This window comes from Agelaius phoeniceus, chromosome 27 (genome assembly GCF_051311805.1).
Source record: "Agelaius phoeniceus isolate bAgePho1 chromosome 27, bAgePho1.hap1, whole genome shotgun sequence".
Classification (NCBI taxonomy): Eukaryota; Metazoa; Chordata; class Aves; order Passeriformes; family Icteridae; genus Agelaius; species Agelaius phoeniceus.
Window position 1 is genome coordinate 1,046,773 of NC_135291.1, and position 110,797 is coordinate 1,157,569.

General features: G+C 51.9%; 7 protein-coding genes and 1 pseudogene across 9 annotated transcripts in view; 6 read left to right on the forward strand and 2 right to left on the reverse strand.

The window, feature by feature from the left end:
* Positions 1-2,372: 2,372 nt before the first annotated feature.
* Positions 2,373-13,279, forward strand: LOC143695942 (tapasin-like). Of its 2 annotated transcripts, XM_077191183.1 has the most exons (8): positions 2,373-3,259; positions 5,405-5,593; positions 7,913-8,131; positions 9,429-9,682; positions 10,861-10,990; positions 11,649-11,791; positions 11,835-11,994; positions 12,853-13,279. In XM_077191183.1, exons 1-8 carry the CDS (start codon positions 3,238-3,240, stop codon positions 12,951-12,953), a joined length of 1,218 nt encoding a protein of 405 aa, XP_077047298.1. In that variant the 5' UTR covers positions 2,373-3,237; the 3' UTR covers positions 12,954-13,279. The 2 variants fall into 2 exon arrangements, with proteins under 2 accessions (XP_077047298.1, XP_077047297.1); XM_077191182.1 differs by lacking the exon at positions 5,405-5,593 and having other exon boundaries at positions 2,685-3,259; positions 11,649-11,994.
* Positions 13,280-15,934: 2,655 nt separating this feature from the next.
* Positions 15,935-36,902, forward strand: SLC39A7 (solute carrier family 39 member 7). Its single transcript, XM_077191164.1, is given in 11 exon segments — positions 15,935-16,053; positions 17,226-17,414; positions 19,364-19,532; positions 25,823-25,870; positions 26,293-26,340; positions 27,243-27,290; positions 31,364-31,465; positions 33,215-33,349; positions 35,060-35,256; positions 36,431-36,467; positions 36,470-36,902. Coding segments are annotated over 10 exon segments (1,152 nt in total). The 5' UTR covers positions 15,935-16,053; positions 17,226-17,258; the 3' UTR covers positions 36,682-36,902.
* Positions 36,903-37,007: 105 nt separating this feature from the next.
* Positions 37,008-56,398, reverse strand: LOC129134637 (H-2 class II histocompatibility antigen, A-U alpha chain-like). The gene is made up of 4 exons (XM_054654306.2): positions 56,287-56,398; positions 44,677-44,931; positions 41,217-41,498; positions 37,008-39,001 (listed from the first exon to the last, which is right to left on the reverse strand). The coding sequence occupies exons 1-4, from the start codon at positions 56,360-56,362 to the stop codon at positions 38,847-38,849; spliced, it is 768 nt and encodes a 255-aa protein (XP_054510281.1). The 5' UTR covers positions 56,363-56,398; the 3' UTR covers positions 37,008-38,846.
* Positions 56,399-56,709: 311 nt separating this feature from the next.
* On the forward strand, positions 56,710-60,565 carry LOC143691867 (class II histocompatibility antigen, B-L beta chain-like). Its single transcript, XM_077191190.1, has 5 exons — positions 56,710-56,892; positions 57,267-57,536; positions 59,292-59,576; positions 60,181-60,287; positions 60,388-60,565. The coding sequence occupies exons 1-5, from the start codon at positions 56,808-56,810 to the stop codon at positions 60,394-60,396; spliced, it is 756 nt and encodes a 251-aa protein (XP_077047305.1). The 5' UTR covers positions 56,710-56,807; the 3' UTR covers positions 60,397-60,565.
* Positions 60,566-60,839: 274 nt separating this feature from the next.
* LOC143691894 (class II histocompatibility antigen, B-L beta chain-like) lies at positions 60,840-63,739 on the reverse strand. The gene is made up of 4 exons (XM_077191075.1): positions 63,601-63,739; positions 62,855-63,124; positions 61,303-61,683; positions 60,840-60,934 (listed from the first exon to the last, which is right to left on the reverse strand). Exons 1-4 carry the CDS (start codon positions 63,683-63,685, stop codon positions 60,840-60,842), a joined length of 831 nt encoding a protein of 276 aa, XP_077047190.1. The 5' UTR covers positions 63,686-63,739.
* Positions 63,740-82,009: 18,270 nt separating this feature from the next.
* On the forward strand, positions 82,010-85,099 carry LOC143695963 (class II histocompatibility antigen, B-L beta chain-like; annotated as a pseudogene). Its single transcript, XR_013185423.1, has 5 exons — positions 82,010-82,154; positions 82,633-82,901; positions 83,846-84,130; positions 84,715-84,821; positions 84,922-85,099. The product of XR_013185423.1 is annotated as a class II histocompatibility antigen, B-L beta chain-like (transcript).
* Positions 85,100-89,133: 4,034 nt separating this feature from the next.
* Positions 89,134-97,535, forward strand: LOC143695928 (uncharacterized). The gene is made up of 2 exons (XM_077191160.1): positions 89,134-89,251; positions 94,937-97,535. The coding sequence occupies exon 2, from the start codon at positions 94,964-94,966 to the stop codon at positions 96,125-96,127; it is 1,164 nt and encodes a 387-aa protein (XP_077047275.1). The 5' UTR covers positions 89,134-89,251; positions 94,937-94,963; the 3' UTR covers positions 96,128-97,535.
* Positions 97,536-107,913: 10,378 nt separating this feature from the next.
* LOC143695936 (maestro heat-like repeat-containing protein family member 7) overlaps positions 107,914-110,797 on the forward strand; it is a 3,307-nt gene continuing 423 nt past the window's right edge. Inside the window, exons 1-8 of the mRNA XM_077191172.1 lie at positions 107,914-108,235; positions 108,334-108,471; positions 108,734-108,848; positions 109,032-109,160; positions 109,378-109,554; positions 109,662-109,817; positions 109,972-110,073; positions 110,476-110,578. Of these exons, the coding sequence (XP_077047287.1) occupies positions 108,156-108,235; positions 108,334-108,471; positions 108,734-108,848; positions 109,032-109,160; positions 109,378-109,554; positions 109,662-109,817; positions 109,972-110,073; positions 110,476-110,578 (1,000 nt within the window). The 5' untranslated portion in view covers positions 107,914-108,155. The remainder of the gene's footprint in view (positions 108,236-108,333; positions 108,472-108,733; positions 108,849-109,031; positions 109,161-109,377; positions 109,555-109,661; positions 109,818-109,971; positions 110,074-110,475; positions 110,579-110,797) is intronic.

A 110,797-nucleotide genomic window follows, 5' to 3' on the forward strand; every position in this document is an offset into this window, starting at 1 on the left:
AAAAAATGGGGGGAAAATTGAGAAAATTGAACAAAAAAGGGGAAAAATGGGGGGAAATGGGAAAAATGGATGGAGTACAACATTGAAGAGATGTGGGTTTGGTTTGGGGTGAAAAACGGCGATTTTGGGCAAAAATGGGGAAAAATTGGGAAAAATGGAAAAAAATTGGGGAGAAACGGGGGGAAAATGGGGAAAAATAAGGGATAAAGGGGGGAAAATGGCTGGAGTACATCACAGGGGAGATGTGGGTCTGCTTTGGGGGGAAAAACGGGGATTTTGGGCAAAAAGGGGGAAAAAATTGAGAAAATTGGGAAAAAAATGGGGAAAAAATTGAGAAAATGGAACAAAAAAGGGGAATATGGGGGGGAAATGGGAAAAATGGATGGAGTGCAACATTGAAGAGATGTGGGTTTGGTTTGGGGTGAAAAACAGTGATTTTGGGGTGAAAAATGGGGAAAAAGGGGGGAAATTGGGAAAAATGGAGAAAAATGTGGGAAAATGGAGAAAAAAATGGGGGAAAATGGGGAAAATATAAGGGATAAAGGGGGGGAAATGAGGAAAATGGCTGGAGTACATCACAGGGGAGATGTGGGTCTGCTTTGGGGGGAAAAACGGGGATTTTGGGCAAAAATGGGAAAAAAGGGGAAAAAATGGAGAAAATTGGGAAAAATGGAAAAAAATGGGAAAAACAGGGGGAAAATGGGAAAAAATAAGGGATAAAGGGGGGAAATGAGGAAAATGGCTGGAGTGCATCACAGGGGAGATGTGGGTCTGCTTTGGGGTGAAAAATGGGGATTTTGGGCAAAAATGGGGAAAAAATTGAGAAAATTGGGAAAAATGGAGAAAAAAATGGAAAAAAATGGGGGAAAAATTGAGAAAATTGAACAAAAAAAGGGGAAAATGGGGGAATGGGAAAAATGGATGGAGTACGACATTGAAGAGATGTGGGTTTGGTTTGGGGTGAAAAACGGCGATTTTGGGCAAAAATGGGGAAAAAAAGGGGAAAAATTGAAAAAATGGGGAAAATGTGGAAAATATGGGGGAAACTGAGAAAAAAAAAGAGGGATAAGGGGGGGAAAATGGGGAAAGTGGCTGGAGTAGATCACAGGAGAAATGTAGGTCTGCTTTGGGGTGAAAAACGGGGATTTTGGGCAAAAATGGAGAAAAAATTGAGAAAATTGGGAAAAATGAGAAAAATGAGGGAGAAATGAGGGGAAATGGGGAAAATGGATGCAGTACAACATTGAAGAGATGTGGGTTTGGTTTGGGGTGAAAAACAGCGATTTTGGGCAAAAATAGGGAAAAAATGGGGAAAAAATTGATACAAATTGAAAAAATGGGGAAAATGTGAAAAATGGGGGAAATTGAGAAAAAAAGAGGGAATAAAGGGGGGGAAAATGGCTGGAGTACATCACAGGGGAGATACGGGTTTGGTTTGGGGTGAAAAACGGGGATTTGGGGCAAAAATGGGGAAAGAATGGGAAAAATTGGGGGGGAAATGGGAAAAAAGTGGAACAAAATGGGGAAAATTCTCATTTTCCTCCCTAAATTCCCATTTTCCCCCCCCAAAATCCCCATTTTCCCCCCCAAATTTCTCCCCCCAAAAACTCCCATTTTTTTCCCCAAAACCTCAGGGTTTTTTTTTGTCCAAAATACCCGTTTTTCACCCCGAAATTCCCATTTTTGCCCCCTCAGGAAGCGCTACGAGCAGCAGATGCAGGAGCTGGAGCGGCGCTCGGAGCAGCAGCGGGAGCTCCTGGGGCGCCTCCAGCAGGAGCTCCAGGCCAAGCCCTGAACACCCCAAAAAATTTGGGGATCCCCAAAAAAATTTTGGGAACCCCAAAAAAATCTTGGACCACCCCCTTCCCCCCAGTTCCCAAAAATCCCAATTAAATTCCAGAAAAATGCCCCAAAATCAGGATTTTTAGTCGTATATTGACATTGAATTCCCGAATTTTGGGGGAGTTTGGTGGGTCCTGAGCACCCCAAAATTTTGGGGACCCCCCCAAAATCTCAGATTTCCCCCCCTGACACCCCCAGACCCCAAAAATCCCCCTGGAATTGCTCCTAAATCCCCCAAAATCGGGGAATTTTGAGCGCTGGGGGCGTGGCCACAGCCTTGGGGGCGTGGCTAAATGACTAAAATGGGGAAAATGGGGCGTGGCCAAAGCCCCTAAATGGAAATTCAGGGTGTGGGGGCGTGGCCGAGGATTCTGAGGGGAATTTTGGGAAATTTTGGGATCTGGGGTTGAGGCTGGAGCGCCTGAAGGGAATTTAGGGGTGATTTGGGGGATTTTGGGGTGATTTGGGGGGATTTTGGGGTGACTTTGGAGGATCTCGGGTGGGGCGTGGCAGATGCCATGAGGGGGAGGAATTTTGGGTTTCTTTGAGGGTTTGGCCCCGGATTTTTGGGGTCCCTGAGGGGAATTTTGGGGTGTGCGGCGTGCCGAAGCCACTGAGGGGAATTTTGGGGCGATTTCAGGCGATTTTGGGGAGATTTTGGAGTGGGTTTTGGACAGTGGGCGTGGCCAGCGCCCCTGAGGGGGAGGAATTTGGGGTTTCTTTGAGGGTTTGACCCCGGATTTTTGGGTGTCTGAGGGGAATTTTGGGGTGTGAGGCATGGCCGGAGCCCCTGAGGGGAATTTTGGGGCGGTTTTTTAGGTTTTGGGGCGGAGTTTTTTGGGGGGGCGTGGCCAGATCTCTGTGGGCGTGGTCAGCGCCCGTGAGGGGGAAATTTGGGGGATATTTGAGGGTTTGGCCCCGGATTTTTGGGGTGCCTGAGGAGAATTTTGGGGTTTGAAGTGAGGCCGAAGCCGCTGAGAGGAATTTTGGGGCGGTTTTGGGGGTTTTGGGGTGGATTTTATGTTGGGGGCGTGGCCAGAGCCCCTGAGGGGGAAATTTGGGGGATATTTGAGGGTTTGGCCCCGAATTTTTGGGGTGCCTGAGGGGAAGTTTGGGGTGTGGGGCGTGGCTGAAGCCGCTGAAGGGAATTTTGGGGCGGTTTTTGCGGTTTGGGGGCGGATTTTGAGTTGGGGGCGTGGCCAGAGCCCCTGAGGGGGAAATTTGGGGTTTCTGTGAAGGTTTGACCCCGAATTTTTGGGGGTCCCTGAGGGGAATTTTGGGGTGTGGGGCGTGGCCGAAGCCCTGAGGGGAATTTTGGGGCTGTTTTTGGGGTTTTGGGTTTTGGGGCGGAGGTTTTTGGGGCAGTGGGCGTGGCCCGAAGCGAAAGAGAAAGCGATGGGAGCGTGGCTGCTGCTGGGTGAGGAGGGGCCCAAAAACCCCAAAATCGGGACCCCAAAATCCCCCCCCGACCCCAAATCCCAGCGGATCCCAACCCCGGACCCCTCCGACCCCAAATCCTGAGAAATCCCCCCCAAAAAATCCGGGAAACCCCAAAATTCGGGACGACCCGAAACGCGGAAACCCAAAATCGGGACGTGACCCCAAATTCCCGACCCAAAATTGCCCCAAATTTCTGCTTCCCCCCTAAAACCGCCCCAAATTCTCCCGCGACCCCCAAAAACCCCCCCGGCACCCCCAAATCCTTCCAAACCCCCCCCAAATCCCCAAATCCTTCCAAAATCCCCTCAGACCCCCCCAGAATCCCCCATATCCCCCTCCAGGACCCCCCAGACATCCCCCAAACCTTCACAAATCCCCCCCAAAAATCACCCCAAATCCCCCCCCCAAAATCTCCCCAAACCCCCCCAAAATCGCCCCCAAATTCCTCCAAGATTCCCCCTAACTCCCCCCAGGACCCCTCAAAATCCCCCCCAAATCCACCCCAAAACCCCTCCAAGATCCCCAAACTCCACCCAAAACCTCCACAAATCTCCCAAACTCCCCCAAACCTCCCAGGACCCCCCAAATCCCCTTAAAATCTCCCCAAAATCCCCCAGGACCCCCCAAACTTCCCCCCAATTCACCCTCGAATTCCCCCAAATCCCCCCCAAAAATGGCCCCCAAATTCCTCCAAAATTCCCCCTAACTCTGCTCAGGACCCCTCAAAATCCCCCCTAAATCCATCCCAAACCCCTCCAAGATCCCCCAAAATCTCCCAAACCCCCCCAAATCTCCCCAAAATCTCCCAAACTCCCCCAAACCTCCCCAGGACCCCCCAAATACCCCCCAAAACCTCACCATGCCCCCCCAAATCCCATTAAAATCTCCCCAAAATCCCCCCAGGACCCCCCAAAACCCTCCCAATTCACCCTCAAATTCCCCAAATCCGCCCTCCCCCAAGGACCCCCCAAATCCCTCTAAAATCTCCTCAGATCCCCCCAAAATCGCCCCCAAATTCCTCCAAAATTCCCCCTAACTCCGCCCAGGACCCCTCAAATCCCCCCCAAATCCACCCCAAACCCCTCCAAGATCCCCCAAACTCCACCCAAAACCTCCACGAAATCTCCCCAAAATCTCCCAAACTCCCCCCAAACCTCCCCAGGACCCCCCCAAATCCCCTTAAAATCTCCCCAAAATCCCCCAGGACCCCCAAACTTCCCCCCAATTCACCCTCGAATTCCCCCAAATCTTCCCCCCAAGGACCCCCCAAATCCCCTAAATTCTCCCCAGATCCCCCCAAAATCCCCCCCAAAAATCCCACCAAAATCCCCCCCAAACCTCCCAAATCCCCCAAAATCGCCCCCAGATTCTCAAGATTCCCCCTAACTCCGCCCAGGACCCCTCAAAATCCCCCCCAAACCCCTCCAAGATCCCCCAAAATCTCCCAAACTCCCCCCAAAACCTCACCATGCCCCCCAAATCCCCCCCAAAACCTCACCATGCACCCCCAAATCCCTTAAAATCTCCCCAAAATCCCCCCAGGACCCCCCCAAAACCCTCCCAATTCACCCTCAAATTCCCCCAAATCCGCCCCCCAAAAACCCCCCCAAAATCTCCCAAATCTCCCCAAATCCACCCCAAACCCCTCCCAGGACCCCCCAAATCCTCCCCAAAACCTCACCATGCCCCCCCAAATCCCCTTAAAATCTCCCCAAAATCCCCCCAGGACCCCCCCAAACTTCCCCCAAACTTTCCCCCAATTCACCCTCAAATTCCCCCAAATCCCCCCCCAAATCCCCCTAAAATCCCCCCAAAATCACCCCCAAATTCCTCCAAAATTCCCCCTAACTCTGCTCAGGACCCCTCAAAATCCCCCCAAATCCACCCCAAAAACCCCTCCAAGATCCCCCAAAATCCCCCCAAACCTCCTTAGGACCCCCAAACCTCACCATGCCCCCCCAAATCCCCTTAAAATCTCCCCAAAATCCCCCCAGGACCCCCCAAACTTCCCCCAAACTTCTCCCCAGTTCACCTCAAACTCCCCCAAATCCCCCCCCAAATCCCCCCAAAATCCCCCAAAATCCCCCAACCCCCCCAAACCCCCTTTTCCTGCCCCCCCCAGGTCTGTCCCACCTTTTGGGGGCGCTCGCGGTTTTTGGGGAGCCCCCGCCCCCCGCCCTGCGCTGCCCCCTCCTGGACCAGCGCGGCTCCCCCTCCCCCCGCGGGGCCCTGCTCCGATTTTTGGGGGGTCCCGAGGCCCCCCCGCACCCCGAGACCCCCCCGGACCCCCAGAACACCTTCGATGTCATCGGTGAGGGACCCCCAGCCCCAGTTTGGGGGGCACCCGGGGGTTGGGGGGCGATTTTGGGGGGTTTGAGGGCGATTTTGGGGGGGTTTGGGGGCGATTTTTAGGGGGTTTGGGGGCCATTTTGGGGTTTTTGGGGGGGTTTTAGGGGGCGATTTTGGGGGTTCTGGGGGTGGTTTAGAGGCGATTTTTGGGAGGGGTTTAGGGGCGATTTTTAGGGTTTTTCTGGGGGGTTTTGAGGGGTTTGGTGGCAATTTTTGGGTTTTTTGGGGGGTCCTGGGGGAGTTTTGGGGTGATTTTGGGGGGGTTCTGAGGGGTTTGGGGGGCGATTTTTGGGGTTTTTTTGGGGGGGTTCTGGGGCGATTTTTGGGGGTTCCTGGGGGGGGGTTTAGGGGCGATTTTTGGGGGCAATTTTTGGGGGTTTGGGGCGATTTTGGGGTTTTTTGGGGGGGTTTCAGGGGGTGATTTTTGGGGGTTCTGGGCGTGGTTTAGAGGCGATTTTTGGGAGGGGTTTAGGGGCGATTTTTAGGGGTTTTCTGGGGGCGGTTTGAGGGGTTTGGTGGCAATTTTTGGGTTTTTTCGGGGTCCTGGGGGAGTTTTGGGGTGATTTTGGGGGGGTTCTGAGGGGTTTGGGGGCCATTTTGGGGTTTTTTTGGGGGGTTTTAGTGGGCGATTTTGGGGGTTCTGGGGGTGGTTTAGAGGCGATTTTTGGGAGGGGTTTAGGGGCGACTTTTAGGGTTTTTTGGGGGGGTTCTGGGGGGATTTTGAGGGATTTGGTGGCAATTTTTGGGTTTTTTCGGGGTCCTGGGGGAGTTTTGGGGTGATTTTGGGGGGTTCAGAGGGGTTTTGGAGGGCGATTTTTGGGGTTTTTTGAGAGGGTCCTGGGGGGATTTTGAGGGGTCCTGGGGGGGGGTTTAGGGGCGATTTTTAGGGGTTTTTTGGGGGGGTTCTGGGGGGGTTTTGAGGGATTTGGTGGCAATTTTTGGGTTTTTTGGGGGGTCCTGGGGAGTTTAGGGGTGATTTGGGGGGGTTCTGAGGAGTTTTGGGGACGATTTTTGGGGTTTTTTGAGGGGGTCCTGGGGGGATTTTTGGGGTTCCTGGGGGGGGGTTTAGGGGCGATTTTTGGGGGCAATTTTTGGGGTTGTTTTGGGGGGTCCTGGGCGGGTTTTTGGGGGTTTTGGTGGCAATTTTTGGGTTTTTGGGGGTCCTGGGGGAGTTTTGGGGTGATTTTGGGGTGTTCAGAGGGGTTTGGGGGGCGATTTTTGGGCTTTTTTGGGGGGGTCCTGGGGGGATTTTGAGGGTCCTGGGGGGGGTTTAGGGGCGATTTTTGGGGGCAATTTTTTGGGTTGTTTTGGGGGGTCCTGGGCGGGTTTTTGGGGGTTTTGGTGGCAATTTTTGGGGGGTCCTGGGGGAGTTTTGGGGTGATTTTGGGGAGTTCAGAGGGGTTTTGGGGACGATTTTTGGGGTTTTTTAGGGGGGTCCTGGGGGGATTTTGAGGGGTCCTGGGGGGGGGGGGGGTTAGGGGCGATTTGTGGGGGCAATTTTTGGTTTTTTTTTTGGGGGGGGTCCTGGGGGGATTTTGAGGGGTTTGGTGGCAATTTTTGGGTTTTTTTCGGGGTCCTGGGGGAGTTTTGGGGTGATTTTGGGGGTTCTGAGAGGTTTTGGAGGGCGATTTTTGGGGTTTTTTGAGGGGGTTTTGGGGTGTCCTGGGGGCGATTTTGAGGGGTTCTGGGGGGGGGTTTAGAGGCGATTTTTGGGTTTTTTTGGGGGGGTTCTGGGAAGGATTTAGGGGCCATTTTTGAGGGTATTTTTAGGGGGTTCTGGGGGGGTTTTGGGGAGGTTTGGTGGCAATTTTTGGGTTTTTTGGGGGGTCCTGGGGGTGTTTGGGGCGAATTTGGGGTCATTTTTGGGGAGGATTTTGGGGGTGTTTGGGGCGGTTCTGGGGAATTTGGGGGCATTTTGGGGGTGTTTGGGGCGGTTTTGGGGAATTTTGGGGGCATTTTCGGGGGATTTTGGGATATTTGAGGCAGTTTTAGGGGAATTTTGGGGGCATTTTTGGGGGGGATTTTGGGGATATTTGAGGCAGTTTTGGGGAATTTTGGGGGCATTTTCAGGCAGATTTTGGGGGTGTTTGAGGCAGTTTTTGGGAATTTTGGGGCATTTTTGGGGTGATTTTGGGGATATTTGAGGCAGTTTTGGGGCATTTTTGGGGGATTTTGGGGATATTTGAGACAGTTTTTGGGGAATTTTGGGGTGATTTTGGGGATATTTGAGGCGGTTTTGGGGCCGTTCCTGTACCTCACCCCCTCTCTTTGCCCCCCCCAGACTCCCTGGGGGTCCTGCAGGATTTTTGGGGTCCCTCCCGGGAGCCCCCCCGGTGCGAGCTGAGCCCCACGGTGCCGCTGCTGCTGCCACCGCCGGGGCCGGCGCCGCGGTGCCACCCGGGGCTGGGGACGCGCTGGTGGCTGCTGGCCCTGGGGACACCGCGCAGGCAGGGGACAGTGCTGCTGCAGGAGGGGACAGGGGACCCGCCCAGGGTCAACGGTGAGAGGGGACACCTGGGGCAGTGGCACCTGGGGGTGGCACCTGTGGGTGGCATTGGCACCTGTGGGTGGCATTGGCACCTGTGTCATTGGCACCTGTGTGTCATTGTCACCTGTGGCACCTGTGTGGCACCTGTGTTACCTGAGTTACTTGTGTCGTTGTCACCTGTGTGTTACCTATGTGTCACCTGTGTGTCACTGTCATCTCTGTGGTAACTGTGTCACCCCATGTTCCCCATCCAATGTCCTCGTGTCCTCATCAATGTACCCAATGTCCCCTCAATGTCCCCAATGTCCCCCCTTCGTCCCCAGTGTCCCCACTGTCCCCATGTCCTCCCGCCTGCCAATGTCCCCTTATCCCCAATGTCCCCTCATTGTCCCCAATGTCCCCTCATTGTCCCAATGTCCCCTCATTGTCTCATTGTCCCCAATGTCCCCCCATTGTCCCCATGCTCCCCAAGCCCCTCAATGTCCCCTTACCCTCAATGTTCCTGCACTGTCCCCAATGTCCATCCATTACCCCCAATGTCTCCCCATTGTCCCCATGTCCCCAGTGTCCCAATGTCTCCCCATTATCCCATGTCCCAATGTCCTCAATGTCCCCATTGTCCCTCCAGCCCCCCAATGTTCCAATGTCCCTGCTGTCCCCCAATGTCCTCTCATTGTCCCCATATCCTCCCACCCCCTCAATGTCCCCTTGTCCCACCATTGTCCCCAGCGTCCTCCCATTGTCCCAAATGTCCCCCACTGTCCCCATGCTCCCCAAGCCCCTCGATGTCCCCTTATCCTTAATGTTCCTCCACTGTCCCCACTGTCCCAATGTCTCCCATTGTCCCCAATGTCCTCCATGTCCCCAATGTCCCCTCATTGTCCCCAATGTCTCCCCATTGTCCCCTTGTCCCCAACATCCCTACATTGTCCCCAACGTCTCCCCAATGTCCCCTCATTATTCCCAATGTCCCCTCATTGTCCCTTCTCCCCACAATGTCCCCCCATTGTCCCCATGCTCCCCAAGCCCCTCGATGTCTCCTTACCCTCAATGTCCCCAATGTCCCCCCATTGTCCCCAATGTCCCCCCTTTTCCCCCTCAATGTCCCCCCATTGTCCCCATGCTCCCCAAGCCCCTCAATGTCTCCTTACCCTCAATGCCCCAATGTCCCCCCAATGTCCCCCCATTGTCCCCATGCTCCCAATGTCCCCCCATTGCCGCCAATGTCCCCATTGTCCCCATTGTCCCCAATGTCCCCCATTGTCCCCATTGTCCCCAATGTCCCATAACCCCTCTCCCTCCCCCGCAGCCTCTCTGGCCATCTCCACGCTGACCCCGACCCTGCGGGGGCTCCTGGGGACCCCCCAGACCCTGCACTGCTCCTTCACCCCCCCCTGGCTGGGCGTCCCCTTCGCCCTGGAGTGGCTGTGGCACCGCGACGGCGTCACCCGGCGCCTGCTGGCCTTCGACTCGGCCACCAACCGCGTCACCGAGGCCGCGCCGGGGGTGCTGCTGCTGCTGGGGGGACACGGGGACACCCCCTGGAGTGCTGGGGGGAGGCAGGTGAGGGGGAATGGAGGGGCTGCAGTTCCGTGTGGGGACACCGGGGGCGCCACTGAGGGACGGGGTTGGGTCCTCCTGGCTGCTAGGGGGCGCTGCAGGCATAGAACCCCTGGTTTCCAGTCCCTCCCAGTTCATTCCAGTCCCCAGAACCCGGCTGCAGTTCCATGTGGGGACACCGGGAGGCGCCACTGAGGGGGGGGTTGGGTCCTCCTGGGCACCAGGAGGCGCTGCAGATATGGAACCTGCAGTTCCCAGTTCATCCCAGTCCATTTCAGTTGCTCCCAGTCAATCCCTGTCCACAGAACCCGGCTGCAGTTCCGTGTGGGGACACTGAGAGGCGCCACTGAGGGACGGGTTTGGGTCCTCCTGGCCGCTAGGGGCGCTGTGGGCATGGAACTGCCGGATCCCAGGCCCTCCCAGTCCATTCCCAGTGGCTCCCACTCCCTCCCAGTCCGTTCCAGTCCATTCTCAGTGGCTCCCAGTCCCCTCCCAGTTCATTCCCAGGCCATCCCAGTCCATTCCAGTCCCTCCCTCCCACAATGGGGGGCAGGGGCTGCAGTTCCATGTGGGGACACTGAGAGGCGCCACTGAGGGAGGGGGAGGGAGTTGGGTCCTCCTGGCTGTTAGGGGGCACTGTGGGTATGGAACCCCTGTTCCCAGTCCCGTTCTAGTCCATTCCCAGTGGCTCCCAGTCCCCTCCCAGTTCATTCCCAGACCCTCCCAGTCCGTTCCAGTCCTCCCTCCCACAATGGGGGGCAGGGGCTGCAGTTCCATGTGGGGACACTGAGAGGCGCCACTGAGGGAGGGGGGAGTTGGGGTCCTCCTGGCTGTTAGGGGGCGCTGAGGGTATAGAACACCCAGTTCCCAGTCCCTCCCAGTTCATTCCAGTCCACAGAACCTGGCTGCAGCTCCATATGGGGACACCGGGAGGCGCCACTGAGGGACGGGGTTGGGTCCTCCTGGCCGCTAGGGGCCGCTGTGGGCATGGAACCCGCAGTTCCCAGTCCATCCCAGTTCATTCCCAGTGGTTCCCGTTCCCTCCCAGTTCATTCCCAGTGGTTCCCAGTCCATCCCAGTCCCTCCCAGTTCCTTCCCAGTGGTTCCCAGTCCATCCAGTCCCTCCCAGTTCCCTCCCAGTTCCCTCCCAGTGGTTCCCAGTCCCTCCCTGTCCCTCCCAGCCGTCAGGGGGCGCTCTGGAGGTGTCTCTGCAGCTGCCGCCGCTCTCCGTGTCCGATGACGGCTCCTTCGTCTGCTCCGTGACCACGCCCCTCGGGCAGCTGCAGCAGGTGCTGCGGATGAACGTGATTGGTCAGTGCCGGGAGGGGTGGGCGGGGGCTTGGAGGGGTGGGCGGGGCTTGGGAGGGGTGGGCGGGGCTTGTGCTGGGCTCCCAGTATGTCCCAGTGCCCCTCGCTGTGCCCAGTTCCTCCCAGTCCCTCCCAGTTCTCTCCCAATCCCTCCAAGCTCACTCCCAGTCCATTCCCAGTCCATTCCCAGTCCCTCCCAGTGTCCCTAACTGGGTGTCCCCGTGTCCCCAGCCCCTCCCCAGGACTCCCTGGTCCCCTCCCTGCTGTCCCCAGGTGTCCCTGCCCAGCTCCCAGTTCCCTCCCAGTTCCCTCCCAGTCCCCTCCCAGTCCCTCCCAGTCCCTCCCAGTCCATTCCCAGTCCCCCACAATCCCCTCCCAGTCCCCTCCCAGTCCCTCCCAGTCCCTCCCAGTCCATTCCCAGTCCCCCTCAATCCCCTCCCAGTCCCTCCCAGTCTGTCCCAGTCCCTTCCCAGTCCCCCTCAATCCCCTCCCAGTTCCCTCCCAGTGTCCCTAACTGTCTGTCCGTCTGTCCCCAGCCCCTCCCCAGGTGTCCCTGGTCCCCCCCCAGCTGTCCCCAGGTGTCCCAGCCCAGCTCCCAGTCCCTCCCAGTCCCTCCCAGTTCCCTCCCAGTGTCCCTAACTGTCCGTCCGTCTGTCCCCAGCCCCTCCCCAGGTGTCCCTGGTCCCCCCCCAGCTGTCCCCAGGTGTCCCAGCCCAGCTCCGCTGCGACGCCGTCGGATTTTTCCCTCTGGACGTTGGGATCCGCTGGGAGCGCCAGGCCCGTGGGGACCCCCGGCCGCGCCCGGTGACACCTGAGGGTGCCACCACCCCTGGGGACACCGGGACAGGGGCTGAGCTGGAGCTCGGGGCACCGGCGGGCGGCCGACGGCACCTTCAGCCGGAGCGCGGGGCTGAGAGTGGGCAAGGGGACAGCGGGGGACAGCTACAGCTGCCTGGTGACACACGTGGCATGGGACACGCCACTGAGGGTCACCGTGCAGGTGACAGGTGAGGGGACAGGGTTTGGGTCACTGGGGACAGGGTTTGGGCCATTGGGGACACACCTGGGGACAGCTACAGCTGCCTGGTGACACACGTGGCATGGGACACGCCACTGAGGGTCACTGTGCATGTGACAGGTGAGGGGACAGGGTTTGGGTCATTGGGGACAGCTCCAGCTGCCTGGTGACACACGTGGCGTGGGACACGCCACTGAGGGTCACTGTGCACGTGACAGGTGAGGGGACACCTGGGGACACACCTGGGACAGGGTTTGGGTCATTGGGGACATTGGGGACACACCTGGGGACAGCTACAGCTGCCTGGTGACACACGTGGCATGGGACACACCACTGAGGGTCACCATGCAGGTGGCAGGTGAGGGGACACCTGGGGACACACCTGGGGATGTCAGGGACAGGGTTTGGGGGCGCCTGGGGACATTGGAGACGGGGTTTGGGTCATTGGGGACACACCTGGGGACATCTGGAATGGGCTTGGGGACACCTGGGGACACGAGGACCAGGGTTTGGAGGATCTGGGGACACCAGGGCTGGAGCTGGGGACAGCTGGGACAGGGTTGGGGACACCTGGGGATACCAGAGACAGGATTTGGGTTATCGGGGACACCTGGGGACATCAGGAACAGGGTTGGGGACACCTGGGATAGGACTGGAGACATCAGGAATGGGGTTGGGGACATCAGGGGTGGGATTGAGGACATCAGAGACAGGGTTGGTGACACAGGGACATGGCTGGGGACACCAGGACACGCGTGGTGCCACCCGGGGCTGTCGTTGGTGCCACCTGTGGGTGTCATTGGTGCCACCCAGGGCTGTCACTGATGTGTCCCCACTGTCCCCGCAGGTGACACCGGGCCCAGCGTGGAGGACATGGCGGGGATGGCCCTGGTGGCCTTTGTCATCGGAGGGCTCTGCCAGCGCCTGTGGCCCTCGGCGGGGAGGTGACACCCATGGCACCAATGGCACCAAATGTCCCCAAAGTCCCCAAACCCCATCAACGTTGCCAGTGTCCCCCAAATGTCTCCAATCCCCAAATGTCCCAAAGTCCCCAAACCCCCTCAATGTCGCCAAATGTCTCCAGACCTCCCCAATGTCCCCAAATGTCCCCCAAATGTCCCCAAAGTCCCCAAACCCCCTCAATGTCGCCAAATGTCTCCAGACCTCCCCAAATGTCCCCCAAATGTCCCCCAAATGTCCCCAAATGTCCCCAATTTCCCCAAACTCCCCAAATGTCCCCAAAATAAACGGGGGGTGACATCCCCCCAAACCGATGTGTCCTGTGTGGGGCTTGGGATGGAGCTTCCCGATCCCGCTCGGAGCGTTTCCGGCCCCTCCCGATCCCGCTCGGCGTTTCCGGCCCCTCCCGATCCCGCTCGGGCCTTTCCGGCCCTTCCCGATCCCGCTCGGGCATTTCCGGCCCTCCCGAAGCCGCTCGGGCCTTTCCGGCCCCTCCCGAAGCCGCTCGGGCCTTTCCGGCGCCTCCCGATCCCGCTCGGGCCTTTCCGGCCCCTCCCGACCCCGCTCGGGCCTTTCCGGCGCCTCCTGAGGCGATTCCGCCATTTTCTTGGCGCCGTTCCCGTGCCTGGACCGGAGCCAATCCCGGGGCTCGTTCGTCACCGGAGCGTCCCCAAGGTGTCCCCAAGGTGTCCCCAGTGACCATGGAGCCCCAAGAGGTGCAACGGGAGGAGGAGAAGAGGGGACACGCGGAGGGAGAGGGGGCAGGGAGGTGGCAGAGGGGACAGGGGGGTGGCAGAGGGGACGGGGGGGTGGCAGAGGGAACAAGAAAGGGACAGACGGACAGCAGAGCCCTCCAAGGAGGGGGACAAAGGGACACCACAAGTGCCACCATGTCCCTGACACCTTTGCTGTCCCGTCCCCAGCTGTCCCCAGCCCTGCTGGGGCCACAGGTCACTGTGGTGGCCCTCCTGGCGAGCTGCTGGCCACCATGCCCAGGCTACACGCGGACATGAGGCCGTTGGTGTCCCCAAAACACCTGAACGGGAGCTGGAGGATGTCACCAAAGAGCTCCAGGCCACCCCACAGCACATTGAGGACAACTGGAAGCACCACAATGTCACCCATGATGATGATGGCGGTGTCACCCCCTTGAGCCAAGCCTTGGCCACCTACAGGAGCACCCCCAGGAAACGTGTGACAATGGTGGCCCCCATGTGGCAGGGGTGGGTGGCCATGCTGGAGGACAGCTGGGCCCTCCTGGCCAGGAAAGCCACCATGCTCTGTGACATCCGGAGGGACGTGGCCACCACGGTGACCATCAGGAGGACACAGGAGGTGGAGCTGGCCCTGAGGCTGCTGGAGCGTTTGGTGGCCTCGTGTGACAAAGCCACCGCATTCCCCCGGGAGCTCCAGCGCCTGCTCGGGGACATCAAATCAGCCCTGGAGTGGACAAATGAGGAGTCCCCAGATGTCCCCAAGGATTTGGGGGCCAAGGTGGCCGTGGCTGAGGGGCTGTGGGAGGCCAACGCCCACCTGGGGACAGTAGGTGACATTATCAGGTTTTATTTCACTGGGTGTCCCATCAGGCCTGGTCACTGTGTGGTAGCCGAGCAGTGCCAAAGTGCCACCGAGGACATCCCCAGGCTCTTTCGTCCCCAAAATGTCCCCAAGGTGTCCCCAGTGAGCACAGGGGGACAGAGGGGACACTGTGGGGGGTGGCAGTGGGAACAAGCGGCTGACAAAGGGACAGAGAGACAAAGGGGACCCCTCAGGGGCGCAGGGCCACCACAGAAGGCCACAAGTGCCACCACCAGGCTCCTGTCCCCTTTCCAGGTGTCCCCTCCAGGGCTGCAGGCGCTGGTGGCCGTGGTGGCCACCCTGGGCGAGGTGGTGGCCACAGTGACGGGGCCACAGAGGGACAAGTCCCCAGAGTCCCTTCATGAGGACCTGAGGAGATTCACCTGGAGCCTCCATGGGATCCTCAACCGCAGCACTGTCACCTCCCTGGGCCACCGCGGTGTCACCTCCCTGGGTTGGGCCACCTCAAGGGCCACCCAGGACGATGTGAAAGCCGTGACCAAGGCATGGCGGGAGTTGGTGGCCAAGCTCGGGGACAGCTGTGACCGCCTGGCCAGGGAGGCCACCAAGCTCCGTGACACCTGGGGGAAGGTGGTGACAGAGCAGCTGCTGCTGGTGGCCCTGGACAAGGAGGAGGTGACCTTGGAAATGGCCACCAACGAGGCTGTGACGGCCACCACGAGGGGACATTGGGCAGAGGTGGCCCTGGGGTTGCTGCAGCGCTTGGTGGCCGTGTGTCACAAAGCCACCTTGTTCAACTGGAGCATGGAGTGGCAGCTTGGGGACGTCGAGACCGTGCTGGAGGTGACAATTGAGGTGTCCCCTGATGTCCTCCAGGCCTTGGTGGCCAAAGTGGCCGGGTTTGAGCGGGTGTGGGGGCCCAGCGCCCGCCTGGCCAAGGAGCACCTGCTGGGGACACTTGGGGACATCCACAAGATCCTCTTGAGTCCCTGTGGCCCCAGCAGCCACACGGTGGCTGAGCGGTGCCAAAAAGCCATCAAGGACATCCCGAGGCTGCAGCAGGAAAGTGTCACAACAGGGACATCGCTGCTGTCACCTGTCCCCTCCCCGTGCGGTATTTGAGGCAAATTTGGGGAATTTTCTGGCAATTTTCCTTGAAATTGTCCCAAATCCCCATGGGAATTCCCAGGGTGGCGTCACTTTTGACATTTCTGAGAACACTAAAGGGTCAATGCACAGGGGAGCGTCCCAGTGCACAGGTTTTATACTGGTTTTATACCTATTTTTTCACTGTTAAAGTTTAAATTTTTAAAAGTGACTCGCGTTTCTCACACCGGAGAAGGCTCCGCGGGTCCCCTCAGGGACCGCCGCCATCTTGAATACGCTTCCTTCATGCCCATTTTCCCGCCTTTTTTCCAAAGCTCGCGAGATTTCGCCCGAAGCCGCGCCGCCATCTTTACTACGGGCGGATTTTGCCCTTCGGCCGCGCCCCGCTTCCTGCGGGAAATCTCGCGAGATTTCGCTGTGCCACGTTCCCGGGCTTTTGGAGGTACCGGAATATCGCCCCAAAGATTTAGGGGGAATTTCGGGGGATTTGAGGGGATTTTGGGCTGTCCTGGAGGGGCTGGAGGCCGGGAAGGGTCAGAGAAAGGGATGGGTATTGGGGTGGTGGAGTGGGGGTTTGGGGGAATCCTCAGGGGAATCTTGAGGGGGGTTTGGGGGTCCTGAGGGGGCTCTGAGGGGATTTGGGGATCCTGAGAGGATTTAGGGGATCCTGAGAGCATTTTGGGCGTGCTGAGGGAGCTCTGAGGGGGTTTGGGGGATCCTGAGGGGATTTGGGGTGTGCTGAGGGGGCTCTGAGGAGATTTGAAGGGGATCCTGGGGGGATTTTGTGGGTCTTGGGGTGATTTTGGTGTTCCTGAAGGGATTTGGGGTGATCTGAGGGGATATGGGGGATCCTCAGGGGATTTGAGGGTGTTTGGGGGTCCTGAGGGGATTTTGTGGGTCTTGGGGTGATTTTGTGGTGTCCTGAGGGGTTTTGGGGTGTTCTGAGAGGATCTGGGGGGTCCTGAGGGGATCTGGGGGATCCTGAGGGAATTTGGGGGATCCTGAGGTGGTCTGGGGTGTCCTGAGATGGTTTGGGTGGAAATTGGGGTTCCTGAGGGAGCTCTGAGGGATCTGGGGGGATTGAGGGATCCTGAGAGGGTTTTGGGTGATCTTGAGGGGATTTGGGGTGTCCTGAGGGGTTTTGGGGATCCTGAAGGGGTTTTGGGTCATCTTGAGGAGTTTTTGGGGATTCTGAGGGGATTTGGGTTGTCCTGAGGGGTTCTGGGGGATCCTGAGGGGATTTTGGAGATCCCGAAGAGTTTTGGGGATCCTGAGGGGATTTTGGGGGCGTCTTGGGGTGATTCGGTGTTCCTGAGGGGTTTGGGGAGATCCTGAAGGAATTTTGGGGGATCCTGAGAGGGTTTTTAGTGATTGTAAGGAGTTTTTGGGGATCCTGAAGGGATTTGAGGTGTCCTGAGGGAATTTGAGGGATCCTGAGGGGATTTGGGGAATCCTGAGGGGATTTTAGGGTTCCTCAGGGGAATTTGGGGGCTCTTGTGTTGATTTTGGGGTTCCTGAGGATATTTTGGGATTTTTTTGGTGGGGAGGGGGAATTTTTGTGGGGAAGGGGTTTAAAAAGACCTAAAAATCTTCTTTTTTTTTTTCCTTTTCCAGGACCTTCCTCCTCCCCACAATTTGCCCCTCCCCATGGGGCTCCCCCTCCTCATCCTCACCCTGGTGGTGCTGGGGCTGGGGGAGGGGCACCAGGACCCCCCCCCAGCCTCGGGGCACCCCCACGAGCCCCACCCCCACCTCTATGGACCCCCCAAAACCCACCCGGACACGGCCCAGGTGTGGCTGCAGGTGAGAGCCCCCAAAAATGCCACAAAAAATGCCACAAAATCGCTTAAAATCATCACTAAAAATGCCCAAAATAGCTTAAAAATGCCCCAAAAAACGCCCTAAAATTTGGCAGGTGAGAACCCCCAAAAATGTCCCAAAAATGCCACAAAATCGCTTCAAATCGCCACTAAAAATGCCCAAAATAGTTTAAAAATGGCCCAAAAAACGCCCTAAAATTCCTCTCAAAAATGGCCCAAAATGCACTAAAATTACCCCAAAAAATGCCCCAAAATAACTTAGAGTCACCCCCAAAAAAATGCTCCAAAATAGTCTAAAAATCCCCCAGATTCCACCTGGGACCCCCAAATCCCCTTGGGACCCCCTAAATCCCCTTTGAGCCCCCCAAACTCCATTTTAACCCTTTAAACCCCATTTTAACCCCCTCAAACCCCAATTTTCCCCCCAAATTCTCATTTTTCCCCCCAAATTTTCATTTTTTCACCCCCAAAATTTTTCAGAGCTCCCCCAAACCCCATTTTAACCCCTTAGACCCCATTTTAACCCCTCAAACCCCCATTTTAACCCCTCAAATCCCAATTTTCCCCAAAAATCTTCACTTTTTCACCCTCAAACTCCCCAATTTTCCCTCTAATTTTCCCCAAATCCCCATTTCTGTCCCCAAACCCCATTTCAACCCCCCCAAATCCCCAGTTTTTCCTTTCAAATCTTCATTTTTCCCTCCAAAATTTTCATTTTTTTCACCCCCAACCCCCCTGCTTTTTGCCCCTAAATCCCTGTTTTTTTCCCAAAATTCTCTTTATTTTCTCCCCAGACCATGGGGGCAGCCCTGGGGGTGTTCCTGCTCCGAGGGGATTTGGGACCCCCCCCCCAAAAAAAAAAAAAAAAAAAAAAAAAAAAAAATCCCCTTTTTAACCCTTTAAACCCCATTCTAATCCCTTATACCCCATTTTTTTCTTGCAAAATCTTCATTTTTTTACCCCAAAATTTTCAGGTGTTCACCCCTAAACTCCCTGGTTTTCCTTTTAATTTTCCCCACATCCCCATTTCTGTCCCCAAATCTCCATTTTAACCCTTTAAACCCCATTTCGACCCCTTAAATCCCAATTTTTTCCCCAAAAATCCTCATTTTTTCACCCCCAAACTCCCCATTTTTTGCCCCTAAATCTCCATTTCCCCCCTCCCTAAATTTTCCCAAAATTCCCATTTTCCCCCCAAATTTTCCCTAAGCGCCCCAAACCCCATTTTAACCCCCCAAACCCCCATTTTTTTCCCTCCAAAATCCTCATTTATTCACCCCCAAACTCCCCGGTTTTTGCCCCTAAATCCCCATTTTAACCCTTTAAACTCCCCAATTTTAACCCTTTAAACTCCCCAATTTTAACCCCCAAACCCCCATTTTTTCCCTTTAAAATCTTCATTTTTTCACCCCCAAACTCCCCATTTTTTGCCCCTAAATCCCCATTTTTCACCCCAAAATTCTCTTTTTTCTCCCCAGACGATGGGGCAGCCCTGGGCGTGTCCCTGGTCCCAGGGGATTCGGGGTCCCCCCAAATCCCCTCTGGGACCCCCCCAAATCCCCATTTTAACCCCTTAAACCCCATTTGAACCCTCAAATCCCCTTTTAATCCCCCCAGATCCTCTCTGGGACCCCAAAATCTTTTTAAATCCCCCCAAAACCCCATTTTAACCCCTGAAATTCTCATTTTTCCCTCCAAAATCTTCGTTTTTTCACCCCCAAACTCCCCATTTTTCGCCCCTAAATCCCCATTTTTTTCCCCAAAATCCCCATTTTTCACCCCTAAATCCCCATTTTTTTTCCCCAAATCCCCATTTTTCACCCCTAAATCCCCATTTTTTTTCCCCAAATCCCCATTTTTTTTCCCAAAATCCCCATTTTTTTTCCCCAAAATCCCATTTTTCACCCCAAAATCCCCATTTTTTCTCCCCAGACGATGGGGGCAGCCCTGGGCGTGTCCCTGGCCCCACACCTGGTGCTGTTCCTGGTCCCAGGGGATTCGGGCTCCCCCCGGCGCCGGGGGCTCCTGCGGCTGCTGCTGAGCTTCGCTGCGGGGGGGCTGCTGGGGGACGCCTTCCTGCACCTCATCCCCCACGCCCTGGGTGGGTGGCACCGCGGGGACACCGCGGGGGACACCTTGGGGACACCCTGGGGACACTTGGGAGAAGTTTTGGGGTGGTTTCGGGGTGGTTTGGGGTGGTTTTGGGGTGGTTTTTGAGGGGTTTTACGTGGGTTTTGGGGTGGTTTTAGGGCGAGTTTGTGGGGATTTGAGGTGATTTTAGGGGGTTTGGGGACTTGGGGACACCTTGGGGACACTTTAGGGGGATTTTGGGACAGTTTGGGGTGGTTTTTGAGGGATTTTGGGGTGGTTTCGGGGTGGTTTCTGAGGGGTTTTAGGCGGGTTTTGGGGTGGTTTTAAGGCGGTTGTGGGGGGGATTTGAGGTGATTTTAGGGGGTTTGGGGACACTGGGACACCTTGGGGACACCCCAGGGACACTTTGGAGAAGTTTTGGGGTGGTTTTTGAGGGGTTTTAGGGGGGTTGTGGGGTGGTTTTAGGGCAGTTTGGCAGGGATTTGAGGTGATTTTAGGGGGTTTGGGGACACTGGGACACTTTGGGGACATTTTGGGGTGGTTTTTGAGGGATTTTGGGGTGGTTTTAGGGGAGTTTGGGGGGGATTTGAGGTGATTTTAGCAGGGTTTGGGATACGGGGACACTTTGGGGACACTTTAGGGGGATTTTGGGACACTTTGGGGTGGTTTTAGGGGCAATTTTTGGGGTGGTTTTAGGGGGTTTAGGGACACTGGGACACTTGGCTGCTGGGGGACGCCGTCCTGCACCTCATCCCCCACGCCCTGGGTGGGTGGCACCCGGGGACACCGCGGGGACACCCTAGGGACACTTTGGAGAAGTTTTAGGGTGGTTTGGGGTGGATTTTGAGGGGTTTTAGGGGGTTTATGGGGTGGTTTTAAGGGGGTTGTGGGGGGGATTTGAGGTGATTTTAGGGGATTTGGGGACATGGAGACACCTTGGGGACACCCTGGGGACACCCCGGGGACACTTTGGAGAAGTTTTGGGGTGGTTTCAGGGTGGTTTGGGGTGGTTTTTGAGGGATTTTGGGGTGGTTTTAGGGGCATTTTGGGGTGTTTTGAGGGGGTTGCGGGAGGGATTTGAGGTGATTTTAGGGGGTTTGGGGACACTGGGACCCCCTGGGGATACTTTGGGGACACTTTAGGGTGGTTTTGGGACACTTTGGGTGGGTTTTGGGGCAGTTCTGGGGTGGTTTTAGGGGGTTTAGGGACACTGGGACACTTGGCTGCTGGGGGACACCCTGGGGACATCTTGGGGACACCCTGGGGACACTTGGGACAAGTTTTAGGGTGGTTTGGGGTGGTTTTTGAGGGGTTTTAGGGGGGTTATGGGGTGGTTTTAAGGGGGTTTTGGGGTGGATTTGAGGTGATTTTAGGGGGTTTGGGGACATGGGGACACCCTGGAGACACCTTGGGGACACTTGGGAGAAGTTTTGGGGTGGTTTGGGGTGGTTTTTGAGGGATTTTGGAGTGGATTTAGGGGCATTTTGGGGTGTTTTAAGGGGGTTGTGGGGGGGATCACCATGAGGTGATTTTAGGGGATTTGGGGACACTGGGACACCCTGGGGACACCCCAGGGGCACCTTGGAGAAGTTTCGGGGTGGTTTGGGGTGGTTTTTGAGGGTTTTTAGGCGGGTTTTAGGGGTGGTTTTAGGATGAGTTTGGCAGGGATTTGAGGTGATTTTAGGGGATTTGGGGACACTGGGACACCCTGGGGACACTTTGGGGACATTTTGGGGTGGTTTTTGAGGGATTTTGGGGTGGTTTTAAGGGGGTTGTGGGGTGGTTTAGGGGGGTTGTGGGGGGGATTTGAGGTGATTTTAGGGGGTTTGGGGACACTGGGACACTTTGGGGACATTTTGGGGTGGTTTGGGGTGGTTTTTGAGGGATTTTAGGGGGTTTTGGGGTGGTTTGGAGGGGGTTGTGGGGGAGATTTGAGGTGATTTTAGGGGGTTTGGGGACACTTTGGGGACACTTTAGGGACACTTTAGGGGGATTTTGGGACGGTTTCGGGGTGGTTTGGGGTGGTTTTTGAGGGATTTTGGGGTGGTTTTAGGGGGTTCAGGGACATGGGGACACCATGGAGACACCCTGGAGACACTTAGGAGACACTTTAGGGGGATTTTGGGACATTTTGGGGTGGTTTTAGGGGGGTTGTGGGGTGGTTTTAGGGGTGGTTTTAGGGCAGTTTGGGAGGATTTGAGGTGATTTTAGCGGGGTTTGGGGACACAGGGACACCTTGGGGACACTTCGGAGAAGTTTTGGGGTGGTTTCAGGTGGTTTTAGGGGGGTTTTGGGGTGCTTTTAGGGGAGTTTGGGGGGATTTGAGGTGATTTTAGGAGGTTTGGGAACACAGGGACACCTTGGGGACACTTTAGGGGGATTTTGGGACACTTTGGGGTGGGTTTTGGGGCAGTTTTGGGGCGGTTTTAGGGGGTTTAGGGACACTGGGACACTTGGCTGCTGGGGGACGCCTTCCTGCACCTCATCCCCCACGCCCTGGGTGGGTGGCACCCGGGGACACTTTGGGGACATCTTGGGGACACTTTGGGGACACTTGGGAGAAGTTTTGGGGGGATTTTGGGACAGTTTGGGGTGGTTTTTGAGGGGTTTTGGGGTGGTTTTAGGGGCATTTTGGGGTGTTTTAGGGGGGTTGTGGGGAGGATTTGAGGTGATTTTAGGGGGTTTGGGGACATGGGGACACCCTAGGGACACTTTGGGGACACTTTAGGGGGATTTTGGGACATTTTGGGGTGGGTTTTGGGGCAATTTTTGGGGGGATTTTAGGGGGTTTAGGGACACTGGGACACTTGGCTGCTGGGGGACGCCTTCCTGCACCTCATCCCCCACGCCCTGGGTGGGTGGCACCCGGGGACACCCTGGGGACACCCTGGGACACCCTGGGGACACCTAGGAGAAGTTTTGGGGTGGTTTGGGGTGGTTTTTGAGGGGTTTTAGGGGGGTTATGGGGTGGTTTTAAGGGGGTTGTGGGGGGGATTTGAGGTGATTTTAGGGGATTTGGGGACATGGAGACACCCTGGGGACACCCCGGGGACACTTTGGAGAAGTTTTGGGGTGGTTTCAGGGTGGTTTGGGGTGGTTTTTGAGGGATTTTGGGGTGGTTTTAGGAGCATTTTGTGGTGTTTTGAGGGGATTGTGGGAGGGATTTGAGGTGATTTTAGGGGGTTTGGGGACACTGGGACCCCCTGGGGATACTTTGGGGACACTTTGGGGTGGTTTTGGGGTGGTTTTAGGGGGGTTGTGGGGGGGATTTGAGGTGATTTTAGGGGGTTTGGGGACATGGGACACCCTGGGGACACTTTGGGGACATTTTGGGGTGGTTTGGGGTGGTTTTTGAGGGATTTTAGGGGGTTTTGGGGTGTTTTGGAGGGGGTTGTGGGGGAGATTTGAGGTGATTTTAGGGGTTTGGGGACACTTTGGGGACACTTTAGGGGGATTTTGGGACGGTTTCGGGGTGGTTTGGGGTGGTTTTTGAGGGATTTTGGGGTGGTTTTAGGGGGTTCAGGGACATGGGGACACCATGGGGACACCCTGGAGACACCTTGGAGACACTTTAGGGGATTTTGGGACATTTTGGGGTGGTTTTAGGGGGGTTGTGGGGTGGTTTTAGGGGTGGTTTTAGGGCAGTTTGGGAGGATTTGAGGTGATTTTAGCGGGGTTTGGGGACACAGGGACACCTTGGGGACACTTCGGAGAAGTTTTGGGGTGGTTTCAGGTGGTTTTAGGGGGTTTTGGGGTGGTTTTAGGGGAGTTTGGGGGGATTTGAGGTGATTTTAGGAGGTTTGGGAACACAGGGACACCTTGGGGACACTTTAGGGGGATTTTGGGACACTTTGGGGTGGGTTTTGGGGCAGTTTTGGGGCGGTTTTAGGGGGTTTAGGGACACTGGGACACTTGGCTGCTGGGGGACGCCTTCCTGCACCTCATCCCCCACGCCCTGGGTGGGTGGCACCCGGGGACACCCTGGGGACACCTTGGGGACACCCTGGGGACACTTGGGACAAGTTTCGGGAGGATTTTGAGGATTTTGGGGTGGTTTTAGGGGGGTTTTGGGGTGGTTTAGGGGGGTTGTGGGGGGGATTTGAGGTGATTTTAGGGGGTTTGGGGACACTGGGACACCTTGGGGACACTTTGGGGACATTTTGGAGAAGTTTTGGGGTGGTTTTTGAGGGGTTTTAGGGGGGTTGTGGGGTGGTTTTAGGGCAGTTTGGCAGGGATTTGAGGTGATTTTAGGGGATTTGGGGACATGGGGACACCCTGGAGACACCTTGGGGACACTTGGGAGAAGTTTCGGGGTGGTTTGGGGTGGTTTTTGAGGGATTTTGGGGTGGTTTTAGGGGCATTTTGTGGTGTTTTGAGGGGGTTGTGGGAGGGATTTGAGGTGATTTTAGGGGGTTTGGGGACACTGGGACCCCCTGGGGATACTTTGGGGATACTTTGGGGTGGTTTTGGGGTGGATTTTGAGGGGTTTTGGGGTGGTTTTAGGGGGTTGTGGGGGGGATTTGAGGTGATTTTAGGGGGTTTGGGGACACTGGTACACCCTGGGGACACTCTGGGGACATTTTGGGGTGGTTTTTGAGGGATTTTAGGGGGGTTTTGGGGGTGGTTTGGAGGGGGTTGTGGGGGGATTTGAGGTGATTTTAGGGGGTTTGGGGACACTGGGACACTTTAGGGACACTCTGGGGACACTTTAGGGGGATTTTGGGACATTTTGGGGTGGTTTTTGAGGGATGTTGGGGTGGTTTTAAGGGGGTTGTGGGGTGGTTTTAAGGGATTTTGGGGAGATTTGAGGTGATTTTAGGGGGGTTTGGGACACTGGGACACTTTGGGGACACTTTGAGGACACTTTAGGGGATTTTGGGACACTTTGGGGTGGTTTTAGGGGGTTTAGGGACACTGGGACACTTCGCTGCTGGGGTGCACCTCATCCCCCACGCCCTGGGTGGGTGGCACCCTGGGGACACCCTGGGGACACTTTGGGGACACTTGGGAGAAGTTTTAGGGTGGTTTTGGGGTGGATTTTGAGGGGTTTTGGGGTGGATTTTGAGGGGTTTTGGGGTGGTTTTAGGGTGGTTTTAGGGCAGTTTGTGGGGATTTGAGGTGATTTTAGGGGGTTTAGGGACACTGGGACACCTTGGGGCACCATGGGACACTTTGGGGTGGTTTTAGGGGGTTTTGAGGGTTTTGGGGCAGTTTTGGGGTGGTTTTCGGGGGTTTAGGGACACTGGGACACTTGGCTGCTGGGGGACGCCTTCCTGCACCTCATCCCCCACGCCCTGGGTGGGTGGCACCTGGGGACACCTTGGGGACATCTTGGGGACACTTTGGAGAAGTTTTTTTTTGAGGGGTTTTTAGGCGGGTTTTGGGGTGGTTTTAGGCGAGTTTGGCAGGGATTTGAGGTGATTTTAGGAGGTTTGGGGACATGGGGACACCCTGGGGACACCTTGGGGACACTTTAGGGGGATTTTGGGACATTTTGGGGTGGTTTTAGGAGGATTTTGGGGTGGGTTTTGGGCAGTTTTGGGGTGGTTTTAGGGGTTTAGGGACACTGGGACACTTGGCTGCTGGGGGACGCCTTCCTGCACCTCATCCCCACGCCCTGGGTGGGTGGTACCGGGGGACACCACGGGGACACCCTGGGGACACTTGGGACAAGTTTCGGGAGGATTTTGAGGGATTTTGGGGTGGTTTTAGGGAGGTTTTGGGGTGGTTTGGAGGGGGTTGTGGGGGGGATTTGAGGTGGTTTTAGTGGGTTTAGGGACACTTTGGGGTGGTTTTAGGGGGGTTGTGGGGGGGATCTGAGGTGATTTTAGGGGGTTTGGGGACACTGGGACACCTTGGGGACACTTTGGGGGGATTTTGGGACACTTTGGGGTGGTTTTAGGGGCGTTTTGGGGTGGTTTAAGGGGTTGTGGGAGGGATTTGAGGTGATTTTAGGGGGTTTGGGGACACTGGACACCTTGGGACACCCTGGGGACACTTTGGGGACATTTTGGGGTGGTTTTTGAGGGATTTTGGGGTGGTTATAGGGGAGTTTGGGGGGATTTGAGGTGGTTTTAGGGGGTTTAGGGACACCGGGACACCTTGGGGACACTTTGGGGCATTTTGGGACACTTTGGGGTGGTTTTAGGGGGTTTAGGGACACTTTGGGAACACTGGGACACCTTGGGACACTTTGTGACACTTTTGGGTGGTTTTGAGGTGGTTTTAGGGGGGTTAGAGATAATTTGGGGGACACTGGGACAATTTGGGGACAATTTTGGGACCCTTTTGTCCCCACAGCCCCCCATGAGCACCACGAGGGCCACGGCCACTCCCACCATGGACACGGTGAGAGCCTGGGGACACCTTGGGGACATTTGGGGACATTTGGGGTGGTTTGAGGGGGGTTTAGGGGGCTTGGGGACACTTTGGAGTCGTTTTGGGACAGTTTTGGGGAGGTTTTAGGGGCTTTGGGGACACTTTGGAGTTCTTTTGAGACATTTTTGGGGACACTTGGAGACATTTTTGGGCGGTTGGGGGTGGTTTAGGGACACCTTGGGGACACCTTGGGGCACTTTGGGGACACTTTAAGGTCATTTTGGGACAGCGTTGGGGGGATTTGGGGTGGTTTTAAGGGGATTTAGGGACATTTTTGGGACACTTTGGGTCATTTGAGGACATTTTTGGATCATTTTGGGACATTTTGGGGTGGTTTTAAGGGGCTTTAGTGACAATTTGGGGACAATTTAGGGACCCTTTTGTCCCCACAGCCCCCCATGAGCACCACGATGGCCACGGCCACTCCCACCATGGACACGGTGAGAGCCTGGGGACACCTTGGGGACATTTGGGGACACTTTGGGGTGGTTTGAGGGGGGTTTAGGGGGCTTGGGGACACTTTGGGGACATTTTTGGGACGGTTTTATGGGGTTTGGGGACACTTTGGAGTTGTTTGGAGACATTTATGGGTCATTTTGGGACATTTTTGGGGGGTTGGGGGTGGTTTAGGGACACTTTGAGGGACACTTTGAGGTCATTTTGGGACAGCACTGGGGGGATTTGAGGTGGTTTTAAGGGATTTAGGGACACTTTGGGGACACTGGGATGCCACTTGGGGACATTTTTGGGACACTTTGGGGCTATTTGAAGACATTTTTGGGTCATTTTGGGGTGGTTTTAAGGGGCTTTAGTGACACTTTGGGGACACTTTTGGGACCCTTTTGTCCCCACAGCCCCCATGAGCACCACGAGGGCCACGGCCACTCCCACCATGGACACGGTGAGAGCCTGGGGACACCTTGGGGACATTTGGGGACATTTTGGGGTGGTTTGAGGGGGGTTTAGGGGGCTTGGGGACACTTTGGGGACATTTTTGGGACCGTTTTTTGGAGGTTTTATGGCCTTTGGGGACACTTTGGAGTTGTTTGGAGACATTTTTGGGTCATTTTGGGACATTTTTGGGGGGGTGGGGTGGTTTAGGGACACTTTGAGGGGGTTGGGGACACTTTGGGGGACACTTTAAGGTCATTTTGGGAAGTTTTGGGGTGGTTTTAAGGGGATTTAGCGACACTTTGGGGACACTGGGATGCCTTGGGGACATTTTTGGGACACTTTGGGGTCATTTGAGGGCATTTTTGGGGTGGTTTTAAGGGGCTTTAGTGACACTTTGGGGACACTGGGACAATTTGGGGACACTTTTGGGACCCTTTTGTCCCCACAGCCCCCCATGAGCACCACGAGGGCCACGGCCACTCCCACCATGGACACGGTGAGAGCCTGGGGACACCTTTGGGGACATTTTGGGGGGTTGGGGGTGGTTTAGGGACACTTTGGGGACACCTTGGGGACACTTTGGGGCATTTTGGGGGGTTGGGGGTGGTTTAGGGACACTTTGGGGACACTTTGGGGACATTTAGGTTCATTTTGGGGCCACTCGGTGCCAATTTTTGGCCATTTTGGGGCCATTTTGTGTCTCTTTGGAGCCACTTTGGACACTTGGTGACAATTTGGGGACATTTGAGGCCATTTTTGGGCCATTTGGTGCCTATTTTGAACTATTTTGGGCCATTTTGATGCCATTTTGGAGACATTTGGAGCCATTTTTGACCATTTTGGGCCTATTTTGAACTATTTTGGGTCCTTTTGGGCCCATTTTTTGCCAGCTTGGTGCCACTTTGGAGCCATTTTTGACCTTTTTGGTGCCATTTTGGGCTATTTTGGGTCGGTCAATTTGGAGCCATTTTTGGGCCAGATTGGTGCCATTTTGGGCAACTTGGGGACATTTGGTGCCAATTTGGTGCCATTTTGGGCCTTTTTTGAACCATTTTGGGCCAATTTATTGCCGTTTTGCCAGTTTGGGCCAATTTCCATCTATTTTGGTGCCATTTTTTGCCATTTCTGGCCCTTACGGGTCTGTTTCAGGCCATTTTGGGCCCATTTGTTGCAATTTTTGCAGCCATTTTTGTTGCAATTTTGGGCCCATTTGGAGCCATTTTGGCTATTTTGGGTCAGTCAATTTGTAGCCATTTTTTGTTGCCATTTTGGTCCCATTTTAGTGACATTTTGGCCATTTTTGGTGCCATTTTTGGGGCCCTTTTGGTGCCATTTTTGGCTATTTTGGGTCAGTCAATTTGTAGCCAATTCTTGTCCATTTTGGAGCTTTTTGGAGCCATTTTGGGCCAATTTTGCTCCATTTTGGAGCCATTTTTGGCCCTTTTGGAGTCATTTGGAGCCAATTTTTTCCATTTTGGTGCCAATTTGGAGCCATTTTGGGCTCATTTAGGGCCAATTTGGTGCCATTTTTGGCCATTTTGGGTCGGTCAATTTGGAGCCATTTTGGGCCTGTTTGGTGCCATTTTAGGCCCATTTTTTCCATTTTTGGCCATTTTGGCACCATTTATGCCCATTTTTTCCCATTTTGATGCCATTTTGGGCCTATTTTCAACTATTTTTGGACAATTTTTTGCCATTTCTGCCAGTTTGGGCCAATCTTGTTCTATTTTGGGGCCATTTTGGAGCCATTTTTGGTGCCATTTCGGTGCCATTTTCACCCTTTTTTCACCATTTTTGTACCATTTTTCACCCTTTTTTCACCATTTCAGTACCAATTTTCACCGGTTTTTCACCATTTCAGCTCCATTTTTCCCCCTTTTTTTCCACCATTTCAGTACCATTTTTCACTGGTTTTTCACCACTTTAGTACCAATTTTCACCCTTTTTTCACCCTTTTGGTACCATTTTTCACCTTTTTTTCACCACTTTAGTACCGTTTTTCACCCTTTTTTCACCATTTTTCACCCTTTTTCCACCATTTCAGTTCCATTTTTCACCACTTTAGTACCAATTTTCACCCTTTTTTCACCATTTCCGTGCCATTTTTCACTGGTTTTTCACCATTTTCGTACCATTTTTCACCCTTTTTTCACCATTTTTATACTGTTTTTCACCCCGTTTTTCACCATTTCAGTACCAATTTTCACCCTTTTTTCACCATTTTAGTACAAATTTTCACTATTTCAGTGCCGTTTTCACCCTTTTTTCACCATTTTTGTACCATTTTTCACCCTTTTTTCACAATTTTTGTACCGTTTTTCACCATTTCAGTTCCAATTTTCACCATTTTTTCACCATTTCAATACCATTTTTCACCCAGTTTTTCACCATTTCAGCTCCGTTTTTCACCCTTTTTTCACCCTTTTACTACCAATTTTCACCATTTTCGTATCATTTTTCACCCTTTTTTCACCGTTTTTCACTGTTTTTTCACCATTTTAGTACCATTTTTCACCCTTTTTTCACTGTTTTTTCACCATTTTAGCACAAATTTTCACCATTTCAGCGCCGTTTTCACCCTTTTTTCACCATTTCCGTGCCATTTTTCACCCTTTTTTCACCATTTTTGTACCGTTTTTCACCATTTCAGTACCATTTTTCACCATTTTTTCACCATTTCAGCTCCGTTTTTCACCCTTTTTTCACCCTTTTTCTACCAATTTTCACCATTTTCGTACCAATTTTCACCCTTTTTTCACCCTTTTTTCACCATTTTAGTACAAATTTTCACCATTTCAGCACCGTTTTCACCCTTTTTTCACCATTTCAGTTCCATTTTTCACCGGTTTTTCTCCATTTTGGTGCCGTTTTGGGCCTATTTTCAACTATTTTGGGACAATTTTTTGCCATTTCTGCGGTTTGGGCCCATTTTGGTGCCATTTTCGGTGCCATTTTCACCATTTCAGTACCAATTTTCACCATTTCCGTGCTATTTTTCACCCTTTTTTCACCATTTCAGTACCAATTTTCAGCATTTTTTCACCATTTTTGTTCCATTTTTCACCCTTTTTTCACCATTTTCGTACCAATTTTCACCATTTTCGTACCATTTTTGTACCGTTTTTCACCCTTTTTTCACCATTTCAGCTCCGTTTTTCACCATTTTAGTACCAAATTTCACCCTTTTTTCACCATTTCAGTACCAATTTCACCATTTTTCCACGTCGTTTTTCACCCTTTTTTCACCATTTCAGCACCGCTTTTCACCATTTTTTGCCATTTTGCTGCAGTTTTCACCCTTTTTTCACCATTTCAGTACCAATTTTCACCCTTTTTTCACCATTTTTATACCGTTTTTCACCCGTTTTTTCAGCATTTCAGTACCAATTTTCACAATTTTTTCCACCATTTTAGTACCATTTTTCACCCTTTTTTCACCATTTCAGCTCCGTTTTTCACCCTTTTTTCACCATTTTACTACCAATTTTCACCATTTTCGTACCAATTTTCACCCTTTTTTCACCATTTTAGTACTATTTTTCACCCTTTTTTCACCCTTTTTTCACCATTTTAGCACAAATTTTCACCATTTCAGCGCCGTTTTCACCGTTTTTTCACCATTTCCGTGCCATTTTTCACCCTTTTTTCACCATTTTTGTACCGTTTTTCACCATTTCAGTACCAATTTTCACCGTTTCTTCACCACTTTAGTACCAATTTTCACCCTTTTTTCACCATTTTCATACTATTTTTCACCCTTTTTTCACCATTTCAGCTCCGTTTTTCACCCTTTTTTCACCATTTTCTTACCATTTTTCACCATTTTAGTTCCATTTTTCCCCCTTTTTTTCCACCATTTCAGTACCATTTTTCACTGGTTTTTCACCATTTTTGTACCAATTTTCACCCTTTTTTCACCATTTCAGCACCAATTTTCACCATTTTTTCACCAGTTTTTCACCACACCATTTCAGCTCCGTTTTTCACCCTTTTTTCACCATTTTACTACCAATTTTCACCATTTTCGTACCAATTTTCACCCTTTTTTCACCGTTTTTTCACCATTTTAGTACTATTTTTCACCCTTTTTTCACCCTTTTTTCACCATTTTAGTACAAATTTTCACTATTTAAGCGCCGTTTTCACCCTTTTTTCACCATTTTTGTACCATTTTTCACCCTTTTTTCACCATTTTTGTACCATTTTTCACCCTTTTTTCACCATTTTTGTACCATTTTTCACCATTTCAGCACCAATTTTCACCATTTTTTCACCATTTCAATACCGTTTTTCACCAGTTTTTTCACCATTTCTGCTCCGTTTTTTCCCCCTTTTTTCACCATTTTACTACCAATTTTCACCATTTTCGTATCATTTTTCACCCTTTTTTCACCATTTTAGTACCATTTTTCACCCTTTTTTCACTGTTTTTTCACTATTTTCATACCAATTTTCACCCCTTTTTTCACCATTTTTCACCCTTTTTTCACCATTTTCGTACCGTTTTTTCCCCGTTTTTCCCTGTTTTGGTGCCATTTTCACCATGTTTGTCCCTTTTGTGTGTGTCAGGCGCGGCGCTGGCCGTGGGGCTGTGGGTGCTGGCCGGGATCGTCACCTTCCTGGGCGTGGAGCTGGCAGTGCGGCACTGCGGGGGCCACGGCCACGGCCACGGTCAGGATGGGGACAGAAACGGGGATTTCGGGCAAAAACGGGGAAAAAATGGGATCTGGGGGGGAAAAAATGGGATTTGGGGGGAAAAATGGGGATTTGGGGAAAAAAATGGGATTTGGGGGGGAAAAAATGGGATTTGGGGGGAAAAAAATGGGGGAATTGGGGGGAAAAACGGGGATTTTGGCAAAAACGGGGAAAAAAATTGGATTTGGGGGGAAAAAAATGGGGATTTTGGGGGGAAAATGGGGATTTGGGGAAAAATTGGGGATTTGAGGGGAAAAATTGGGGATTTTTGGGGGAAAAATTAGGGATTTGGGGAAAAAATTGGGATTGGGGGGAAAAAAATTGGGGATTTAGGGGGAATTTTGGGGAAAAAAATGGGGATTTCTGATGGGAGAAAAATGGGGATTTTGGGGAAAAAAATTGGGGATTTTGGGGGAAAAATGGGAATTTTTTGGGGAAAAAATGGGGATTTGGGAAAAAATTGGGTTTAGGGGGAATTTTGGGGAAAAAATGGGGGATTTAGTGGGGGAAAAATGGGGATTTGGAGGGGGAGAATGGGTTTTTCTGATGGAAAAAATTGGGGATTTTGGGGAAAAAATGGGGATTTTGGGGGGAGTTTGGGGAAAAATCGGGGATTTGGGGAAAAAATGGGGATTGGGGGAAAATGGGGTTATGGGGAAAATGGGGTTTGGGGGAATTTTGGGGTTTAGGGGGAATTTTGGGGGGGAAAATGGGTTTTTCTGATGGAAAAATTGGGGATTTTGGGGGAAAAATGGGGATTTGGGAAAAAATTGGGGTTTAGGGGAAATTTGGGGGAAAAATTGGGGTTTTGGGCAAACCAGGGAAAATGGGGATTTGGGAGGAAAAAATTGGGGATTTGGAGAAAAAATAGGGGTTTCGGGGAAATTTGGGGGAAAATTAGGGATTTGGGGGAAAAACCCAGAAAAATGGGGTTTTCTGATGGAAAAAAAACCCTGTGATTTTGGGGGAAAAAATGAGGGTTTGGGGCAAAAACGGGAAAAAAATGGGATTTGGGGGGAAAATGGGGATTTAGGGGGAATTTTGGGGGAAATGGGTTTTTCTGATGGAAAAAAATGGGGATTTTGGGGAAAAAATTGGGGATTTTGGGGGAAAAATGGGAATTTTTGGGGGAAAAAATGGGGATTTAGGGGGGGAAAAATGGGTTTTTCTGATGGAAAAAAAAAAGGGGATTTGGGGGAAAAAATGAAGGTTTTGGGCAAAATCCAGGAAAATGGGGATTTTTGGGGGAAAAAATGAGGGTTTTGGGCAAAAACGGGGAAAAATGGGGATTTGGGGGGAAAACTTGGGGATTTTGGGAAAAAAATGGGGATTTAGGGGGATTTTGGGGAAAAAATGGGGGATTTGAGGAAAAAATGGGGAAAAAATGGGGGTTGGAGAGGGAAATGGGGATTTTGGGGAAAAATTTGGGGTTTTGGGCAAAACCAGGGAAAAATGAGGATTTGAGGGGAAAAATGGGGATTTAAGGGGGGAAAATGGGTTTCTCTGATGGAAAAAAATGGGGATTTGGGGGAAAAATGGGGGTTTAGGGAATTTGGGGGGAAAAAATCGGGGATTTGGGGAAGAAATGGGGTTTTGGGGGAATTTCTGTGATAACTTTTTTTTGTGAATTTTCGCTATTTTTGCCGGAATTTTGCTTTTCGGGGCTGAGCTTTGACCATTTTGGAGCCGATTTTTGGGTGAAATTTTGTGGTTTTTGGCTCGCAGGCCCCAAGGCCAAGCACAGCTCCAGCGAGGACGAGGCCGATGGTGACACCAAGGCCACCAAGGGGACAAAGGGGACAAAAGCCACCAAGGGCACCAAGGGCCAGCACAGGAAGGGCCCGGACGGGGAGAGGGCAGGTGAGGAGGGGATTGGGGACTTTGAGGGGATTTGGGGACATCGGGGACATTTGGGGGGATTTAGGGACATTGGGGCGATTTGGGGACATTGGGGGATTTGGGGACATCGGGGCGATTTGGGGACATTGAGGACATTTAAAGGGATTTAGGGACATTTAAAGGGATTTAGGGACATTTGAGGGATTTGGGGACATTGGGAACATTGAGGACATTGGGGACTTTTGGGGACATTGGGGACGTTGGGGGGATTGGGGACATTTGGGGACCCTTGAGGGATTTGGGGACATTGAGGACATTGGGGACTTGGGGGGATTTGGGGACATTTGGGGACATTTGAGGGGATTGGGGACATTGAGGGGATCTGAGGACATTTGGGGACCCTTGAGGGATTTGGGGACATTGCGGACATTTGGGGACATTGAGAGGATTGGGGACATTTGGGGACATTGAGGAGTTTGGGGACTTGGGGGGTATTTGGGGGATTGGGGACATTTGGGGACCCTTGAGGGATCTGGGGACATTTGGGGGGATTGGGGACATTTGGGGGCATTGAGGAGTTTGGGGATATTTGGGGACTTTTAGGGGATTTAGGGACATTGGGGATATTTATGGAGATTGGGGACATTTGGGGACATTGAGGGATTTAGGGACACTGGGGACATTTGGGGACGTTTATGGACATTGAGGAGTTTGGGGACATTGGGGGACATTGGGGGGATTTGAGGACATTTGAGGGGATTTAGGGACATTTGGGACATTGGGGATATTGAGGGGATTGGGGACATTGAGGAGTTTGGGATAATTTGGGGGATTTAGGGACATTGAGGACATTTATGGAGATTGGGGATGATTTGGGACATTTGAGGGGATTTAGGGACTTTGGGGACATTTGGGGATATTTGCGGGATTGGGGACATTGGGGGATTTGGGGACATCGGGGCAATTTGGGGACATTTGAGGACATTGAGGGGATTTAGGGACTTTGGGGACATTTGGGGACATTGGGGGAACTGGGGACATTGGGGGGATTTGGGGACATTGAGGGACATTTGGGGACATTTAAGGGATTGGGGACATTGGGGACTTTGAGGGGATTTGGGGACATGTGGAGGGATTTGGGGACATTTGGAGGAATTTGGGGACATTTGGGGACGTTGGGGATTATTTTGGGATGATTTTAGGGTGGCTTTGGAGGTAATTTTGGGGTGACTTTGGACTGATTTTGGAGATGATTTTGGGGTGACTTCAGGGGTAAAATTGGGATAATTTTGGGGTAACTTTGGGATGTTTTAGGGATGATTTAGGGGAAAATTTGAGATGATTTGGGGGTTATTTTGGGGATGATTTAGGGGTGATTTTGGGGGTGATTTTGGGATAATTTGGGGCTGATTTTGGGGTAACTTCTGGGTGTTTTATGAGTGACTTTGGGCTGATTTTGGGACCATTTTGGAGATAAATTTGGGCTGATTTTGGGGTAACTTTGGGGTCTTTCATAGGTGATTTTGGGGTGATTTGGGGCCGATTTTGGGGATAAATTTGTGCTGATTTTGGGGTAACTTTGGGGTGTTTTAGAGGTGATTTTGGGCTGACTTTGTGCTGATTTTGGGACTGATTTGGGGTGTATTAGAGGTGACTTTCAGCTGAATTTGAGGACAGTTTTGGGGTGACTTTGGGATAATTTTGGGCTAATTCTGGGCTCTTTTGCCGCAGCCATGGCAGCCTCTGGCTACCTGAACCTGGCGGCCGACGCCGCCCACAACTTCACGGACGGGCTGGCGCTGGGGGCGGCGTTTTGGGGAGGCCCCGCCCGGGGGACGCTGACGGCGCTGTCGGTGCTGCTGCACGAGTTGCCCCACGAGCTGGGGGACATGGCCATGCTGCTCAGAGCCGGCTGCTCCAAGGGACAGGTTGGAGAAAAAAACTGGGGGGAAAACCGGGAAAAATTGGGGAAAAAATGGGATGTTGGAGGACTGACCATAGATTTGGGTGGTGGGAGGGCCAGAGCGTCCGCTTGTGGCGGGCGGTGTGGCCGCCGACTCTATGATCACTTCCGGTGCCACCATTTTGTGAGGGCGGAAAAGGCCCCGTGAGGGTGAGGTCCTTCCCCTTCCCACTCCCTCCCAGTCTCAGTTCATCCCAGTTCCCACTTCACCCACATTACTCCACTCCCAGTCCCTCTGCACTGGAATTTGGGGAAAAAAAAGGTGAAAAAAGAGGATAAAAGGGTTTAGGTGGGGGGAAAAAAAAGGGGAAAATGAGGAGAAAAAAGAGGGTAAGATGAGGAGGACCAACCATAGAGTTGGGAGGGCAGAGCGCCCCCTAGTGGTGGGCAATGTGGCTGTCACCTCTATGCTCACTTCCGGTGCCGCCATTTTGTGAGGGCTGAAAGGGCCCTGTCAGGGGTGACGCCCCCGCCCCTTCCCAGTCTCTCTCAGTCCCTCCCAGTTCATCCCAGTTCCCACTTCACCCACATTACTCCACTCCCAGTCCCTCTGCACATGGAATTCGGGGGGAAAAAAGGGGATAAAAGGGTTTAGGGTGGAAAAAAGGGGAAAAATCAAGGGAAAAAAAGGGGGTAAAAGGAAGAGAACCAACCATAGAGTTGGGTGGTCCAGAGCGCCCCCTAGTGGCGGGCACATCACCCACTCTATGGTCACTTCCAGTGCCATCATTTTGTGAGGGCAGAAAATGCCCCGTGAGAGGGAGACCCCACCCCTTCCCAGTCCCTACCGGTTCATCCCAGTTCCCTCTTACACCCACATTACTCCACTCCCAGTCCCTCTGCATATGGAATTCGGGAAAAATTGGGGGATAAAAGGGGATATAAAGGGTTTAGGGTGGGAAAAACCGGGAAAAAACAGCAAAAAAGGGGCTGTTGGAGGACCAACCATAGAGTTGGGAGTGCCAGAGTGTCCCCTTGTGGTGGGCGCTTCACCCACCCACTCTGTGCTGCTGTTTTGTGCATTTTCCGGTGCCGCCATTTTGTGAGGGCAGAAAGAGCTGCTTGGGTGAGGCCCCGCCCCATCCCGCCCCATCCCACTCCATCCCAGTCCATCCCAGTAACCCCAGTATCCTTTCCAGGCCATGCTCCTGCAGCTCCTGACTGCCTTGGCCGCCCTGGCGGTGCTGCCTGCTCATTGTTGGCTGAGGGCTCCGGCACTGGCGCCATTTCGGGGATCCTCCCCTTCACGGCCGGCGGCTTCATCTACCTGGGCACGGTGTCAGTGCTGCCTGAAATCCTGAGGGACTCCGGGCCCGGCCAGGCCCTGCTGCAGCTGCTGGCGCTGCTGGCTGGCGTGGCCATGATGCTGCTCATCGCCTACTATGAGTAGGAATTCCCAAAATTCCTCAAAAAACCCAAAAAGCCCAAATTTCGTTTGGGTCCCCCCCTCCGCCTTGTGCGAAATGGGAGGTGCCCATTGCTAAGTCTATCCCATTTTGGGACCAAATTGAGAGAAAAATGAGAGATTTGGGGTTCGAAACATGAAGAAAAGGAGAGATTTGAAAGCATGAAAAAAATGGGAGATTTGGGGTTTAGACGGGGAATTTTGGGGGATTTTTGGGAATTTGGAGGGATGGGGGTGGGGGGTTTTTTTTATCACTAATGATGGTGTCGTGGCGAATCATGATGGATTAAAATGTGAGGATGACGACGAGATGAGTGCGTGGAATATATTTGGGGATGAAAAACGGGATTTGAGAAAAAAATTGGTGAAAAATGGGAAAAACTCTAGGAAAATGAGGTGCTGGAGGACCGACCATAGAGTATGGAGGATAGAGCGGCTCCTGGTGGCGAGAGCGGTTCCTGTTCTCTGTGGTCATTTCCGGTGCCGCCATGATGGGGAGGTCAAACGGACCTTCCTGGGGAGGGGGTGGGGACATTTGGGGACCCAAATCCCTCCCCCCTTTCCCTCCTCCATCAATCCCAAATTTTTTTTGCCAGAAAATTCCAAAGCGGGGGGAGGGACCGATCCCAAATCCCCTCCCCCCTCCTTTGTTGGGGACAGGAGGGGACAAGGAATTCTGGGGGAAAAAACGGGAATTTTGGGCGAAAGGGGGGTCTTGGGGGAAAATGGGAATTTTTGGGAAATATTTTGATTTAAATGGGATTTTTGGGGAATTTTGGTGGAATTTTCAGGGGAATTTTGGGGTATTTTAAGGGAATTTTTGAGATTTTAATGGGATTTTTTTTAATTTTTAGGGAATTTTAATGGGATTTTGGGGGGATTTTAGTGGAATTTTGGGAGGATTTTAATGGATTTCAGGGGATTTTGGGGGGATTTTAGTGGAATTTTGGGAGGATTTTAATGGAATATTTTGGGGATTTTAAGGGAATGTCGAGTGGATTTGAGGAATTTGGGCAGATTTTACAGGGAATTTTAAAGAGCTTTTGGGGTAACTTCGGTAAAATTTTCAAGGAGTTTCAAGGGGGGTTTGGGACAGATTTTGGGTAATTCCACCGGATTTGGGACTGGATTTTGGGGTTATTTTGTGGGATTTTGGGCTGGATTTCGGGCAGGATTTGGGGTAATTTCATGGGATTTTGGACAGATTTTGGGGTCATTTTACAGGATTTCAGTCTGTATTTTGGGGCAATTCCACAGGATTTCAGGTGGGATTTGGGGCTGGTTTTCAGGACAATTTCACGGGGTTTGGGGACAGATTTTGGGGTAATTCCATGGGATTTGGGTCTGGACTTTGGGGTAATTTTATGGGATTTTGGGGCTGAATTTTGGGGTAGTTTTGTGGGATTTTGGGGCTGGATTTTGAGATGATTTCAGGCTGGATTTTGGGGTCATTTTGTGGCATTTGGGCTGGATTTGGAGAAGGATTTGGGGCTGGATTTTGGGGCAATTTAGTGGGATTTAGGGCTGGATTTTAGGTCATTTTGTGGCATTTCAGACGGGATTTTGAGACAGATTTCAGGACAATTCTGCAGAATTCCAGGATAGATTTTGGGGCAGTTCCAGGGGATTTGGGACTGGATTTTGGGGTTGCATTTCAGGGGGATTTTGGGGGCAATTCCATGGTATCTCAGGGAAGACTTTGGGGTAATTCCACGGATTTGGGGCTGGATTTTGGGGTCATTTTGCGGGATTTGGGGCTGGATTTTGGGATCATTTGTGGCATTTCAGGCTGGGTTTGGGGCTGGATTTTGGGGTCATTTTGTGGCATTTGGGGCTGGATTTGGAGAAGGATTTGGGGTAGGATTTTGGGGCAATTTAGTGGGATTTAGGGCTGGATTTTGGGGTCATTTTGTAGCATTTCAGACGGGATTTTGAGACAGATTTCAGGACAATTCTGCAGAATTCCAGGATAGATTTTGGGGCAGTTCCAGGGGATTTGGGACTGGATTTTGGGGTTGCATTTCAGGGGATTTTGGGGGCAATTCCATGGTATCTCAGGGAAGACTTTGGGGTAATTCCACGGGGTTTTGGGGTAATTCCACGGGGTTTGGGGCTGGATTTTGGGGTGGTTTTGCAGGGTTTTGGGTTTCTCAGAGCGTGCCGCGCTCGGTGCGGGCGCGGCCGAGCTTCATCCCGCGGATGATGAGGATGGTGCCGGCGGCGATGCCCACGATGCCCACGGCCAAGCCCAGGGCACAAATCGCCGTCTCCGTGGCCTCGGAGGCCGGCGCCTGGATTTGGGGTTCTGGAAAAATCCGCAATTCCCAACGTTTAGGGGATCACAAGTTTTTCTTCGTCCTCATCTTCATCCCAAAGTTCCCAAATTCTTCCTCTTCCCAAATTGTTTCCTGTCCCAAATCTTGCAATTTCCACCCCAAATCCCAGTTTTCCCAAATCCCAATTTTCCCAAATCCAAATGATTCCAAATCCCAATTTTCCCAAATCCAAATTATCCCAAATCCCTATCAATTTTCCCAACTCCCAGTTATCCTAAATCCCACAATTTCCACCCCAAATCCCTATTATCCCAAATCCCAATTATCCCACACCCTAATTAGCCCAAATCCCAGTTATTCCAAATCCAAATTATCCCAAATCCAAATTATCCTAAATTCCACAATTTCCACCCCAAATCCAGATTTTCCCAAATCCAGATTATCCCAAATCCAAAATATCCCAAACCCAAATTATCCCAAATCTCAATTATCTCAAATCCCAGTTATCCCAAATGCCAAATTTTCCCAAATCCCAATTTTCCCACATCCAAATTTCCCCAAATCCAAATTTTCCCAAATCCAAATTATCCTAAATTCCACGATTTCCACCCCAAATCCCAATTATCCCAAATCCCAATTTTCCCAATCCAAATTATCCCAAATCCCAACTCCCACAATTTCCACCCCAAATCCCAAAAGGGCCAAATTGTTTTCCCCAAATCCCCAAAATCCCCAAATCTCACCCCAATGCGTCTTGCTGGGCTCCTCCAGCCCCTCGTGCTCCACATTGCAGTTGTAATAACCCCAAATCCCAAATCCAAATTCTCCCAAAAATCCCATTTTTTTCCCCAAAAAAACCATTTTTTCCCAAAAACCCCATAATATTTTTTTCCCAAAAATCCCAAAATCCCCAAATCTCACCCCAGTGCGTCTTGCTGGGCTCCTCCAGCCCCTCGTGCTCCGCCTTGCAGTTGTAATAACCCCAAATACCCAACTTCCCACATCCAAAAAAATCCCATTTTTTCCTAAAAACGCTGCATTTTTTTTTTCCCAAAATTCCCATTTTCCCCCCAAAAAATCCCATGATTTCCCAAAAACCCCAAATCTCACCCCAATGCGTCTTGGTGGGCGCCTCCAGCCCCTCGTGCTCCACCTTGCAGTCGTAATAACCCCAAATCCTAAATCCAAATTCTCCCAAAAATCCCATTTTTTTCCCAAAAAAACCCCTTTTTTTTTCCCAAAATCCCCAAATCTCACCCCAATGCGTCTTGGTGGGCTTCTCCAGCCCCTCGTGTTCCACCTTGCAGTCGTAATAACCCCAAATCCGCAACTTCCCACATCCAAAAAAATCCCATTTTTTCCTAAAAACGCTGCATTTTTTTTTTCCCAAAATTCCCATTTTCCCCCCCAAAAAATCCCATTTTTTCCCAAAAACCCCAAATCTCACCCCAGTGCATCTTGCTGGGCTCCTTCAGCCCCTCGTGCTCCACCTTACAATCGTAATAACCCCAAATCCCAAATCCAAATTCTCCCAAAAATCCCATTTTTTCCCCAAAAAACCCCTTTTTTGTTCCCAAAAATCCCAAAATCCCCAAATCTCACCCCAATGCGTCTTGGTGGGCTTCTCCAGCCCCTCGTGCTCCACCTTACAATCGTAATAACCCCAAATCCAAATTCTCCCAAAAATCCCTTTTTTTTCCCCAAAAAAACCATTTTTTCCCAAAAACCCCATAATATTTTTTTTCCAAAAATCCCAAAATCTCACCCCAGTGCGTCTTGCTGGGCGCCTCCAGCCCCTCGTGCTCCACCTTGCAGTCGTAATAACCCCAAATCCCAAATCCAAATTCTCCCAAAAATCCCATTTTTTTCCCAAAAAAAACCCCTTTTTTTTCCCAAAATCCCCAAATCTCACCCCAATGCGTCTTGGTGGGCGCCTCCAGCCCCTCGTGCTCCACCTTACAATCGTAATAACCCCAAATCCTAAATCCAAATTCTCCCAAAAATCCCATTTTTTCCCAAAAAAACCCATTTTTTTCCCCAAAATCCCCAAATCTCACCCCAATGCATCTTGCTGGGCGCCTCCAGCCCCTCGTGTTCCACCTTGCAGTCGTAATAACCCCAAACCCCCAACTTCCCACATCCAAAAAATCCCATTTTTTCCTAAAAACGCTGCATTTTTTTTTCCCAAAATTCCCATTTTCCCCCCAAAAAATCCCATGATTTCCCAAAAACCCCAAATCTCACCCCAATGCGTCTTGGTGGGCTTCTCCAGCCCCTCGTGCTCCACCTTGCAGTCGTAGTAGTCGCCGGGCTCGGGGATGAAGGGCAGGTAGGAGAACTTGCGGAAGGAGAAGTCGCGGTCGGGGTAAAACGGCGTCTCCAGGACGCCCTCGGTGACCCGGGCGCCGTTCCGGAACCAAACCAGGCCCAGCACCGGCGGCCAGAACTTGGTGACCGAGCAGATGAGGATGTTGGGCTCGTCCTGCTCCACCGGGTGCTTGGGGAACACGGCCACCTCCGGGGCCACTGCCAAGGCCGCAAAAATCCGGGGGAAAATCCGTGAGTTTTGGGTCAGGGTGGGTTCGGGAAGAAATTGGATCCGTGCGGTTGGGATTTGGGGTGAAATCGCGTGAAATTGGGTTGGAACCAGCTGGGGTTGAGGTGGATCCAACTGGGATTGGGATGGATCCAACTGGGATTGAGGTGGATCCAACTGGGATTGGGTTTGAGGGACATCAAAGTTCGGAATTCCACCAGGAACCTTCTGGAATTGGGGTTGGTTGTCCCTAAAACTGGGGTTGGAACCAACTGGGATTGGGTTGAAATCTCGTGAAATTGGGTTGGATCCAACTGGGATTGAGGTGGATCCAACTGGGATTGGGTTTGAGGGACACCAAAGTTTGGAGTTCCACCAGGAACCTTCTGGAACTGGGGTTGGTTGTCCCTAAAATTGGGTTGAAATCCTCTGGATTCGGGTCAGACCAACTGGGATTGAGGTGGATCCAACTGGGGTTGGGGTGGAACCAACTGGGATTGGGTTAAAATCTCCTGAAATTGGGGTGAATCCAACTGGGGTTGGATTTGAGGGACACCAAAGTTTGGAGTTCCACCAGGAACCTTCTGGAACTGGGGTTGGATGTCCCTAAAATTGGGTTGAAAACTCCTGAAATTGGGGTGGATCCATGGGATTGAGGTGGATCCAACTGGGATTGGGTTTGAGGGACACCAAAGTTTGGAGTCCCACCAGGAACCTTCTGGAATTTGGGTTGAAATGCTCTGATATTGGATGGGATCCAACTGAAATTGGGGTGGAGCCAATTGGGATTGAGGTGGAACCAACTGGGGTTGGGTTTGAGGGACACCAAAGTTTCGAATTTGGGTTGGATGTCCCCAGAATTGGGTTGGATCCAACTGGGATTGGAAAAGTTTGGAATCTGCACCAGATTTGGGGTTGGGCGTTTGGGGTTTGGTGGGATTGGGGTGAATTTGGTCGAAATTGGGTTGGGTGAAGCCAGGATTGAGGTGGAACCAACTGGGGTTGGGTTGGTGGAACCCAAAATTCAGAATTCTCTTGGAATCCCAACTGGGACTGGGTTGAAATCCCCTAGAATTGGGTTGGGTCCAGAGCCTCAAATTGGGGTTGGATTCAACTGGGATTGAGGTGGATCCAACTGGGGTTGGGTTTGAGGGACACCAAAGTTCGGAATTCCACCAGGAACCTTCTGGAATTGGGGTTGGTTGTCCCTAAAATTGGGGTTGGAACCAACTGGGATTGGGTTGAAATCTCATGAAATTGGGTTGGAACCAGCTGGGGTTGAGGTGGAAGCAACTGGGATTGAGGTGGATCCAGCTGGGGTTGAGGTGGATCCAGCTGGGGTTGTGTTTGAGGGCCACCAAAGTTTGGAGTTCCACCAGGAACCTTCTGGAATTTGGGTTGAAATCCTCAGATATTGGATGGGATCCAACTGAAATTGGGGTGGAGCCAATTGGGATTGAGGTGGATCCAACTGGGATTGAGGTGGAACCAACTGGGGTTGGGTCAAACCCAACTGGGGTTGAGGTGGAACCAACTGGGATTGGGTTTGAGGGACACCAAAGTTTCGAATTTGGGTTGGATGTCCCCAGAATTGGGTTGGATCCAACTGGGATTGGGGTGGATCCAACTGGGATTGGAAAAGTTTGGAATCGGCACCAGATCTGGGGTTTGGCGTTTGGGGTTTGGTGGGATTGGGGTGAATTTGGTCAAAATTGGGTTGGGTGAAGCCAGGATTGAGGTGGAACCAGCTGGGGTTGGGTTGGTGGAACCCAAAATTCGGAATTCTCTTGGAATCCCAGCTGGGATTGGGTTGAAATCCCCTAGAATTGGGTTGGATCCAGAGCCTCAAATTGGGGTTGGAACCAACTGGGGTTGAGGTGGATTCAACTGGGGTTGAGTTTGAGGGACACCAAAGTTCGGAATTCCACCAGGAACCTTCTGGAATTGGGGTTGGATGTCCCTAAAATTGAGTTGAAATCTCGTGAAATTGGGGTGGATCCAACTGGGATTGAGGTGGATCCAACTGGGATTGGGTTTGAGGGACACCAAAGTTTGGAGTTCCACCAGGAACCTTCTGGAACTGGGGTTGGTTGTCCCTAAAATTGGGTTGAAATCCTCTGGAATTGGGTCAGACCAGCTGGGATTGAAGTGGATCCAACTGGGATTGGGTTAAAATCTCCTGAAATTGGGGTGGATCCAACTGGGATTGGGTGGAACCAACTGGGATTGGGTTGAAATCTTGTGAAACTGGGGTGGAACCAACTGGGATTGGGTGGAACCAACTGGGGTTGGGTTTGAGGGACACCAAAGTTTGGAGTTCCACCTTCTAGGAACCTTCTAGAATTGGGGTTGGTTGTCCCTAAAATTAAGTTGAAATCCTCTGGATTTGGGTCAGACCAACTGGGATTGGGGTGGATCCAAGTGGGATTGGGTTAAAATCTCCTGAAATTGGGGCGGATCCAACTGGGATTGGGTTGAAATCTCGTGAAATTGGTTTGGATCCAACTGGGATTGGGTTTGAGGGACACCAAAGTTTGGAACATCCACCAGGAACCTTCTGGAACTGGGGTTTGATGTCCCTAAAATTGGGTTGAAATCTCGTGAAATTGGGGTGGAACCAACTGGGATTGGGTGGAACCAACTGGGATTGGGTTAAAATCTCCTGAAATTGGGGTGGATCCAACTGGGATTGGGTGGATCCAACTGGGATTGGGTGAAAATCTCCTGAAATTGGGGTGGATCCAACTGGGATTGGGTGGATCCAACTGGGATTGGGTGGAACCAACTGGGATTGGGTTAAAATCTCCTGAAATTGGGGTGGATCCAACTGGGATTGGGATGGATCCAACTGGGATTGGGTTAAAATCTCCTGAAATTGGGGTGCATCCAACCGGGATTGGGATGGATCCAACTGGGATTGAAGTGGATCCAACTGGGATTGGGTCAAAATCTCCTGAAATTGGGGTGCATCCAACCGGGATTGCGTTTGAGGAACACCAACATTTGGAATCCCACCACGATCCTTCCAGAACTTGGACATCCCCAAAACTGCCTTGAAACCCCCTAAAATTCCTTCAAACCCGCCAAAACCCCCCTCAAACCCCCCGAATTTCCCAGAGAACCTTCCAGAACCTCCTCCCTCCCTCCCCGATCTCCCGGCGCTGTTACCGCTGGGGGTGCGGGAGCGGTTGTAGGCGGCCATGGAGTTCTCCAGGTTCTGCTTGTCGATGGCGATGTTCTGCAGCGCGCCCTGCGCCTCGAAGCTGGCGAACTCCTGGAACTCGGGCAGCCTCCAGATCGTCTCCTCCTTCTCCACGTGGAAAATCTCGTCGCCGTCGAAGTCGAACATGAACTCGTCGCTGTCGGGGACGCCGGGGCTCAGGGATTTCTGGTAGAATTCCGTCTGGATGATGCTGTGCTGGACTGGGAAATGGGCACAAAACGGATTTTTTTGGTTAAAATTTAAAAAAAATGGATTTGTAGTTCAAACCCCATGGAAAATGGAGATTTTTGGTCAAAATCACCAGAGAATTATGAAAAAATTCCCAAGGAAATTGGAGATTTCTGCTCGAAATCCCAGGAAATTTGGAGGATGTACGCTCAAAATTCCAAGAAAATTGGGGATTTCTACTTTAAATCCTAGGGAAATTGGGGATTTTTTTTGGTCAGAATCCCAAGAAAATTGGAGATTTTTGATCGAAATCTCAGGGAAATTCGACTCAAAATTCTGGGGGATAATTCCAAGAAAATTTGGGATTTCTGCTGAAAATTCCAGTGAAATTGGGGATTTCGAGTCAAAATTTAAAAAAAAAAAAAAATTGGGGATTCCTATTAAAATACCAGAAAATAAAATTGGGAATTTATACTCAAAATCCCAGGAAAATTTGGGGATTTCTATTAAAATACAAGGAAAAAAATCACCGGAAAATTATGAAAAAATTCCCAAGGAAATCGGAGATTTCTGCTCGAAATTCCAGGAAATTTGGAGGATGTACGCTCAAAATTCCAAGAAAATTGAAGAGATTTTTTTGCTCAAAATTCCAAGAAAATTGGAGAGATTTTTTTTCTCAAAATTCCAAGAAAATTGGGGATTTCTACTTTAAATCCTGGGGAAATGGGGGATTTTTGGTCAAAATCCCAGAAAATTGGGGATTTTGGATCAAAAATCTCATCATGGTCCAAGTCGAACATGAACTCGTCGCTGTCGGGGACGCCGGGGCTCAGGGACTTCTGGTAGAATTCCGTCTGGATGATGCTGTGCTGGACTGGGAAGTGGGGGAAAAAAGGGGTTTTTTTTGGTTAAAATTTAAAAAAAATAAAATTGGATTTGTAGTTCAAACGCCTTGGAAAATGGAGATTTTTTGGTCAAAATCACCGGAGAATTATGAAAAAATTCCCAAGGAAATCGGAGATTTCTGCTCGAAATCCCAGGAAATTTGGAGGATGTACGCTCAAAATTCCAAGAAAATTGGGGATTTCTACTTTAAATCCTGGGGAAATTGGGGATTTTTTTTGGTCAGAATCCCAAGAAAATTGGAGATTTTTGATCGAAATCCCAGGGAAATTCTACTCAAAATTCTGGGGGATAATTCCAAGAAAATTCGGGATTTCTGCTGAAAATTCCAGTGAAATTGGGGATTTCAAGTCAAAATTAAAAAAAAAAAAAAAAAATTGGGGATTCCTATTAAAATACCAGAAAATAAAATTGGGAATTTATACTCGAAATCCCAGGCGAAATTGGGGATTTCTATTAAAATACAAGGAAAAAAATCACCGGAAAATTATGAAAAAATTCCCAAGGAAATCGGAGATTTCTGCTCGAAATCCCAGGAAATTTGGAGGATGTACGCTCAAAATTCCAAGAAAATTGGAGATTTTTTTGCTCAAAATTCCAAGAAAATTGGAGAGATTTTTTTCCCAAAATTCCAAGAAAATTGGGGATTTCTACTTTAAATCCTGGGGAAATGGGGGATTTTTGGTCAAAATCCCAGAAAATTGGGGATTTTGGATCAAAAATCTCATCATGGTCCAAGTCGAACATGAACTCGTCGCTGTCGGGGATGCCGGGGCTCAGGGATTTCTGGTAGAATTCCGTCTGGATGATGCTGTGCTGGACTGGAAAATGGGGGAAAACCAGATTTTTTTGGTTAAAATTTAAAAAAAATAAAAATGGATTTGTAGTTCAAATGCTGTGGAAAATTGAGATTTTTTTGGTCAAAATCACCGGAAGATTATGAAAAAAATTCCCAAGGAAATTGGAGATTTCTGCTCGAAATCCCAGGAAATTTGGAGGATGTACGCTCAAAATTCCAAGAAAATTGGGGATTTCTACTTTAAATCCTAGGGAAATTGGGGATTTTTTTTGGTCAGAATCCCAAGAAAATTGGAGATTTTTGATCGAAATCCCAGGGAAATTCTACTCAAAATTCTGGGGGATAATTCCAAGAAAATTCGGGATTTCTGCTGAAAATTCCAGTGAAATTGGGGATTTCAAGTCAAAATTTAAAAAAAAAAAAAAAAAAATTGGGGATTCCTGTTAAAATACCAGAAAATAAAATTGGGAATTTATACTCAAAATCCCAGGAAAATTTGGGGATTTCTATTAAAACACAAGAAAAAAATCACTGGAAAATTATGAAAAAATTCCCAAGGAAATTGGAGATTTCTGCTCGAAATCCCAGGAAGTTTGGAGGATTTACGCTCAAAATTCCAAGAAAATTTGGGGATTTCCACTCAAAATCTCAAAAAGAAAAACGGGGGGAAAATTCCATGAAAATTGGGGATTTGTGCTTAAAATCCCAGAAAAATCGGGATTTCCATTCAAAATTGGGATTTCTGCTCAAAATTCACAGAAAATATGGGAATTCTTAAATTTTAAAAAAAATGGGATTTCCATTCAAAATCCCAAGAAAATTGGGGATTCCTACTCAAAATCCTAGGGAAATTTAAATTTCTACTTAAAATTCCAGGAAAATTTCGGATTTCCACTCAAAATCTCAAAAAAAAATGGAGGAAAATTCCAGGAAAATTGGGGATTTGGGCTTAAAATACCAGAAAAGTTAGGATTTCCATTCAAAATTGGGATTTCTGCTGGAAACCCAAAAAAATTGGAGATTTTTGCTCAAAATTCCAAGAAAATTGGGGATTTCTACTTAAAATCCTGGGGAAATTGGGAATTATTACTCAAAATCCCAGAAAAATTGGGGATTTCTACTCAAAATCCCAAGAAATTTAAGAATTTCTGCTCAAAATCCTGGAAAACTGGGGATTTGTGGTTTAAAAAAAAATTAGGATTGATACTTAAAATCATGGGAAAATCGGAGATTTTTGATCAAAATCCCAGCAAAATTGGGGATTTGTGCATAAAATTTAAATCAAAATTAGGATTTAAACTCAAAATCCTGGGAAAATTGGGGATTATTGATCAAAATCCCAGGAAAATTGGGGAAAAATCCCAGAAAAATTAGGGAAATTCTGCTCAAAATTCCAGGAAAATTGGGGATTTCTGCTCAAAAATTCTCAGAAAAATTTGGGGATTTCTCTTAAAATACCAGAGGAAAAAAATTGGGGATTTCTTCTCAAAATCCCAGGAAATGGGAATTTCTATTTAAAATCCTGAGAAAATTGGAATTTCTGCTCAAAATTCACAGAAAATTTGGGCATTCTCAAAATCAAAAAAAAATTGGGGATTTCCATTCAAAATTCCAAGAAAATTGGGGATTCCTACTCAAAATCCTAGGGAAATTTGAATTTCTACTCAAAATTCCAGGAAAATTTGGGATTTCTACTCAAAATCCCCCAAAAATGGGGAAAAATTCCACGAAAATTGGGGATTTGTGCTTAAAATACCAGAAAAAATCGGGATTTCCATTCAAAATTAGGGATTTCTGCTCAAAATTTAAAAAATTGAGATTTTTGATCAAATTCCCAGGAAAATTGGGAATTTCTGCTGAAAATCTTGGGGAAATTGGGACTTTCTGCTCAAATTCCCTGGAAAATTAGGAAAAATTTCCAGGGAAATTGGGGATTTCTGCTCAGATTTTCCCAGAAATTTGGAAGGAAAATCCCAGGAAATTTGGGGATTTCTGCTTAAAATCCTGGGAAAATTTTGGATTTCTGCTCAAAGTCCTGAGAAAATTGGGGATTTCTATCAAAATACCAGGGAAAAAAAAAAGGGAATTTCTACTTAAAATCCCAGGAAAATTGGGGATTTTTGATCAAAATCCCAGGGAAATTACGAAAAATTCCCAAGGAAATTGGGAGATTTCTGCTCAAAATCCTGGGAAAATTGGGGATTTCTACTTAAAATGAGAAAAGAAAATCAGAATTTTCCACTCAAATTCCCAGGAAAATTTGGGGTTTTCTATTAAAATACCAGGGGAAAATGGGGATTTCTGCTCAAAATTCCAAGAAAATTTGGGAATTTTTGATCAAAATCCCAGAAAATTGGGAATTTCTACTCAAAATCCTGGGGAAATTTGGATTTCTACTTAAAATTCCAGGAATATTTGGGATTTCTACTTAAAATATAAAAAGAAAAATCTCAGGATTTAAATGAAAAATCCCAGGGAAATGGGAGATTTTTGATCAAAATCCCAGGAAAATTACAAAAATTCCCAAGGAAATCGGAGATTTCTGCTCGAAATTCCATGAAAATTTGGGAATTTCTATAAAAATACCCAGAAAAAAAATGGGAATTTATACTCAATTCCACCAAAAAATTGGGAATTCTTAAAATCACAGGAGAATTGGGGATTCCTACTCAAAATCCTGGGAAATTTTAGTTTTTTGCTCAAAATGCCAGAAAATTGGAGATTTTCGCTCAAAATCTTGGGAAATTTTGAGATTTCTCCTTAAAATCCTTGAGAAATTTGAGATTTCTGCTCAAAATCCCAGAAATTTTGGGGAAAATCCCAGAAAATTGCGAATTTCTGCTCAAAATCCTGGGGAAATTGGGACTTTCTACTCAAAATTCCATTAAAATTGGGGATTTTTGCTCAAAATCCCAGAAAATTGGAGGAAAATTCCTGGGAAATTGGGGATTTCTGCTCAAATTTTCCCAGAAAATTGGGGGGAAAATCCCAGGAAAATTGGGGATTTCTCCTTAAAATCCTGGGAAAATTGGAGATTTTTGATCAACATTCCAGGAAAATTGGGGAGATTCTACTGAAAATCCACAGAAAATTTGGGAATTCCTAAAATCCAAAAAAAAATTTGGGGATTTCCATTCAAAATCCCAAGAAAATTTGGGATTCCTACACAAAATCCTGGGAAAATTGGAGATTTCTGCTTAAAATCCCAGAAAATTGGGGATTTCTACTCAAAATCCCCCCAAAAATGGGGGAAATTCCAGGAAAATTGGGGATTTGTGCCCAAAAATTCTCAGAAAAATTTGGGGATTTCTCTTAAAATACCAGAGGAAAAAAATTGGGGATTTCTTCTCAAAATCCCAGGAAATGGGAATTTCTATTTAAAATCCTGAGAAAATTGGAATTTCTGCTCAAAATTCACAGAAAATTTGGGCATTCTCAAAATCAAAAAAAAATTGGGGATTTCCATTCAAAATTCCAAGAAAATTGGGGATTCCTACTCAAAATCCTAGGGAAATTTGAATTTCTACTCAAAATTCCAGGAAAATTTGGGATTTCTACTCAAAATCCCCCAAAAATGGGGAAAAATTCCACGAAAATTGGGGATTTGTGCTTAAAATACCAGAAAAAATCGGGATTTCCATTCAAAATTAGGGATTTCTGCTCAAAATTTAAAAAATTGAGATTTTTGATCAAATTCCCAGGAAAATTGGGAATTTCTGCTGAAAATCTTGGGGAAATTGGGACTTTCTGCTCAAATTCCCTGGAAAATTAGGAAAAATTTCCAGGGAAATTGGGGATTTCTGCTCAGATTTTCCCAGAAATTTGGAAGGAAAATCCCAGGAAATTTGGGGATTTCTGCTTAAAATCCTGGGAAAATTTTGGATTTCTGCTCAAAGTCCTGAGAAAATTGGGGATTTCTATCAAAATACCAGGGAAAAAAAAAAGGGAATTTCTACTTAAAATCCCAGGAAAATTGGGGATTTTTGATCAAAATCCCAGGGAAATTACGAAAAATTCCCAAGGAAATTGGGAGATTTCTGCTCAAAATCCTGGGAAAATTGGGGATTTCTACTTAAAATGAGAAAAGAAAATCAGAATTTTCCACTCAAATTCCCAGGAAAATTTGGGGTTTTCTATTAAAATACCAGGGGAAAATGGGGATTTCTGCTCAAAATTCCAAGAAAATTTGGGAATTTTTGATCAAAATCCCAGAAAATTGGGAATTTCTACTCAAAATCCTGGGGAAATTTGGATTTCTACTTAAAATTCCAGGAATATTTGGGATTTCTACTTAAAATATAAAAAGAAAAATCTCAGGATTTAAATGAAAAATCCCAGGGAAATGGGAGATTTTTGATCAAAATCCCAGGAAAATTACAAAAATTCCCAAGGAAATCGGAGATTTCTGCTCGAAATTCCATGAAAATTTGGGAATTTCTATAAAAATACCCAGAAAAAAAATGGGAATTTATACTCAAAATCCACCAAAAAATTGGGAATTCTTAAAATCACAGGAGAATTGGGGATTCCTACTCAAAATCCTGGGAAATTTTAGTTTTTTGCTCAAAATGCCAGAAAATTGGAGATTTTCGCTCAAAATCTTGGGAAATTTTGAGATTTCTCCTTAAAATCCTTGAGAAATTTGAGATTTCTGCTCAAAATCCCAGAAATTTTGGGGAAAATCCCAGAAAATTGCGAATTTCTGCTCAAAATCCTGGGGAAATTGGGACTTTCTACTCAAAATTCCATTAAAATTGGGGATTTTTGCTCAAAATCCCAGAAAATTGGAGGAAAATTCCTGGGAAATTGGGGATTTCTGCTCAAATTTTCCCAGAAAATTGGGGGGAAAATCCCAGGAAAATTGGGGATTTCTCCTTAAAATCCTGGGAAAATTGGAGATTTTTGATCAACATTCCAGGAAAATTGGGGAGATTCTACTGAAAATCCACAGAAAATTTGGGAATTCCTAAAATCCAAAAAAAAATTTGGGGATTTCCATTCAAAATCCCAAGAAAATTTGGGATTCCTACACAAAATCCTGGGAAAATTGGAGATTTCTGCTTAAAATCCCAGAAAATTGGGGATTTCTACTCAAAATCCCCCCAAAAATGGGGGAAATTCCAGGAAAATTGGGGATTTGTGCCCAAAAATTCTCAGAAAAATTTGGGGATTTCTCTTAAAATACCAGAGGAAAAAAATTGGGGATTTCTTCTCAAAATCCCAGGAAATGGGAATTTCTATTTAAAATCCTGAGAAAATTGGAATTTCTGCTCAAAATTCACAGAAAATTTGGGCATTCTCAAAATCAAAAAAAAATTGGGGATTTCCATTCAAAATTCCAAGAAAATTGGGGATTCCTACTCAAAATCCTAGGGAAATTTGAATTTCTACTCAAAATTCCAGGAAAATTTGGGATTTCTACTCAAAATCCCCCAAAAATGGGGAAAAATTCCACGAAAATTGGGGATTTGTGCTTAAAATACCAGAAAAAATCGGGATTTCCATTCAAAATTAGGGATTTCTGCTCAAAATTTAAAAAATTGAGATTTTTGATCAAATTCCCAGGAAAATTGGGAATTTCTGCTGAAAATCTTGGGGAAATTGGGACTTTCTGCTCAAATTCCCTGGAAAATTAGGAAAAATTTCCAGGGAAATTGGGGATTTCTGCTCAGATTTTCCCAGAAATTTGGAAGGAAAATCCCAGGAAATTTGGGGATTTCTGCTTAAAATCCTGGGAAAATTTTGGATTTCTGCTCAAAGTCCTGAGAAAATTGGGGATTTCTATCAAAATACCAGGGAAAAAAAAAAGGGAATTTCTACTTAAAATCCCAGGAAAATTGGGGATTTTTGATCAAAATCCCAGGGAAATTACGAAAAATTCCCAAGGAAATTGGGAGATTTCTGCTCAAAATCCTGGGAAAATTGGGGATTTCTACTTAAAATGAGAAAAGAAAATCAGAATTTTCCACTCAAATTCCCAGGAAAATTTGGGGTTTTCTATTAAAATACCAGGGGAAAATGGGGATTTCTGCTCAAAATTCCAAGAAAATTTGGGAATTTTTGATCAAAATCCCAGAAAATTGGGAATTTCTACTCAAAATCCTGGGGAAATTTGGATTTCTACTTAAAATTCCAGGAATATTTGGGATTTCTACTTAAAATATAAAAAGAAAAATCTCAGGATTTAAATGAAAAATCCCAGGGAAATGGGAGATTTTTGATCAAAATCCCAGGAAAATTACAAAAATTCCCAAGGAAATCGGAGATTTCTGCTCGAAATTCCATGAAAATTTGGGAATTTCTATAAAAATACCCAGAAAAAAAATGGGAATTTATACTCAATTCCACCAAAAAATTGGGAATTCTTAAAATCACAGGAGAATTGGGGATTCCTACTCAAAATCCTGGGAAATTTTAGTTTTTTGCTCAAAATGCCAGAAAATTGGAGATTTTCGCTCAAAATCTTGGGAAATTTTGAGATTTCTCCTTAAAATCCTTGAGAAATTTGAGATTTCTGCTCAAAATCCCAGAAATTTTGGGGAAAATCCCAGAAAATTGCGAATTTCTGCTCAAAATCCTGGGGAAATTGGGACTTTCTACTCAAAATTCCATTAAAATTGGGGATTTTTGCTCAAAATCCCAGAAAATTGGAGGAAAATTCCTGGGAAATTGGGGATTTCTGCTCAAATTTTCCCAGAAAATTGGGGGGAAAATCCCAGGAAAATTGGGGATTTCTCCTTAAAATCCTGGGAAAATTGGAGATTTTTGATCAACATTCCAGGAAAATTGGGGAGATTCTACTGAAAATCCACAGAAAATTTGGGAATTCCTAAAATCCAAAAAAAAATTTGGGGATTTCCATTCAAAATCCCAAGAAAATTTGGGATTCCTACACAAAATCCTGGGAAAATTGGAGATTTCTGCTTAAAATCCCAGAAAATTGGGGATTTCTACTCAAAATCCCCCCAAAAATGGGGGAAATTCTGGGAAAATTGGGGATTTGTGCCCAAAATCGTGGGGAAATTTGGATTTCTACTCAAAATCCCAGAAATTTGTGGGAAAATCCTGGGAAAATTTGAAATTTGTGCACAAAATCCCAGGAAAATTGGGAATTTCTGCTCACAATCCCATGAAAATTGCGGATTTCTACTTTAAATACAAAAAAAAAAAAAAAAATTCAGGATTTAAACTAAAAATCAGGAGGAAAATGGAGATTTTGGATCAAAATCCTAGAAAATTGTCAAGGAAATCCCAGGAAAATTGGGGATTTTGGATCAAAATTCCAAGAAAATTTGAGCATTTCCACTCAAAATCCTGGGGAAATTGGGGATTTCTGCTCAAAATCCAAAAAAAAATAGGGAAAAATCCAGGAAAATTGGGGATTTTTGACTCAAAATCCCCCCAAAATTGGGAATTTCTCCTCAAAATCCCAGGAAAATTCGAGATTTTTACTCAGAATTCCCCCAAAATTGCGAATTTTTACTCAAAATCTCAGCAAATTTGGGGTTGAGGACACAGAGAGTCCCAAAATCCCGGGAAATTGGGATTTAGGCACCCCCAGATCCTCAAAATTGTGGGGGGAAAAGGGATTTAGGCACCTCCAGAGCCCCAAAATTCCCGGGAAAAGAGGATTTGGGAACCTTGAGTTCCCCAAATTTTGGGTCCAGGGGGGTTTGGGCACTCCCAGAACCCAAAAATCCTGGAAAAAAAGGGATTTAGGAACTTCTAGATCTCCAAAATTCTGAAAAAAAAAGGGATTTAGGCACTTCCAAATCGTCAAAATCCCATGAAAAGAGGATGTGAAAAACCCCAGTTCCCCAAATTTTGGGTCCAGGGGGATTTGGGCACCTTCAGACTCCAAAAATCCTGGGAAAAAAAGGGATTTAGGAACTTCGAGAGTCCCAAATTTTGGGTCCAGGGGGGTTTGGGCCCCCCTAGATCCCCAAAATCCCTTGGACAAGGGGGTTTAGGAACATCCAGAGCCCCAAAATCCCTGGAAAAAAGGGATTTAGGCACTTCCAGATCACCAAAATGCTGGGAAAAGGGGATTTGGGAACCTTGAGTTCCCCAGATTTTGGGGCCAGGGGGGTTTGGGCACTCCCAGATCCCCAAAATCCTTTGAACAGGGGGGGTTGGTGACCCCAAACCCCTGAAAATCCCTGGGACAAGGGGGTTTAGGAACATCCAGAGCCCCAAAATCCTGGGAAAAGAGGAATTGGGAATTTTCAGTTCCCCAGATTTTGGGTACAGGGGGGTTTGGGCACCCCCAGACTCCAAAAATGCTGGGAAGAAAGGGGATTTAGGCACTTCCAGAGCCCCAAAATCCTGGGAAAAGAGGATTTGGGAACGTTGAGTTCCCCAAATTTTGTGTACAGGGGGGTTTGGACACTCCCAACCCCCCAAAATCCCGGGGACAAGGGGGTTTGGGCACTTCCAGACTCCCAAAAATCCTGGGAAAAGAGGATTTGGGAACCTTGAGTTCCCCAGATTTTGTGTACAGGGGGGTTTGGGCACTCCCAGACTCCAAAAATGCCGGGGAAAAAGGGGATTTAGGAACTTCCAGAGCCCCAAAACTCTGGGATGAAAGGGATTTAGGCACTTGCAGTTCCCCAGATTTTGTGTACAGGGGGGTCCGGCCACGCCCAACCCCCCAAAACCCCTTGGACAAGGGGGTTTAGGAACATCCAGACACCCCAAAATCCTGGGAAAAGAGGATTTGGGAATTCCCAGTTCCCCAGATTTTGTGTACAGGGGGGTTTGGGCACCCCCAGACTCCAAAATCCCGGGGACAAGGGGGTTTAGGAACATCCAGAGCCCCAAAATCCTGGGAAAAGAGGATTTGGGAACGTTGAGTTCCCCAAATTTTGGGTACAGGGGGGGTTTGGGCACTCCCAGCTCGCCCCAGATTTTGGGTACAGGGGGGTCTGGCCACGCCCAACCCCCCCAAAACCCCTTGGACAAGGGGGTTTAGGAACATCCAGACCCCTGAAATCCTAGAAAAAGAGGATTTGGGAACGTTGAGTTCCCCAAATTTTGTGTACAGGGGGGTTTGGGCACTCCCAGTTCCCCAAATTTTGGGTACAGGGGGGTTTGGACACTCCCAACCCCCCAAAACCCCTTGGACAAGGGGGTTTGGGCACTTCCAGACTCCCAAAAATCCTGGAAAAAGAGGAATTGGGAATTCCCAGTTTCCCAGATTTTGTGTACAGGGGGGTTTGGGCACTCCCAGCTCCCCCCAAATTTCGTGTACAGGGGGGTTTGGGCACTCCCAACCCCCCGAAATCCCGGGGACAAAGGGGTTTAGGCACTTCCAGATCCCAAAAATCCTGGGAAAAAAGGGATTTGGGCACACCCAGCCCCCCCAAATTTTGTGTACAGGGGGGTCTGGTCACACCCAACCCCCCAAAAATCCTTTGAACAGGGGGGTCTGGCCACTCCCAAGCCCCAAAATCCCGGGGACAAGGGGGTTTAGGAACATCCAGAGCCCCAAAATCCCGAAAAAAGACGGATTCGGCCACACCCAACCCCCCTAAACCGTGAAAAAAAGGGGGAAAAACACGAAAAAAATCCCCAAAAATCCCCCCAAAAATCCCAAAAAATGGGGATGGATCCCATTAACCCCTTAATTCCCAGAATTCCCAAAATCCCAGCGAACCCCAAAGCCGGGACCCCCCCAAAACCCCACCTTGGACCCCCAGAATCGGGGTCAGGGTCAGGGCCAGCAGCGGCAGCAGCCGGGGGAGGCTCCGCGCTCCGTCCATGGCGCTCCGGGCACACCGGGAAGGGTCGGTGCTGCTGCCAGGAACGCGGATCCGAACTGGGGGAACTGGGAACGGGGGAGCAGCACCCCAAAAAGCGCTCAGCCAATGGGAGAGCGGGGTGTATGGCGCGTCACCTGTTGCCGGGTAGAGGGCTCAGAAATTGAGCTCCCTAAGAAATTCTGACCAATCAGAAAAAGGAGCGGAAATGACGCCTCAGGTGCTGGGTAGACCCTCTGGAAATCGGGCTCCCAACGGAACCGGCCAATTACAGAGCGCAAAAATCACTTCGGCCAATGAGAGCGAGCCCAAAAAAACCCACAACCAATGAAAGCGCGGCCAGAAACCACGCCCGACCAATCAGGGAGCGCGTCCCTCATGACCCCGCGCTGCTCCGGGCTGGTTCTCGCAGTTGGGCGCGGTCGGTTTGGGGTGGAGGTCGCCGGCCATGGGGCGAGGGGCGGCAGCCGGGGCCCTACTGGTGGCACTGGTGGTGCTGGGAGCCCCCCCGGCTGCGGGCGCGGAGCTCTCGGGTGAGCGGGGGGCGGGAGACGCTGGGACAGGGGGGGAGAAGGGGGAAAAGGGGGCGAAGGGGGGACCCCAAAACTGAGCGGGAGGGGGCTGGGGATTGGGGAATTTTTTAAAAAGAGTGGAAAATAGGCAAAATGGGGGAAATGGGACCCCAAAAATCCTATCGGGAGAGGATGGAGGTGGGAGGGGAGAGGATATGAAAGGGGAAATGGGGGAAGGGCGGCAAAGAGGAAGCGGCAGCGCGGGCAGGAGGGTCCCGTGTCGGCCGTGGGGCACAGGGGGTGCGGAGTGGGGATCCGGGGTGGGCCCCGGAGCTCTGGGGGTGCTGCTGGTGGGTGCTGGGGGGGCACCACTGAGCTGTGTCCTGCACTCACAGGGGTGTTCCAGGAGATGCTACAGGGCGAGTGTTACTTCATTAACGGCACGGAGAAGGTGAGGTTGGTGCAGAGGCTCATCTACAACCGGCTGCAGTACGCGATGTTCGACAGTGACGTGGGGCACTTTGTGGGGTTCACCCCCTTTGGGGAGATGAATGCCAAGCGCTGGAACAGCAACCCGGCCTTTATGGAGGACAGACGGACTGCGGTGGACCGGTACTGCCGGCACAACTACGAGGTGTTCCGCCCGTTCATCGTGGAGCGCCGAGGTGAGCGCGGGGCAGAGCGTGTGCCCTCGGGCCCTGCCCTGCCAGTGACCATCCCAGTCAATCCCAGTCCCCACCAGTCCCTTCCAGTGTATTCCCACTCCCTCCCACTCCATTCCCAGTCCCTCCCACTGCATTCCCAGTCCCCTCCCAGTCCATTCCCAATCCATCCCAGTCTATCCCACTCCCTCCCAGTTCCTCTCAGTCCATGCCAATCCCTCCAGTCCGTTCCTAATCCCTTCCAGTCCATTCCCAGTTCATCCCAATCCCTTCCCAGCCCATTCCCAGTCCATCCCAGTCCATGCCCAGTCATTCCCAGTCCATCTCCGTCCCTCCCAGTCCATTCCCTGTTCAATCCCAGTGCCCTCTCCAACTTCCACCCTCTCTCCCAGTCCCGAGTGCCCCTCCCATCTTTCTCAGTTCCACTCCTGTCCTTCCCAGTCCCTCCCAGTCGGTCCCAGTCCCACCCAGCTCCTCCAACTCAGTTCCCAGTCAATTCCCAGTTCATTCCCATTTCACTCTCAGATCACCATCCACTCTCCCAGTACCCCCATCCCCTGCCACATCTCTCAGAGCCACCCCGGTTCCTCCCAGTCTATCCCAGTTCATTCCCAGTCGCTCCTAGTTCTTTCCCAATCCATCCTAGTTCCTCCCAGTCCTTTCCAGTCCATTCCAGTTCATTCCCAGTCCCGCCTTGTTCCTTCCCACTCATATTCAGCCCATTCCCATTCCATTCCCCATCCCTCCCAGTTCATTCCCAGCCCCTCCCAGTCCCTCCCAATCCATTCCCGTCCATTCCAGTCCATTCCCAGTCCCTCCCAGCGGCCCCCATCGCGTCCATTTCAGCGACGCGTAACGCTGACGCTTCTCAGCCAATCAGATCGCGTCTCTCTGGTGACTCCCCTGTTGCCAGGCAGACCCGCAGCGCCGAGTGCCCCGCGCTGGACTCGGCCTCGCAGTGCCGCGCACTCCATTCCCAGTTCCTCCCAGTCCATCCCAGTCCCTCCAAGGCCATCTCCAATTCCTCCCCAGTCCCTCCCAGTCCATCCCAGTCTCTTCCCAGTTCATACCCAGTTCACTCTCAAACCTCCACCCTCTCTGCCGGTTCCCCCCATCCCCTCCCATATCCCTCAGTGCCAATCCCAGTCCATCCCAGTCCCACCCAGTCCATCCCAGTCCATTCCCAGTCTATTCCCAGTTCACTCCCAGACCTCCACCCTCTCTTTCAGTGCCCCCCATCTCCTCCTGCCTCTCTCAGCGCCACCCAACTCCCTCCCAGTCTACACCCAGTGCCTCCCAGTCTATTCCCAGTCCATCCCACTCCATTTCCAGTCTACTCCCATTCCCTCAAAAACCTTCCCAGTGCCTTCCAGTCCCTCCCAGTCCATTCCCAATTTCTCCATTCCCTCCCAGTCCATTCCCAGTCCCTCCCACTCCATCCCAGTCCCTCCCACTCCATCCCAGTCCCTCCAAGACCATCGGCAATTCCTCCCCAGGCCATTCCCAGTCCCTGCTAGTCCATTCCCAGTCCCTCCCAGTCCATTCCCAGTTTCGCCATTCCCTCACAATCCGTCCCCAGTCCCTCCCAGTCTATTCCCAATCCCTCCCAGTCCATTCCCAGTCCCTCCTAATCCATTCCCAGTCCATTCCCAGTCCCTCCCAGTCCCTCCCAGTCCCTCCCCAGCCCAGCCCTCCCCTCTCTCTCCCAGTGCCCCCCAGCTGATCCCAGCGTGTCCCCGCTCTCTCTCTCTCTCCCAGTGCCCCCCAGCGTGTCCATCTCGCTGGTGCCCCCCTCGAGCTCCCAGCCCGGCCCCGGCCGCCTGCTCTGCTCCGTGATGGATTTCTACCCTGCTGCCATCCAGGTGAGGTGGTTCCAGGGCCAGCAGGAGCTCTCAGAGCACGTGGTGGCCACCGACGTGGTCCCCAACGGGGACTGGACCTACCAGCTGCTGGTGCTGCTGGAAACCCCGCCCCGGCGCGGGCTCACCTACAGCTGCCAGGTGGAGCACGTCAGCCTGGAGCAGCCCCTGAGCCGGCACTGGGGTACGGGGGAGCCCCTGGGGGCGCTGGCAGAGCCACTGGGCTGTGCTGGGAGCCACTGGGAGGGAGCTGGAGAGAGCCGGGCTGGGACTGGGAGAGGCCCTGGGGACTGGGCAAGGGCTGGGAAGGGGTTTGGGGGAGGCTGGGGAGGGAGGGATGGGGTTGGGAGGGTCCTGGTGGGCACTGGGAGGGAGTTTGGGGGTTCTGGGTGTGACTGGGAGGGAGTTTGGGGGCGCTGGGTGTGACTGGGAGGGATCGCAGTGAGCCCGGAGGGGCTGGAAGGAGATCGGCCATGGCCAAGCGGGGCTCGCCATGAGCTCGGTTGTGCTGGGCACAGACTGGGAGGGCTCTGGCTGAGTCCTGCTGGGGCTGCCCAGGGACTGCGAGAGGCTTTGGGGCTCCTGGGCCGCTGGGGGCAACTGGGAGGGGGCTGTGGGATCCTCAGAGGGGCGGGAGGGGCTTTGGTGGCTCCTGGCCAGGACAAAAAGGGATCGGGGGGAGGTTTCAGGGGCTCCTGGCTGGGCTGGGGGCCACAGGGAGGGCGCTGGGAGGGGCTGGGGGTGTCCGTGAGAGGTTTTGGGGGTGCTGAGCCCTGCGGACCCCCCAGAGATGCCGCCGGACGCCGCCCGCAGCAAGATGCTGACGGGCATCGGGGGCTTCGTCTTGGGCTTCGTCTTCCTGGCGCTGGGGCTCGGCTTCTACGTGCGCAAGAAGGTCAGGGCGGGTGCCGGGGGTGGCGTCCCGGCCGTGGCGGAGCGTGCGCGCTCCCGCCGGGGCCCCCAGCCCGGTGTCACCCCCTTTTCTCTGCCCACAGAGCTCCTGAGCCGCCGGCGGCCGCAGCCCCTCCCCGTGGGCTCGGGCCCGGCCGGGACCCCCCGCTCCGTCCCCGCTCCGCTGATTTTGGGGGGGTCCCGTGTCCCCCCAGCCCCGCTGGCGCTCTGCCCCCGCCCAGTGCCTGCTCCCAGTGCTCCCAATAAAGCTTCCCAGTTGGCCCCGGGGCCGTTTATTGGGGGGCGATGGGGAGGGGTTGGGGGGGGCGGTGATGGGACGGATTTGGGCAAAGGGAGGGGGACAAAGGGTGGGGGCTGGGCCCGGGGGGAGCGGGAGGAGGAAGGAGCGGGGGACGTGAGAGAGACGAGGGGAAGTAGGCGGGATGAGGAAGGGGGAGGAGCGATGGAACCGCGGGGGAGGAGGGGCAGGAGGAAGAGGAGCGGGAGATGAGGAAGAGGAGCCGGAACCAAAGAAGCAGCGCGGACCCTCCGGCCTTCATCCCGGCCTCAACGGGGGCAGCCAGGAAGATGCAGCGTCCCCAGCGGGGTGTGCGGCCAGCACGGGTGACCCGGGATTGTCCAGCGTGGATCCTTCCAGGGCGGATGGAGCAGGAGCGGCGCACAGAGCTCGGCCCGCACCGGGGCAAGGCGGGATCCGCCGGCAGCGACCCCTCCCTCCTGCTCCGCATCTTTCCCCCTCCCCGGGCCCAGCCCCCCCATCGCCCCCAATACACGGCCCCGGGGCAAACTGGGAAGCTTTGCCATGGCCGATCTCCTTCCACCGCCTCCGGGCTCACTGCGATCCCTCCCAGTCACACCCAGAACCCCCAAACTCCCTCCCAGTCACACCCAGCGCCCCCAAACTCCCTCCCAGTGCCCACCAGGAACCCCCTCATCCCCATCCCACCCTCCCCAGCATCCCCCAAACCCCTTCCCAGCCCTTGCCCAGTCCCCAGGGCCTCTCCCAGTCCCAGCCCGGCTCTCTCCAGCTCCCTCCCAGTGGCTCCCAGCACAGCCCAGTGGCTCTGCCAGCGCCCCCAGGGGCTCCCCCGTACCCCAGTGCCGGCTCAGGGGCTGCTCCAGGCTGACGTGCTCCACCTGGCAGCTGTAGGTGAGCCCGCGCCGGGGCGGCGTTTCCAGCAGCACCAGCAGCTGGTAGGTCCAGTCCCCGTTGGGGACCACGTCGGTGGCCACCACGTGCTCCGAGAGCTCCTGCTGGCCCTGGAACCACCTCACCTGGATGGCAGCAGGGTAGAAATCCATCACGGAGCAGAGCAGGCGGCCGGGGCCGGGCTGGGAGCTCGAGGGGGGCACCAGCGAGATGGACACGCTGGGGGCCACTGGGAGAGAGAGAGAGAGAGCGGGGACACACTGGGATCAGCTGGGGGGCACTGGGAGAGAGAGGGGAGGGCTGGGCTGGGCTGGAGAGGGACTGGGAGGGAATGGGAATGGACTGGGAATGGACGGGGAGGGTCTGGGAATGGATTAGGAGGGACTGGGAGGGACTAGGAATACACTGGGAGGGAATTGAGTGGCACTGAGAGAGGTTAGAAGGGATAGAGGGGCACTGGGAGTGAGGGTGGTGGTCTGGAAGTGAACTGAGACTGAAGTGGGAATAGACTGGTAATCGACTTGGAGAGGCTGGGTGGAACTGGGAAGGCCTGGGAGGGACTCGGAGTAACTGGAAATGGACTGGGAAATGGACTGAGAGGGACTGGGAATGGATTGGGATGGACTGGGAGGGACTGGGAGGGAGTGAGAATGGACTGGGAGGGATTTTATATGAACTGGGAGGGAGTGGGATAGACTGGGAATGGACTGAGAGGGACTTGGGTGGAACTGAGAGAGGTGTGAGGGGATGTGGGGCACTGGGAGAGAGGGTGGAGATCTGAGAGTGAACTGGGAATGAACTGGGAACATACTGGGAATTGACTGGGAGAAGCTGGGTGGTACTGGGAAGGAGTGGGAGGGACTGACAGGAACTGGAATGGACTGGGAGGGACTGGGATTTATGGGGTTTGCACAGAGAGATGGGAGGAAATGGGGGGAACTGGGAGAGAGGTGGAGGTCAGAGAGTGAACTGGGAATGAACTGGGAAAAGAGTGGAAATGGACTGGGAGGGACTGGGGAGGAATTGGAGATGGCCTTGGAGGGACTGGGATGGCACTGGGAGGGATTTTGGTGGTACTGGGAGGAACTGGGAATGAAATGCGCGGCACTGGGAGGCCGAGTCCAGCGCAGGGCACTCCGCGCTGCGGGCCTGCCTGGCAACAGATGAGTCATAAAGGAGACGTGATCTGATTGGGCATTTCCGTCAGCTTTACGCGTCGCTGAAATGGACGCGCGGGGGGGCACTGGGAAGGACTGGGATGGACTGGGAGGGACAAGAGGCCCCGGGGATGGGCACAAGAAGGGCTGAGGGCTCTGGGGCGATTCCGCATGGATATTTTGAGGGGCTCCCGGTCATTGGCAGGGCAGGGCTCGAGCGGGCACGCTCTGCTCCGCGCTCACCTCGGCGCTCTGTGAGGAACGGGGTAAAATTCTTGTACCAGCACCGGCAGAACCAATCCACCGCAGTCCGTCTGTCCTCCATGAATACCGCGTTACTGTTCCAGCGCTTGGCCAACTTCTCCCCATAGGGGGTGAACCCCACAAAATGCCCCACGTCGCTGTCGAACATTATGAACTGCTCCCGGTTGTAGATGGCCCTCTGGACGTACCTCACCTTCTCCGTGCCGTTAATGAAGTAACACTCGGACTTTGTCATCCTCTGGAACACCCCTGAGTGTCCATGACACCGGTCAGGGGTTGCCCACCCACCACCCTCCCTCAGCACCCCCGGAGCTCCGGGGCCCACCCCGGATCCCCACTCCGCACCCCCTGTGCCCCACGGCCGACACGGGACCCTCCTGCCCGCGCTGCCGCTTCCTCTTTGCCGCCCTTCCTCCATTTCCCCTTTCATATCCTCTCCCCTCCCACCTCCGGCCGTTCCCAAATCATTTTTGGGGTCCTATTTCCCCATTTTCCCACAAATTCCCCAATCCCCGGCGCCCTCGGGCTCAGTTTTGGGGTCCCCCCTCTCCTTTTCCCCCTTCCCGAACCGCTCCCACCCCTCCCTCCCCTCCCCCCACCCCTCAGCCCCTCCCGCTCTCCCTTTGGGGGTTCCCCTCCTCCTCCCCCTCCATTCCGGGCTCCCCCCTTCGCCCCCTTTTCCCCCTTCTCCCACCCTGTCCCAGCGCCTCCCGCCCCCCGCTCACCCGAGAGCTCCGCGCCCGCAGCCGCGGGGGCTCCCAGCACCACCAGTGCCACCAGTAGGGCCCCAGCTGCCGCCCCTCGCCCCATGGCCGGGGCCGGGCAGGGAGCAGCAGCCCCAAAGCAGCCGCGCTGCGCTGGCAGCACCAGTCCGGAGCAGGGCGGGCTCGGCAGCGCCGCGCGCTCTCATTGGCTGCCGCCACTTTTGGGCAGCGATCGGCCACGGGCTCTGCCCGGCAACCGATGACGCAATACAACGCCCCGAGATCTCATTGGCTGCACCGCCTCCTGCCTGCGCTGCCATTGGCTGAGGCCTTTCCGGGCCGCTGCAGCCTCGGGCTGGGGGTTTTTTGGGGAGGGGGAACCTTGGGGCGCTGGGCAGGTGGGAGCTCAGGTGAGCCCAGCAATGCGTGCCCAGGGGCGCGGGATCTCAGCGGTGCCCGTGGCGAGCGGTGACGCTGGCCCGATGCCAGGCACCCCCAGAGCCGCTCTGTCCCTGCCCCCGCAGCCGCACAGGGACAGAAAATGGAACCGAGGGTTCCTGGCTGGGGGCAAGGACCGGGAGAGATCCCTCAGCAAATCCCGCACGGGCACAACAGACCCGGCCTGGGCACACGGAGGGAATTTATTACCAACCAAATCACAGCAGCACACGGATAAGGGAAAGAAATCTCTCCAACACCTTCCCCCCACCCAACACGGATCAGCCAGAACAGGGGTTACCAGGGCTCTGCCCAACGGGGGTCACTGGGGATCATCCAGCACAGATCCTCCCATGGGGGATGGAGCTGCAGCAGCGCACGAAGCTCTTCCCACACTCGGGACACTCGCAGGGCCTCTCCCTGGTGTGGAAGTGCTGGTGAGTGACGATCTCTGAATGCCACCTGAAGCTCCTCTGACATTCCAAGCACTCCTAGGGCCATTCCCCAGTGTGGATCTTGTGGTGCTTGCTCAGGTCAGAGGTCCCACTGAAGCTTTTCCCACATTCCCCACACTCCCAGGGCCTCTCCCCAGGGTGGTTGTTCAGGTGTTCCATCAGGGTGGAGCTGTAGCTGAAACCCTTCCCACATTCCAAGCACTTGTGGGGCTTCTCCCTGCCATGAGGCTTCTCCACCAGCTCTGAGCTCTGGCTGGATCTCCGGCTGCCTTCCTGGCTCAGGGGGGCTCTTTCCGCCTCACACCTCCCTGGGCTGGGTTTGCAGCCCCTCCTCATGAGGGATCTCTGGGCCTTTTCCTCCTCCTCCATCCGGCCACAGCTTGGGAATGACAAACCCTGGTTTGGGGACACCAAGGTGGGAGTGCCTTGGAGTAGAGGCTCCTCCTGGCCAGGTCCATCTCTAGAACTCAGCAGGAGTCTTGTGTCCATGAAAATCTCCAGATATCAACATTCAGCCAGAAAAAACTCTCCCAGGAGTTCTCTATTGCTGATCTGTCCACTTTGGGGGTTCCAAAGGTGTCACAGACATCTTTCATGAAAAATCCACTCTTAGGATTTTTCCTTGTTAGAAGCTGCAGTTTCAGCAACCAAAAGTAAACAATGGTTATCTGCTGCTGTGGAATGCAACAGGTAGACCCGTGATTGGTCTCCTGTGGGTGTTTGGATTTCCTGACCACTCATGGCAGAGCTGGCTCTTGCTCTCTGTCTGAGACACAGATCTTTGTTCTTCATTCTTTTCTATTCTTAGCTTAGCTAGCTTCTGAAGAAACCTCTTCTTTTCTATTTCATTTTAGTATAGTCTTAATGTAACGTATATCATAAAATAATAAATCAAGCCTTCTGATCATGGAGTCAACATTCTCATCTCTTCTTCATCCTGAAAACCCTTGTGACCACGGTCACAGCTCTCCACAGTGCCCGGCCCGCACAGCCCAGCTCGGTGCCGGCCCTGGAGCAGAACAGCTTCCAGCCAGCAAGAGGCAAACGCATCTTGCCAAGAGTTAAAACACACCAGAGAGGGAAGATGGCATTAATGTGTGCATAAAGGCCTTGGAATTCACAGCTCTCTGAGAGAGATTTGGGGCTCTCGGCTGGACAGAGATGATCCTGCTCTGTGCTGGGCTCAAAGGCAGGGAACACGCCCTGCCGCTGCTGCTTGGCGGGGTCTCCGCAGGCCCAGGCAGATGCCAAAGCTGCTCTCACAGTCTTCTCCCTTGCCAGGCCCCTCTGCCAAGTGCCAGGGGCCTCAAGGATGGAAAGGAGCGCAGGGAGCCAAAGGGAGACGGCTCACTACCTCACTGGGGGCTCCTGGGGAAGCACTTTGCTTGAGAAGCAAGCCCCTCTCTTCCAAAGGCATTTCTCCAAATGCCTGCATTTCCCAGGGAACACCAACACACTCTTAAGGGTTTGGAAAAATTCAAACTCTTTATTAAGGGAAAGCAAAGCAAAGGGGTGAGCTGGGAGACAAAAAAAGCGGATGGGCAGGCTCTGAGAGCTGGAGGGAGGGAGCTGCCAACAGGGAGAGAGATGGCAGGAGCTCCTGGAGCTTGCCACAGGCTCAGCTCTGAGCAGCTAGAGCTGTGCCTGGAGCTGCAGCTGGTGCATCCTGCTCTGCAGCTGCTCCCATCTGCAATGGGAGCTGGAGATGGCCGAGGGATGCCGGTACATCTGATCCAGCAGACACAAGAAGTCCTGCAGATCTTCTTTGGAAGGTCAGCTGAATGAGTACGCTGATGCAGGATGGGCTGTCATCTTCTCTCAGGGCTTGAAGAGCTGGAAGAGAGAGGAACAGAGCCACGGTCAGAGGCCAGATGGAGGGAATCCAAGGAAAGCCTCCTGCCAGGGCCATCCCAGCCGGCTCTTGCCAGGGCTTCGGCCGGAAGGTGTTGGTCACGGATCGCCCACGTTTCGCTGGCAGCTCTGCGGGCTGTGCCCCCGCCGCCCCTCGCCCGCACAGGGAGCAGAGCCCTCCGCAGCCCGGGCACGGATTGTAGCTGTGGGGCCGGCATGTGCAGCTGCCCCCGGCGATGCTCGCTGCCCCGCGGCTGCCCTGACTCACCCTCGCTGATGACCTGGAGCTCCTCCTTCTGCCCCGTGACGAGCACTCCGGCCAGCCCTGGCAAGACAGAGCCCGTGTCGGCCCCGGGCGGCACAGCTGCCCGGCACGGGCGCTGCCAGCCCTGCGGCCGCACGCCCTCCTGCCCGGGCAGGGCTCCCGATTGGAATTAATGATAACGGGAATTATGTGTATGTACACAAAGTTCAAGAACAGAATAATAAATATTGACTGTCAATCCATGTACTTTCAGAGGAAAAATAATACTATTTATACACATATGTACACTTAGAAATAGTTTTTACTTTTAAATGCCTGGATAACATCTTCCTGCTCCACTTGAAGGCCAAATAAGAGCTTTGATCGCAACAGTACCTTTGGTAAAAACATGCGAGCTTCTGTAGCAGCATGAATCCAAAAAACACCAAAAAGAATATACAAAATTCTTTCACCTGAAAATAAGTGATATCTAAATCCTACAAGCTGCAAGTTTCCTGCTCACTGTGAAATGACGGCAACAGTTCTGAGGGAGGAAAAACAGTCTTTGGCACAAACACACAAGTTTTCTAATAGCCCCAATCTATCTCAGAAGTCTTTGGAGAATTGGTTGGAAGCTCAAACAGTATTTCGCAAAAATTTCCCAGGACATTTAATCTGCTTCAAATCTTTTTTTCTTGAGGAGACATCAACAGGATTTATTCTCAAAAAAGTGATTTGGATGCTAAAGACTTTTGCAAGCTGTCACATTTTTATTATTTGACTTGGAGATGAACTGAGCTGAAATCCACCATGACTAAGGAGAATACAAGTCTGTGCATCACCCCAGGAAAAGAGCAAGGAATGAATTGTTCAAGTGATCCCCTAATGCATCCAGTCTTGTAATACTGAATTTATTACCTGGTCTTGAAACAGACCTTCTCACTCTTGCATGCCTCACCAGCTCCTGGGGCAGCAGGAAGACGTTACAGCTCTTGCTCTTTCTCTACTTTGTCTCAAGGGGAAGCCAATTCAAAGTGAATCATCTCCTTTATATCCAAAACAGTCAAAGCAGAAAGAATAACCCCTCTTAATCCATCACTCAGCCATCGATAGAATGACACAGCCCCTACCTTCATCTCTGCAACCCAAATAAGTGAGAAGCAGAGGGTGAATTCTGCTATGAACAGGTGAGGGAGGAACTGTCAAATAAAATGTATCTGCATGGGAGGATGTATTGTATTTGAAAGTGCCCTTTTTAGAGAAGGAAAACAAAGACCTTTGGCCAAAACAAAAAATGTATTCACCCTGCTCATACAGCATTTTTCCATAATCAACATTGAATCCTGTACAATGGTTTCAATTGATAGGAATACCTTAAAAATAAGGGAAATAGTGACAGGAGAGAATCCCTACTCACAGTTCCATAGAAGATCAGTAAGGTCATACTCGGCAGGATGGAAATGCAGAGAAATAATCTAGAAACCTTTGCTAACAACAGAAGTGGGGCTAGCCCACTTCAACCCTCTGTTCAGAAGAAAAAGAAGGAAAAAAAGAAGAAAAAAACCATCAAACCCCTACATATTTTGGAAAAGAGAAGCAAGTGACTCCTGGCTTGGTTCCTCACGCTGCTCTTTGCATCAGAGCACTTTGAGGAAGACATTTTTAGTTCATCTGCCAAACAAGGCAACGAAAACATATTGTCAGTGTTGGTCAAAAATTCTGGGAAGTGTAATATGTTTCTAAAACATGTAATTCTCAGGCTCTGGAAGGAATATACTGTTTTGAAATAAGAAGACAGTATTTTCCTTGAAAATCATCCTTTTCTTCTCAGCTTCCTTAATGTTTTTCTTTTTAAGCAGGAAATAAGGAAAAGTGAGAGAAAAAATATTTTGAAAATTTATTTTCACCCCAGCCAATATCGCCCCACTTTGAAAAACACATCAGAGTATTTTACAAGGGGATAACATCATTAGTTTTCTTTAGTCAGTATTCTCCCACTTCATATGCCATTTTCTGCCTACACTGGCCAACTGTTACAGAAGCTGGAATTGATTTTGATTTGTGCAGTGAGTTTTCCAAGCTAGAATTAAAATGTTTTTTCAATGGAGGAGATAAATCCCCGTGAAATAAAAAATACACAGTGGATTTTGAGAAACATAGGAATGACCTTTGGTAAAGGTTTCTAGATGTACACAAATTTGAGAATATTACACACACACATCCAAAATATACAAGTAAAAACAGAAACTCAACTGAGCCAGTGACCGAACAAAAAGTTCTTTTCCCATTTAAATGTGACTGGAAATAATTGATGTAGGAAAATCCAGCATAGCTTCATTTGGCAATTAAATGCTAGGAAAAAAAATTTCATTGCAAAGTCTCAGTTCAAGGAGACAATGTTCTCCTTTAGAGACACCCACTAGGAGAATAGATTCAAATACCTTCTCCTGACCTGCAGAAAATATCCAATCTGTCTATAACAATTAACTGCACCATTGCAGAAGACATAAACTTGTAGATGGTGGCAGCTCCCATGATTATGTATGTGTTGGGGATCTAAACAGAAAATTTTGTATTAAGTTTTTTTGTGGGCAGAGGGGAGCACACCTGAGATTGAAGAGGCTGTCATATAAGGAAAGAAAGAAAAGGCCATTTGTTATAAAGATAGTCCTCATAAAATGAGAACACTTAGTTGCTGTGAAGTGGCAAAAAGAAACCCCAACCCAAAACACAACATTCATTTGCAAAAAGTTGTAATTGTAATCTTGAGTGTAAACTACCACCTGCTCAAATCTGAGAGCTTGAGGTGGCAAGAGAAGTCCCCACTAATGCGCAAGGGCAGGAATGCACCATTGCTCTCGAGTGTGTTTCAGCATCAGAAAACAATGAGAGTATCGGGGAAATTAGTTAAGTGCTGCAGCTTGCTCCATACAGGAAAATTTCAGAGACCTCCATGGCATGAAGTGTGAAGCCCTGGCAAAATGCAGGGAGCTCCTGACCACTCTGGGGCAGCCCCTTCAGCAGTAACACAAGCACTGGCTTTCCTTCCCACACCCCCTCAAGCTGCAGAGCCCGTGAGTGCCCCGGGTGTCTGACACAGGGAACCGAGTCACAGCCGCAGCCGTGTCACTTCACCTCACACACAGACACACCACCAAAGGCAGCTGCACTGACATCTCAAGCATGATCTGAAACATGCACTGTTAAGTAGGATAAAAATACTGCTGCAAAATAATGGACTCCTGCTGTTCCTTAAAGAGCGGAAGCCTTTATGTCCAAAGCAAAAAGCACTGATCCCATAAAAGAGCTTTTGTTCCTAGAACTTGATGGGGGTTCATGCTTAACAAACAGTGCAGCAAGTTGCACATTTATACAGACTTTTCCAAACCACAGAATCATGGAACATCCTGAGTTGCAAGGATTGTCCAGTCCAGCTCGGGGCCCTGCTCAGCACCATCCCCAAGAACCATAACATGAGAGTTTTGTCCAAATGGCTTCTTGAATTCTGCCAGGCTTGGTGCTGCACCCACTTCTCTGTGCCTGTTCCAGTGCCCAGCCACCCTCTGGTCAAGAACCTTGTTCTAAGATCCAAGCCAAACTCCCCTGACACAACTTCAGGCCATTCCCTTGGTCCTATCACTGATCACCTAACCTGGCTGAGGGAGTTCTTCTTTCAGATTTTAGGTACATGCAACCTTAGTGATTTTAAAAGAACTTCTTCATGTCTAGACTCTAAAATTTGTATGAAGAGTGACCTGGCATTTGTATGAAGTGTGACCATCGGGAAACCTTTCAGACTGAGGCAGAGCTTACTTTTTACTTATTTTTTCTAAGAGGAGTGTCACTCATTTTCATTCCACATCCAATGGGAATATCCAAAATCTCTGTATTTTCCATGAAGCCAGTCTGTATTTTCAGTTCACTTCTAATCCAATTCTGAATTTCATTTACATCCAACATAACATAATAATTTCTTTTTTTCACCCTTATCAAACCAGACAAGTAAAAGTTATTTACATCAGTAGACAACATACTCATCTCTGTTCAGCTAAAATATGTAGCACTGTTGTCTTTCCACTAAATAGACATGGTCCATTTTGCTTTAACATTAAAGGAATATTCTTTCCACTGGAAGGAAACTGCTGAAAATTGGCCCAGTGTATTTCCTTGAGGTATCTGTTGAGCTAATTACTGCTTAAGCTTACAGTCCTGTATTTTTTCCCCCACTTTGAGGGATGCTGGGGAAAAAAGTGCTAAAGAAAAGTTCTTGTTTATTTGTTTTAACATAATGATGGTTGTGACAAAGTCTTTATTGTTTGATTATTTTCTGGCTGAACTAGCCACAGAATTAGGATTGCTAAATTTTAATTTCTCAACAGCTTATAGCTGAATGCAAATTTTAATTGGCTGCTTGGTGTTTTGGAGCAATAGATTAATCTTTGTGAATCATCTTAACTGACATGTCTTAGTGATCCAAGTAATTTACTTACATAATTTATTTCTTTGTATTTGAAGGAAAAGTCCATATAAATGTCTTTGTGTGAAAATTCCGTGCAGCACAATAATTGCAGGCAAACTTCTGCCTTCAGAAATTGATCTTCTAGAAGATTTGGGATCACAAGAGAATACTTTTAAAAAGTCTTTATTTCTTCCCTCTTCAATAAAATTGACTTTTACTTAAAGCACAGTGTTTAAAAGATTACAAGCTAACTATCAAACACAAGAAGACTCTAAAGACACCTAAAGGCTGAGGCTGGGGTTCAGTCCTGCTCTCCCTTGTTTCTGTGCCCATTTTCCCAGGGACACTGTCTGTACAGGAGTCACTTCAGAGTCCACAGCACAGCCCCACAGCCTGGGCTGAGCCTGGCCCAAACACTGAGCTCAGACCAGCAAAGCTCTGCCAAGCCCTTAACCTGGGCTCCCGGGCGCACAATCAGTGCTGCAAGGAGGAGCAGCCCCAGGGAGAATCATCCTCTGCCTCTGAGCCCCTCACCAGCCCTCCCCATCTCAGGGGCCAGGAAAAGCTCGTGGTCTCAAATGTCAGGAATACTCAGCTGGGTATTTTATTGGCAATCTACTGCAATGACCTCTGCTCTCTCTCCATAGGTCTTTGGTGTAAGAGCTTTCAGAGCACACTGCTGAGCCCTTGGATAAAGAGGAGTCCCCATGGATGGCTTTTCTCCTGATGCAGGCAACTGAGAAGGAAACTGCATATGACAAATGCTGATCTGACTGAGCATGAATCCTTTGTTGCATAAATCAACTTCATCTTGTTTATCCAGCCAGTATAAAAATTCACTTACAGATTTTATTTATTTAACTGCACATTTTATTCTGCTCAGTGAATAGCAATCTGCCTGACCTTATGTGTACTCTGCAAATGTGGGCAAGGAAATGGTCTTAGTAACAGGATAAGAGAGAACATATTTCTCCCTCCACTCCTGGAAAACATGGTCACTAAGAGCATCCCCACTGCTGGCAGGTTCATTATTGCCAAAGAGGATATATTAACTTCCTTTACATTTCTGCATCCCACCTGAGGAACCAGTTTTCCAGATGTTCTAATCACAGAATATTAAAATCTGAGAGAATCCAAACAAAGATTTCCAAAGCTGAAGATTTTAGTCAGAATCCCCATTAATTTAAATCACTAATCTATTTCAAATACTAAAATCTAAACCTTTTTAGCTGGCTCCCAGTCCTCGAGTCTATTTGTACAGTAAGCAACTAGTTTCCATTATTTTCTCAGTAATGTTTATTACTAAGTTTTCTGCACTACTTTTAAGACTCAACTATCATAGAGGTAAGTGAAAAACAGAGCCTGTGAAAAGCAAAACAACCCACAATCCTTGGCAGGTAGAGGTGAGTAAAGAAAAGTTCTCAGATTGTATCAGAGCAGATTTTCAAAGTGCCCAGCAAACATCAGCTTGCAGCATTTGCAAATGCCACATCTGGTCACCTCTTTCTAGGCCTAATTGGGAGTCACTTGGGATACTGAAATATGGCTATTAAAATGTTTTTGAAGTTTGTTCTGTATTTCTGCTTATAAACAGCTGCGTCTGCTTGCAAAGTCAGCATTTGCATATTGTTGAGTGTGTGGAAAGCCACTCGTTCCAGTTCATCTTGAAGGGTTCTAGAGACAAATCCTATGGGAATGTTGTGACTGCACATTCTGCCAGTGTTTAGGAGGCAGGAGGCTGTCACTTCACTTTTTACCACATCTAATCAATGCTCAGACAGGAATTAAAATGGTTATAATTTGCTATTAAAAAGACATGGGTGGATAGATAATTTTGATCTTAGAGCCTTGGTCCTGGCAAGGAATGCCATTAAAACCATCCTGCTTTGGAATTCCAAACTATATGTATATTTTTTTTGAAATGACAACAATCTCCCTCTTTTACTCCCTGCCCAATCAGACAAGAACCAGCCCTGTCACACTCCAGAGATAAAGTCCAGTTTCTTAAAAAAACCTTGCAGCTATGGAAGCAAAATTTGTGGGGTAGTTTCATTTAAACAAGTTCCAAACCACTCGTGAAATGCAAATGCACAGCACTACAGTGGGCAATGCTAAAATATTGACTGATCCTTCTTGCCTAAAAATACCAGAAAGTAACTGCAGCATCCTTTCCTACAGGCAGATACGAGGGAATTGCTGGAGTGCAGACAGCCCATCAGAGCCCCTCTGGCTTCTTTAGTGCAATGGCTTCAGCCCACAGCAGCAGGGTCACTGCACCCAGTCCAGCTGGGGGATTTTGCAGCAGCCAAGCCAAGGTGAAGCACAGATAGCCCAAAGCAATTGTTTTCAGTCTCAGCTGCGTAGCACTCTTGAATGTTTTCAAGCCCATTCAACAAGAACTTCCTCTGATCATCTCCCTGTTCTTCAGTGAAATCTGCCTTTTGATCCAGCTGAGCTCAGTGGAGCACTGGAGATATGGGGTAGAGGGAGAGAAGGAAGGACCAGAGAGGGAACTAGTGAATAAATCGATGAGATAATTCCTTGTGAAATGCTCTATATTTGACTCTTCTCATCCCTCCTACTTCCTTCAGCTTCTACAACCAGAATTCAGTTAAGCCTTGTGGAAAAATTATTAACTTTTTAGATTTAAGATTTTCCAATGTCAAGCACAGGATATGAAAGTAATTGGTGCTCATAAAAGAACACCTAGACAAAAACTTGTATTGCTAGAATAAAACACACTTTCAAATTCTATCAGTTCTTTTTATGGAAATGTTACGCATGGAATTCTTGTATCAGACAATCTATTCTTTTTAATCTCCAACCTCTAAACTTGCAATTTCATTTTCATATTTAGAGACTCAAGGGACATTCTGTTTTACATGTAGTCCATAGATTGCTTGAGGCATGGGCAATTTCTTTTGCTCTGCTTGTACTGCAGTCAGCTGTACAAGGTTCAGAGCTACAGCTTTTACAAACACCATGACAAAATAACAGAGCAGTGACATCTTGCTTGAGAGTTAACAAATCCAGTCAGAAGTCAGACCAAGCAGGCAATCAGGAAAAGTTTCTAAGGGCACCCATCTCCCTGCCCTGGCAGTAACAGGGAACCCTGCATAAAAAGCAGCTTGCAAATCTACAAAGTATAAAGTAGCTGTGAATATTTCCTTTGACTAATCCTGTGATATGATGGCAGCATTTGCTCATTTGAGTATAACATGGCACTTCAGATCTGCACCCCTAAGCAGAGCAGGAGGTTGGCATGGCAGTCTCACCCAGCAAACATCTGAATAACTAAAGAGACACAGCTCATCACTGCACAGATCACTGCTTGGAAACAAAAATCTGACTTTTCTGCTCAGTCCATGCTATTTTCTAAACAACACTGATGAGTGAATTAAACATCAAAGTAATGAAATATCCACTGATAATGCTAAATCATGTCCAAATTCAGCAACATGCTCTAGCCAACTGCATCGAGTGTGCAGTTCCTGAAAGAAGTTTTAATAAATATTGTGGGCTTTCTCCAAAGAAGTTTTTTCGATCATAGTGGTATGACCATGTTTCCAGAGCAATTTATGACCACAGTCTTTAGGTTATCACTTCCACTCATCCTGTAATTGCACCTCAGCCTCCAGTGCAGAATTGTACCTGTAAGCCTTCACAGGCTGTTCAATCCGTGTGACAAGGGCTGGGAGGCTGTCAAGAGCTGCCAAGGGTTTTACCCTTTCACACACGTGGCAGCAGGGACAGGTTTTTCCTGAATCTGAGGAAAGCCTGAGCGGAAGAACCCGCAGCAGCATAAAAGAAGCTGAGACAGCTCCAGAGGCTCAGTCAAAGCAGGCAGCATGCTGCATGCAGCAACATTGAAAAGGCTTTTGAGAAATAGCTGCAGTTTCAGCTACCACATCAACTGAATAGCCCCCTACACAGCCCTAAAACACATGAAATAAAATACTTTTCTTACAGTGTGCCAGGAAAAGAACTAAAACAACTATCAGAATGAGGGTTCACCTTCCTTAGCAATTGATTTTGTAACATCAATACTTTTCTGACACAAACCTCCTCCCTGCTTACTTTTGAAGTGCTTTAGTTTGTGCTTTGCCTGACCCCAGCTGGATCTTCCTCAGGGAAACCCCCTTGGAAGCTGCACACCAGCAAACCCAACAGTCAGGCAAAGACTATGACTGCAGCATCCCCTGTCCTAGTTTGCACAATCAGACTTTGAAATAAGATTACCAGCCTAGCCCTAGGTGGCACAAATGATCACTAGGGATGACAGGTCCTTGAACTGTACTGCTTTGCTCTACCACAGCTCTTGTGCTCATGGACTGATATTGCAGATAGACCCTTGGGATGCTACAGGAAAAGACAACAATTATTTGATGCTGCAGAAATTTACTCCTGAGGGCTACTCTCAGACCTGTGTCTGCAGCACATCCTTCCAGTATTGTCCTGCTATTCTGATCTCCTGCACTGACATTTCTGTTAAGCCTTTTAATGTTGAACTTATGTTTCTGGGTCAAAGCTTTTGACTTTTTCTGTCAAGCTAGAGAGTAAAGATAAGCATACTAAGATTTTAAAAATACATCTTAACTGAAGATGTGAAAATCTACATTACAAACCCATCTTGTGCTTCCACCAAGTGGCCCCAGGACGTTCTGCATTCTGGAACTGATATCCAGAGAAACAGATCTTAGAGACAAATGTCTAAATGCAAGAGCTTCTGGAGGAAGTAATGATTTTGCTTCAGATTAGGGCAGATGGAGTCATAAAATGCATCTCTTTAGTCAGTCTCTTTGATAACCTTGTTTTTTATCCTCAGAATAAAGTCTGATTCTTAAAATGTTTTAAATTTATTTTTTCATTTTTAATTTACTTTTATTTTTATTTTAAATTTTAAATTATTTTAATTTTATTTTTATTTTTTAAATTTTTTATTATTATTTTTATTTATTTATTCTAATTTTATTTTTATTTATTTTTATTTATTTATAATTTTTATTCTTTTTATATTTTTAATTTTTTATATTTTTATTTTGTTTTTATTCTTTTTTTAAAAAAATTTTTTAGGGTGTTTTTTTTTTAGGTATTTATGTACCTATGTTTCTGCAGCACCTGTGACTGATAATCAAAGACTAGACCCCTCCCTTGCACTATCTGATGCAAACACCCAAAACCAGAGTGTGTTCTTGTCCCCAGGGGTCTGCAAACTAAATGTCAGACAGCAGGTGGGAAATAGAGTGGAAAATACATGTGCACCACAGAAAGGCTTCCTTAAGGCACAGAAAACATGTCTGCTAATCATTTTCTGAGCAGCATGCAGCTTCTTGGGACAAAATTAGATTGCTCCTTCTTAAGACGCAAGGAGGTGGCTCTTTCCTGCAAAACCATTGTTCACCTTTCCTGAGGATAACCCCCTGGTGTGGAGAGCTTTGTGGATAACTGGCTAGCTGAGAAAGGCCACTTTGATATGATACCGTTACATAAGGTTAAGGGAAACAAGCTGGGGATTAAGTAGTCAGTGTCCAATCACTGACAAGAGTCATGGTGACCTTGCTGCAACATGAAGATGGGGGAGAAAATCTTTTGCCAGAAAAATGAAGATAGCCTAGGTAGAATAGCCACAGGAATGTAAACATAGAAAGAAAATAATCATTAGAGCATAGAAGTAGGTGTGGTTGATTCATGTGTGTTTTAAGCAATAATGAGCTCAGCTTTGCAATATGTATAAGCCACATTAACACCAATATAAATATGTGTGAGCTATCAATAAACGTTGAGATTTGTTGTTCAAGCATATTGTGTGCTGCAATTCTTCTGCCGACCTGACAGGGGAGTTTTTCCAGCAGGGTGCTGCTTCTCTGCAGCAGGTAAGCAGCCTGGGACCAGGGCTGAAGTCCTCCTAGGATCACATGGCCCCTCAAGCTCCGTCCGCTGGCTCCCCTCAGCCTTTGAGGCCATCACAGTGGGGTGGGAAGGCAAGCACTTCTTTGGGCAAGCTGGGGAAGTTGCTCCCTTGGACAGCACTCCAAGTCTTCCCCATGCCGCCTCCTCCAGGTGCTAGCCATGGTGAGGGGCATTCTTCAGAGCCTGGCGTCCTGTGTCACCGTGGACGCCGGGCTGCAAATGGAAATTCTGGCCCTGACTGAAGAACACCCTGATCTCGTGGTGATGAGCCTGCTGTACTGCACCCCAACGTGTGACAGGTACGGGGCACAAGTGCCTTGAGAGTCCAGTGCTCACCGGCCCGTGGGGCCCCTGGCCCTGTACAGCCTGTCCAGCGGGCTCTGCCAGACAGGCGGAGAGCTGCGGGAGCCTCGGGCCCCTCTGTTTCCTGCGCCTCTGCCACGCTCCCTCCCTGCCCCTCAGGGCACCGGGGCTCTGTCACCCGGCGCCACGCAGCCGCACAGACTGGACTTGAGCAAACACGGTCCCAGTGCCCTGGCGGTGGTATCCAGGCACCTGCCCAGCCAGTGCAGGGACGGGCTGCGCCTGGCGCTCCGAGGCCTTGTGGTGCTCAGCAAGGAGCCCTCGTGGTGAGAAGGGGGCGGTGGCTGAATCCGCGCTGGCAGCATCGTGTGGCTGGGCAATGCAGACCTCTGGGCTTGGCTGGCCTTTGGCAGCAGAGGCAGCTGCTCCCAGCTCTCCTGCCTCCCCCTTCAGCTGCCCCAGTGGCCCAAGCGGCTGTTGGTGCTGCGGCCAGGCACGGCTTCACAGCACAGCCCCGTCTTGCACACAGGCCGGAGGAATACGCGGCCTGTATCAACACCTGCTGCAGCAGCTGGCTGATCCAGATGCAGAGATGGTCTGGATGACCCTGTGTGCGCTCAGGGATATGCTCCAGGACAAAGACCTCAAGCCACCCAGCGTCACCGCCCTGAAGCTGGCTGAGCCCCTCCTGCAACACTTTGAGAACGTAAGGCTCGGTGCCCCCAGCCAAGGGCACTGGACGCTGCCTGCAACCTTTGTGCTCTGTGTGTAGAGATTTGGGCTTTTGGCCCAATGGGCCTGCAGTAGCTGGTGCTTGGGACTTTTCCTACCCTTCCAGGACAACAGCCACGTGCAGCTGCTCTCCATTCAGCTCTTCTGGAAGGTGATGGAGCTGGTAGAGGAAGAGGGGGAAAATCCTCCCATGACAATCGTGAGCCAGAGCCTGCTCCCTCTCTTCTTGCACTGGCACGATGAGAACCTGCATGTGGCCAAGGTGAGGTTTTGTGTGATGCGGCCACATCCCTGGCAGGGGGCTGGGCCGCCCTGGCGCCTGGCGGGCTCCAGCCTCACCTGGCCTTGGCACAGGGTCACGGGTCCCGTGCCCTGGGCTCGGGTGCCACCTGCGGCTCTCTGCTGCTCTCCAGGCCTCTGGCGAAGCCCTGCTTCGTGCGGCACGCTTCCTGAGGAGTGACCTCGAGCAGCTGCTGATGAAGGGGCAGCGGATGCAGTTCGCCGAGCGCCTGGTAAGGACAGCCCGGGAGCCCCAGCCGCAGGCTGGAGAAGCCCCCCTGCCCCCGGTGCTCGGTGCGGGGGGCCGGCAGCTCTGCCCCCGCCCGGCGCCGCAGCCGGGCCCGCCAGCCTGCGCCCCCCACGCCGCTCCCTGCCCCGGGCCGTGCGGGCCGGCTCGGCCGCTGCTGGGCGCAGGGAGCGCCCGGCCGAGGGGCAGAGGCCGCACCGAGCCTTCCCTGTCGGTGCTCCCCGCAGCTGCTGCAGGACGAGAGCCAAGCGGCCGAGCACCTGCGCTGGGCCCTGCCGGAGCCCACAGAGGCCCGTGCGCCAGGCGGCCGTCGGGATCATCGGTGAGCCCCGAGCCCAGCGCCCCTCCCTGCCCCGGCCCGGCTGCTGCCCCGGCTACAGCGGGAGCCGCGCCCGGGCCGCTGCAGCCCCGCCCGCCCTCGGCGCTGCCGCCGCCCTCCCGCAGCCAGCCGAGCCCTCGGGCGGCAGCGCGCGGCAGGGGCCGGCAGGAGCCCTGCCCGGGCAGGAGGGCGTGCGGCCGCAGGGCTGGCAGCGCCCGTGCCGGGCAGCTGTGCCGCCCGGGGCCGACACGGGCTCTGTCTTGCCAGGGCTGGCCGGAGTGCTCGTCACGGGGCAGAAGGAGGAGCTCCAGGTCATCAGCGAGGGTGAGTCAGGGCAGCCGCGGGGCAGCGAGCATCGCCGGGGGCAGCTGCACATGCCGGCCCCGCAGCTACAATCCGTGCCCGGGCTGCGGAGGGCTCTGCTCCCTGTGCGGGCGAGGGGCGGCGGGGGCACAGCCCGCAGAGCTGCCAGCGAAACGTGGGCGATCCGTGACCAACACCTTCCGGCCGAAGCCCTGGCAAGAGCCGGCTGGGATGGGCCTGGCAGGAGGCTTTCCTTGGATTCCCTCCATCTGGCCTCTGACCGTGGCTCTGTTCCTCTCTCTTCCAGCTCTTCAAGCCCTGAGAGAAGATGACAGCCCATCCTGCATCAGCGTACTCATTCAGCTGACCTTCCAAAGAAGATCTGCAGGACTTCTTGCGTCTGCTGGATCAGATGTACCGGCATCCCTCGGCCATCTCCAGCTCCCGTTGCAGATGGGAGCAGCTGCAGAGCAGGATGCACCAGCTGCAGCTCCAGGCACAGCTCTAGCTGCTCAGAGCTGAGCCTGTGGCAAGCTCCAGGAGCTCCTGCCATCTCTCTCCCTGTTGGCAGCTCCCTCCCTCCAGCTCTCAGAGCCTGCCCATCCGCTTTTTTTGTCTCCCAGCTCAACCCTTTGCTTTGCTTTCCCTTAATAAAGAGTTTGGATTTTTCCAAAACCTTTTCCAAAACCTTAAGAGTGTGTTGGTGTTCCCTGGGAAATGCAGGCATTTGGAGAAATGCCTTTGGAAGAGAGGGGCTTGCTTCTCAAGCAAAGTGCTTCCCCAGGAGCCCCCAGTGAGGTAGTGAGCCATCTCCCTTTGGCTCCCTGCGCTCCTTTCCGTCCTTGAGGCCCCTGGCACTTGGCAGAGGGGCGTGGCAAGGGAGAAGACTGTGAGAGCAGCTTTGGCATCTGCCTGGGCCTGCGGAGACCCCGCCAAGCAGCAGCGGCAGGGCGTGTTCCCTGCCTTTGAGCCCAGCACAGAGCAGGATCATCTCTGTCCAGCCGAGAGCCCCAAATCTCTCTCAGAGAGCTGTGAATTCCAAGGCCTTTATGCACACATTAATGCCATCTTCCCTCTCTGGTGTGTTTTAACTCTTGGCAAGATGCGTTTGCCTCTTGCTGGCTGGAAGCTGCTCTGCTCCAGGGCTGGCACCGAGCTGGGCTGTGCGGGCCGGGCAGCGTGGAGAGCTGTGACCGTGGTCACAAGGGTTTTCAGGATGAAGAAGAGACAAGAATGTTGACTCCATGATCAGAAGGCTTGATTTATTATTTTATGATATACGTTACATTAAGACTATACTAAAATGAAATAGAAAAGAAGAGGTTTCTTCAGAAGCTAGCTAAGCTAAGAATAGAAAAGAATGAAGAACAAAGATCTGTGTCTCAGACAGAGAGAAAGAGCCAGCTCTGCCATGATTTACTCTGCATTGCCAGTAAATCCAAACATCCACAGGAGACCAATCACGGGTCTACCTGTTGCATTTCACAGCAGCAGATAACCATTGTTTACTTTTGGTTGCTGAAACTGCAGCTTCTTATAAGGAAAAATCCTAAGAAAGGATTTTTCATGAAAGATGTCTGTGACACCTTTGGAACCCCAAAAGTGGAGAGATCAGCAATAGAGAACTCCTGGGAGAGTTTTTTCTGGCTGAATGTTGATGTGTGGAGATTTTCATGGACACAAGACTCCTGCTGAGTTCTAGAGATGGACCTGGCCAGGAGGGGCCTCTACTCCAAGGCACTCCCACCTTGGTTTCCCCCAAACCAGGGTCTGTCATTCCCAAGCTGTGGCCAGATGGAGGAGGAGGAAAAGGCCCACAGATCCCTTACAAGGAGGGGCTGCAAACCCAGTCCAGGGAGGTGTGAGGAGGAAAGAGCCCCCCTGTGCCAGGAAGGCGGCCGGAGATCCAGCCAGAGCTCAGAGCTGGTGGAGAAGCCTCATGGCAGGGAGAAGCCCCACAAGTGCTTGGAATGTGGGAAGGGTTTCAGCTACAGCTCCACCCTGATGGAACACCTGAACATCCACACTGGGGAGAGGCCCTGGGAGTGTGGGGAATGTGGGAAGAGCTTCAGTGGGACCTCTGACCTGAGCAAGCACCACAAGATCCACACTGGGGAATGGCCCTAGGAGTGCTTGGAATGTCAGAGGAGCTTCAGGTGGGATTCAGAGATCATCACTCACCAGCACTTCCACACCAGGGAGAGGCCCTGCGAGTGTCCTGAGTGTGGGAAGAGCTTCGTGCGCTGCTCCAGCTCCATCCCCCATGGGAGGATCTGTGCTGGATGATCCCCAGTGACCCCCGTTGGGCAGAGCCCTGGTGACCCCTGTTCTGGCTGATCCGTGTTGGGTGGGGGGAAGGCGTTGGAGAGATTTCTTTCCCTTCTCCTTGTGCTACTGTGATTTGGTTGGCAATAAATTCCCTCCGTGTGCCCAGGCCGGGTCTGTTGTGCCCGTGCCGGATTTGCTGAGGGATCTCTCCCGGTCCTTGTCCCCAGCCAAGAACCCTCGGTTCCATTTTCTGTCCCTGTGCGGCTGCGGGGGCAGGGACAGAGCGGCTCTGGGGGTGCCTGGCATCGGGCCAGCGTCACCGCTCGCCACAGGCACCGCTGAGATCCCGCGCCCCTGGGCACGCATTGCTGGGCTCACCTGAGCTCCCACCTGCCCAGCGCCCCAAGGTTCCCCCTCCCCAAAAAACCCCCAGCCCGGGGCTGCAGCGTCCCGGAAAGGCCTCAGCCAATGGCAGCGCAGGCAGGAGGCGGCGCAGCCAATGAGATCTCCGGGTGTTGTATTGCGTCATCGGCTGCCGGGCAGAGCCCGTGGCCGATCGCTGCCCAAAAGTGGCGGCAGCCAATGAGAGCGCGCGGCGCTGCCGAGCCCGCCCTGCTCCGGACTGGTGCTGCCAGCGCAGCGCGGCTGCTTTGGGGCTGCTGCTCCCTGCCCGGCCCCGGCCATGGGGCGAGGGGCGGCAGCTGGGGCCCTACTGGTGGCACTGGTGGTGCTGGGAGCCCCCCCGGCTGCGGGCGCGGAGCTCTCGGGTGAGCGGGGGGCAGGAGGCGCTGGGACAGGGTGGGAGAAGGGGGAAAAGGGGGCGAAGGGGGGAGCCCGGAATGGAGGGGGAGGAGGAGGGGACCCCCCCAGAGGGAGAGCGGGAGGGGCTGAGGGGTGGGGGGAGGGGAGGGAGGGGTGGGAGCGGTTCGGGAAGGGGGAAAAGGAGAGGGGGGGACCCCAAAACTGAGCGGGAGGGGGCCGGGGATTGGGGAATTTGTGGGAAAATGGGGAAATAGGACCCCAAAAATGATTTGGGAGCGGCCGGAGGTGGGAGGGGAGAGGATATGAAAGGGGAAATGGGGGAAGGGCGGCAAAGAGGAAGCGGCAGCGCGGGCAGGAGGGTCCCGTGGCGGCCGTGGGGCACAGGGGGTGCGGAGTGGGGATCCGGGGTGGGCCCCGGAGCTCCGGGGGTGCTGAGGGAGGGTGGTGGGTGGGCAACCCCTGACCGGTGTCATGGACACTCAGGGGTGTTCCAGAGGATGACAAAGTCCGAGTGTTACTTCATTAACGGCACGGAGAAGGTGAGGTACGTCCAGAGGGCCATCTACAACGGGAGCAGTTCATAATGTTCGACAGCGACGTGGGGCATTTTGTGGGGTTCACCCCCTATGGGGAGAAGTTGGCCAAGCGCTGGAACAGCAACGCGGTATTCATGGAGGACAGACGGACTGCGGTGGATTGGTTCTGCCGGTGCTGGTACAAGAATTTTACCCCGTTCCTCACAGAGCGCCGAGGTGAGCGCGGAGCAGAGCGTGCCCGCTCGAGCCCTGCCCTGCCAATGACCGGGAGCCCCTCAAAATATCCATGCGGAATCGCCCCAGAGCCCTCAGCCCTTCTTGTGCCCATCCCCGGGGCCTCTTGTCCCTCCCAGTCCATCCCAGTCCTTCCCAGTGCCCCCCCGCGCGTCCATTTCAGCGACGCGTAAAGCTGACGGAAATGCCCAATCAGATCACGTCTCGTTTATGACTCATCTGTTGCCAGGCAGGCCCGCAGCGCGGAGTGCCCTGCGCTGGACTCGGCCTCCCAGTGCCGCGCATTTCATTCCCAGTTCCTCCCAGTACCACCAAAATCCCTCCCAGTGCCATCCCAGTCCCTCCAAGGCCATCTCCAATTCCTCCCCAGTCCCTCCCAGTCCATTTCCACTCTTTTCCCAGTTCATTCCCAGTTCACTCTCTGACCTCCACCTCTCTCCCAGTTCCCCCCATTTCCTCCCATCTCTCTGTGCAAACCCCATAAATCCCAGTCCCTCCCAGTCCATTCCAGTTCCTGTCAGTCCCTCCCACTCCTTCCCAGTACCACCCAGCTTCTCCCAGTCAATTCCCAGTATGTTCCCAGTTCATTCCCAGTTCACTCTCAGATCTCCACCCTCTCTCCCAGTGCCCCACATCCCTTCACACCTCTCTCAGTTCCACCCAAGTCCCTCTCAGTCCATTCCCAGTCTATCCCACTCCCTCACAGTTCATATAAAATCCCTCCCAGTCCATTCTCACTCCCTCCCAGTCCCTCCCAGTCCCTCCTAATCCATTCCCAGTCCCTCTCAGTCCATTTCCCAGTCCATTCCCATTCCCTCCCAGTCCCTCTCCAGCCCAGCCCAGCCCTCCCCTCTCTCTCCCAGTGCCCCCCAGCTGATCCCAGTGTGTCCCTGCTCTCTCTCTCTCTCTCTCTCTCTCTCTCCCAGTGCCCCCCAACGTGTCCATCTCACTGGTGCCCCCCTCGAGCTCCCAGCCCGGCCCCGGCCGCCTGCTCTGCTCCGTGATGGATTTCTACCCTGCTGCCATCCAGGTGAGGTGGTTCCAGGGCCAGCAGGAGCTCTCGGAGCACGTGGTGGCCACCGACGTGGTCCCCAACGGGGACTGGACCTACCAGCTGCTGGTGCTGCTGGAAACCCCGCCCCGGCGCGAGCTCACCTACAGCTGCCAGGTGGAGCACGTCAGCCTGGAGCAGCCCCTGAGCCGGCACTGGGGTACGGGGGAGCCCCTGGGGGCGCTGGCAGAGCCACTGGGCTGTGCTGGGAGCCACTGGGAGGGAGCTGGAGAGAGCCGGGCTGGGACTGGGCAAGGGCTGGGAAGGGGTTTGGGGGAGGCTGGGGAGGGTGGGATGGGGTTGGGGGCTCCTGGTGGGCACTGGGAGGGAGTTTGGGGGTTCTGAGTGTGACTGGGAGGGAGTTTGGGGTTGCTGGGTGTGACTGGGAGGGATCACAGTGAGCCCGGAGGCGCTGGAAGGAGATCGGCCATGGCCAAGCGGGGCTCGCCATGAGCTCGGTTGTGCTGGGCACAGACTGGGAGGGCTCTGGCTGAGTCCTGCTGGGGCTGCCAAGGGACTGCGAGAGGCTTTGGGGCTCCTGGGGCGCTGGGGGCAACTGGGAGGGGGCTGTGGGATGCTGAGAGGGACGGGAGGGGCTTTGGTGGCTCCTGGCCAGGACAAAAAGGGATCGGGGGGAGGTTTCAGGGGGTCGTGGCTGGGCTGGGGGCCACAGGGAGGGCGCTGGGAGGGGCTGGGGGTGTCCCTGAGAGGTTTTGGGGGTGCTGAGCCCTGCGGACCCCCCAGAGATGCCGCCGGACGCCGCCCGCAGCAAGATGCTGACGGGCATCGGGGGCTTCGTCTTGGGCTTCGTCTTCCTGGCGCTGGGGCTCGGCTTCTACGTGCGCAAGAAGGTCAGGGCGGGTGCCGGGGGTGGCGTCCCGGCCGTGGCGGAGCGTGTGCGCTCCCGCCGGGGCCCCCAGCCCGGTGTCACCCCCTTTTCTCTGCCCACAGAGCTCCTGAGCCGGCGGCGGCCGCAGCCCCTCCCCGTGGGCTCGGGCCCGGCCGGGACCCCCCGCTCCGTCCCCGCTCCGCTGATTTTGGGGGGGTCCCGTGTCCCCCCAGCCCCGCTGGCGCTCTGCCCCCGCCCAGTGCCTGCTCCCAGTGCTCCCAATAAAGCTTCCCAGTTGGCCCCGGGGCCGTTTATTGGGGGGCGATGGGGAGGGATTTGGGGGGGGCGGTGATGGGACGGATTTGGGCAAAGGGAGGGGGACAAAGGGTGGGGGCTGGGCCCGGGGGGGAGCGGGAGGAGGAGGAGGAGGAGGAGGAGGAGGAGGAGGAGGTGGAAGGGGCGGGGGACGTGAGAGAGAAGAGGGGAAAGAGGCGGGATGAGGAACGAGGAGGAGCTGGAGGAGCGATTGAACCGGGGGAGGAGAGGCGGGAGGAAGAGGATGGGGAGATGAGGAGAGGAGCAGAAACCAGAGAAGCAGCGGAGATCCTCCGGCCTTCACCCAGGTGTCCACGCGGGGAGCCAGGAAGATGTGGAGCCCCCAGCCAGGTGTGTTCCCAACGCGGGGGCTCTGACCCTGGGGGTCACCCGGGATTATCCAGCGTGGATCCTCCAACGGGGGCTGGACCTGGAGCAGGGCACGGAGCTCATCCCGCACCGGGGCACGGCGGGATCCACGGGCATCGACCCCTCCCTCATCAAAGGACAGCTTTCAGTTACAGTGGTTAGGACAACTAGTTAGTTATGGTAGTTAGCACAGGTAGTTAGTTATGGTAGTTAGTACAGGTAGTTAGTTATGGTAGTTAGCAGAGGTAGTTGGTTATGGTAGTTAGGACAGCCTGTTTGTTATGGCAGTTTTTGGAATACAAACTCTCTCAAACCTCAACTCCCCTGACGTGTCCCTTCCCTCTCCCGCCGTGACTCAGCTGCCCGGAGCAATGTGAGGGGAGAGCGGGCCCAGCCTGGCCCAGAGCTGAGCCCCAGCAGAGCCCTGGCAGAGCCCAGAGCAGCCTCGGCACCTGCAGAGTCAGCCTGGAAGGAGGCGCTTGGAGCCTTCTCGGCTGCACCCGGCTCTTGGTTACAAACTGTGTGTGCTGGAAAATGCCACCGGCTCTGCAGGAGGGCAGAAGGGGCCCGGGGAAGGCCCAGGTGCTCCATGCAAGGGAAAAACCTGCCCTGGGTTTGTTATAAATAACTAGGTAGTGTTGGCTTTTGCTATGATGTATTGACTTCTGCAAAATATTCTTAATCACAACAATTTTGATAGAGTACAGTTTGTAATCACTTTTCACTGCTTTTGCTACAGTATAATTTGTCAGCTTTTTGTGGCCAATGCCCTGGCCCCTGTGTAGCTCATATCCTCAGAACATCATTTATGGATGATATTTGAGTTTGTGGACTGTGTGAAAAACATACATTATAGTTTTGGCTTTTGCAAAATATTCAAATGGATGCCATGTGTTGTGCATTAGAATGTTAACTTTTGCAGAAGTAGCTGTAGTTGTGAAATAATAACTAATGCTTTTATTTTTGTAACTAACTGACAATAATAACTCAGAGATATTTGTGAAAGAGCTAATGTTCATTTAAAGTACTTGTGGAAATAGCTAAAAGCATCTGCCTGGTCAGATAACATTTAAGGAAGGGATGTGATGAGGCCCCTGCCACTGACCCTTCCACTGTCAATAACTGTCACCTGCTGAAACCACAGAACAGGGGCCCTTGTGAGGCAGTGACACACAACCCTCAAAACAGCAATCCACGATTCCTGCACGTGCTCTAAAAAGGCGAGTTGGGGGTCAAACCAACCTAAAGAATTCCTGGAACATGTAAACGAGTTCAAAGAAATGTTTGAATCTGTACAATCATTATGAATATGTATTTGAACAATACAATGGAGAAACTAGACAAGAAGAGTTGCTGTGGTTAACCAGTGTGCCTCTGGCCATCGCCAACACCCAGCGCTGTTACTGATTTGTCCCTTATTATTCCTTATTAAACTTTCAAAAATTCTAAAGAGTGGGGCTCATTTCTCACAAAACCCAAGGTGCTCACCCCTTGTTCTTCCCCCAAAGCCAGGATTTGTCAATCCTAAACTTTGTCTGAATGGAGAAGAGGAAGACTGCAAAGAAAAGAAAAATGCACTCATGTGGAGGCTCATGTGCCTACCACCAGAGTTCCAATCCCCCAGCTGTGGTGCACTGGTCCCCAATGAGAAGAATAGATTTCAAGGTTATGGTGAGAAGCTTGCTTCTCCCACAGATCTTTGCAGGCAAATGCTGATTTATGGAAAGTTCTGTTACCCCATTGGCCCGTTGGCCTAATTACCCTAGTTCACCCCCTATTACCCATCTCTGGTTAGTCCCTAGAATGTTCTCCCTCTCTGTCCCTCCATTGGCCCCAGTTTACTGCATTCCTCTGCCCCTGTTTCCCTATTAGCTGTCCCGACCCTTAACCCCTCCTTTGCCCCATTTTCCCCCATATCCATTGGACCCTGACCCTCAGCTCCACCCTCACTACCCCATATAAAAACCCCCTGTGCCCTCAGCTTGCTCCCTGTCTTTGTCCCTGGGCCCTGTTCAGCTCTGTCCCCTGTTCCTGTACCAATAAACCCAGTTTGCTGAGATCATACCCAGACCCATCCTGCCGACTTTGTCAGCTTTATAAAGCAGCCGTGAGCTCCGGGCTCCTGAGTGCCGGACGCTCCAAGGGCCTCGGCAGCGCCAGGACGCTCCAGACTGGGACAGCCAGGCAGGGCAGGAGGAATCACTGCCCCTTTCCCCTCCCTGCTGCTCCATCTCCCAGCCCAGCATCGCTGCAGGACAGCCTCACTGCCAACGCCATCCTGCCAGGGATGGACTGGGGGGATCTCCTTCCCCTTCCCTCTGGCATGGAGGCAAATCCCATCTTCTCCTTGTCCACCCTCCTTCTTCTCCTCATTCTGTCCTACATCCATCCACGTTCCTTTCCCAGCTCCTTCCTCACTTGTTCCTTCTTGTTCCTTCCTCTCCTCCTGCCTTTTCCGTTTCCCTTCTCCCTGTCTCTTCCTCTCCTTGTCCTTCCTCCCCCAGGCACTGAGCTGCAGACAGAGACCAGGGAGAACAAATCCCTGCCACAGAACCTCGTGGAAGAGGCCATTTGGAACGGCTCCACGGCGCAGGAATCCAACGGGGAGGAAAAGCCCCAGAGATCCCACACGAGGAGGGGCTGCAAACACAGCCCGGGGAGCTGTGAGGAGGTAAAAGCCTCCCTGTGCTGGGAAGAAGGGTGTGGGGAATGTGAGAAGAGCTTCAGGCAGAGCTCAGCCTATTCCTGGTGCCTCCAAAAACGGCGGTGCCAGATGCAGAGATCATCCTGCAGATCCATGAGGATGCAGAGATCCCCCTGCAGCCCCCGGAGCAGCCACGCTGGAGCACGGGGATGCCTGAGAGGAGGCTGTGCCCCCGTGGCCAGAGGGGCCCCGCTGGAGCAGCCTGTCCTGGCAGGACTGACCCCGGGGCACAGTGACCCACGCTGCAGCACTTGGAGGGGGACTGTGCCCCGTGGGATGGACTCAGCTTGGAGAAGTTCCTGGAGAAGTCTCCGGTGGGAGAGAGCCCAGGGTGCAGCAGGGGAACGACTCCTGTCCCTGAGCAGAGGGAGAAGCCCCGGGGCATGAAGTGAGCACGGCCCCATTCCCTGTCTCCGGCACTGCCGGGGTAGGAGGTGCAGCTGGAAGGAGGGAGGCGTGGGGGAAGGCTGGATTTAAGGCTCTTCACTTACTTCTCATTATCCTGCTCTGAGGTTTTGGAGTTTTCTGTCAGAAATCTCTCCCCTCCCCCACTCATCCACAGGCGTTTGGGGCAGTTTTCCCTTTTTGGGGGAAATCAAAGCGATGCACTGCTGCTCCTAATTAGGGGTAGGAGAAGTGAGGCTCCAGGGCTTCCCGCTGTAGCCGGGGCCACCGAAGCCGCAGTGCCGGGAAAGCCGTGGCGGGAAGTGCGGAGCAGTTTGTTTGTGTTTTCAGCTCAATCCCCTCGGGCCCGGGCCCGTTCCAGGGCTGTTCCTCATCTCCGGCTCTGCCCTCACGCAGCCCGGGGGACCCTGAGAGCGCGGGGCGAGGCTGTGCCGTGTGCAGAGCCCGCCCCTGGCTGCGATTGGGCGACGGTGCCGTCAGTCGCGGTTCTGGCGCGCTGATTGGTGGGATCGGGGCGGGGCAGGCCCCGGTGGCGGCCTGAGGGCAGCCGTGGCTCGGCAGCGGCGCTATTGGCAGAGCGTGTGTGCGGGCCCGGGAGCGGCGGCAGCGGCCGGAGCGCGGTGAGGCGGCGGCGGAGCTGGGAGGCGGCCGGAGCGGAGGTGGGAGCCGCGCTGGGTTGTGCGGGGGCTCGGGGCTGGCTGCGGGCCTCGGGGTCGGCAGGGGGCTCAGGCGGGTTCGTTGTGCCGTGTCCGGCGCGTGTTGCCGCTGGCGTGAGGGCGCTGCGGGAGCGGCTGCCCGCGGTCTCCTTGCGGCCGCTGCCTCGGCAGGAGCCGCTGCCGGAGCAGCGCTGGCTCGGCCCGGTTGCTGTGGCTGGGACAGAGGCGGCTGCCCCGTGCCCGGGGCTGTGCGGGGAAATTCATGTGGCCGGAGGTTTCTGTGCCCAGAGGAGACAGAGGAGTCCTGTACAAGTGACTTTATTGCTGAGCAGAGGGAGAGGCCGTGGCGCATTTGCTGTGCGCTCGCTGCCATTGTTGTAGTTCGCAGCCTCCTTTTTATCCTCATTTTCCCGGCCTCATCTCCCTGTCCCTTTGCCCACTGGCTGAGGTACTTGGAAGGTTCAGACCTCCCGATCGGCCAGCTGCATGTCCCCGTTAATGTGCAACCCCACTTTTGTAGAACAGCCGATATTCACGGCTCTCTTAAGTCTTTTTTGTTCTCGAAGTTCAGGAATTTAGCGGGACTTTCTGTGAGCAGCAGTCCATGTTAATTAGTAACAATTATTGAAGCTGGTGGTTTCGCCCGTTACTTCCTTATCTACGAGTCCCTGGCCCCTCGCTCAGCTGCTGAATGAGCTGCACTCTCAAGGTGTGGAGCACGGTAAAAAGGTGAGAGTTGCTGTAGCACAGGAGAGGAGAAACAGCCTTCGTTTAACCCATGGTTTGCCAGGGAGCCACAAAACCGTGTCCCATTCCCATCCTTTTCACGTTTGGACCAATACATGAGCTGCTGTTTTGTTTCCTTTGTTATCTGTTTCACCACTTTTCCTTTGTCGTCTATTTGCCGAGACCGGTTTAAGTCATTTAATTTTCCACAAACTCCTCCTTTTTTCTGCTAACAGATGATCTGATCCCATCCCATGGTGAAATGTTGTGTTCCTCATTGCAGTGGATTGCTCAGCAGGAAAGTCAGGAGCTGGAGCTGTCTGGTTGGTTATTCCCAGGGCAGCTTGTAATCTAATGATGCCATTGAAATGAGGAATGGGTTCTGTGGCTCCTGATATGAATTGGTTCGGGTTCCCAGGGGCTGGTCCATGGTGTTGTAGGATTTTTTCTGCTGGCCTTTCATATTTTCCCAATTTTTGTCCGCTCTCTTCAGCCAGGGCTGCATCAATTGACTGTTTTCTCTAATTAAATCATCAAATACTTGCATTCCCAACTGATTTCCCTGAATTTTTGGTAGCAAAAAATCCCCAGTGCTCTATTATACCCTGTATATAACATAGACGGGGACAGCACATGTTGGAGTGGGCGGAGGGACCATTCCCCCCCATTTATTTATAGTGAAGTTTTCCCAACATTCTCCTTTTGCTGTTTCACTTTGCAGCTTCGCCCGTTTCTGTTGCAGGGTCAGATATCCTCACCCTGGGCTCTGCCTTGAGCTGTGCAAATTCCATCAGGGCAAGCAGGCAGAGCTTGGGGTGAGGGGCAGAGGGAATCAGCCCAATTCCTGCCCCAGGCAAGAGACCCAGGTCCATTGTCCAGGCTTTGCCCAGCAGTGTTCATTTGCATTTCTAAAGCTCCTCTGCAGGCTGACTAAAACCAAAGCTTCTCTTCCAGGGCAGTAATCTGATGACTCCCCTGTTCCTTTCTCACCCACCCTCCCTTGCTTTTTTTTGATGCTTTTTTTTTTCCCCCTTTTTTAACCGTATTCTGTTAACTGTTTATGAGTTAAAGCGTCGCATTTAAACCTCTTCTAGTTTTTCAAAATGCATCCTAAAGGTGAGCATGGAGAAACCCAGACCAAAATTGTGCCTTCACTAAGAGACACGCACACACATACCCAAAAAGCCTCTATTTCTCCTAAGAATAAAAATTGATTCTGACACCCCTGACGCAAACCTTACTAACCAGAAGGATCATTACGAAAAGATACATTCTAATGTTGTAATCTTGTCACCAAAAGGGTGGGAAGAGCCAAAACTCTCCAACATTTCCAGTTTTAGAGAGTCAAGGCATTACTTGATTCTGGCCAGGATGTGCAACAGAAATCCTTTCACACACACATAGTCCGGGTGTGCAGGGAGAATTGTTCAGTGACACGTGAGTTTTACTAGATTTTTCCTAAACCTTTTACCATCCAAACCCCATAGAAATCCACTGGTTTATTGTTCATTGCTTCCAAGTTGTGTAAGTTTTTAGTATTTGGTTTCCTGTTGGATCCGGATTTCTTCCCCTCTGCTGTGAATTCGGTCCACACTCGTGGATTTCCTTCTCAGCCTTTTCCAGTCCAGGTGTCTCCAGCTGTGCCGGGGGCAGTGTCTGGGGTAGCTGTTGGTTGCTGTTTGCTGCTGGGCGTTGATGTTTTGTTGCTGGTCGTTATCTCTGTGGGTGTCTTTTGGGCTATTCCCAGTCTGTTGAGATGTTAAACTCATCTCCGTTGAGTGGTGTAACAGCCCTTAAATAAAACCTTTAAAATTCCTTTCCCCAAGGCAAAGACAAACCAAGCCTGATTAGAGAAAGAAGATTTAAAAGAACCAAAATGGGTACATTTTGCAGCAATGCAGTCGCAGTCAGCCCAGAGTGTGGGTGTGAGTGAGCCCCAGAGTGGAATTGTGCCGTGGTGCTCCCCAGCAGCTGTGGCAGTGCAGGCCCAGCCAGCGCTGAAGCTGCAGCAGTGGCAGCAAGGCTTGGCCGCAGTGGCTGGAGGTGCCAGGGGAGGGTGGCCAGGATTTCCGAGGGTTTGAGCAGAGGATCTGTGGGCAGGCCCAGGGGCTTGGCCCGCTGTGGAGCCCTGGCTGCTGCTGCGTTGCCTTCAGGGCAGGCTCAGGGGCGGCTGCCATGGTCCTGCTGCAGGCGGGAAGTGCAAATCTCCGGGGCTTCAGAGCCCCTGAGGCCAGGCTGAGGGGTCCCCCCGTGTTCAGCTGTGCTGGCGGCTGTTTCTGGCCTCAGGGACACTTGGCATGGGCCCCTTGGCCACCAGTGGTGCTGCTTTGCACTCCTTAGGCAGGAGCCGATGTCCTGGCTGGGTGTTGGCAACAGCAAAGTGCCAGGGCAGGCTCTGTGCCAGCCCAGCTTCCTGTGGGAGAATCTACCTTGATCTCTGATCCAGTGCTTGCTGAAGCAGTCAGAATTGCTTTTGCCCCCCTGTTAGGTGCCATGGTGTCAGCAGAAGATATTGAAGCCTTCCTGCTCAGGGCATTTCAGTGCCAGGCTCTTAGAAGCACCCAGAGCTCCTTGGGTTGAGCTGAGCATGGGGCGGTGACCTGCGCTTTGTCTGATTCCCCTTCCTTCCCTCCCCTGGAACAGGCTGTTGCTTTTAGACACCACTTGTCCTGGTTGCTTCAGAGTACTTTGGAGAGGCTCCATATCTAATTTTCCCTCTTTCTTTGGGGCTGCCCAACTTCTGGGTTCACTTCAGCATAGGCCTGGCCAGACATTTGACACAGAGGTCCAACAGAACTGGCCTCTGTATCACCTTTTATAATATTAATTGGCATTCCGAGTTTAGAGATCAAATCCGTTCCCAGTAAATCATTATAACAATTAGGAGCAAATAAAATTCATTCATTTCAAATCCATCTCGGAAATCTGCTAACAGTGGTTGAATAAAACCCTACATCTTTCCCAGTTAACCCCTCACTAATCAAACATATTTTTAGCATTTTCCCCCCTTAAGTCTAAGATTCAGAGTGGATTGAGAGGCCCCTGTGTCCATCAGGAGAGGCCTCCTCTCAATGCAGACCGAGCTGAATGTTCTCAAGGGCTCCAGTGTGGAGGGTCCCTGGTGTGATGGGAGCTGTGACAGCGCTGCCAATCCATGTCCATCAAGGGGTGGACTTGCTGGTCCTGAGGGTGCTGCTGTCTGTGCTTGCAGTGTCCTTGTGCCCTGCAGCTGGAGCCCTGATTCCTTGCCAGGGGCTGTTTGGGTGGGCTGTCCCCTGCCGAGGAGGGCAATGCCTCTGCCGGGTGCTTGTGGCCGAGCCCGTGCCCTGGGTGCTGGGGCCCCCTTGGGCCCTGGGGCTGATCCCTCAGGGGCTGTAGGAGCTCTGCCCTGGCCTTTGCCTTCAGCTTGGCCTTTTGCTGCTCCCTTCTTGCATTCACCTGCTGGGCCTTTGTGCCCAAGTGCTGCAGGGCCTTCTTCTGCCCCTCCTGCAGCCCCCCTCAGTGCCTGTGGGTGCTCATCCTTTGACAGCTGCTGAGCTTTCTGTAAAATCATTTGTATCTCCAGTAACCCTAACAAAATCCTTAAAAGACAATCTCCATGCTAAAATGTATAATCCACATTTCCCAGGTGTTCCTTGCTCCTCGTCCCTGTGCTCAGGGTGCCCTCCCCAGCCCGTATCCCAGAGCCGGTCCCTGTCCTGCCGCAGTGTCCAAAGGCGCCCCCCGGCGGGCAGGGCCGGCAGCTCCACGGGGCCGGGCAGCGGCCGGGGCGTCCCGCAGCCTCCTGGGGGCCGGGGGCCACTGCCGGCCCTGCCCGGGGCTGGTGGGGTCAGGCAGCGCCCAGCGCTGAGCCCCGGCTGCCCCACAGCCCCGGCCCGGCCCTGCAGCTCCCCCCAGGCCCCCAGCCCGTGCTCCCGGTCCCGCACCTCTGCGCCCGGTGCTGCCGCTGCCCCCCACAGAGAAACCCCCTGAAACCCTGACCTCCTTGTTTTCCTCTCCTGGAAACCGGGGATGCAAATGATCAGCTGGCAAATGTTGAGACTAAGACCCTGCTGAAAAACATCCCAGTCCTCAGTATTTTTCTCTTCCTTCTCTTTTCCATCATCCTTTTCCTTCCCACAAAGATTCATCCTGCAGCTTTTTGCCTTAAGCATATTGCTGCACACTCCCCTTCACCCAATCCCTTTGCAGCACACCAACACCATCCATGCCCTGTTCTCCAAATGCGAGGGGAATCTGGGGAGGTGGGAGTGGGGCAGCGCCAAGGCCGGGCCCCCCCGCGCTGTCCTGGCGGGAGCGGCTGCAGTGGGGACCGAGTGCGGGCGGGAGCGGCCGGGAGCCCAGCGCTGCCCCAGCCCGACCTGCCCCAGCTCCATCCCTGCCCCTGCCGTGGGATGCTGTGGGTTTGGGGGCAAGAGGGAGCCGGCAGCCGGTGCTGGGCCTGGGGTGGAAGGAGAAGCAGGGTTGAGGAACAAAAGGGTCAAATGAAGCACATGGGAGGAGAAGGTGGGATTGTGCAAGAGAAGGAGGAATAGCAGGAGGAAGAGGAGTGGGAGAAAGAGCAAGGACACTGGATGTGGAGGAGGAGCAGAAACAGGAGGCACCACAAGGTTCCACTTCTCCCTGTATCTGAGGCTTCCCTCCCAGCCCCAGTAGCATTCCCAGAATCCACGATTTTCACGGTGCTGTATCTTGGCGTTTCTGAGTTTTATTGAGCTAAATGTTATTGCTTTGGGTTTTTTTGGTGTGTGAATCTTTATATTTTGGGGGGAGGTTTTGCTGAATCATGATGTTTTGGGAGTTTTTGATCTGTGTCTTGAAGTTGGCAGGATTTTTGTGCTGAATCTTGGTGTTTTGGAGGTTCTTACATACAGAGGATTCCCAATGACTTCCTGAGATAAACTTGGGCAAGGAGGAGCTCCCAGTCCAAGACATTCTCATTTTGTTTTTTACCCATACCAGGATTTTTCATGCCCAGGGAGTGTCTGGATGGAGGAGGAAGAAAAGCCCTGGAGATTCCGCACGAGGAGGGGCTGCAAACCCAGCCCAGGGAGCTGCAGGGAGGAAAGAGCCCCCCTGAGCCAGGAAGGCGGCCGGAGATCCAGCCAGAGCTCAGAGCTGGTGGAGAAGCCTCATGGCAGGGAGAAGCCCCACAAGTGCTTGGAATGTGGGAAGGGTTTTAGTCAGAGCTTGGGCCTGATCCAGCACCAGGTGATCCACACTGGGGAACAGCCCTATGAGTGTGAGGAATGTGGGAAGCGTTTCAGCTGGAGCTCCAGCCTGAGGCGGCACCAGGTGATCCACACTGGGGAGAGGCCCTATGAGTGTGAGGAGTGTGGGAAGAGCTTCAGCCAGAAGGGCCAGCTGATGCAACACCAGAGGATCCACACTGGGGAAAAGCCCTTTGAGTGTGGGGAATGTGGAAAGAGCTTCAGGCAGAGGGGCCAGCTGATGCAACACAAGATGATCCACACTGGAGACCGGCCTTATGAGTGTGGGGAATGTGGGATGAGCTTCAACCAGAAGGGGAGCCTGATGCAACACCACAGGATCCACACAGGAGGAAAGCCCTATGAGTGTGTGGAATGTGGGAAGAGCTTTAGATGCAGCTCTGGCCTGAGGAAACATGAGAGGATCCACACTGGGGAAAAACCCTATGAGTGTGGGGAGTGTGGGAAGAGCTTCAGCATCAAGTGCCAGCTGACGGAACACCAGAAGATCCACACTGGGGAAAAGCCCTACAAGTGTGGGGAATGTGGGAGGAGCTTCAGAGGAAGCTCGGCCCTGATCCGCCACCAGGTGATCCACACTGGGGAACGGCCCTACACCTGCTTGGAATGTGGGAAGAGCTATGGGTGGCACTTTGACCTGAGAAAACACCACCAGCGTGTTCACTCTGGGGAGAAGCCCTACAAGTGTCCCCAATGTGGGAAGAGGTTTCACAGGAGCTCTGATCTTCTCAAACATGAGCGGAGTCACACCGAGGAGAGGCCCTTCCGCTGCCCCGACTGCGGGAAGGGCTTCAAGCTAAACTCCCACCTCACCATCCACCGGCGCATCCACACCGGGGAGAGGCCCTACGAGTGTGGGGAGTGTGGGATGAGATTCTCATCGAGCTCAGCTTTGACCCGACACCAACGGAGGCGCCACTAAGGGAAGCCCTGTGAGTGCCCCGAGTGTGGGAAGAGCTTTGTGCGCTGCTCCAGCTCCATCCCCCATGAGAGGATCTGCATCGGATGATCCCCAGTGACCCCCGTTGGGCAGAGCCCTGGTGATCCGTGGTCCTGGTGATCCAAGTAGAAGGCATCTGGCTGGGGGGCTCCACTTCTTCCTGATTCCCTGTGGGCACCTAGATAAACCCAGAGGCAGGAACATCCATCAGGACGCAGGCCTACAATGGGGATTCCTTGGGGAGAGCCGATTTGTCGACTTTCAACCCCATAAAATCTTTTGCATTCAATCCTATCTTCTGGTGACATCAAGGAGTACTGAATGGTCCCTGAGGTATATTCTGGGTTGACTATATGATGCTTGTATCCCCAGTCTGTTCTGTTTATGCTGAATAATAAGTTTTGTACCTTTAAGACTTGTCCTGAGAGTGAAGGGGGGAGAGAAGAAGTGCGGAGTTTGTTTTCAGAAACTGCACTCGCTCCTCCACATTCCTGCTCTGGGACTGTGTTGTCTGCAGATGGACAGACAGCGGGACAGAGCTCTCCTTTGCTTTTAGTTAGTTTTAGCCAGCTGAACCAGAGAAGTTCCCTGAACTGTGGGGTTTTTTCCCCTTTTCTTTGGACCTGTTTAAACCTGCTCTGGCCTGAACACCAGAAGAGCACGGGCAGCTCACACCTGTGGCCCACCAGGCCGGGCCTGGGCCGCGGCATTTCCAGCACTGGAGGGACTGATAAGGGACTGAGTGAGCTGAGCTACAGCCCACAGAGGGACTTGGTGAGTTTGTCTCTCTTTTAGAGCAGCAAGAGGTTTTATTGTTTTGTTATCTTTCAATAAAGATAAAAATATCCATTCCAGAATATGCAGTTGATCTTCCCAGTTATCACTCCACTAACACAGTATTCCACATGGTATTTCATGGTCCTTCAAAATAAACACTTGAACACCAACATAGGTATCTATTCTGTTAACAAATTTGTGTGCTAAGGCTAATTCAATTTCTTCTAGGGTCTTTGCTGCTGGGGTCAATTGCCTCTCATCAGTAGAGAAGGTGGTGCCTGAAAGCAAATCAAACAATGGTTGCATCTGATGATTAGTTATGCCTAAATATGATTGAATACAACCTATCGAACCAACCAATTTCTGTCCATCAGTAGCAGTTTTAACATCAATGTCTAACTTCACAGGTTGAGGCATAACTTGAGTGTTGGTCACCAACATACCTAGATAATTCCAAGGCATGTGTTCCTGCACTTTCTCTGGGGCCATGATCAGACCAAAAGCTTTCAAATTTGTCACAGCACATTGTTTAAGAGCTGATAACTGTTATCAGATGCCAACAAGATATCATCCATGTAATGATAACAGTAGCAGTTTTTAAATTGCTCCTGCACTTTTGACAAGGCCTGTGCCACAAACCATTGACAAATAGTTGTCGAATGTTTCCTGCCTTGGGGAAGTAACTTCCGTTGATATCTTTTATTGGATTCAGCATGGTTTATGGAAGGCACAGTGAAAGCAAATTTTTCTTTGTCTTGCTCAGCCAATGGAATAGTGAAGAAACAATCTTTCAGATCAATGACAACTATTTGCCATTCCTGTGGAATCATTGTAGGTGTAGGAAGGCCTGGTAGTAAAGCTCCCATTGTTGCCATTACAGCATTTATCTGCCATAAATCATGTAAAAGTCTCCATTTTCCCAATTTCTTTTTTATTATAAAAACAGGGGTATTCCAGGGGCTGAATGATTCTTCAATATGTCCTGCTTGCAATTGTTCTCTGACTAATTCTTGCAGGGCAGTAAGCTTTTCAGTAGTAAGGGGCCAATGTCCAACCCAGGCAGGTTTATCTGTCAACCATGTCAGGGCCACAACTGGACGTTCATTGCCATGCATCACAGTGGCCCCCGTTAAAAATCCGTAGTAATTTTGACACCCCATTGAGATAAACAATGTCGTCCCCACAAACTTTGAGGAGCATCGGCAACATAGGGTCTGATGTTAGCTTGTTGGCCATCAGGATGTTTCACATTAATTACAATGGCTGACAGGCCACCTGTTGTAGCACCACCCAACCCCAGGAGTCCAAAACTTGCATGAGTGAGAGGCCACGACTGAGGCTAGCAAAGTCGCGAGAGTATTGTGACATCTGCTCCAGTGTCAATCAAACCTGTTACTGATATGGTTCCTGGATGGACATGCATCCACTGGTGGTGAGGATACATGTCTTTTCTGGATGGTTCTCTGTTACTTTCTCAGCCCAGAACACTTGAGGTACTCCTGTCAATCCAAAACTTCCTGTGCCGCGACTTCGGCCCACTGTATTTGGAACAAAACTCACAAAAGGTACAATTTGAGCAATGCAGGTTCCTTTCTGAATAGTGACAGGAGGGTCATCGATGGATACCATAGCATGAATCTGTCCCAAATAATCAGCATCAATAAGTCCTAGATACTCATGAATACCTCTAAGTGTGGTACTTGATCTCCCTATTAAAAATGCACTCAATCCCCGTCCTATCGGACCATAGGCATCGGGGGGCACTTTACATATTTCTTTTGTCAGAATGGTTACTGTGTCAGCGGTGGGTATATCAATCCCTGCGGACCCGCTTGCTGCCCCTGAGTATTGTTCACAAATGGGCAGCTTTGCAGTGCTGGGAAGGCCCACATTTGCTGTTGTGGTTCTTGGGGTATTTGTTTTCCCCATGCGCCCCTTCGCGCTCCTCTTTGGGTTTCCCTGCAATAGCTGAACCATTTGCATGATATTTACTCCTGCACTGTTTAGCATAGTGCCCAAGTTTAGCACAGCGATTGCACACAACATCGCTGCCTGCACTTGGCTTAAATGTTGTTTTCCGGACAACATTTGACACTGTGGTACACTGTGACCTTACGTGCCCTTGTTGTCCACAATTATAACATTTTGCTGAAGGTCTTAGCACTGCAGCAAGAGCCGCCATTTTATGCTTGACTGAACCAACTTTTGAGCAAGCAGTAACCATTTCAGACAAGGTGGGTTCCCCACGTAAAGTGTCAATAATCTTTCTGCAGTCTGGGTTTGCATTTTCTTTAGCCAATTGTATGCACAATTTGTCTTGCAAAGTTTCATCATCTACCTGTTTCTCAATAGCTGCAGCAAGTTTTTCTGCAAATTGCAAAAATGGTTCTCTCATCCCTTGCTGTATAGTGACATATTTCTGTTTTGGAGCTGCCATTTCCATTGTTTTAGTTAAGGCACTCATGCCAATTTGCTGAGCTTGCGCCGAAATCGAAGGATCCCACCTTGCCTGTGAATCTGGATTGGCAAAAGGCCCAGTGCCCAGCAGGGCATCAAAACCCACAGCATGACGAGGGTCGTGTTGAGGCAACTGCATATTTGTTAGAGCTGTGCGTTCAGCCGCTCGCCTCCAAGTGTCTTGAAATACACCATATTGTACTGGCTGGAATAGAATTGTAGCAAGATGCATGATGTCATAAGGTGCAAGCATATCTGCATTAATTACACATATTAATTGCATTACCTGTGAGGAATTTATACCATACTGAGCCACTTTTGATTGGAGATCTTGCACAACCCTCCAGGCAAAGACATGATGATTGTCATCCTGCCCTGTTCCAGGAGCTGCTTTAAAAACTGGAGAAGCCATAGGGTTATCACAGGCAACATTTGCATTGGCACTGTTCTCCTGAGGTACTCTTGGAGCACCTAACCTTTCTATCTATCATGTCCCAATTCTTTTCTTCAACTGCTTTCCTCCTAACAAATTCCCAAAACTCCTGAGGCTGTCGAGGAAGCCCAGTTACTTGACATGGGGGCAAAGTCCATGGGGCAGCAAGGCTAGAGCTCTTGGGAGGTAAAGAGACCAGAGCTCCTTGCCCCAACTCAGGTGTTACTGCGGGCGACTCATCACTTGCTTCGCTGTTGCCGTCACTGTGAGGGAGCAGAGGATACGACCTTGCAGGTTGTTCATGCAGCTCAGAGGGGAGCAGGGGGGGCATGGCTGGACTAGAGCGGAGGGAAACGGGGGGGCAGACGGCTGGGTTTGTCTCTCTGCTAAAGACATTTCAGCTGACTGGCGTAGTGGTGTAGTGTATACAGGCACCATCATGGGCTGCTGTGCAGGTGTGAGATAAAGAGGTTTAGGGGTCTGATAAGAGGATGCTATGGCAGGTTGCCCAGAAGCTCTGGCAGCTTTCCCGGAAGCCTTGGCAGCTTGCCAGGTAACTTGCATGGCACCCGGACTTTCTTCAAGTTCCCCATCAGAGGCCCCCTCTGCCTCATCCCCCCCCATCAGGTTCTGTTGTCAGCCCCAACTCTTCCTCCGCATCCCGCTCTGCTTGTTCTCGCTCTGTTTTCCATTCCTTTAATGCCTCAAAGAGCGGTTCCCAAGTAACTGCTAGATCGACAACCGTTTTATCTCCCACTCGGATGACTTCCCACAGTCTGTCCCCGACTTTTTTCAATGCCTTAACACTAAAAGCTGTGTCGGGATCAGTGCCAAAATCCTGTGATTTAGCCCACAGCAATATATTTTGAAGGGCATAGTCTGACGTATTAGTTCCCTTATTTCTTAACAAAACTTTCCATGTAGCCAGAACATTTTCTTCCTCTTTAGATAAATTATGTCCCATTATTACTAGTTGGTGGCTCACCTACTTCCAGGTGTCTTGATAGGAGGAAATCAGGTCCGGACCTCCCTGTGGCTTCCACCTGCCCCTCTCAGCTGCACCAACGCCGCCTCCCCCACTACGTCCCAGTGGGTCACGGTTGCCAGTTGCTAGGACCCCGTGTGGGCCCCCACCGACTCTGTTCTTATCACGTCGGGGCAGAGGGGAAGTGTCGCTGTCGAGGTGGTCACGACATAAAGCAGAGACCACAAGCAGTCTCAGATGGCAACTCTTTATTATTGAACATGGCTGACCTTTTATACACTTTCCAATTGTTTATGCTTCTTCTATCTTTACTATTGGCCACAATAAGTCAACATAACACTATTGGTGAGAAGTTACAGTGACTTAACTAACTTTCTAAAAATGCTTCGTCCAGCTACAAGGTTCTCTTATCTTTCTTCTCTCCTTGGTTACAGCCTTGGAGAGAGCTCCTTATCAGCTTCTTCTTGCTCCTCGGCTTCTTCTCGCTCCTTTAGCAAACAGGCCTGCTGTTGGCCCCTTTCACAATTCCCCCTTTTTGTTTTTGGACTGTGAATGCAGCTGCTATGGATTTTTGCAGGGCCCTTTGCAAACATCCCAGCAGAGAGGGGACACACAAAACCACAATCACAACCATCAACAAAAGAGAAGGGTTTAATATCTCTGTCATTAAAAATGTAGACATTAAAGGGGAAGCCAGAATGGGGGTAGGAGATGTCTTCTTAGTTCCTGGAGCAGGTGTCAACTTCTTTGGAAAAGACTTACAAATCCAGCTGGGAATAGAGGTAATACCAGAAGAAGAAAAGGCTGTGGACAAACTCTTAGAAATAAAGTAGTGGTGTGTACACCTCATGCGGTCCAAAATGTGTTAAAATCAAAAAGGAAAAAAAAAGGAAAATAAAATGCTGGGGAAGAAATGGTTAGTAGACTCTAAGATGTAAAAATGTGAAATAATGATAACTTAACACTAGAAGTAAAAAAAAGTTTGAATCTAGCTCAATTTTTTTGGCAAACAAAAAGGTACCTTAACACATGATTGTTCAGAAATTGTGCAATACCAAGCTGAAGTTCAGGAGGATGTAGCAGAACAAGCCCTCCTAGAGGGGGAAAAGATATATGTTGATGGTTCATCCAAATGCTTATTAGAGAAAAAGAATCCCTGGGCAGCCAGGGTGAGGGTTGTTGAGGCTGTGGGGTGTTTGACCGCTCTTGTGCGGGCGGCAGAGTCTCGGGGCTGCGGCAGGGGCTGATCCATGGGGGCGGCCCCGCGTGACAACTTCCAGCGTTTGCCCCCCGGTGGAGGCGGCGCGGGGCGCGGGTTTGTGTGGGCGCCGCTGGGGCTCGGCAGCTGCTTGGTGGTGCCGGGGTCTCGGAGGGCGCGGGGTTGCTGCACACGCTCAGCAGCCCGGCAGCGGCGCTGGGCACGGCTTGCACAGTTTGCTGCTGAGGAGCGCGGCTGCCGCAGGGACGGAGCTGCCCGGGGGTGGCTCCCAGCCTGCTGGGGTCCCAGTGCAGGGCGGCAGCCTCAGCCCCAGTAGGTGGGTGAAGAGAGAGAGAGAAAAGGGGCGAAAGGGGGGCGAGGCACATCCCCAAGGTCCCCACAGGGGCCCTGCTATGAGTGAAGAGAGAGAGAAGAGGGGGTGGCATGAGAATAAGCGGTAAGACAAAAGCAGAGATAGCCTTGATCTCTCGCTAATTCTCAAAAGTTCACCAAGTTATTTTTGTTCTCTTAAAGCAAAGATTCTTTTTTTCTTTCTTCTTTTTTGCTGATAGGATGGGGCGGGGGGTTTGTTCTGAAAAGGTGTTAGAAGAATGGATCTGTGAAGGCTGAACAGCTAAATAATGCTCAGACGATAAAAGGCAATAGATGTTAAGACTGGCCTGGCTCTCTTTTTTTTATGTTTTTGGTTGTTTGGTTTGGTTTGGTTTTCTTTGGTTTTGAGTGGTTTTTTTGTTTACCTAATTGTGGCTCACAAGAAGAGGAATTTGCCTCTGAGTTTTCCCTTCAGTGCTGTTAAGGCTTCCTGCCTTAGAAAGAAAGGGAAGCATCCTAAGCATGGCAAGTCCTTTTTTCTCTAGGAGAACTGTCCTTTACGTGATCCCAAGAGCTGAACAGCCTAGCACAGCTGAAGACTCAGCTGGGTACAAGAAGAACAAGCAGCTGTGGCCAAAAAAACCCCAAAAACCCCAACTTGTTGCTAAACCCAGGAAGTTTTGAAGAATGCTAATGGCAAATCCTGATGTAGAGTTGCCTTTCCTCCAGTCACTGTCCTGTGCTATTGAGAAGTCCTTTTCAGGTACTACTGACAAATGAGGCGGCAATCCAAGGCAAGGGAAAAGAGAGTGGATCCAGGCCAGCAGAATCAAAGGAGCTGCGAAGGAACCTGAGGAGTGGACTAGCACATTTAAACCAGGTGATACCAAATTGGCTCCTAAATTGGGACTGGGTGGTAACGAACTGCGAGGACCCAAATGATCCAAGGAATGCACAAAGAATCACAGCTAATTGAGAAACAAGGCTAAGCTTATATCAGTGGTTTCAAGTGCCAACTGGACAAGTCCTGAGACATGTCAGATATCCAATTTGGGGAGGAATACTTCCACTCCAAACAGGAGCATCAGGACTATTTCGGTCAGAGAATTCTCATGTTCTGGCCTTAGCCTGTGACTTATGCAAAGAGGAGGAGGAATTACAACTTCCATCAGGGCCATACCATATACCCTGTTTGCTTCATCCTAATATCAGATATGCTGGGTTATAATGCTGGCTTAAATGTAAATGTTTAAATTGTGGGAAAAATTGGTCTTGTAGTTTACACAATCGATGCTCATGTTGCAGGAAGTATCGAGCACCAAATCTATCCCCTATCCAGATAGAACTCAAAACAGCTGAAATAATAACTTTGTTTTGTGGATGGAAGTTATTAGTGCCTGTTGAGTGGGAGATACCTGAAGAACAGTGGGAAACCACAATTACAGAGTGTCAAAAATGATTTGCCTGGAAATTAGCAAAAAGAGAGTGGCAAAGAGAAGAGGGCAAGACTGGATTGGCCGCTGTGCTCACCACCGAGAAGATCAAATACACCTGCTATGGGCAGCATCCCATGGGCATGGCAGGTGGGGGTATAAGCCATGCCAGACCTCTGTTATTCCTTTTTCTGTCACTCATCTTCTGTCTTTTCCCTTTAGGGATACCAGCAAAATCGTGTCACAAATGCTATCAAAAGCATTACAGAGAAAGAAATCAAAGTTCCTCTTTTATTACACACACCCATGTCAGCAGTCACTGCTATGACCCATCCAAATTAAGTACCTGTATGCAAAATGGGGAAAATACTGCATTGCTAGAAACGTAGGAAAAAGTGAGAATATATTGGGAAGTGAATGTCCAAAAGGGGAGAGATGGATTTGTTTCACATTTGCCTTTAAGGGTAGAGTCCAAGATTTGGTAAAAGAACAATCAGTAAACAAAAAGGTAAAACCAGCACAGCAATCTGACTCTGTATCAGCCCCAATTAATTAGCTGAATCATATTATAAGACTCCAAACAGTTGTAGAGATAATAACAAACATAACCAGATGGGCATTGGAATTAATATCAAGTCAACAAAGCCAAACAAAACCCATAATATATCAGAATAGATTGGCTTTAGACTCTCTATTGGCTAAAGAAGGGAGTGGTTGTGGAAAATTTAATATATCAGGTGTAGATATATTAAAATAGATGACCACAATGAAAAATAGCCCACATACTGATCCAAAATTGGGAACCAATGTTAAAAAAACTAGCTGGTGAGATCATGTATGGAATGGTGGAAGAAATTAGGCTTCTTCCTTTTATGTGTTACAGCTGTTTGGATATTTCTTCCTTGTTTGATTCCTTGTTTTATTCAGCTAATTATCAGCGTAGTCCAAAGCATAAGAAACATTGCTCAAGCTAAATGTTTTATAAAGAATAAGAGGGGAGTTTGTTATAGATGCTGTTCCAGATTGCAATGCAAGATGTTTTCCATGACCATCTGTATGGCAGATTATCTTTGTCAAGCGGGCAGTTTGCCTTATCTCTCTCTTTGAGTGACCACATTCACACCTCCCTCAGGAGGGGACATCTGTTGATAACAGACTATTGAATGTCACTGCATGACTGATAAGAACTATAACATCCCATTGGGAGATGCTCCGCCCAGAGGGAGGAGCCAAGCATTGCTACCCAGATATAATCCAGAGGTTTTTGAGACACCAGCACGGGTTTCTCCACTGGATTCCCCAGAGGAACAGCAGCTGCCTCATCTTCCACTGGATCTTCCGAGGAAGAACACATCCTTCTCTAGAGGACCCCCCCTGCTCCAACAGAATCACCCCTAACACTGCAGGAGGGCTGCAGCCACATTTCCAATTGCACTGCTACCACACCTTTACCCACAGGGTGTCAGGTTGGGTTCTGACTCTGTCAGTGTTGTTCTAGTGTACTGCATGCTTTATTTTATCCTTTTATTTTTTTCCTTCCCTATTAAAGAACTGTTATTTCCTGCTCCCATATTTTTACCTCAGAGCCCCTAAATTTAAAGTTTGTAGCAATCAGGAAGGGTGGGGAGGGTTTACATTCTCCATTTCAGGGGAGGCTCCTGCCTTCCTTAGCAGACTCCTGTCTTTCCAAACCAAGACAGCCACACGTCCCGTGTCTGTGTCACGCCCCTGCAACTGTGCCGGCCACCCAGCACCGGGACTGGTCCCAAAGAGGCCGTGGCAGGACCTGTGGAAGGCCCCGGTGCCCTTCCTGCTCAGCTGCGGTGGCAGCCGTGGGGGCTCATTCTGCTGCCCTGAGCAGGCAGAGCAGAGGAGCAGCTGCTTCTTGTTTGGGCTGTGGCTAAAGTTCCTGCTGGGCTGTGTCTTCAACACTTGGGGCAAGGTCTTGCCTGCAAGCTGGGGCAGTTTGGGTGGCGTGGGGGTGTCCCCAGGGCACGTGGAGGTGTGTCCTGGGACTCTCTGTGACACAGTGCACCATGGTCACCGTGGGATGGAAAGGGACAGAGTGTGCAAGGGTGACCCTTTGTGACACGTTGTGACGTAGGTGCTGGTGGTGCCACGGCCACGCCACAGTGCTCGGTGCACGCAACGGGACAGGACGGGACAGAGCAGTGCTGTGAGGAGCCCCCACACAGCCAACTCGTTCCTGGCTGACCCGGAGCTTTTCCCAGGCGTTCCCTGTGCAGGTGACCTCGAGGCCAGGCTGCGGGACTCGGTGACGTGGAGCATTTCCCAAGCGTCTGCCATCCCTGCGGCCGGTGCCCTCGAGGACAGACTGCAGGACTTGCAGTCCTATTTCCCTTTTGAGACTTCTCTCTTGCTGCTGCCCTTGAGGACAGACTGCAGGAGTTCCTGTCCTGTAGCCTTCCCGAGGCTCCTCTGTTGCAGGTGCCTTCAAGGCACAGCTGCAGCACTTGCTCATCTTCAGCTCTTCCGAGGCCTCTCTGCTTCAGCAAGCACTCATAACTGCAAAGAGTGACATGGAGCAGAGACCCCCCAGCGTGCCCAGGCTGGCCTGGCTGGAGGAGGAAGAGGCTGGAGCTACCTCAGCACAGCAGCCTGAAGAACTGGAGCAGTTCCAGCTGCTGCAGGGGCGTGAGTGTCAGAGCTGGGCCACAGGGCTGGTGCCTGCAGCCAGCCTGGCCCCATCCCATCCCATCCCATCCCATCCCATCCCATCCCATCCCATCCCTGTGGACATATCCATGGATAGGACAGAAGCTGGGCTGGAGCACCTGGCAGCCACGCTCCATCCCCCGGGGCATCCCGAGGCTCTCCCTGCCTGGGGAGCGCAGGGCTGGGCTGTGTTCTCCGGCCTCTCCCGCAGCCCCTCAGCTCTGGCTGCGCTCGCTCTTTGCCAGATGCAGCCCAGGACCGGACACAAGAACAGGAAGCCGCCCGTGGCCGCTTGGGCAGAACGGCGCAGGTACCTGCGGCCATCCCCACCTGGGCTGGGCCTGCTGGCACTGCTCAGCCAAGCACCAGGCTTGGAGCGCTCCATAGATTCTCCCTCTCTTGCTGCCCTTCTCCTGCCGACCCTCTGTGAATTCATCACGTGCCTTTGGCAGGAAGAGACCGCCGGTGTGGGCACGGGCGTCTTGGCCAACCTTCCGTTCCTTGATGCCGAGATTGATGCTGCCATGCTGGATTTGCTTGTGGAGAAGGGTGTCTCCAATCCAATGCAAGTAAGCAGCCTGGGGCAAGGGCTCGATGGCCCCAGCAGGGGTGCGGCGCCTCGAGCCGGCTCTGCCGGGCTCCCTGGGCCTTTGAGGCCCGGCCCAATGCGGTTGGAAGGGAAGCACTTCTCAGGGGGAGTTGCTGCTCTGGCAGCTCTCCAAGTCTCCCCGTGCCCTCTGCAGGTGCCCGCCATGGTGAGGTCCATCCACCAATGGCTCATGGCCAATGAGTCTGCTGGGCACAGGCTGGACAAGGCCCTTCTGGAGCTGACTGAGGAATACCCCTCGGACGTGCTGATCACCCTCTTGCGCTGGGCCCCATCGTGTGACAGGTGGGGCAGCCCCACGTGCCTTGAGGGCTTCGGGTTCACCGGCCCATCACCCTGTAGAGCCTGTCCCTGCTGACTGCCAGACAGGCAGGCAGTTCCAGGATCCTCTGGCTCCTCTGTTTTCCAGGGCTGCCATGTCAGCTCCTGAGCCTGGTGCCACGCTCCCTCCCTGCCCCTCGGGGCCTGTACCCACGTGGGCTGGCTGGCCGCTGCCGGCCAGGGGCAGTGGGCAGAGGCAGGGCTGAGGGCCAGCGCGGGGCCCTGCAGCTGCCCAGGCCACGGTGCTGTGGCCGAGCCCGCCCTGACACAGAGCTCTGACCCCACAGAGCTGCCGCCACCATGTGGGGAACCATCATGTCCTTGAGCAGGACTGCGGAGCCGGCGCTGCGGCTACTCCTCGATGTGCTGAGTGCCTGGCCAGTGCACAGCGTGTACACCTCCGATGGGGACAACGCAGGAGTCTTTGCCCTGGCTGTGAGTTTCTGGTGCCGGCCTTTGCCAGCCCCCAGGCCGCCTCTCCAGCAGCCAGCTCTCTGTCCTCCCACCAGCTGCATCTCCCTGCCTCAGGCACTGGGCTGAATCCTGCCTTAGGGGCAGGGTTCAGGGGCACCAGGCCGGCTGCTCCCACGTGTCTCCCCCGGCCTCTCCTTGGCATGCTCAGGCCGTGCCACGTGGATGTCTTGGCACTGAGCCTTGTCTCTGGCTGTTTTATTTCTTGCAGGCAACCGTGGCCCTGTGGAGAGTCTTCAATCTGGCCTGGCGCTCGCCTGTGGTGCTGGAGTATTTCTCCAATCTCTTTCTGCGTCTGCTCTTCCAAGCTTACATCAGCATGCAGGATATGCCAGAAGAGGTTGAGACCTTCTGGAAGGGATGCCAGGAGCAACACGGCCTCTCCGCCAACCCCAACAGGTGCTCCATGCCAGTCCTCCCAGTCTCCCCATCCCTCCCACGCCCCCAGGGCAGGAGCCGGGGCTCCCAGCGTGACCTGGGCTTTGCTCTGCACACAGCTTTGCGCTGCAGACCCTGAAGGCCCTGCTCTGCCAAATGCGCTATGAGCACGTGGTGCTGTCCATGGAACGCAAGCGTGCCTGGGACACGCTGCTCTGTGCCGACACCCACCACTGTGCAGTGCGTCTGCTGGCCAGGTGAGACCTCGTTCTCCCCACCGCTCCTCTCCTTTGTGCCTGCAACGCCCCACACAGTCCCCGTGCTCAGGGGCAGCCGGGCCTTGTCACCAAGGGAGGCATGAGCAGACTGGAAAAGGCCGGCACAGGAGGCTGCCCGGGAACAGCCGCCTCCCAAAGCGCCCTCGGGATGCTCGGGAGCAGACCAGAGCTCTGCGAGTCAGCACTGGGAGAGGTTTGCCCGCCCAGCCCAGGAGCAATGGTGCCTTTTTCTCCCTGCCAGGGAGATGCGCCGTGTCTCCATCATCTGGTGTTGCGGCATGGCATCCTGCCTCTTTGACCTGCTCAGCCAAGGCATTTCAGACTGGGAGCTGCCCGCCCTGGCCTTCCTGGTGGAGGTGAGCCCCATGGCCAGCGCTGCCTGGCTGAGCTGCCTCCCACCCTCTGTCCTCTCGTAGCCGCAGCTGCCTGGGACGCTGCCCGTGCCCTGTGCTGCTGCCTTGGCTCGGCCCCGTGCACTTCTGAGCTCCTGCCAGCTGGGCACCTCTGTGCCTGCTCTGTGCCTGCTCTGTGCCTTTCAGGTCCTGGATTGCCTGGACTTGAGCGAATGCGGTAAAAAAGTCCTGGAGATCTTGACAAGGCACCTGCAGAGCGAGTCCAGGCAGATGCGTGGCGTGGCGCTGCGAGGCCTCGTGGTGCTCACCTCGATGGTGAGAAGGAGGCAGCAGCTGAAGCTGTGCTGGCAGCGTGGGGCTGGGGCAAGCAGCCCCTTGGGCTTAGCTGGACTTTGGCAGCTGTGGCAGCTGCTCCCAGCTCTCCAGGGTCGCTGTTCAGCTGCCTGAGTGCTTTGGGACAGGCCTTGGGCCTCTGAGCCCTGCAGCAGCAGCAGCAGCAGCGTGGGGTTGCCCAGCCTTGTTTTGCACACAGGATCCAAGCATGTACAGCCTGACTGAAAGCCTTGGGAAGCTACTGTGGGATAGGGATGAAGACATCGTGGAGAAGACCCTCATTGTGCTCAGCCTCCTGCTGCTGCAGAAAGACCTGGCAATAGCCAGCCCCATCGCCCTGCAGCTGGCGGAGGCGCTCTGGCACCTCTTTGACAATGTGAGGCTCTGTGCCCCCAGCCACGGGCACTTGGGTGCTGCCTTGGGCCTGGGCACAGGGAGGCCCAGAGCAGCTGATGTGAAGGGCTTTGGCTTCCTTTTCAACAGGACAACAGCCTTGTGCAGCTGCTCTCCATTCGCCTCTTCCAAGACGTGATCACCTTGGTAGTGGCAAAGGGAGAAAAGCCTCTGAAGAAGCATGTGAGCCAGAGCCTGCTCCCACTCTTCTTCCACTGCCACGATGAGAACGGGCGTGTGGCACAGGTGAGGCCTCCTGGGTGTCCCCATGGAAGGAGCTCAGCTGTCTCCCCAGCCCCTGGCACCTGACGGGCTCCAGCCTCCTCCCGGCCCTGGCACAGAGATGCGGGTCCGGTGCCCTGGGCTGCGGTGCCATCTCTGGGTCTCTGCTGCTCTGCAGGCCTCTCGGGAAACGCTGCTTTCTGCAGTAAGCTTCCTGAAGAGGAAGGATCTCAAGCAGCTGCTGCAGACGGATCAGATGTGGAGATTTGCCGAGTGCTTGGTAAGGACAGCCTGGAATACCCAGCCCAATCCCTGGAGAAGCCGCCTGCCCCCGGCGCCCAGTCTGTGGGGCTGGCAGCTGTGGCCCCTGCCCAGTGCCGCAGGCAGGGGCACCAGCCTGCGCCCCACACGCCGCTCCCTTGCTGGGCCGTGCGGGCTCTTCTCCAGGCTCCTGTGGCCCCAAGGCCGGTGCCGATGGAGGCCCGAGCCAGCCGGGCTCTGCTGCGGGGCGGCACCGCGGCTCGCTGGGCCCTCCGCCCCGTGCCGAGCCCGGCGCCTGCGGCTGCTGGCCAGGCCTCAGGGCTCTGTGGGCAGGGGGAGCAGTGGCGGCCGTAGGCAGCGCCCGGCCCAGGGGCGGGGCCCGCATCAACCCTTTCCCTCCGTGCCCCGCCGCTCTCTGCAGCTGGCAGAGGACAGGAGCCGAGCGGCCGAGCAGCTGCGCCTGGCCCTGCCCTACGTGCGGAGCGCACAGGAGCCCCTGCGAGAGGCGGCCGTCAGGTTCATGGGTGAGCGCCAAGCCCGGCTCCCTCCCCGGCCCGGCCCGCCGCAGCTCGGCCCCAGCCCCGCCTGCTGGCCCGGCAGCAGGGTCCGGGCGCGGGCATGTGCAGCCCCGGCTGGGCTCGGCATTGCTGCTGCCGCCCTCTGGCAGCCGTGGCCTGGGGCGGCAGCGTGCGCCAGGGGCCCGGGCTGAGCCCTGCCGGGCCAGCAGGGCGTGTGGCCTCGGG

Bases quoted from the DNA above. Each gene is read 5' to 3' on its own strand.
- LOC129134637 (XM_054654306.2), bottom strand. From the start codon at position 56,362: ATGGACGGAGCGCGGAGCCTCCCCCGGCTGCTGCCGCTGCTGGCCCTG. The intron at 44,932-56,286 runs GTGGGGTTTTGG...CCCATTTCCCAG, and splicing joins CCCGATTCTGGGGGTCCAAG to TCCAGCACAGCATCATCCAG. The intron at 39,002-41,216 runs GTGAGATTTGGG...GGATTTTTCCAG, and splicing joins GCCCACCAAGACGCATTGGG to AACCCCAAATCCAGGCGCCG.
- LOC143695928 (XM_077191160.1), top strand. From the start codon at position 94,964: ATGGAGGAGGAAGAAAAGCCCTGGAGATTCCGCACGAGGAGGGGCTGC.
- LOC143695942 (XM_077191183.1), top strand. From the start codon at position 3,238: ATGGGAGCGTGGCTGCTGCTGG. The intron at 3,260-5,404 runs GTGAGGAGGGGC...TGCCCCCCCCAG, and splicing joins GGGAGCGTGGCTGCTGCTGG to GTCTGTCCCACCTTTTGGGG. The intron at 11,792-11,834 runs GTGACACCTGAG...ACACCGGGACAG, and splicing joins GGGACCCCCGGCCGCGCCCG to GGGCTGAGCTGGAGCTCGGG.
- LOC143691894 (XM_077191075.1), bottom strand. From the start codon at position 63,685: ATGGGGCGAGGGGCGGCAGCTGGGGCCCTACTGGTGGCACTGGTGGTG. The intron at 63,125-63,600 runs GTGAGCGGGGGG...ATGGACACTCAG, and splicing joins TGCGGGCGCGGAGCTCTCGG to GGGTGTTCCAGAGGATGACA. The intron at 61,684-62,854 runs GTGAGCGCGGAG...TCTCTCTCCCAG, and splicing joins GTTCCTCACAGAGCGCCGAG to TGGCCCCCAGCGTGTCCATC.
- LOC143691867 (XM_077191190.1), top strand. From the start codon at position 56,808: ATGGGGCGAGGGGCGGCAGCCGGGGCCCTACTGGTGGCACTGGTGGTG. The intron at 57,537-59,291 runs GTGAGCGCGGGG...TCTCTCTCCCAG, and splicing joins GTTCATCGTGGAGCGCCGAG to TGCCCCCCAGCGTGTCCATC. The intron at 59,577-60,180 runs GTACGGGGGAGC...CGGACCCCCCAG, and splicing joins GCCCCTGAGCCGGCACTGGG to AGATGCCGCCGGACGCCGCC.